Genomic DNA, 112,865 nt, shown 5'->3' on the forward strand with positions numbered 1-112,865 from the left:
CGCACCCACAATTAGACACATAGGGTAGAATAAAATAGGATTTTTCTGTGCTCTACATTTACATTTCCTTACATATATTAAGCCTATCAGTACCTGATCCCTTTAACAATGTCAGAATCGACATCAATCAAGACCCCTGTCGCTTGGATAGAGAATGTTTCTCTACACTGCCATGAATGGTAGAGAAAGCCGACAGACTGCACCACTACAAGAAGCTGAGGAAGCAGCAGGAATGGCATGCAGAGGGCTTACTTGATGTAACAACCCTGGAGGGGCCCCACATAAGAACAGAAACGTAGCAGCGGAAGACCAGAAGCAAGACAAGTGGTTCCGATCCCGACCAGCAGAGAGCGCCAAAGCCAAGAACGCTCACAAAGAAGAAGCTCCCCGACTGGAACCCTGCATAAAGAGGCAGCCCCGGAACCAAGGGCCCAGTGGTTGAACTCAAAGGAGGCAGAATTGAGTCAGACCCACGTAGCATGGTCGCACAGCTGCAGAAGGATTTAGCTGGGTCCAGGACAAGGGAGCAACAGCAAGAAGAAGAGGAGACAGAAAGTTAAAGTACGTGACAAACAGATGGAAGAGGAGAGACGACGAGAGGAGAGAAGACGAGAGGAGAGGCAGAAAGCTGAAGAAAGTCGGAAAAGAAAGGAAGAGGAGAGAAAGAAAGTGCCCCATCATCCCCTGCTCAGCCCAGAGCCCAGCCACAGATGCCACTGGAAGCCAGATGCAACCGGGAGAACTCCCCTTCCCCCAGTAGTACATCGACCCCCACCCCTAGTACAGACCCCCAGGCCCATCAATATGCTCTCACACCTATGACCACCCCGCCAGCCATCAGTCCTGCCCCCCAGCACCTGCAGTCAACAATGGAGCTGCATTCATGAGTCTGCACCACAACAACAGAAGCAAGATTTATCCCAAGAATTGGACTTCAAGGTCACATTGAACGTGCCTACAAGCTGGACCAGAGAACTAGGTCCCCACGGAGAGCCAAGCAGACTCCGCCAACAGATGACTTCCAGCATCAACTAAGGAGATACCAGCCCCCATACAAGAGCGCTACCACAGACAGAGCGCCCCCAAGACAAAGAACAACAGCATAGCCAAGCTCACAACACCGAGCACCGGGTCACCCAGTACAAGCCGTACAGCCCAAGGAATATACTTCATCACGGACCAGCTGCCCCCATAGAGGGAGGAGGAGTCCCCTGGAAAGGCACTCGATGCTGCCACCGGGATCCCCTTGGCAGTCGGAGACGTGAGGGCAATCCTGGCAAAATGCTCCTCGCTGAGAGAGCTAGACGACCTGGAGAGAGATGCTGGCTGCTCATCTGCCCATAACAGCCAAGATGTGGACACTGTCAACATACACCTGTTCGCTGCCATCAGAACACGGTGGCCTTTACCCCTGACATGGCCAACCTGTTTGGCATCAAGTTAAGACCAGATGAAGATCCCTATCACTGCACCTACAACTACACCACTGCTGTCGACGACGCCTACCAACAAGCCTGGGACGAAGAAAAGGAGGTGACATTGAAGTCATCAGACCAGGAGCCATTAAAAGAAGGCGTTGCCGCTGAATGCCTGCAGTCTCCCGACCAACGAGACTGGTACGCACTGCAATCTGACTCTGCCCCTCACATCACACTGCTGATAGGAGCAGGCCACGAAGCAAGAACTCTTGGCCCCATGATGAAAGCAGTCTCAAGAGTAAGGTGGATTTCTACCACATCCCCCTGTCTGTCACACACCCCCGATGGTGACTTTTGGAAAATACAACAACATTCGTATTCTAAAGGACTGCTCCAACATCTTGACCTTGACAGAAATCATGGGAGAGAACATTCCAACCATCCTGCCACTGATGAAATGCTAGAAGACGTGCCGCCCCAAATATGGTCAGCAGGAGACTACGATGTTGGTCACACCGCTCAACACAACGTGGAAATGATTTTGAAACCAAATCAAGATGCAGTATGGCGCTATCAATATCCCCTGAAGCAAGAACAGAAGGATGGCATATGAAGCAGGAGTGCTGATTGACACAAAGTCCAAATGGAATACTCCAATATTGCCAGTTCCCAAATCCGGCAACAAAGGCTGAAGGATGGTACATGACCTGAGAGCCATCAACAGTGCCACAACGCCACAGAACATTCAAGTGCCCAACCCCTACACAGCAGTGTCCTGCTTGTCACCAAAACAACAATACTTCACTGTCATTGACTTGCCAAATGCTTTCTTTTGTCTGCCCCTTGACAAAGCAAGTATGGCTGTTTGCCTTTACGTTTGAAGACAGACAATACACCTATTCCAGAATGCCGCAAGGCTACAGAGACAGCCCGGGATTAGTTAATGCAGCCCTGAAGCAAGACCTAAAAGACCTCACCATTCCAGAAGACACAGTTCTCGTACAGTATGTAGATGACATACTGCTTGCCGCACCAACTGCTGCAGTCTGCCTCAGAGTGACCAAAGACATGCTAACGCTGCTCTCCAGAGCAGGTTATAAAGTCCAGCGCTCTAAAACACAGATTGCAAGAAAAAACAGTGACATTCCTGGGAAAACTCATCTCAGGAGACTCCAGCGCATTGTCTGCAGGACAGAGGTATGCCATCTTGAGTGCAGCAAAACCAAAGACTGTACAAGACATGCTGTCATTCCTTGGCCTAACTGGATACAGCCGCCATCACGTTCCTGACTTCACGCCTCTCACACAGCCACTCCGAGACATGTTGGCTGTAGCAGGAAACCGTAACCTGAAAGCCACATTGACATGAACCACTGATGCAGAACACTCATTCACAGCAACGAAGCAGGAGGTCAGCAAAGCCATGAGCACCTTCATGCAAGAGGGAGGACAACACCAGCCTGCCTCCCAACAGAAGCAAGACGCCATAATTCCTTGGCAACAGGGACAAGCGGATCCCAGAGACAGTGAGCCATGTTTCCTCCAGTTTGGATACTGGATGCCGGACTGCCAGCAAGAAGAAGACCGAGAGGAGGACCTGTCATTTGTCATCTGTCCCATGTCATCTGTCACCTGTCACCTGACCTGTCATCACAGCCATCGATGGAGCAGCACCTCAGGATTGTGCATTGCCTAATTGCACCATGAAGTACCACCACTCTCCACTTGAACACTGTCAGTGTGGAATATCCAGAGACATCACAAGAACGTTGATCCAAGCAAGAAGTTTGGCCAAACATCAGAAGCCGACCACAACATGCGTCCACCTTGAGTTTTCTAAATCAAATGTTGTTTCAGAAAAAGGAGGGATAGAGGAGATAGCTAATGTACTACAGCTCAAGCGAGACCATAGAGGGGTGAGCAGGTTGCACAAAGCAACTGGGATCCCTGTAATGTGTCTCGAGCTCGAGGTCAACACAGAACAAGGCGTTCACACATTTTTGACTTAAAGTGCGTTCTCTATGACAGCAACAAGACAAGATCTCAAAAGTCTTACAACAGCCACACACCAACTTTGTCAACGAGCCCAACAACATGGCAGATGGATTACAAGTTAACCTGGAAGAACCACATAACTGTGCAGAGATTGCACGAAAAGATCTCAAGGTCAGAATGGACTTGAGAAAGAACCACTGGACAGTCCTGACTTGACACTGTTCACTGATGGACACTGCCACAGAGGAAAAGAGAGCAACATCAACAACAAGGGAATAGACATTCAACCATTGCAGCTGAAATCATCCCACAACCAGCATCTTCACAGCTCACAGAATTAGTGGCTTTGACAAAAGCACTGGAACACGCCAAAGGAAAATCAGTCAACATTTACACCGATTCAGCTTATGCATATGGAGCCGTGCATGTCGACGGTCCCCAGTGGTTGAGAAGAGGATTCTTAACTACAGCAAATGCACCAGTAAAGCACAGAAGCCAGCTGTCATCCTGCTACCACACAAAGTAGCAGGAATGAAATGCAAAGGACATCAGAACCTGACAACGACAGTGGCAAGAGGCAACGAAGCAGCCGACCTAGCAGCTAAGTGAGCAGCAGGTTATGCCAAACAGATGACAGCCATTGACACACCGGAACTCCCGAAACTTGGATTAGAGGACATTAGAAGCAGGAGTTTATGAGCAGAATCAGTGGGCACACAAAGGAGCCAGCCAGAAAGAGGGTCTCTGGAGATCACATGATGGACGCATAGTGGCACCTGCAAGGATGTGTCAAGGACTCATCAGACAGGCACATGGTCCTTCTCATGTGAATCCCAGAAGAACAGAGGAGGAGGTCTCCATCCTCTGGTGGCATCCCTACATGACGGAGATGGTGAAGCTTTATCACCATGAATGCCCAACCTGCAATGACTTCAGTATGAAAAGACCATACAATTGTCCCCAAGGAGAGTTCCTTGTACCAGACGCACCGTTCAAAGAAATTTGCATTGACTACACCGACATGGGTGCAGAAAACAGGAAGAGAGGCTTCAGATACCTGCTCGTGATGATCGACAGATACACACGATGGGTAGAAGCCATCCCCTGTAAGAAAGAAGATGCAAAGATGGTCGTAAAATGGCTGAAAAATGAATTGATACCGAGATATGGCGTTCCAAGGGTGATCAGGTCTGACTGGCACACAGTTTTGCAACCAAACACATTCACATTCACACAGGAGCAGACTATCGCCCATGGAGGGGATAGCAGAGTTCATGGCGTGGTTTTGGAGAATGTTTGAGAAATGAACTAACCACAGTTAAGTTTTTCTTTGAGCAGGTTACCGGAGCCCACCAGGAACCAGTGGACTAAGTCCAGGCGAATGGGGTGCTCTGAAGTCATTGCAAGGACCTCGGAGCGCCCTCGATGTGAGTGGTCTCACACAAGTGACACCATTTCACATTTTTGTAATTATGTTCATATCTGAGACATTAGAGCGAGAGTTAGGACTGCAACATAGGAAAATGTGTGCAGACAACATTGACTCTCACTGCTCACTGTCTCCTGTCATTAATGGCACCTCGAGGTGCAAATGTTTTGTTTTTCCCCATAAGCTGTTTTAGGGTTCGAGCACGAGAGAGGAGGGTGCTGGACGAATACCTGCCTGCTATCAGATCCTAGTAGGATTTGAATATTTCTATGCCCTAGTCAAGGGCCATAGATAGGATCAATTACATTTATCATAACCAGTAAAGATAAATAAAGTTAGATTGGATTGGATAAGTAATTGAGACTCTGTTGGACGACAGATGCGCATTTAATAGATGATTCCTCCCACACGGGGTGAGAAGCTGCTCCTCCGACTCAGTTAAAAATTGCGAATTCAAGCCTAGAAAGTATTAGATACTTATTAAATATAGAAATTATGATATAGACAATTTTTCATAGTCAAGTGTCACATTCTGTATAGAGCCGGCCTAGTGGCCGTTGTGTTGTGTTTTCTCATTCTCTTCAACAGCTACACCTGACGCTCCAGCATCGACCTCCATCGTGTGCTGGCTGCCTGCTGTGAGGACCTGCCATGAGGAGCTGCCCACAGGAGCATCGGACACCATCATCACCTGGCTCAGAGAGACTGAGGAGCAGACGGAGCCATCCTGAGGAGCCCTGCGATGCCATTCGGAGCAGAGGACAGAACGTTGAAGAGGGACGGATGACATCATGTGGATATGCGAATCCACCGACGGACGGATGGCGCAGCCAGTGAAAACCATGAGGAATAAATATCTCCCCAGGGGCTGGGACGCCCGGGATGTATGAGACAGGTTCCAGAGACAAGGCTTTTTCGACCAGAGAACCACTGCATGCAGGTAGCTGCATGAAGGCCGAGATCCTTGAGAAGTCCTCAGCTGAGATTTAGTGAGTGTGAATTGCTGGTAGACAGTTAACTGCTTGCAGTCTGTGGACGCAGTAGTTCATTCTCCCTCAGCTGAGTGGGACGATCACAACCATCATTGACAATCTGCTTGGAGGAACTGAGGAACTGGAGTTGCAGAGCATGTATGCGGAGGGACTGGAGTCATAGGGATGCACAGACACCTGCACAGAGACACTTAGACAGTGCACACGTTACATCAACCGGAACCATCAGGACAGCAAGAATTTTCACCTGTGTGATGAATACAGTCACACTGACACTTAGTGTTATTTAGTTTCCTTGAGAAGCAGGGATGCAAGGAGGGAGTGATGTTCTTCCACAGGGATGCTGAATGATAATGAGTGCTTATTAAAATGTTGTACAATGTTTGTTTACATAGAGGGTCAAAATAAAAGGGCTATTACTGGGTTGTTTATACTATTGGATAAGTATAAAAGGAGGGATTGTTAAGTTGTAATAGTTTATTTTGATAACATCTGCAGAGGTCTTATGGTTTAAATTAATACATATAGAAAGATGTTATAATAGACAATATTAAGGAGAATATTGTTATTAATGTATTTTGAAGCATAGGGGTAATGTTTACTCTATGCAAATGTAAATGGCAAGAATTAATGTATTGCATGAGAGTGACTGTTAGTATTATAGATTGACGAAGCCGGTTGAAATCCGTGACGTGACTTACAATGACAAGAGACTTTTATTGTGAAGGTGACTTTAATTGACCGGACTCTTATTGTGAAAATACCGGAAGTGAGGTTTGACCGCAAACAGGAAGAGTATAAGACGGCGTGTTTTTGTAGGGAACGTCCTCTTTTTCAGGTGAGCTCGACGGAGGAGGTTGTGAGCTCCCAGGTGGAGCTGGGAGCCTGCAGCCTGGACACGAGGGAGAGCGCGTTGAATGTTTGATTCACTTTTCTTGCCATTAAATGTTGATAACTTAATCCATGCGTGTCCGGAAGCCTGTTTCTCCACCATCTGCGTAGTGCCCCAGTTTCAGAATACCTTACAAAACCAAAAGCCGTCTCTAGACTTTTGTTCCAAGTGCAGCTTTCCGGTTGTTTTGCATCGCTTTGCTTCGGGAATAGAAGACAATACAGCCCGACTATTGCTTGTCCATTTTAATTGAATTCCCCCGTTTAATTCCTGCTCATACACCCACGTCGCTTACAATCGCCTGGGCGTCGGTTATCAGAGCGACATTCTCCTTTGAGTGGTGACGAGCGGCGACCCGACCGTGTAACGTTACCTCGGAAACATGGTGAGAATAAGCTAAGTTATCAGAATCAGAATCAGAATCAGTTTTATTGGCCAAGTAAGTTTGCACAGACAAGGAATTTGACTTGGTAAAGTGAGTTAGCTTTCTAACTAGCCAAGGGAGAAATAATATATTCATTCTCACTTGGCTTTTTCTCATTGACCTGTTTGTTTCGTCAGTATACCTCCATGTGAGATGCTGAGCATGTTACCACGCCCCTCATTAAGAAGTCCTTCGGTCTGAGTGTGATCAGTTCCATGAGTGATCAGATCACTCATGTTGGCCACCAAACCAACACGATATACATAAAAAAGGACTAATCAGTCTTTCAGACTAAATGCCAGTCTTTCAAACAAACAAAATACTTCAATGCTTTCATGTCAAGGACTTCACTGTGTGTACACTGCAAAATGTCCAGAACATTCTTATCTAATCACAATTATTCAAATCATATACATATTTCTGACTATCAAACACAAAATCCAGCAGCTTTTTAAGGCAGATAAATAACTGCATGGTTTACATTAACTCAAAGAAAAACATGAATAGATGCGTGATTACACATGTTGATTTAAAGCGAGACGATCATGAACAAATCGGCACAGCTATATATTTCACTCCTTCCATCATGTGTCCTCAGTCAAACCCTCATTGCCCTCCTCTCCTGTAACCCTCTTGAAGTGCACTCAATCTTTCAAGCTGATGAAAGGAATGAGAGTGTCAGAAAAAGAAAGAAGAGAAAGCACATGATTAATCAGTGCACAAAGAACCACACACACAATCAGGGAAAGGGAACACGTCAATCACCTCTTTCAAACACCTAGAAATCACACCTTTGTTTTCTACCCACGGCAGTAAAGCAGAGGGAACAAGAGAAAGGAACACCGATACCGCGTCTCTTCAGACCAATTAAAATGCAAAGTCAAACAATTTAAAGAGCAATTCAAGTCAATGAACATTCAGAGGAGGAAATAAACACTTGTAGATAAAAAGTTACCTTAATCAAAGGGAGGGATCATAGCAGGAGCTGACTACAAAGACAGACGACCTGTAGAGGGGGAGAAAAGAGACATTATCCTTTTTTTAATACTTTTTTCCCCCCAAATTCAACAGCACACTAACTTTTCCACAGATAGCGTGGAGTTTTAGTCTTGCCTGAGTGTTTGCCCACAGAAGCTCAGTGGGATCACCCTCTCCGTTTGTTCATGGCAACACTGCGCCAATGTAAAGTAGGCCCGACATCTCGGCCGGAGGCCCGTCTGAATTTTAAGCGACCTATTTGCCCACTTGTGTGTCCCTGCACATCTCCCTCCTCCTCCTGGCTCCGTCAGACCTCCAGGGATCGCTTATTTAAGAGGACACACACATATCAAGGGCCTCCTTTCACTCAGGCCCTGGGACAATATTTCTTATTTCCCATCGAGCAGGACGAGCCCGCCCCCTGACACCTCATAGGTCTATATAAGACAACAAAAGGGCCAGATGATAAGAACTTGGTCTCAAGACAAGCCTGGCCATGCGGTGTAAAGTCCTCGTCTATGTCGTCCTTCTGACTCTCATAAAGCATGGTGAGTAGCGTGTCATTACACTCACAGGCCGGCGACAAAGGCTGCATTGTTGTTTCTTCACCGAATTGACCAGGTGAAACTAGAAATATAGATACTGAGCTGTTTCAGATGGACTCTGCATTGAAAGGATTGTAACCGAAGTGGGTGAAGCAGGAGTTTGTGTAGATCTTAGTGGTTGAGTAAACGTAAGTGTAAAAGTACAGATGTCCCTCATATTCAGACCTGTCAATGTCAACGTATACTTGACCTTTGTTTTGACTCATGGTGAACTAGTGCAAGTATCTGAGTGTTATGTATCCGGTGTAAGGTCTGGGCAGCATGCCACTGTGTAAAGTAAACAGGACTGTGTTGTGCTTTTGGATTTACAAGACAACCACATCAATGCCTTTCATTGGTGTGGTGTCAGTGCCATCACAGTGAGAGAGTTATGTTGTCCAGCCCCACAGTCTAAAAACTCACATGCACTGAAATATTGCAAAAGCTAAGTAATTATTGAGAAGTGAAATCATTGTTTACATGCAAGTTGGCACACTTCTCTGTGGACCCTGTGTTATCATGTCTAAGTGATTTGAGATATGATCGTTACCATGGTTACAACCAGCTATATTATCATTGACTGCCATTCAGTATTTCTTCCAAATTGACATAATATAGACTCAAGTGCTCTGATTTGACCTAAATGTTTTGATGAATCACTTTAAGAGACTAGCTGTTGATGCATTCGGACCACAGGGTGAACCAGTGTTGCTCTTTTGGTGGAATAGCTTGATGTTTTCCGGGAGATGGTCAAGACTCTTTGTTATCGACACTGAACACCTTGGCATTGGTCACGTCTGAATTAAATTGTCATTCTCGTCTCTCCTGTCAACCGGCTGTAGTCGGCCATCTGTGACACTTCACAAAAGGTGCGCCATAAACACTTCACAATGAAAACTGCTTTTTCATTGCTAGACTCAATACCTGCCCACAAGTATTTATTATGCTAGTTACTAATTAAGCTGATTGGTTGACAGACGGAACTCAAAGGCTTTGTATTTACTCTGATTCAAAGGAGGTATAATGAGTTTACTGATTTACGGTAAGGGATGAAAAGAAAGAATGTGAAGCGGAAAGTTTAAGGAATCTCAAACCACTGACGGAAAAGTACCCAATCACAGCTTATTTACATGTTAAAAAACAAACTTGATATAAAGGTTAGTTTTTGCTCAGCCTGAGATATATATGTTTTGTTCACATATTTTTTTAACAGCAGATAGTCAGAAATTGAATAAATAATCTCAGGCATAATGTTAATTCCATTACAACGTGGTCCTGAGTTTACATCTTTTGTGAGAAAGCACTGGATTTGTTGTTGTCTGTTTAACATTCTTTAGTGTAAGCAGAAGCAGATACATGCTTTAGAGTGAGTTAAAGGACTCATTAATGGTATTAACACATATCTATCCAAGTGTTACTCCCAGTAGTTACTGGTCCCAGCAGACCGAATAAGACTGTGGAAGCAAAACTCTTCAAAACAAATCGAGGTGTTTTTATTTCCCATGGATTTAAATGATAATTTCCAAGAGGATTGTTGTGTCATTTTGCCTTTTTGAAAGACGGCTTTGAAATAGTTACCCAATGTATAAGCTGTTATAGTGTGATATGTTGTCTTGACTGAGGTCATAAAATGTCTTCAGAGACTGTTAATAACATCATTTAAGATTAAAACTGCAGTTGTCGATCATGAACTAAATATAATAAGCACATTTCACCAATAGGAAAAAGAAGAAAAAAAGTAAACCCCACCCCCACACCTATCAATTATCTTTTTATTTCCCTCCCTCTAAACTCTCTTTCTCTGCTTACAGCGTCTCCAAGGGAAATTCAGGCCAGCCCAAATACGAATGCAACCCTCCCCTGCAATGTGACGCTCCCTCTGTCTGTAAACGGGTCTCTCCTTAAAGTCCGCTGGATAAGTAATGGCTCCGACATCGCCTCCTTCGGAGAAGCAGAGACGCAAATAAAGGAAGGCTTCAGTTGGGCCGGCAGCGATTTGGTCAACGGAGTCTTTTCACTGACTGTCCTCAGAGCCACTCTGGACCTGCAGGGGGTCTATGAATGCACCGTCGGCTACAACTCCACACGGCTGCACTCCAGCAACATTACATTTAGTGTCCTCGGTATGTCTTGAATCAGCGGTTGAGGTTCGATTTGCACATTTAGTTTCACATTTGAACATGAAAGCAAGTGTTTTTTTTAAATCAACTTTTATTACCTTCGCATTGAAAATGTGGAAGGTTATGTTTTGATCGCCGTGTATTTATTTATTTGTTTATTTGTATTCGTGTTACTCGCATAACTCAAATAGTATTAAACCGAATCGTATGACATTTGGTGGGTTATTATCCGGGGACCATTTGTTTAGATTTTGGGATCGATCGGGTCAAAGGTCAAGGTCATGAAAAGGTCAAACTATTCTTGAATCTCATGATATTTGATGGGATGATTGGTTATTATCCGGGGACCATTTGATTAGATGTTGGGATCGATCGGGTCAAAGGTCAAGGTCATGAAAAGGTCAACATCTTCTTTTTACCATAGCGCGGTCAATTTATATCCAATTGACATGCAACTAATGCCAAAATGTTCATAATTCAATGCCCAATCTTGTGATATGCGAAGATATGCGCTCTACCGAGTGCCCATTCTAGTTCATCATGTCTTTCTCCTGTCTCGTCTTTTAGCTTCCCCCACTTTGTCAATCCCCCAGCAGTGGGTGGTGTTGGAAACAGAGAGCCAGCTTAGATGCCATGCAGATGGTTTCTACCCTCCTCCTGTCGTTTTCTCCTGGACCCGAGATGGGCAGGTAATTCAACCTCCCTACGATGTAGAAGGTGAGCAGACCTCTGATGGGTACTACATGGCTGTGGGCAACCTGACCTTCTACCCTTCCCGCGAGGACCAGAATGTGACCTTCGGGTGCAAAGTGTCCCACAAAGGCAGCAATCAAAACCTGCTTTTCCAACTCAACATCACATGTGAGTTACACAAAGACGTTGCATGCCTTTAAACACGATCACTCATCACATTTTTGCATCACGTAGAAGGGTGTGGATATGTTTAGATTGGATTAATCCTGATAAAGTCAATTTATCACGGTCTGTTCTTTCATTGTCCTCAGTCACTCCTTCTATCAGACTTTCTGCGATGCCTTCGCCCTCGGAGAACGCCCCTCTCACTCTTTACTGTGACGTGGAGAGTTTCTACCCGGAAGAAGTATCTGTGTCCTGGCTTCAAAACAGCACAGTCCTCCCTGAGCCCCCCGCCACTGAGCAGAACCCAGATGGGACCTACAGGACCAGACACTATTATACGCTGAGCCCTGAGCAGAGGGAGCAAGGTGGGAAGGTGGAGTGTGCAGTAAACCAACCTGGGGTCGTGCACCCAGTCAGTGGCTCAGGGTACCTCGAGAAACTGGATCCCCAAGGTATATGTTTGACCAGACAATACTGAGAGTTTTTAGACATGCAAATGTTTTTGTATTTTCAATATTTTTTTACTTTGATGAAAGTTTGATGTGGATTTCCCTGAAATCAGAAACCAGAGCCAAGAATAAAAAAATCTGGCTGCCTTGCAACAATAACAATAGTTGTGCTGCTCTTTAGGAACTCGTTTGTCCTGTTTTTGTTGCTGTACACTGGACCTATTTACATTATACTCACTCTCTTCCCTCTCAGATGAGACTCCAGTGTTGACGAAATCAGCCAAAGCATCTGTTGCTATGATGTGTATTTCTATTGTGCTGGTCTTCCTGCTCTGCTTTGGCTTTTCTTGGAGAAGAAGGGACGGTGAGTCCAGCGGGCAGTGGTCCAAGCTACTGTGACCCTCAGCACGAGTTATGCCACAGTATCCACCGAGATGTTCCTGTTTTATTTTTAAGGCTTTTTGTCCCAGAGAGGAAAGATATATTTGAATTAAGTGTTAAGTGAAAGTGAGAAAATGAAAAGAAACATAATTTGGGCAAACATAATTGTTGTATGACCACTCAAACTTCCTACAAAAAGGACAAATGCATTGTCTTCAGAACCAAAGCTGTCTTTTAATAAGGTGTCAAGTCATCATCAATTACCATCTTAATTACACTGAACTAACCACCGAGACACAATGGGTTTCAGGAGCAGTCACTCCAGCTGGTTGTGAGGAATGCATTTCCTGGAATGAAATGCTGTCTGAAATATTGACAGCCAACCTTGTAATTATTGCATAGCAGCTGCTCCCTCAGGCCGCCTCCTCTTCCCTTTTCTGTCGCTGACTCGTTTATCTCCGTTCTTTCTCCTCCTCTCACTCAGAGAAACTGAAGTCTTTGAATGTGTCCGGAATCATCCTCCCGCCACACGTGGTTGTAGGTCAAAAGGGCAGAGTGACAGTGAGCATCGAGGTTCCTCAACGACACCCCGATCTCTGACACTTCACTCACAGGTAGGAGAGCTTGGCTCATCCACATAACCAGTCGCTGCTGGGGAGAACTTCTCTGACCCTTTGACCCTGTCCGACAAAGTGTGGCGGCACAGCATGAGTTTGTGAAAACTGACCCAGGTCGTCTGTCCCAGAACTTTAGTTATGAATTCTAGCGGGGATCACAAAGTGTGATGATCACTGAAGATAAACGAATGTTTCCAACCGTGAAGAAACTGTTTCAAAATGTTGGGAATGTGTCTTCTCGCCGTCTTTCCAAGAGTTAGACGAAAAGATCGATACGCCACTCACATGTCTGTTTAATGAATATTAATCTTCTACTAGCAGCTAAATCAAGAGCTCACAGATGAATATGTTTTAATATATGTGTTTAATCAGTGGCACACCAAAGCAGGAAAACAACACGTTGAGGTTTAATGTGCCAAAGTATATTTTGGCCTGACGTGGCGTCTTAATGGAGTCTGTCTACAGGATTGTCAAACAGCAAGCATATGAGTAGTTTGACCCAGTTTCTGTGCAGATGAAACAAAGATATAAACAGTAAGGCTTGTCGTTTTCCCCTGTTCCCAATCTTTATGCTAAGCTAAGCTAACTGGCTGCTGTCCAACTGTTCGTTTGAAGCCACTTATGGGGAAATAGAAAGGGGGGAAACAGGATGCTAATGAGTTAATGAATAGATGAAACTGAAAATGAAATGTTTGTATTGATATCGAAATAATAGATTAAAGTGAATTATGCCAATAGTAAGCAAATGTATTGTATTTGAATTGCAACTACCCCTAAAACATACCATGTTTTCTCATTTACACTTAATTCCGCTAACAATGTACAACCTGACACTCATAGGAACCTCCAAAGCTAACTTTAACTGCCTCTATAACCCCCTAACCACCATCCATCTGCCCTACGGCCTAACGCTCACCTCCCCAGCGTCAGAGAAAGGCCCTCTGCTGCCCACTAGAGGCGAGATGGGTTACTACAAGCTGCACACGCAGGGCCCGCTGCACTCCTCCGGAAGTGGCGTTCAACAGCTGATCACCTCGCTCACCTTCATCCCCCGGATTTCCAATCACAAGGCGGCTGTGTTTAAGTGCCAGGTGTCCTACATGGGCAAAGATAAGTTCGTGGTGGAGAGGGTGTCCGAGAAGTTCACAATCCTGTGTAAGAAAAGATTTTCACTTCCACGATTTACACAATGTTTGAAATAGACATTTTTTGTAAATCTTTTAAATCTCTTTTAGCTGCTCCAGAAGTATCAGAAATCCAGCTGGCAGAGATTCCAAGTGACCGTGGTAAGGCAATGAGTTCATTGTCCAGCTGTAGTTCAGTAGGTTAAGTAAACTATTGATCATGACAGGAGGCGTACGTCCGATGTCTGTCTTCCAGATGTCATCAGCATGACTGTCCGAGCGTCACATTTCCATCCGGATGTCATTACCTTCCGCTGGTTCTGCCAAGGGAGTGAGCTGAGCCCCGTGGCCTCCCAGGCCTCCTCCTCCCCTCGGCCCGATTCCGAAGGCTTCTTTTCAGCCTTCAGCCAGTGTAAACTGCCCCGAAGCGTCCTGGAAAAGGGAGGCACTAAAGTGTGGGTCAGTGTCCACCACATCGCCCTGAAGCAGCCGGTCACCCGCGAGACCAGAGGTAAGAATAAGGATGTAAAAGAAAAAAGCATGCAATTTAAAGAAATAACGCTTAAATTTCCACATGATCCCAAATAGGGTTCATCAGAAGGCCGTGCGTGTCCGAAATCGTCGGCTTCAGTTCTGCACCGGGGCAGACTCTGTCCCTTGGATGTGAGATGACAGATTTCTACCCTCCGAACATCACGGTCACCTGGCTGAAGCTCCGAGAGGGGGAGCGAGACGACAGAGAGGAGGAGGTGATGGCGGGAGGAGAGATGTGGGGCCCGGTCCAGACTCATCCCAGACTCTACAGGGCAACCGCCACGCTGAAGAGAAAGGCAACCAGTCAGGACAAGAAGGAGCGAGGAGGAGGGGTTATGTGTCGAGTGGAGCACTGTTCCCTCCAGGAGCCCATCGAGAAACAGTGGAGAAGTGTTGACATTGGTATGAATCACGATACACACAACAGCTTTGGAATGTTATCTTCACCATATATTCCTACAATATCTAAATGTATGGAAACACATCGGCTTGTATTCCTTTTCTTTTTTGTTTTTGTTTAGTCGCTCCCTCCATTCCTCCATCGATCTCGGTCTGTTGGAGCAGCGAAGGGGTCGGCGTGTTCTCCCTCCTTTTGAAGGGAGGTCACCCGAAGGTCAAATTACTCTGGGCGGCGGGAGGACCCACTCTTTCGTCGTTGGTTTCCAACGAGACCGAGGAGATAGGAGATGACGGACAGAGGGAGCTGAGAAGTGTGTGCGCCCTGGAGAGGTCCACAAGCGTGCCGAGTCCGACCAACAAACCGCTGCAGAGACGGAAGAATGGACATGCAATAAGTACGTGTTCACATCTGTCTTCTTTAACCCTCCTGTGACCTTTAGGGTCAATTTGACCCCATTCAATGTTTGACATCTTTTTTTTATTCATATTTCATGACTTTTCCTAATTTATTGGGGACAACTTGGAAAAACATAAAATTCACATGATATGTTTTCACTGTCCTGTACAATTTGACCCCAGGATGTTTTTCACTGTGTAAAACATATAAGAAATATCAACTTTTTTTATTTATTTAAAAGGTTATTTAGGTAGTCAACAAACAAACATAAAGAACCTCACACTTAAACTTGGGAAAAAATATGAATTAAAATAATTTTCTGGAGGTTTTAATTGCTTTGGTCAAATTGGCCCAGGGGTGAAAGATGTTAGAACATTTGAAGGTCACAGGAGGGTTAAATAATGGCAGTTCTGTCTCAATGTATATTGAAGTGCAACGCTAAATCTCTGCAATACCCCTTTATGAAATTATAAGGACATAAGAAGTAGTTGCATAAGTTATGAAGACGGCATAATTCATATTACATCGTGCAAACTGGCCGCCAGGTGCAGTTTTCATATTTGTCTTTGACGTCAAATGCAAAGAAAGTTTTATATCTTGTTTCATTTCTTGCTGCTGCTGCTTTTCAGAAACTAAAGCCGCCGTCACGGACCCCGACGCCGAAGGAATAGAATACATCGATGACAAAGTGGACGGAGAGAATAACGACATCGAGAGAGACGAGGAGACAAAGTCAGAAGAGGATGAGGACAGCGACCAAGAAAGAGAGGAAGACCCCGGAGCTCTGCACATCAACAGAGTCAACTTGAGGAAGGGTCCCAGAGAAGAGGAGCGAGCGCGGCTGAGAGTCTGCGTGGAGATCACGCACGCCGCACTCAAGCTTCCTGTTTACCGAACCTGGACCGGTAAGACGCGGCAAACCATAAACACACACACACACGCAATATACACACACACATACACACTCATGAGAGCCTCGCTGAAGGGAGTCTCACTCCAGTCACAAAGAAGGTAAACGTGACACTCAACTTGACCTTGTGTCCTCTTTCAGAGCCCAATGAGGAAATGTCATCTTCCACATGAACACCTCGATGTGTGCAGGAGTCGCTCTTTTTTATATATGCCGTGTAATATATCTAATAAATGTCTCTCTACAAAAGGAGTAGTCCAGTTTTTAGGATATCCAACTGTCTTTGGTGATGTGGTTTTGCTTACACCTTTTTACTTTATTTATTACCTTTTTATACTCTTAATCATTCATTGCTTCTTTTTTCCAAATTCATGATATTTCCAAATGTTCATATTTCGTATAAAGAAGTTTCCGAAATGATGAAGAGTTCTGAGGAGCTGATTTTCTAAATCTGCTTTGGGAAAATACAATCCAAAATAATTTCTTGTAGAGATGCGTCTCTTTTGTTGTCTGAGTTCCTGTCGTTCTCTTCCGATTGTTCCAGTATCTGTTGTTCAACCACCGAGATGACTTCTCATTTTGAAATACACTTCTGGTTTTTTATTCTGTTGCACTCTGACCACAGGAGCGTCGCTTCACTCTGCGGAGCAGAAGAGGTGCACGTTGTCGTTGAGTCGACAGCATGAAACAGACATGGTGTACATTCTTTTTTTTTAAAGAGGAAATCTAAATATTCTTTCACACAGAATATCTTAATTGTAGAATATATGTATCTCTTGCAGAAGAGTGAACACAATTGACGATAATGGCAAATGCTTAAAGTGTACCCGTGAGAAGAGTTATTTGCTTAATGGACGATTACAAGAAATAGATCAGAGATTATCGTCTGTTTTATCTTCTCGTCACATCAGTCGCTGCACAGCTCGGACACCAAATGCTTTCGACAACTTGTTCCTCATGCAGTCGTATCACCTGAATACAGACTTTAGACAGACGTGTGCATCAGTGGAGTCTGAATAATCTGAAGTGACACAGACCGACGGTGTGGTGCTCTCCATCCACTGCTGGAGGACAGACAGCCAGGAGACTGAGGATGCTCCTGTGTCATACAGGGGATGCAGAGTGTAGCCTAGGATACATAGGAGAGGATTGAGCTCAATAGGACATTTTATTATGGAAGATATTTGGTTCCCAATTTCAATCCAAAAATTATTAATTTCCGGGCAGAGCCAGATTAAATGCACATATCTCTAATTTGAACATCACTAAAACGAATGCAAGCCACTCTGGACTGTTTTGTTCTATTTAGGATTACATTTTATTTGTATTTGATTAACCAGGGAAGTGAACACGTGTCTGTAGATTGAGGGACGGTGGCCGTGACAGCAGCCATAGAGACGACGTGTTCTCTGAGGCTCAGTGGCACACACATCGCGCGCGCCGCTGCGGCCCGACGCTCTGCGCACATCCGCAAACGTGCGGCGCGTAAACGTGTCGACCCAGCTGCGTCAATCACACTCTTCCTCATTTTGATGATGCACCGGACATAACTCTGTATGAGGAACTGAACGTGACGATCAGCGGAGGTGTTCCGCGCGGCTCGGGCTCTCAGGAGATGAGACGTTCAGGTTCGGTTTGATTCGCCGGCGCGCGTCACGTCCAGAAGTCCTAAAAGTCCTAAAAGTCCGGTGGTCAGAGGGAACGGGAGAGGAGTTTGAAGATGGACCCCGACAACCCCACCAGGACATTCTGGGCGGTTTGGGTGAGCCGCTGCAAGATCGCTAACTTAACAAGTTATTAAGATTTACGGCTTTAATTGTAATGCTAAACGCAGTTAAATGTAAAGTTTCCCTCCTCCTACCTGTTCTTCTCTCTCTCTCTCTCTCTCTCTCTCTCTCTCTCTCTCTCTCTCTCTCTCTCTCTCTCTCTCTCTCTCTCTCTTTATCTTACTATTATAGCAATATATATTTTTAAAGGCAAGACAACATGAGGAAAGAAGAATATTGTGTAGGGTTGGATACCCAAACATTACACCTCTTTCCACACCATAAAAAATGTGTCTGCATGAATTTTCTGGTTATAATGTTTGTTTTTGTTTTTATTTTTCCAGCTTTGTTATTTCATTGTAGTTTTTATAAACATTTAACAAAACTTTCCCTGAACGAAAGTTCAGAACTCTAAAGTCTGGTACACATTTGTTTGTCTATAACTTGCGCAAAATAACACAATTCTCCAAGTAAATTCTTAGGCTTGTATGGACCCTCGAAAATAAAACGTTATTGATTTGTTTCCCTCATTCATGCAGAAGAGCATTAGTGAGATACTGATGGACGATGAGACCTGGCTGACTGTTTCACGAGACCTTTTTTATCATAGACATTTTTCCCCAGCAGGAAAAACACAGGTGTAAAAGAAAACATGAATAATGGCTGTATTGCATTTCGGGCTTTGAGTCTCATGCCCCTGTGATGCTTCAAGCTGCTCCTGTCAATGTGTTTATAATAACACTGGATCAAATAATTATGTTTATGGGAAAGATACTGCTTGTAGTGTAAAAACCCAGCTCTTTTCTGCTCATTGTTTTCCTATCACAGCCGCAGGTTTGACACCGGGCCCAGCATCAAACCACACACAGCTCACAACTCGCTGCTGAACATATTGCTGCCTTTAGTCACGAAAGAGCCAGATATGAAAGATCTAAAGAGAGCTAAAAGGAAAATAAATATTGAATTTACATTCATCAGGTCGCTTGAAACATGACACCAATAAACACCAATGTTTCCGAGTTATTGGATGGGGTCAAAATCGTTCACATCAAACTTAGAAAACTATTTGTGGACCTCGCTTTGTGTATGGAGCCATTCTCATGTTGAAAGAGGAAAAGGGCCTTCCCCAAACTGTCGCTGCAAAGCTGGGATACAAGGCCATTGTGTAAATCGCCTTGTATTGTATAACATTAAGATTTCTCTTCAAACTGGAACTAAGCGGCCGGTCCCAAACCATAAAACACAGCTTCATGCCACAAGTATGTGAACCGGCGTGTCCATATTCATTTGGCCATATCGTTTAAGTACACCATTATAAACTTTTTTAAATGAAGAACAACAAATGCATGTGGTAAAAAGGATGAGGGAAATATGTAAATTAGCCAAGGACATGAATAAATCAAAAGGTCTCACTTCTTTCTCTCCATCTTGTTCTCAGAACTATATAACCGGAGCTGTGAACAGATTCTTCCGACCAGAGCTGACTAACATCCCCGGCAACGACACAAACTCCACCCAGGAAACCTCCGTTGCCAGTGAGCCCGCTAACTTTAGTCCCGCAGAGGGCGATGCCAGCGGAAGGGGGGGCGATGGGGAACAGACTCTTGCGACATCCCTTCTGCTGAGCTCGGCTAAGGCTGTTGTTGCCTGGGAACGTTGCACCACAGACATCGACTTAGGAGGGGATGAAGACGGCATGCAATGCAAAACGCAGCTGAGCGGAGGCAGTCAGAGAAAAGCATCTGAGAAGAGTGAGGGCACGGGAGAGGAACAGTGCTCTCTCGTGGGAAATGAAGACGCAGGGCTTCTGGTTGTAAAAGAAGACAAACGAGAAGAAAACCGAGAGAGAAAATGTAGCACTGGCGGGAAAGATGAGACGCAGGATAATGGTGCGAGTGAAGAACAAGCAAACACCAGGTCACTAAAACTCACGGGTGATGCAATAAGTGAAGACATGGAGGAAAGTGGGAGAGAAGAGGAGGAGCCTACGAGGGACATGCCACCGGAGGATCCTCAACAAATAGATAAAACTAGGAGAAATATCCAAGTGAAGGAAGTAGAAAGTAAAATGCAGCATGAAGATGAAAAGGATTTACAACACGAAGACGTTGAGGTCAAATCGTGTCCGGTCACAGATTTGAGTGTCGAAGAAGAGGACGACGTCCACGTAGAAGATGCAAAGATGCAGAGGAACCAGGCAGATTCAACGGTGACGCGTGAGGAAGTAGAAAAGCGTGATGGTGTACCAGAGCTGGCCTGTCAAAAGGAGAACAACTCCGATGAGGGGGCAAACCCATTTGAAAATGAGCTGCCAGTCTGTGGAGAGTTGTCCGATAACGACAGAGACCCTGACTTTACCTCAGTGCATGTTGAATTACAAATGGCCTACGAAAAAACAGCCTCTGAGGATGATTCATCTCTTGTTGAGCAAGAGGATGATGATGATGTTGAGGATGCAAAAGAGAAGGGTGTCGTCGTTGAGGAGGAAAATGTGAATGAGGACGCAACCAACAGGACAATAGATGAAGCGCCAGAGCAGGAGGACGCCATCAAAGCGGTCGCAGGAAGAAGTCAAGAAGAAGACGTGGCTGAGGACGCTGATGTGCAAACCAAGACGAGAGAGGTGGATGATGACAAGACAGAAAGCCAGAGCATGGAGATCGATGAAAACACATCTGGTGTGACCGCAACACACATTTCAGTCGATGAGGGACTTTCTGATCAAGTCGAAGAAGAGAGGCTCTTCGGTGAAGTAGGCAATGAAGAAAGGGTCGTGGAGGTAGCCGGTGCGATGGCCTCAGTCGCGGTCACACCTGAAGGCCAGACTGGACAGGAAATGCATGGAGGATTCAAAATGATTCCCCCGGGGATATGTGAAGGCCGGGTTGTTGTGTCGCAGGAGTTAAACTCTCCAACATGTGAGGAAACACAAGAGGGAGTTCCTGAGTCCAACAATGTGCCCGGGCCGGATGAAAATACAACACAACAGTTCCTGGTGGAAAGAGATTGCCAGGTAATCCAGGGCAGCAAATTACCAGAAGAGGTGGAGAGCAAAGAGCCGGAGAGCCTTCAAAACAGCGGTGGTGGAACCGGTGCTGACTATTTACTGGTGTCGGAGCATATGGAAGAGAACAGCGTTGGGGCTGGACTGCCTCGAGAAACAGAGAAACCATTTGTTGAAGCAGTAACTCAAGAATCAGGACATTTATTTGAAGGAGAGGAAGGAGAATTACTGGTTGACTCGATGAAGACGTGCATGAAGGACTCAGAAAAGGAATTTGAGTCGGACATTAGGGCAACGGACGACATCCTTAAGGCGGCGAAAGAGCCGCAAGACGGGTCAGAAGATAGTTTGGTTGATTGTGAAATGGACGAAGGGTTACGTGATTCCAAAGAAGCTGATGCTGCTGGAAGTGACGGTGAGACGACAGGAGCTTTAACAGCAGAGGAAACCTTCCTCGAGGCTGAGGGACAGAAGATGACGAAGACAAGCTTCTTTCAGGAATCCATCGATGCCCCGAGCTCAGAGCAGACCCGCAACATGACTCGTAGTTTACTGGAAGACGTACCTGAACGTGGATTCCTGAAACCGTACGACGAGACTCAACCACTTGAAGATGTAGACATTCAAATTTCAGGGTTCGATGTGGAAGAAACAGGCTATGAAGTAGAGGAGGCGGCAGCAGGAGATGAAGAGCAGAGCAAAAATGAGATGGAGAAGTTACATCTGCTGCGAGTAGATTCTGATTTGTCTCGACCAGTTGGGTCACTGGAGACGGGAAACCAACCGGCGGACGAAGCACTCGAGAGAAGCAATGAGACGTTGACAGACTCTGAAGCCGCTGATGAATCAGAGACAGATGAGTCCAAACCACGAGATTTGACTTTGATTTTAAGAGAAGAAGTGGCAAAGCTTGCGGCAGAGTCGGAGGGGAGTTGTGCAGAAGAAACCTTTTGCCCATTCAGTGGAAGTCGGGATGTCATCGATGGGGAAATCCTCGACTTGTGGCTACAGACGGCTCCAGATGGCACAAAACCACTCGGGCCGCCGGCTGGACGACAACTGGAGCCATCCGATGAGGAGCATGGGGAAATATCATCAGAGGAGGACGAAGAGCAGCTTGTGGAGTCAAACTCAAGGGAATCTGAATCGGTGAGTGACGCAGAAATCTCTTCATCAACAGTAGAGTCTGGATTTTCGGACCAGTCTCTCAGTGAATGGGGAACTAAAAACAGCGAAGCTCAGATGCTCGTACCAACTAGCACTGGGTCATCTCAAGGCATATATGACACATTAGCTCTTGTGTCTGAATCAGCAGACCTTCCTGAAGCGTCTACCCAACAAGCTGACTCGGAATCACACGACATATCGATGGAGGAAGTAGTTGAGAGACGGCAATCGTATCTGAAAGAGGAGAAATCGATCGCCGAGACAGGAGTCCCATCACCAGAACCCAGGCATCTGACTCGAGAATCAAATAAACAAAAGGTCGAATCGGTGGAGACGGAGCCTGGATCACAGAAAGAGATCGATGCCGAGGGTTCCGACTGGAGAGGCGCTGAAGAAGCAGACGCTAAGTCCCTCACAGGAATGAGCCCTTCGTTCAAAGTCGAGGAAACAGAAGCTGAAGACGAGCCTCTTGAGATGACTCTGTCTGAAATCCAGCTCACAGAATCAGGAGGATCTAGATCCGGCTCCGAGGCGTTGTTCCAGGATGAAATGGTTTTGACCGAATCCGATTCACAAGGCAACGCCTGCCCTGAATCGGAGAGGAAGTTTCCCTCAGTGGACGGACCACGGCCCGGGTGGTCCGAAGACGTTGCATCACTACGAGAGCTGAACGCAGCTGACGTGGGAGGGCAGACAACGACACAGTCTGAGGATCAGAAGGAGGTATTGCTTCGAAAATATCTTATTTAACCAGATACAAACATCTTAGTAAATGAATGAAATCAGACAGCATTCATAACATGGAGAGATGGTGTGAATTGGGTTGTTTGTATTTGCAGGTGGAAAGATCTGCTCTTGACTTTACCGCGCAAAAGTCAAGAATTTCTGTTAAAAACCCTCTAGTCAGGCCACCTAAAGACCCCCGCTCCCTTCTTCAAATGCCCTCGTTGGATCCCTCTCCACATCTGTCTGCCAGAGTCCCTGCAGGTCGGCCTTTGGGCGGCTTGGGCTTTGGAGTAAAACTGCCTGGTAGGTCACTTACTAGAAACGGAAAGCCAGTCATTTGAGTCTTTAATGCCATATCTTTATTTAATCTCAACATAATGTGGCACTTGTTTTTGTTCTAGGTCTTGGTGCAGGATTTCCTGTTTTAAAAAAGACACAACGGGTGGCGAGAGATGAAAATAGTCCAGACACCCTCTCACAGGTATTATTGATAATCTTTTAATTCCACTTTTCTCTAATGTTGAGGTGTGTATATATTTATTATTAAAATGCAACAATATGAACAGGAGACAAAGCCAGAAGAGAGGAGTGACACTCACACCCAAGATGAGGCACGACACAAACCTAAATGGATGCCACCAAGACATCCAGGGTAAAGAAAGAAAGAAAGTCTAAGCGTATTGACATTATAATAGAAACACAAAATAGGCATCTTGTAATTAGACTTTTTCTGATTTGTATTTTTCTCTTGTGACACCAGATTTGGAAATCCACTAATGTCTGAGCTGAAGACCAAACTAAAGAAAACCACAAAAGAGTGTGAAGAATTGTAATGCTTTGTATGAATTTAAATATGTGAACATTTATTTGTGTTGTTGTGTGTATTTATGAAACTAAACACAGTGATGAATTGTCCATTACGTCAATTACTTGCCCTATGTTTTGTAATAAAGCTTAACTAACTAAATAAATGATAATTTTGTATATACCGTGCAAGAAGTGGGGACGAAAAAAGGATGTAATAAACTATACGTCCACATTGGAAACACTGGTTGTGGTTGTTGTTGTTGTTGTCTTTGTTGTTGTTGACTGAGTGAGGGTGGAAGACCTGAAGCCACAGCCAGTTTGGTCGTGCTCAGAACCGGTCCAAATGTCACAAAGCCTCCATGTCGTTTAAAGCTATTTATGTACAACAGAGCAGAATTCGGTGTGATACAAAACACATTCAAACCGAGGCTTACATGTTTATGTAAAATGACAGTAAATCGTTTTTGAAACCTTGTAGGGTAAATGAACATCTCATCTTTAAATGTAGTATCAAGACAGTAGGAGGCGGTACTGTCCCATCGCATTGCATGGACAGCCCTCAGAAACTCACGAAGAAGAAACTTTCATCTGTGATTGGTTAGAATTGTCCAATAAGAGTGAGGAGCGCTGGTGACGTAGTTTGAACCGAAGCGGCGCTCCGGTGGTTTGGTGAGTTTTTTTAATGTTGTTTTTGACACCGAACTCGGATCGAGTCGAACGTTAGTAATTAAAGTAGTTTCACGTCTATAAAACCTCCGCCGAGAAATGCCGGTTGAACGGTAGGTCAACGTTGTTTCCGTTCTCCCGACTAGCTTACCGTATGGAAGCTACCGTGAACTTTGCCTCGTTTTATGCCTCGTTCCGTCACTAACGTTACTGAGATCTCTCAACGTTTGACCTCCTCGACTCCGAGGGAAACCACTGCTTTATCTTTAAAATAAACACAGATGTCTGTTTTAAAGTTGTATTTTGTACCCACTTGCTATGTTTGATAACTAGTCTTCCTTTCATATTTGTTGTTGTTGTTGTTTTTTGACACGAACATAAACCGGTGGTAAAGCCAGGTTGATATTAGAGCTGGCAATAATTGTGACATTTTCCAGATGTACGTGATCTGGTAATGTAAAAGTAGACAATGTGTTGTGTTAATTAAATCGCTGCAGGATCGGAGCTGGTGGCTGAAAATGTCTTCAAAGTCTGATGATCCAGAAACTCCCGTGTGCTGGCTGGAAGATGAATGCCTGCCAGATGTTTCCCTCCTTGATGACACGGATGATTCCCCTCTTCCTGCCAGCATGCCTGCTACACCTGTAACAGGCGGATCTATGAGCAGCAGGTTTACCTTCCTCCAGTCCTCCCAGTTGAGTTCCTCCAGTCCAGCCCCTGATGTGAAGATGGTTGATCTCTCTGAGAGTGTGTATGCCCCCGAGCGCTGGCTGGATTCCCGATACTTCCCAGAAATTACTCTCCTTGATGTCACAGGTGAATCATCTCCTATGGAGGTCACACTGGAGGGTGTTCTGGAGAACAATAGGCCTTCACTGGAGCCCAGTGGATCACACATGGTAAAGATGCAAACATCGGCTGAAGAAGCATTTGATCATCAGTCTCCGAATGTCACTCAGGACATGCGTTCCTCCAGTGCTGCATCACAGCTCTCCACTTCTGACGTGCAGTGCAACACTAGTTCAAATAATGTCACCTTGGAGCTTCGCGCTGACCCTCTGGTGACCTCGAGAGCTGTGGAAGCTCACGACGAAGACCCGATGACCAGCCTCGATGCTGAGTTTACCAGCAAGGAGATGCGACCGAGCCCAGAAACATCTGGGTCCTCCAACAACACGTTGACCTCTCTCCAGTCCTCCCAGTTGAGTTCCTCCATCAGTTTTATCGCCACCGCTCGGATACCTCTGAATACAACACTGGATCTTCCCCCATGTAATGTAAATCCTCCCGAAGCGGAGAGGAAGGCTGCTTCAGTCTCGAAGAACACCACCGAGACGTCCCTCGTCATGAATCAAACCCTCTCTCCTGATGGGCAGAACGCCACTGTTGATGGACGCTCTCTTCACAAACCCAGCGGCGATACTTTTTCAGGGGATGCCGGCGACGCAATCGTTGGCCTTCAGAACATCACTTTCGATATTAAACCGGAGCAGTACGACACGTTTATCTCTACAGAAAAGAGCGCGAGTGACGGTTGCCAAAATACCTTCGACGCTTCCACTCCTCCTGTGTTCTGTAATTCAACAAGTAGCCCGAAAGAAATCCATTCTGAAGCCCACCATAAAGGGACATTATCTAGTCCAGACCCTAATCCCAAGACGGTTGACACCCCTGAGAGCACATGTGAAGGTAATCCGTCTGTTGAGGCTTCTGGAGCTGGCCAAAGTGACACTAGGGATCAATCACAATCGGGTCGGCCTTCTGCAGATGGTCTCTCCGGCACTCTGGGCCATCAAAACATGGATGTGGAGAACGACAATGCAAACCCATTAAATTTGGATGATACCTTGGATTTGAGGGCAGACTTTTTGATCACGTCAACACCAATGGCTACCTGTGACACGTTAAGCGTGTACATACAGGAGGGCAAACTCACAGCGGGACAGAGAAGGCTGGATGGGCACGGTGCCAGGAAGCCAGATGGTCAGTTTCCATCGGATGGCCCATCAAACATCGCCTGTGAACGGAAAACGTTCTTGAGACCTCAAGCCGCTAAATCCCGTTTGCCGACGCCGAGAGGTGCGTCCCAGCTGCTGAGACACAAGCCGGCCTCCGCGCTGCCAGGGAGGTTTGATGCGTTGACGTCGGGCCTGCCCGTGACGAGACAAAGAACCCAGGCTTTCAGAAACCCCGCTGCTCCTAACGCACCCCAGGTAATGGGATTTGTATTTTTGTCACAAAGTGTACAAATCGGTGGCGGCACATTGTGTTTCAAATTCAACAAATTATTTCGATTTGCAATTTACATCCAAACCTGTTTCTTTTCTTTCTTTTCTCAACATTGACCGCATGTCAATCCTGTCACCCCCAGGACTACCTCCTCTTCTTCCTCCTTCCTCTCTCCTCCTTCTTCCCCCTCCTTCCTCTTCCTTCTCCTCCTTCTTCTTCTTCCTACTCCTCCTTCTTCTTCCCTCCTGGAGGCCTCCATGTCACTTTAACATGCACTTTTAACTTAAACACACGTCACATGTAACACACACCTAAACACTTTAATGTTATTTTTTTATCTTTGTTTATCTTTATCTTATTTGTTTATCTTTATCTTATCTTATACTTAAGTTAATACACACTTTGCACTGTTGCTGTCGCGTTGATTGTTGTTTGTCATGTCAAATGTTGCACCTTTTGCCAAAAAAAAATCCTCGTTTGTGTAAACATTCCTGGCAATAAATGGATTCTGATGTACTGATGACTGTTCCTCTGTTCTTGTGTGTTTAAGACATCAGGATTGCCGAGCGCATACAAGATGCGTGCTTCAACAACCGGTAGGCGGTGCATTTTCTGTATTTAGAAGTGGTTTGCAGTTCTATTCCTGATACATCTTCAGGGTACATTATTAGACGTGTGGGATAAGAATGGAGAGATCTGGGCACTTTATGAGCAAATGTTTATTTTTTTGTCGTCTTGCTGTACATACATGTGGTATTTCTATACAGTTGTATTTCTGAGCCACAATAATAAACAAAGTGAATAAATGAAAAGGAACAGGTAGCAAGACAATGCCTTAACATGAATTTGAATGCAATAGTTTGTTTGTTTTTTCTACACACAAGCAGCTACTAACCCGAGGACACTCAAGCAACCCCTATCTCGAGGTGTATTGCCAATAACAAAAGGGAAAAAAATAGGTGAGACCGCAAAGTTACTTTTTTTGCATTTTAAAGCCAATTCTGAACCCATAACGTATTTATGATAGTGTTCAAAATCGGGACTTTTCTGATATTCCTAAATACAACCTTTTTTTTTCTCAATGAATTATGCCACAGTGTGATGTCGTCTGTGTTGCTGGAGGGTTTTATGGACAGATGTTTTCAGTCATTTTGACTTTATGACTATTTGTGAGTTACTTTCTTTGTCGCATGCTTTCAGACGCTGCGGTGCCAGCAACTCCTGCTGCTGAAATGTCAACACCTTGCAGCGCTGTGAGCAGAGCTCGATCCCTGAAACGGCCTGCGAGCAGCCATAGAGCTCCGCTTGTGAAAGCCAAAGGCCATGGTGAGCTGGGGGAATGGACAGCTGAGGTCATTTGGGTCTAATTTAATAACCTATTTGGTGTATTATCGAAAAGGACGCGAGGAGCATTTGTGAGGCTCCGTGTACAGGCTGACAATCTGCACATTAAGTTTTGTAGTTACCTTTATCTTTTAGTTGTTTGAAATAATTTTTCTTATGGAACTAATGATAAAACATGTTTTGTACAGCTCTTACTAATAATCACAATGTCCATTCCTTGATTTAAGCCTCACTTTTGTAGGGAAATTAAACATCAGGCCAAGTTTGATATCCAGACGATACAAAGCAGACCGGTCCTCAGTAATGTAAAGATTTTAATTTCATTGCAGATTGCGCCAACTGCGTGACGCTCGAAAACAGACTCAAAATACAATCGGAAGAAATTGGGAGACTCAAAGAAGGTACGTCTAGTTTGTGTTGTTTTATCAATAATAAAGTGTATTAATGACTTTGAAAACAACATGCTCCAATGTTCAAGAATTTAAAATATGAGTGCCTTTTACAATACCTCAGGTGACTTTTCCTGTATCAAATAGTTCCCTCAGTAATGTTGAGAGGTTGGGATGCAACAGTTGGAATAATAAGGTGATGTCATACCTGCAACGCTGCCCAAACTTCCATTAGTAATCCCATCTTGTCGTTTGGGTGTTTCTTCGGTCTAGTTTCATAAATGTCAAGATCCCGCTTTTAAAAAATTTGTTTGGTCCCATGTTTAAATGTATTAATGCATTTACCCATTTTTTTCCCCAGAGCTGCTGATGGAAAAAAAGGCAAATGACGCTTTAAAAAAGGAAAATAAATAAAATTGTGAATAGTTACAATGTTTGAAAATAAAGATCGTAAATTATCTGATCAGTTGGTTGTGCTTTATTGTTTATTATCAGTGTTGGGCAAGTTACTGAAAATTAGTTATAGTTACTAGTTACTTCTTTTAAAAGTAATGTAATTACTTTACTAGTTACTGTATATCAAAAGTAATTAGTTACTAGGGAAAGTAACTTTTAAGTTACTTTTATGTCTGCTTTTTTAATGTAATGAACAGTACTTCACAGTCAAACACACTAAACATATGTTGTAGACCTATTTATTGCAATCAACAGGGCAACAGGCCTTCAAATCAAGCAGGAGTACAAAAGTCCCTTTTAAAAAGGAAAATAAATAAAATTGTGTAGTTACGTTTGAAAATAAAGCTCGTAAATTATCTAATCAGTTGCAGGCATGAAAACGGGTCGGGTGAAAAAGGTGAGGATAGGCGTGCTGGTGACTTCCACGAACATCGATGTTGGACGTTGTATGATAATCTATAGTTCCTCCATTCTGACACCAAGTCAGTGGGCCCTATAATAATAGTAATATTGTATATAATATAGTCATTCATGAACCAACTTCCTTTTTTTTTTTGGCGTGAACAAGTCTTCAAGTCTTGTGCTCTGCTGAGCCTAGAGTCTGTTCCTTGAGTCTGTTCTGCCTCTACCTGGTTGTCACGATCTTCTAATCCAGGGGTGTCAAACTCATTTTCACCGAGGGCCACATCCGCCTCATGGCTGCCCTCAAAGGGCCGGTTGTCACTAACACGGTATAATTCTAACTACTCCAGAACATATTGTTAAATAACTGTCTTTGCATTTGTTTGTTTATTTAGGTGTACTTATATAAATGTATAACTATATATGCAAATGTATTTAATATTATACAATACATCTATTTAATTTAATTATATTTATTTGAACCCACATTACTTTATCAAAGATCAAACAAACATTATTACATTAACTTTGTTAAAAGCTTTTTCACAGTTGAGACAGGTGGTTCTCCACTGGTCTGGGTAGTGGTTCTCTACTGGTCTGGGCAGTGGTTCTCCACTGGTCTGGGGCAGTAGTTCTCCACTGGTTTGGGGCTGTGGTTCTCCACTGGTCTGGCTTTGGGACGCACTATCACCCCTGAATGACAAGCTGAGACCTAAATCGAGGGATATTTTTAACTTCTCAAATGTATTTAATGAAAAGATGTTGCAGTTTGAATCTGAGTGTTCAGAATATCACAGTATGCACAACACAACTATTTAGTAATATTCCTTTTACAGTCAATTATGAACCAACAAGTGAATCTTAAGGACACAAGAATGCCGTCACATAAAATGACGTGGCGGGCCACATTTGGCCCGCGGGCCATGAGTTTGACAGTATGTTCTAATCTATGCCATACCTGCCATAAATATCATGATACTGATACAATACCATAAAACAGTACCATAAATACGATCCTGGTATATTTATCTATAATAGTAATAAATAAAATATCTGTATGGTTCACTTTTTACCAACTTTTTCAACACTTAACAAATGGCAGTATTATTAGTATTAGCCTACAAGATATTAATGAAACTACATGGAGCCATCATAGCATTGATTATCACTATGAGACTGTTAGTCTGTATCTGACCAGATGATACAGAGTTCATCAGGATGAGCAGCTGGAGAGTTACAGAAACAGAACTTTACAGACTGAACTTAAACATTTCACTTCTGGCATCTTTTTTAATTTTTATTTTTAAAGCCGAAAATTCCGCCACTTAACGGCACTCGCTGCGTAGTGTGCGCAGACAGCTCGACACGGAGCAGCGCGTGCGCTCTGATCGCTCTTTTAATGAAGTATCGATACTAAAAATATGCTAAATCACATCGCTCTTAACGTACGGGTACTTTGTTAGCATCGCTCCACCGTGCAGCGTGACAGCAGCAGATAGCGGGCTAACATTCAAGCTAACCTAAACCACCAAACGCTGAAGACATCTTGACGCTGATTGGCCGAGACGCGACACGTGCCCATCAAAGATGTTCTATTGCGAAAAGCACCACTCCACATTTTCTCCGCGTCCCACTCCAATCTCATAAACGCCGGCCGGCCAATTGACCCCCCCCCAAAACAAAAACTCTTCGGATCTACACGATTCACGTCAGTCACCTATTTTGGTTTCAAAACGGCGAATTTCGCCGAAAGGTGAGGGATTCTCATGCCTGCAGTTGGTTGTGCTTTATTGTTTATTATTAATGTATCTGTTAATCACTGACTATTCATTTGAGATGAATGTTTAATGTGTTTACGTCTGGCGAACTTTACGTTTAACCCGCTGGATGGCAACATAACGTCGGCCTGTTGCTGTCGTCGCTCTGCCGTAAACCACCTTGTGCTTCTTCGCTCTGCCGTAAACCACCTTGTTCTTCTTCGCTCTGCCGTAAACCCCCTTGTGCTTCTTCGCTCTGCCGTAAACCACCTTGTTCTTCTTCGCTCTGCCGTAAACCATCCATGTTCTTCGTCGCTCTGCCGTAAACCTGTTCTTCGTCGCTCTGCCGTAAACCGCCGTGTAGCTTACTTCCTTTCCTGACGCGACTTCCCTACAACGCTGTTTGCGCGTCTATATTTGTGGCCGTTTTACAGCAAAACTGGATTATAAAACCATTCCAAGTAGGCGGACACACTGCAAGATAACTTTCACCAGGACATAGGTGAGCATGTCTCAATATGTGATTCAAACGACGGGAGAATTTAAGGTTATTTCAGGTAAGAGGCTCCACGCGCGAGCAGGCCCCGAGCCCTCTCGCGTTAGCTTAGCATCAGCCGCCTCGTTAGCCTCGCGTTGCGTTATCAGATGGACATCTCGATTGTTCCTCGGTTCGGTGTGTTTACGTCATGTGGGTTTTGAGGAAGGAAAACAACGTCCTGTGTGAAGTAAAGTTTAATGGGGACTTGTGATCCATCTGTCAGCGCCGGACTGCGGCGGTTGTCGTTGTATATCACATCATAGAGGGACAGACGTCACATGTTGTCTGGAAAACTTGAGTTTGAGTTTAGTTTATATCGATCAGCAAAATATACAACAATCAGAATTCAACAGAAGAAGAAAGTGGCTGAGCGAAAGGGTCGAGGCTGAAGCTACCGAGCTGATAAGAGCCCTAAACTGAGTTCTCAAAACAAACTTATTTCAAAGAACCATATATATACATACACATATATATATATATATATATATGTGTATATATATAAATATGTATATGTGTATATACACATACATATATTTATATATATATAAATATATATGTGTGTATACACATATATATATATATGTGTGTGTATACACATATATATATATATTATATATAAATATACATACACATGTATATTTATATATATATATGTATGTATATATACAAATATATATATTATATATATGTGTGTATATATATATATACATACACATATGCATGCATACATGTATACACAAAACAAACAAACCAGAAATTCTAGAACTTGTCCCCATTAACAGTTTCTTATTCTGCTTCATCAATGCTCTTACGTCTATTCTTCTCCAGAGTCATGTCTTTACATTTTTTCTTGAATATCACCAGATTTTTACTTTCTTTGATGTCATCAGTTAAAATATTCCACCGTTTCACCCCACAGACAGAGATGCTCATGCTTTTTAGAGTCGTATGAGCGTAACAGCATAGCGTTAGTTAACTGTTCAATGAGCATGAACACTGCACACTTGCATGTCAGCTCTCTTCGGCTGTCTGTTATTGAAGCGAGCTCTAGTTTCTTACGTACCTGCTCAGCTTGACATCACTTAAAAACACGTTTGCATGTTATTCTTGCCTTAATGAGCACAGAAACTTGTCGAAATGTAGTTTTTATGCAAATCTGACGAGCAATAGGAAGCTACGCTGTTTTTCTAGATCTCGTATCTTGCAGCAGACATTTCTAAAGGATCAGGTGCAATGACTTTTGTTATTATTCATGTATTTTTTTTAAAATGTCTTCACAGATTGACTGCTTCCTTCAGCTATGTCTCGTTTCTTCGCCACCGGGTCTGACAGCGAGTCAGAGGAGTCCTCATCGGCTGATGAGACCACCACTAAAGGAACCGGAGCAATTTACAAGCAGTCAGTACAATTCACAATGAATCCCATCATCGGGATTTAGATGCGTCTTTCTGTCGTAATCTCACACCTGCGTATTGTTTTCACAGGTCGATGCTGCTTAGTGATGATGAGGAGGACACTAAGAGAGTGGTGCGCAGCGCAAAAGACAAAAGGTTGGTGTGGAATCTTTTTAAGGAGCATGTATTAAAAACTGTAGAGGTGCTCCTATCGGGAATTGGTCTGATTTCATTCTCGTCTCTTAGGTTTGAGGAGTTGACCAACCTTATCAAGACCATCAGAAATGCGATGAAGATTCGAGACGTGTCCAAATGTCTTGAGGATTTTGAGCAGTTATGTCGAGCCTTCCTCAAAAGCAAGACGATAGTGGACAAAGAGGGCGTTCCCCCTTTCTATATCCGCCTTCTTGCCGACTTGGAGGACTACGTGAACCAGGTCAGTCCCTCAAAGTGGAACCACAACTCAAAAAAATAGCAACAATCTAATCTGACAATGTTTTGTGCTTTGCCTGCTGCAAACAGTCTGTTAACCTTGATCAATGCTGTCTGACATGATTCATATCCAAGTCCCCAATTTTCCAGTACAATAAAAATAATCTACATTATTTTCTTTCCAGCTTTGGGAGGACAAAGAGGGCAAGAAGAAGATGAACAAAAACAACGCAAAAGCTCTCAGTACGCTGCGTCAGAAGATCCGCAAGTACAACCGAGATTACGAAACGGAAGTAGCTGCATACAAGGAGGTAAATTGGTGGTTCAAAACATGTACAGGTGGCTGGTTATGGGATAAATGTGTAACGTGAAATAAAAGAGCAGCCCATTGTCACCACAAGCTGCTCAGTCGCCACCTTTTCAGACTGTGTGTGACTGTGTGTGTGTGTGTGTGTGTGTGTGACTGTGTGTGTGTGTGTGTGTGTGTGTGTGTGTGTGTGTTAGAAGTATCAGGGTTCGAACGGTCATGGAAAACCTGGAAAAGTCATGGAATTTTAAAATGGTCATTCCCAGGACTGGAAAAGTCATGAAAAAAACTTAAATCATCAAAGTTTTGAAAAGTCATGGAAATGTGTTTTAATCACATGTTCATCTACGCCGAGTTTGAAACGATTAATATATATTTTTTTAAGAAAGACGCTCAAAATATAAGCCGGCGTACGCTCTCGATACGCAACATTTTCTAAATTGTTCATGTTTATACCGAGATTTCAGTTTGCTCATGGACATTTGGTTTAAAGTCCTGGAAATCCATCGGTCAACATGTGTAAGAACCCTGAAGTAAAATGTAATTGTCTTTTTCTCTCCGTTAGAACCCTCAGGAGTCTGCTGATGAAGAGGAGGAGAAGGAGGCAGGGGATTCTGGTAAGCTTCTTATATGTGCAGGTGTTTATTTTTATATCTCAAGAAACTTAAATATATAAATGAACTGTTCGTCCTAACTTCAGTGTCGATTCCTAAAATATGTTAAAATATAGAAACTGTTTGATTCCCTTCAGGGTCCTGTAGCACAGGTCATGTAAATCATTGCGTCAACGTGTAAACATGCGTACAGTTTTATGAATCAAGATTGTATCTGATCTCAAACAGTAGAATTAATTTACAAACAATTACATGAACAAATGTGGAAACAGCATTCAGTGTCATGACCTCCAGAAGTCACAGAAAAAGTCTTAATACCACGGAGAGACTCTAATCTGGAATTGTTCACACCTTTTCATTCTGTACTTAATGCTTTTGCAAACAATAAAAAGTACGCCTGATACTTTATACCGTATGACGATTCAATTGAATAACTGCTCATCTCAAAATTCATCGTGATTTATTTATTTATTCAAGGCTCCTCTTCTGATAGCGAGGAAGAGGATGGTGAAGATGGAGTGTCAGTAAAGGCCTTCTTAAAGAAAAAGCCTGAGGTTGCCCCAGAGGCCAGCAAGTTCCTCAAGTCTGCTAAAGGATCTGGGGTAAGAGGCCCGGAAACCATACGAGAGCTACAGAGAGAGAACGATGAGGACCTGATTCTAATGTACTGTTTCTCTTCCTCTCCCCTAATAGGATGAGTCTTCGTCTAGTGATGATGAGGATGACGCAGACTGGGGCTCAGACACTGCCGGCAGTGGCAGTGATAGCTCGGATGGCGGGGATGAAAAGAACGCTTCCATGGCTTTGGTGTTCCTCAAGAAGTGAGTCTTCTCTGCTTTCTTTGTGGATACCTCAAACTTTTCCTTTTTTAATGATGTAGTGCCTGAGTATTGATTTGTTTTTTGTAAGAAAATGATTTTGATAATGGAAGTGCTTAAAATATTTTTACAACTTTGCTTTTTTTTGCTTTGAAAACCAAACAACAATTTCTAAGTAATATACAGGAATTTCCCCCAAAACAACGTATAGACAAAACAATCCCTCTAAATCAGGGATGTCAAACTCATTTTTACTGTGGGCCACATCAGCATCATGGCCGCCCTCTTAAAGGGCCGGCAACACTTTATAAACTCCTCGAACATATTGTTAAATCTCTTTGAAATTAAATATTAATTTTTTATTAATAAAAAAAAAGAATTATTATCTCTTTGCATTTGATTATTGTTTATTTGAGTGTAGAAATATTGCACATGAGAAAATGTCTCTTATATTAGAACCTACATACATTTAATTTGAAACCTTAAAAAAAAGGAAGCATGGGAAATGTATCTTCAATTTCTTTGAGAAAAGGGGATCGCATGTCTTTCAAGCCGTCACGGGCCACATAAAATGATGCGGCGGGCCGGATTTGGCCTGCGGACCTTGTGTTTGACACCTGTGCTCTAAATCGTCACCTGTTGCCCACTAGAAGTGTTTGGTACAGAGATTCTGCCTGTATTTTCTCTTTTTCATATGTTGCTATGTTCTCAATGTCTCTGGGTGTCAGGAAGTGTCACCCCAGCCAATTGTGGTGCGCATGGTGTGCTTTGAATGTCGTCTATTTACAAACGGCAACCAACACATGTATTCTAAGATGCATCTAATGGAAATTAATCATTTATAAATGGAAATGATGGCAAGTAGTAGCCCTATTAGTAAGTAAATCAAAGGTCGAGCGGTTACTATCCTTAAAGTATCATGTTCATATACACTGTGGCTTCCTTCAGGATTCACGACGGTGAGAAGTCTGGTGAAAAGAAGCTCGGGAAGAAGAAGAAACTCAAGAAAAAGGAGCGCCTTGAGGAGGAGGAGGAGGGAGGAGAGGAGGTTGAGGGAGAATGGGAGAAGGTGAAAGGCGGCGCCCCAATGGTAAGAGCAATAGCTTGTGCACTCATTCATGATATTTATCTTTGGCACAGTGTCATATAATGAGTTTTAGCACAGTATGTATAGATATATATATTTATTGTCTCTAATCATGTCAATATCTATGCTGTGTGCTTTATTCAGGAAAAGCCCAAGATGTTTGCCAAAGGCACAGAGATCAACGTACCCGTCGTGGTGAAGAAGCTGAATGAGATCCTGCAAGCAAGAGGCAAAAAGGGCACCGACAGGTAACATGGCATCATAACTGAAGCTAAATGACGACACATATCTTTCATAATAATGATACACTGACAAAATAAATAGCCAGGTAGGAGCCTTTCTTATACCCTTGCACATCTGTTATTTGTCCTCTCCAAGTGTTATGCATCACAAGGAATGAAAAGGCTTTGTACAAGTGACACTTACAATACAGTTAGTGCAGAAAATGTTCAAAGATAATGTAAATATTGAACTGATGTCACTCTTGCTGATGTTTTCTCTCGCTCCTTTTGTCTCCCTCTTAACAGGGCGGCCCAGATTGAACTGCTCCATGCGCTGTCCAGCATCGCGGGTGAGAATAACTTGGGCCAAGGAGTCATGGTCAAGATTAAGTTCAACATCATCGCCTCCCTGTATGACTACAACCCCAACCTGGCGGCATTCATGAAGGTATTTTTTTAATTGTTAAAATCTGTTAAATTCAGAGTTGTACCTGGTAGAAGTTAAAACATGTTGTGTTCCATTCCTTAGAGAACCAATGTCCATGTTTTTTATATTTATCATGAAAGAACCATTGAAAATCATGATAGTATTTGATCTGTAACTTATGTTGACGACTGAGAAGTGTCAAGACTTTGACCCTGGCATTTAAAAATGAATCGTTCTGCCTCTTTGCCCTCAGCCTGATATGTGGAAGAAGTGCCTGGAGTGTATCGACGAGCTGCTGGACATCCTGTTTGAACACAGCGACATCTTCATCGGGGAGAACATTGCCGAGGACAGTGAGAATCTGGTTATCTCAGACCAGGTATCCCCTTTTTCAGTTTTTTAACATTTCTGGTATTTGTTGAAGGCAAATTTACATTTCTATGGGCATTGTCTGCATTATTTAAATGTGTCGGCGCATTGTCTTACACCTGGAAATAGTTCACCTTTTGCAAAAACTGCAGTATTTTTTTGCGTGTCTTGTCTCAGAAAGAGGCTGGCATTGCAATAACAATGTATATTTATTGCTTTATTTGTGTGTTTGTCAGCCCTTGAGGGTGCGTGGGTGCATTTTAACGTTGGTCGAGAGGATGGATGAAGAATTTAACAAGGTCATGCAGAACACCGATCCCCATTCACAAGGTGAGCTATACCAGAAAAAGACGCGTATAATTTAGAGTATCGTCATTTTAGATGTGAAAATAAATCATAGAGTATTATAGAATTATGTTGTAGGAATGCCGAAAGTGTTTTTCTGCATCACGTGATGTTTTCAAATCTGTTTCTAGCAGCTCATTGCTCTCTCCTCCACTTTTCCTCCAGAATACGTTGACAATCTGAAAGACGAGGGACGCGTTTGTGGCATCGTCGACAGACTGCTCGACTACATGGAGACCAAGGGCAGCACGGAGGAGATTTGCCGCATCTACCTTCGCAGAATCATGCACACCTACTACAAGTTTGACTATAAGGCTCACCGGCGCAGCCTGGGCCTCGAGCTGGAGTCCAAGGTGAGAAAAGCCCGAGAGTGAAAGAGGAGGACGCTTACCGTCCTCTGTTTGCGAGAAAGGGAACAAAGTTTGTTTCCTGACGGACGTCGACATATCTTTTTTCTTTTTGTTCTGGATGGGCTTTCCAGTGCGTCGCCACGAGATGAGCAGCTGTCTCTGTAAATGTGTTGATGAGCGCGAGGCGCTGACGTCTCTTTGCTTTAGTCCGAGCAGGACCAGGGAGAGAGCGAGGGGGTGGACAGCGCCGTGATCATGGACCGTCTCTGCAAGTTCATCTACGCCAAAGATCGCACCGACCGTATCCGTACCTGCGCCATCCTCTGCCACATCTACCACCACGCTCTGCATTCACGGTGGTACCAGGCCCGCGACCTGATGCTCATGAGCCACCTGCAGGACAACATCCAGCACGCTGACCCCCCCGTACAGGTAGGCCCAGGGCATTCGTTTAGGGTCCCTAGATGTTTTCTTATGTGGCTCTGCTTCTTAGTTAATATTCCCCCCCCCGTCTAGATCCTGTACAACAGAACCATGGTGCAACTTGGCATTTGCGCATTCAGGCAGGGCATGATTAAAGACGCCCACAACGCCCTGCTGGACATCCAGTCCTCTGGCCGAGCCAAGGAGCTCCTGGGTCAGGGTCTGCTCATGAGGAACATGCAGGAGAGGAACGCCGAGCAGGAGAAGATTGAAAAGAGAAGACAAGTAAGTCTCGCATGAGCCGTGAACTTGAGACCGAGATCCTGTTGGTTCTTGTTGTTGACAACCTGCTGGTCGGAGGTGGCTTTACTCACTAGGTGACGTGTGAAAGAGTCGCACGGTGGGGTTGGGTCACTTTACCAAAGCATCGCTTTGACCTCCCTTCCAGGTGCCGTTCCACATGCACATCAACCTGGAGCTGCTGGAGTGTGTGTACCTGGTGTCGGCCATGCTGCTGGAAATCCCCTACATGGCCGCGCACGAGTTTGATGCCCGCCGCAGGATGATCAGCAAGCAGTTCCATCACCAGCTCAGGGTTGGAGAGCGACAGCCGTTGCTGGGTACGCAGCGAGACCCCGAACAACTCGTCACAACAACGAGAGGATAACGAGACCTCTTTGTCCTCCAGGACCCCCAGAGAGCATGAGGGAGCATGTGGTGGCAGCCAGCAAGGCCATGAAGATGGGAGACTGGGGGACCTGCCACTCATTCATCATCAACGAGAAGATGAACAGCAAAGTGTGGGACCTGTTTCCCGAGACGCAGCGAGTGCGCGAGATGCTCGTCAGGTTAGCCTCCACCTTTCTAACCTGAAGCTAATTTATTGTCAAATGGGCATCATGTAAATTAATTAATTTATAAATGATCTTTTAAATATTTACGGTAATTTAAACTTAATCTGTATAATCACTTTCCTGATTGTTTCCTGTTTATAGGAAGATCCAAGAAGAGTCGCTGAGGACTTACCTGTTCACCTACAGCAGCGTATACGACTCCATCAGGTGAGCCCTCGATGCCACAGCACTGACTCTCAGGTGTTGGCTTTGTGTGGACGGGCTGCTTCCAGCTGACGCCTCAGATTACAGCCACTGGGACAGACATGTCTCTAATCCGCACATCAGAGATCAAACGGTGCTCAATTTGTGCTCCTATGAGAAGTAGGGATGGGTATCCTTTGTTTTTATCCGATATCGGTGCTAAACCAGTACTTTTAAAACGATACCGGTGCCTGAACCGATACTTTAAAAAAAGAAAAGAAGCACAATGAGGACATTCAAAACCTCTACGGCCAGATTCCCTGTAAAGCCGTTATCATGGAGCACCGATAAACGACGGATATCAGACTGTCACGCTCGCTCCCAGCTATCTTAAACATGGTTATAATGGCTAATTTATGATTTGTTGGCCTACTTTGGCTCACGCGGTCACACACGGCGCACGCCCCCGCTTTCAAAGTTAAATATGAGAAGCTATCGTAACCTGCTGACAGGGCGGAGCCACCAGAGAAGTTCAAAATAATCATGACATGTGCGTCGTGTTCCGGTCCGGTGGCTCCGGTCGTACAGGAACCCGACCCGGATGAGAATCTGTATTCCGGGGGAACGTTGTGATAACATCTGTGCGTCCGTCCTCCAGCATGGAAACGCTGACTGAGATGTTTGAGCTGGAGATCCCCACCGTCCACAGCATCATCAGCAAGATGATCATCAACGAGGAGCTGATGGTACGCTTCCACCGCCTCTTTCATGGGAAGGAAAACACTTTTGTGTTTGTAGTTCATCGTGTTCTAAATGTGTCCCGTCCTCCGGCCGCCAGGCGTCCCTCGACCAGCCCACGCAGACCGTGGTGATGCACCGCACCGAGCCCACCTCCCTGCAGAACATGGCCCTGCAGCTGGCCGAGAAGCTGGGCAGCTTGGTGGAGAACAACGAGCGCGTCTTCGACCTCAAGCAGGGGATCTACGGCGGGTACTTCAACAGAGGTGAGCTGGGAACTAATACCACACACGTCACTTCTCATTGTTATCGGGTGAAGCGTGCACACATGGAAACAATGATGTCTTCTTGATCTTTGCGTTACAGATCAGAAAGGTGGCTACCAACAGAAGTCTTACAACAGAGGTAAGTACCTTTTGTCACTTTATATTCTGCTTTCTCCTCACTCTTAACTCCCTGCCCTTATGAATCTAGTATTTCACTCTTTTTGTCCGTGCCAACGCCTCATGTGTTTCGTAGCTCCGTCCCTCTTGCGTTGCACGATAACCTTCCCCAAACCAACATGCTTTATTCTCTGCTGCTTATTACCATGTCACTTGTGTTGGCTTGCATTTGATCTGCAACTAACCTATAATACATTAAAATGTAAGGTTGCGTGTTGGATTATGTCCGAACAAGAAAAGTTACTCGTTGTTTCTAACGGCTCCACTGGAATTCCGTCATATTTAAGCTATTTGACCACTTTACACTTTAAAGGTGACGGTATTATTTTGAATTGTGTGTGAACCATTTTAACAACGGCAGAGGAGGTGAAAAGCTTTTTGTCCTTAAATCCTGCAACGTAGACGCGTGTTGGTGACGATGTTTTCTCCCTTGTTTACAGATGGTGGGAGAGGGGGTTACCAGCAGAATCGGGGAGGCTACAATCGTGGTGGCTACAGAAACCAAAACTACCAAGGCCACCAAAACTATCAAGGCCACCAAAACTACCAAGGCCATCAGGGCTACCAAGGCCACCAAAACTACCAGAGCAACTACTGAGCTGGACGCGCGTGGCGTTCAGGCTCTGCGCCTGAACCGGTCTTTACTCCACGACCGGAACATCGGTCTGGGTTTCTGTGCGGTTCTTCCCGCCGTCAGACGCCGCCGAAACGGCCCAAAGTTATTGCAGCAATCGCTCGTCCCACTGCGGCCGCTCAGCGGTATTTCAGTTCTTATTTCAGTTATTATTATTGCCAGAACATTGTAATAATAGAGGAGTTGCAAATAAACAATTACAACGATTAAACGGCGTGTTTTTGTTTTTAATATGAATTCAATTCAAAGATCATAAACAAGGAAACGAAGAAGAGATGACGTCAGTTTGAATTGTTCCACTCTAAACTTCATGACTGAATCTTCAACATTACGGCTCCATCTTTACGTTGGGTGGAGTCTGATTATCACATTTGCAAATGTCAAGATCTGGAAACCAAAAATGGATTTGAAATGACTTCAATATCTAAGAATATGTTTTCGCTGCGTTAGAAAGTCAGAATATGTTTTCTGTTATCACAATCTGATTCTTATTTACCAGAAATGAAATTCAACTAAAAACACGAGTCCCTCCATATTTTCATAGAATGTATACTTTATATTGTAAAGTCTAGTTTTAATTACGGAACAGATTTGTCAATGAGGAATTCTCGATGGCCAGACGTGAAAACAACAACATGGCCGAGATTCTGTTCCCACTTGTCGAAGCAGGCGTGACTTTTTATAACCGAGTGTTGCAAACAGACAAAACTCAAGACACACAATATATCAGCATGGGGTCTCCTCTCCCCTTCCCTCTGAGTGTAGATGGACTTCACAGTCTGTCTTTATATCTTGAGGCGTTTCCCTCTTCCCAGGCGTCCTATTGGCCGCCTCTCCTCGGGGTCAGTCTTCTGTAGAGCTCTTTCCTCAGCAGGTTCCTCTCTTTGCGGATTCCCTGCAATACGATGCGATTCTCCTGAGCCCGACGCACCAAGTAGGGCAGCGTGTCGTCCACCGAGCCGTACGGCACTGACTTGTAGACCGCATAACCCTCCTTTGCTGCGGGGAAGAGGAGAGAGAGGGACTATTTCAGCATGTCATTGTTGCCCAGAGTAGTTTACACGAAGAGAAGTCGGGTGGTCCGACGGCTGCAGGAGAACAAGACGCGGCAGCTCTCGCAGGAAGATGTAGATGTAAAGAACGCCACGTCGAGGCGCCGCTCACCCAGCGTGAGGGAGACGTGGTCGCACATCCCCAGAAGCTGGCCGAAACACACCGAGCCGCCGTCGTGGTCCATCCCCAACTCCTCCATTCTGAAGATTCAATTCAGTTTATTTGTAGAGCCCATTTTCACAAATTACAAATTCCCCTCAGAGTGCTTTTCAATCTGTACACATAGACATCCCTGACCTTTGACCTCACATGGGATCAGGAACAACTCCCAAACAACCCTTCAGGGTAAAAGGTCAGAACCCTTGAGGAGAGAACAGAGGAGGATCCCTCTCCAGGATGGACAGGTGTCATAGATGTCATGTGACCAGAAGGAATCATTACACACTAATTAAAACACAGCAACAACACAATGAAGATGACAGAGTGGATGAAGAGTTGGTAGTCGGCATATTCCACCATCCATCGGGATGACATACACGATACTTCATCTCCTGCAGCGGTCGCAGGAGATGATTAAAAGACGACTTCCCCCAATGTAGCTCTGCACAGTAACGCTGTCAGAGGGCTTCATGCGTGTTTCATACACACACCTATAAAACTTTTGATGCGAAATCCTTCGAGAAGGAGGAAGCAGACAAACTCTTTCACGGCACACAAAGTTTAGCAAATTGTTTTCAGACTTCCGTGCAATTCTTCACGTCCTCTCACCGCGTGGCGGCTCGCCTCACCGACTCCTCGTTGTGAGTGGCGACGATCATCCTGCGTCGCTCGGGTTTCTGCAGAATGGCTTCCAGCATCAGGTCCAGCGAGCCGTTGTAACTGCACAGACACGAGCGCCGATGAGACGTGTTGGAATCCAGTTCAGTCGCAAACATGATCCGAGTCCTTCAGCAGAGGGCTGCGGAGAGGAAGTGTGTGTGTGGGCCGACCTGGACGTTGGCATCACACTGGCTACTGGATCGCTTCTCACACATGTCAGAGAACGGAACTTTAACAAATCTCAGGGATCTAACCAAAAAAAACATTTTTTTAAACCCGTAGGCCTACACATTCAGACGAGGAAACCAGAAGTGCAGAAATGCTCATTTCCGGGTTTTAGGACTCATTCCTGCATTCTAACAGACACAGGAGATGCTCCTGAGCAAAGTGACGGTTAATGTCGTCCCCACCCAAGATGAAGTCTTTTTCAACTGAAATGACGAATATGGAAGAAGCAGAACTCGTCTATGAAATCATTTATTCTTGCGAGAAGAGTCCCCGTGACACGGAGTCCCTCAGGAGTCTGTGAGGGTGAACTGAAGTGTCAATGACATCATGTATTTAAGGAAACAGGAAGAAGGAGGAGCCAGAAGGAGACTTCTGTCTTCAGGTCATTTGATGAGTAATAATAATAATAATAATGCATTTCATTTTTATCGCACTCTTCCTTCAAAGAATCTCAGAGTGCCACACATATAGTGAAATCAAATAAAACCGATTAAAACATAGTTAAAGCAACCCATAAAAATATAAAAAAATAAGAATGTAATAGCTGACAATAAATTAACTCACGGTAAAAAATGCCTTCCTGACTAAAAAGGTATTTAGGCCAGTCTTAAAAGAGTTCAGTGTCTGAGTTGCCCTCAGGTGGTCAGGGAGACCGTTCCACAAGCGTGGCGCTGCCGAGTAACTAAATGATCCGATCGCCCGGTGATCAATCAAGTGATCAGGTCCCTTTTATGAGGATACTTAAAGGAAAGATCCTGTGAATTATAACTCCTCTCAATCAGGCTTCATCCTGTCCTCTGGCAGAATCTGTCTCCACAAGTGATTCTTTCACATCATGTCAAAGAGAAAGAAGAATATATAACATTCCCATCACAGCAAAGGCTCATGTTGGTCGGCATCACTGATGGAACTGATGAGCGCTAAAGACTCAGACTGTATGTTGTTTTATCTGTGATTCCTCGTGAGTGATGACCTCTTCCCCACCTGTCGTTGGTGTCCTCCCAGCGCTGGTGGACGGGGTCCAGACGGCCCTCTTTCTCCGCCAGCTTCCTCTCCTTGTCCATGTAGGCTCCCCGTACCAGCTTGACGCCCAGGCAGAAACCCTCATCGCTCGACAGCCGCAGAGCTTCTGCCAGGAGAGACCCGGACTCCTGGAAACACAGACGGGGATCATCCATCTGATGACGTGAGGACATTCTGAGTCTCGTCAACTCCGGTGTTCAGTCCATTAAAGTGAAAAACATTTGCCTTGAGGTAACACTGATATGTGTTCCAAATCCAGGCGTCGTCTTTGTTGAACTTCTTCATCATCGCCATGGTGACAAGAGAGAGGGTCGGATTCATGTAGGTGTACTCTGCATCGACCAGGACTCGGACCTTGTTTACACTTGCCTAAAAATTTTAAAAAAGCACAACGGATTTCTAATACAAAGTCGTCGTTCAGAATCACAACAACATGTCAGTTCAATGCAGTTCTCCCATGAAGTCTAACTCCCCTTCACATGTACCTCGGCTATTTTGTTGAGTCTCTGCAGGCCACAGAGGAAATGGGCAACTTCACTTTCATTTAAACCAGGGAATTCGATTGGCTGAAAGAGGCAGTTTCAGACAAAGGTCAGAGGTCATTTAACATTTAATGGAATAGAATCACCCTCGTCAACTCTGTAAACCGGGGCCAAAAGGAAGACGTCTGACCTCTCCGTCCATCGCTCTGACAAGGAGGTTCAGGTCATACGGTTGTCGGCTGATGAGGGTTGTGACCTTCACCTTTACACACGCAGAGAAAGACACAAACTGAAACAGTCCTGGGAACGTCAAACACTCAAATGTGTGTTCTTATCTTTTTTTCCCACATATGTTTGCGCAACAAAAACTGGGAACGTCCCAAATGGGTTTCCTTGCTCCCTCCCAAACCCCCTCGACTGAAAGATAAATATGTCCTGTTTGTTTTGTTTGCTTTCCATCTTTGTGTTGTTCTGTCTCTGTGTCTTTGTGTATTCAGAAAAGCGCTATATAAGTTTGAGTTATTATTATTTTTATTGGTATATTATCTAGCATTTGACATTCCTACCATAACATCTCATTCCCAGTAAAGAATTATAGTAGAAGTTCAATTAACCCTCCTGTGACCTTCAATGTACTCACATATTTTACCCCTGGGGTCAATTTGAACCTAGAGAAAATTATTAGAATTAATATTGTTTCCCAAGTTTAAGTGTGAGGTACTTTATGTGTGTTTGTTGATACCTAAATAGCCCTTTAAATAAATATAAAAGTTGATATTTACCTTCGCATTGAAAATGCCGGAAGGTTATGTTTTGATCGCCGTGTATTTATTTATTTATTTATTTCTTTATTTGTATGCGTGTTATTCGCAAATCTCAAAAAGTATTGAACCGAATCGCATGAAATTTGGTGGGATGATTGTTTATTATCCGGGGACCAGTTGATTAGATTTTGGGATCGATCGGGTCAAAGGTCAAGGTCAAAGGTCATGAACAGGTCAAATCTTCTTGAATCACATGGAATTTGGTGGGATGATTGGTTATTATCCGGGGACCATTTGATTAGATTTTGGGATCAATCGGGTCAAAGGTCAAGGTCAAGGTCATGGAAAGGTCAACATCTTTTTTTACCATAGCACGATACATTTTTGTCCAATTGGCATGCAACTAATGCCAAAATGTTCATAATTCAATGCCCAATCTTGTGATATGCAAAGGTATGCGCTCTACCGAGTGCCCGTTCTAGTTCTTATATGTTTTACACAGTGAAAAACAGCCTGTGGTTAAATTGTACAGGACATTGAAAACATATCATCATGTGAATTTTATGTGTTCCCAGTTGTCCCCAATAAATTAGGAAAAGTCATGAAATATGAATTTTAAAAAATGATGTCAACATTGAATGGGGTCAGATTGACCCCAAAGGTCACAGGAGGGTTAAAAATAGCTTGGAGAGGTAATATCCTGACAACGTCACGATGTAAATCGGCGCCTTACACACAGATCTGGGCTGAGCAGAGCGGTGACCTTCAGCTGCATCATGGGCTCTTTGCTCCAGGCGTTGCGATGTGACATCCGCACGCATTCCAACATGGCCTCCATGTTGTCGTCATATCTCTTCTCACTGGCGGTGACAAAAAAGCAAAAACTTGTTTTAACACACAAGAGCATTTCACTTTTATAACCGCAGTGTAAAGGAAATGTGGGTTTCCAGTGGACTGAGGTGCAAAATGTCAAACTGTGACTTTCTAAATCAGCACGGAATTTGCATTAATTACATTATTATTACTACACCAAGTGTGGTGCATGCACAATAGATCACAGGAGGACGTGTGTAACCACATGAATGTGAGCTGAGTCAGTGTCGCCGCCCAGAAGAGGAGCATACCAGAGCATCTCCACGGTTCCTTCTATCCTCTATTTGTCTTTGAGCAAAAACAGCTTCCAAATGCAACGTGAAAAGAGTGTGTGACTTTTTGCTGTTTGTTTTTATGTGGCGTGCTTTTGTTGTCAAGCCTGAGCGCACAGAGTCATTACCTTCGCATTGAAAATGCGGAAGGTTATGTTTTTGATCGCCGTGTATTTATTTATTTATTTGTATGTGTGTTATTTGCATAACTCAAAAACTATTAAACCGAATCGCATGAAATTTGGTGGGATGATTGGTTATTATTCGGGGGCCATTTGATTAGATTTTGGGATCAATCGGGCCAAAGGTCAAGGTCATGAAAAGGTCAACATCTTCTTTTTACCATAGCGCGGTAAATTTGTATCCAATTGGCATGCAACTAATGCCAAAATGTTCATAACTCAATGCCCAATCTTGTGATATGCGAAGGTGTGCGCTCTACCGAGTGCCCATTCTAGTTCCAGATGTGTCGTACCCTGCGCTCTCCCCCAGATCCTCCTCGATGGGGACGGCCAGCATGGGCCTCAGTCCCAGCGAGCTCATCTTCTCCATGGACCGAGAGATCTCGCTCTCGTTCTCACCGGCCACGAACTGGGCGTACACGGTGGGCCGCAGCAGCAGGGAGAAGCCCCTCCTCCCCAGGAGGGCGCGCGCCACTGTCAGCAGCTGTAAGAAGAGGAGAAGGAGAGGAAGAGTGATGAAGAGGAGGACGGGGACTCATGGCGTGACACGGACTCAGTGGTGAAATGTAACTCCTTTTTAAAGCCCCATTATGCGGAAGGTTATGTTTTGAGCGTGTATTTATTTATTTATTTATTTGTATGCGTGTTATTCGCATAACACAAAAAGTATTAAACCGAATCGCATGAAATTCGGTGGGATGATTGGTTATTATCCGGGGACCATTTGATTAGATTTTGGGATCAATTGGGTCAAATGTCAAGGTCATGAAAAGGTCAAAATCTTCTTTTTACCATAGCACGGTCAATTTATATCCAATTGGCATGCAACTAATGCCAAAATGTTCATAATTCAATGCCCAATCTTGTGAAATGCGAAGGTATGCGCTCTACCGAGTGCCCGTTCTAGTTTACTTTTGTTTTGGGGGACTGCAAAGACTTTGGGGACTGTCGGGATCCGGGGATTATACTTCGTTTTGAGTGGGTTTGATTGTTTGTAGTGTATGTGTTCATTTTGGGGGCTTGCAGATGCATTGAATTTGATTTAATATAATAACATTTGGGTTTCCGCATATCGACTGTGTGTTTTTCTTTTACGACCATTTGAGCAGAGAGAGTTAACACCAGAATTCGCAGATCCGCCCATTCCCTTTTTTTTTAGCGTATTGTACCTTTTCCCCTTGATTGAGTTGCTAAGGGCGAATTGTTACAAAATAACCAAAAGAATGACAACATTTAGTTTAGATGAAATACCGATCGCGTTTTCAGCCTATATACGTTGTTTTCTAAATGTTTGAATGTGGAGTACGTGTGATCGAATACAATATTGTTGACAACACCAAAAAGCTACATATTCATAATTTACATTGGAATGTGTAATTCATTACAAGAGACTTCGCTTGCTTCGCCCTTATGCTGTAGCTGCGAGCGTGGACTGGCACTATATGACATTGCGTAATCACTGCCAGAAAGCAGGTCGAAGTTCATCCGCCCCGGATCGGGCGCCCCAGAATCCTATAGCGGAGTTATTTCCCCACAGACCCCCGATGACTGGCGGAGCTGCAAATCGCCATATTAAAAGTCATTGTAGCGGCACAATTTTTTTCAAGCTGTTATTTTAAGGTACAATTGTTACATAATGTTACTTTAAGTTCTCTTTAATGATTTTACATGTGGTGCAGTTGGTTGGACAACACATCAGCGTTATGATATTACACCTTGTGATTACATTTTCAGAATCTAATATATATTAAGAAATATAAGAATTAAAAGAATAATCAGGAGATCAATCCATAATGAAAGTAGATGCAGTCTTTCACAAAATATATTTTTAATTATAGCGCCACCTGCTACAACGTAAAAATCCTGCTTCTACATGAATGCACGAGGATCATAATCGAGTGACGTAACAGGACAACAGGCTGCAGCCAGTCTGCTCTGAATACTTACAATTGTAATACCTTCTACATTTGTTTAGTCACGTTTGCCATGTACTTTTACTTGTCGTGTTTTTACAGTGTGGTATTAGTACTTTTAATTACATGAGGAATCAGAATACTCCCCCCACCACTGCAGCTCTTATTGAACATATGTGTTGTACATCCATGGAGCCCGTTACACAACAGTACTCCCGTCTCTGCATTGCTCTCCAGCACAATATCATAATATATTCACAAAATAAATACAAAATGTGGGGTCATTATAAAACCAATAGATTGCCTTTCGTGACTTTTTCATAAACTGCTCTAATGTGTTGGACTCAAAACCTCTTTTCATCCATTCACTCGTCACAAACTCACATCCTTACCTTCCCACAGTTGTTGACGAGCACAGGGAAGGAACAGAGCTGGAAGATGCACAGAGCGCGGAGCAGCTCCCCCAAGCTCTTCACCCCGAAGGCCCCGGACTCCTCGAAGGCCAGGGCCGCCGAGAGACGGCCAGGCCGCTGGACCGCCGCCGTCCTGGAGGCCGACGAGCCCAGCAGCCTCAGCGACGACACGTGAGGGAGTGATGGACGCCAGCGAGACATCGTCCTCCCAGGAGAAGAGTGTGTGTGTGTGTGTGTCAAAGAGACATTGCGATTTGAAGGTTTGCGTGTAGACCAGTGAAATTCATCCCACCCACACACACACACACACACACTAGTTAATAGGTGACTTAAGTTAAATAAACATGAAGTTGACCTTTAGCATCAACCCACCAGCGTTCATTCTCGGTTTCTACAACTCTGACTTTAAAAGTTCCCTTTGTTATGTTTACAACACTTTTGACATGTTAGATGGGAGATTTTTGCTCGAAGCTTTGGAAAACATTTGTCTGTAAAAGCAAATTCTCGTCTGGACGAGGCGTTCGGAGAGCAGCGCAACGATCAAGGAGTGTCAAGGAGCAGAATTCATGGTTGCATTTATAGTTATAGCGACAATAATATTGTCTTTTTAAAAACCTGTGACCTTCAAATTTACGATAATCTTTTACCCCTGAGGTCAATTTGACCCCAGCAATTAAAACCTAGAGAAAATTATTAGAATTAATATTGTTTCCCAAGTTTAAGTGTGAGGTACTTTATGTGTGTTTGTTGACTACCTAAACATCCCTTTAAATACATAATAAAGTTGATATTTCTTCTATGTTTTACACAGTGAAAAACAGCCTGGGGTCAAATTGTACAGGACATTGAAAACATATCATCATGTGAAAGTTATATTTACCCAGTTGTCCCCAATAAATTAGGAAAAGTCAAGAAATATGAATTTAAAAAAATGTTGTCAATCATTTATTTAGAGACGTTAAACATTGAATGGGGTCAAATTGACCCCAAAGGCAACAGGAGGGTTAAAAGTGAAACAGCTGACGTTGGGATCCTTTAGGGATATTGCACTAAGGATCTGTGAACGTGTAACAAATGCTCCGGAGAGGTCATCTCTCAGGGGGCGGGGTGGTCAAATATGTTTTTCTAAAAAAAGACCAAACAGGAGAGGGAATGATTTACCTCCCCACGGCGAGGTCACTGCGGTGCAGACTTCGGTAATTCTTTACTAAAGATAACGTGTGATTTTGATGGAGCTTCTCGTTACTACAAAAAAAATGTACTCTGTTTTTTTTAAATTCATGTCAAAAGCTTGAGGAAACAAGGGAGCCGTTGCAATCCGGTCATGAATCTAAGTTAAAGATAAGATAGTTTTGATGAAGAAACGCACACTGCTTGTGCAGGTAAAGGGGGAAACTGGCTTTGAGATTAGTCAAAGTATTATATCTGTCATCCATCAGAAGAGAGAGAGAGAAGTCTCAGCGTGATGTTGACAATTTGTCTAAATGTTACTCTGCAAGTTTGACATTTTGAGAAATATTGTTATTCACGTTCAACATCAATACCACTTTGTATACTGTGGATATATTTTCCGTTTTAATCCGTCATTTTAGTTTGTCATACGTTTATATCTCCTGTTTTCACACAGTACACAGTAATGCGCCATGTCTCATTTGTTAATTAGATTTAAAAACTGAGGTGTGAAAACATCATATTGTGGTTCTGCGGGACGGAGCCTGTTGTTCTGGTTCAGCCGTATGTCCCCTGCTATTACGATGATATTTGTTGTTAGTCGCTGCGTTTTACCAATATGTGACTCCCAAATAAGCCCAGTGGCATATTTCCCAGAATAGAAATAGAATGCAAACATTTAAACGAAGACAACCCAAAAGTCTCTTTTAGTGTTTTAGTGATATTGAATCACAAAAGTCTGGAGTATGGATCATTTTTTATTATTTATTTTTCACACTGGAATGAATATTTGAAAAGGAAATCTTCTTCTATTTACACATTTTAATCCCATTCATCGGTTTCTCAGCTGAAGCCTCAGGGAGACACGCCCCCCACCGGGCGGCGGGCTTCTGGAACTGAGGCGAGGACATTGCACACCAAAAAAAAACTCAAAGCGCTATTCAGCCAAAAATATTTGTACAACTTCACATTCTTCTATATTTTAAAACACAGCTCTGGAGCTCATATCCAGGTAGGGCCCCTGGGGGTGGGCGTGTCCATGTTGGTGTTGTCTGTATAGATGCCTGAACGGGATGGAGAGGGATGAGTGAGGGTCCTGGCAAAGCCGGAGAGGGTAGGATGGAAAGACAGAGTAGAGGTTTGGGGGAGGGGTGGAGGAGGGAAGACTGGAGGGAATTGATGCATCCAGCTGGGGGGGAAGAGACGAGTGGTGCAGTACCATCTCTGGACGATAGGGCGCGGGAGGGTTGAACTGTGGGATGTGGGAAGATGGCATCTCAACCGGAGGGTACGAGGAGGTGGAGGCGCAGCGCAGGTTTTGAGGATGAGCCGTCGGGGGCATTGAGGGAGCCGAGGAGGCGGACTGCTGGAAGGAAGAGGAGACAGCCAAGCAAGAAGAGGGCTGGAAGGAAGGGTGAGGGAAGGAGGAGGGAGGGAAGGAAGCCGCCAGGGACGAAGCCTGAGCTTGGTGGCTCAGGTTTGGGAGGTGAAGGGCGTGGTGGGCGGAGCCGGGAGACACATTGGGAAATGACAGATTCTGCATGTGGGGGGGGACAGAGGAGAAGGCAAAAGAGGCGGGGGCGCCGTGAGAGGGGAGCGAGCACGGCGGGCCGTGAGCCTGCGGGTGGCTGTAGTTGGGGAAATACTGAGCGGCGACTGGAGCCGGGTCCGGATTAGCAGGAAGGATATTCGGATAGATGAACGCTGCCGAGCTTTGATCGATGGAGGAGATGTTCCCGCTGTTCGGTTCCCCCTGCAGAGGAGGAGCGGGTTGGAGGAGCAGCGAGTGAACGGGCATCTGCTCCTGCAGGCCAGACTCACACGAGGAAGGCGGGGCGGGAAAAGAGGCGTCTGCAGGAGTGTCGGGGCTGATGGTCTCTGGGATGGAGTGATAGGTGTTGACACAGGGGGTGGAGGAGGAGAGGAGCGACTGTGGCGAGGAGGAGTTGGAGGGAGGCGGCGTGGGGAAGGCGAAGGAGGTCTGCTGCAGTAAGGGAGTGGAGGAGGAGGAGGAGGAGGAAGATGAGAGAATGGATGGATAGTCGATGGGATTGGATGTATCTGAAGAGTCGGGGAAGGAGGAGGACTGAGGAAGAGGAGCTAGGGGGAAGGAGGTGGAGTTGGGAGCGGAGAAGGTGGATGTATAAGCTGGTTCACCAATAGCGTCGGATCTGTGGTGGAGAAAAAGAAAGAAAAAACAGATTTACACTACCGTTCAAAAGTTTGGGATCACTTAGAAAGGTCTTTATTTTTCAAAGAAAAGCACTGTTTTTTCAATTAAGATAACATTAAATTAATCCAAAATACACACTATACATTGTTAATGTGGTAAATGACTATTCTAGGTGGAAGTGTCTGGTTTCTAATGAAATATCTCCAGAGGTGTCTAGAGGCCCATTTCCATCAACGATCACTCCAGTGTTCTGATGGTACATTGTGTTTGCTAATCGCCTTAGAAGACTAATGTCTGATTAGAAAACCCATGCAATTATGTTAGCACAGCTGAAAACAGTTATGCTGGTGATATAAGCTCTACAACTGGCCTTCCTTTGAGCTTGAAGTTTGAAGAACTAAATTAATATTTCAAATATTAATCATTATTTCTAACCTTGTCAATGTCTTGACTATATTTTCTATTCATTTGATAAATAAAAGTGTGATTTTTCATGGAAGACACGAAATTGTCTGGGTGACCCCAAACTTTTGAACGGTAGTGTACATCTTAGTGTTGAAAAGACGCGTTGCTTCCTGAATTCAAGAACACGCACGCAAAAGTAAATTCCTCTCGATGCGTCCGCTGACCTGTCGATCCTGCGAGCGGCCGCCTCCCCTCCGGCCGCGTCCTGCATCCCGTCGGCCATGGAGGCGCCGAGGTCAGATATGAACGCCTGGCCGAGGTCCAGCGGATGCTCCGGGCCCAGAGCGTCCCCGTAGGAGGCTCCTTGAGCTCTGAACCCACAGGGGGGGTCAGGCAGGCGGGGCAGCGAGGCCAGAGCGAGGGCCTGAAGGTCGTTGCCGGCGGTTACGGGCTGCAGCTCGGTGGAGTCGCACGGATCACAGTTCACTGAGAGAGAGAGAGAAGCGGTGTTTTAAGACAGTCCAGGGCAGAGTCAGATCAAATGATGGATTTAAAGTGGCATCCCGCTCACCGATATCCAAGATGTCTGTCGAGACAGGTATCTTGCGCTTTTGTCTCGCGTCTCTTTGTCTGCGGAAAAAAATAAAAAGGCGGTTTAGATTTGGATCCTCCGCGATATGCGACGCCGGGACGTGTTTCTACGCGGGCGAATTACTTTTTGCTGTTCATGCCGTCCGCTCGGAAGCCTTTAGCGAAGGGGTTGGCGTTGATCTTCAGCTCTGTGATCTAAAAACAACAAAGAAACTCTTTAGCAGTTGATTTCTTTCCATCATTTCCTTTTCTTGACTCTCAGTTGATGTTCTTTCGTTGTTGTTGCATTGAATCTCTTACATACGATATCTATTATTGCTCAGGGAAATATGTCAAGGGCGCCGCGACTCTGCTTGTCGAGACATGGATACATATATTTCTTCTTCTTGATCTTGAACTGCACTCATTGCACGCCATTCAGAGCTGAATCATGAACCCCTTCCTCATGCGTACGTGTCGTTTGACGGTACCTTGTTATTCTGGTAGGCGGTGACCGTGAGGAACTGAGTCTCAGGGAAAACGAAGGCGTGCTGCCCTCCGCCCCACCGCAGCACGTCTCTGGCTTCAATCACGTGGATCCTGGGCTGGTAGCGATGCAGCGAGTGCAGGATGATCTGGAATAGAAAAGAGTCAGAATGCGGCGCATGGATCTGACCTCCTGTGCGGCCGGGCGGCCGGACTCACGTGTCCCTGTGAGTCCAGCGTGTTGTTGGTGAGCTTGGCGTAGTGGAAGGAGATGCCGCGGCTCTGCCAGTGGGCTCCCGTGGCCGGCGAGTCCGGGTGGATGAAAACCCGGTCCGGCAGCCTCGCCTCCGCCCCGCCGACGGCCTGCCAGCCGCCGCCTTGGAAGCGGTAGCGGGAGTTGTCCACCGGGATGACGTCCAGCAGGACGATGTAACGCAGAGACGGGTTCAGGCCCGAGAGCTTCAGCCTCAACCCGGGGAACATCCGTCTGAGAGGCGGAGGAAAAGCAGGCGAGATGTGAGGAGCGGGGAGTTGGACTTGAACCGAACAGAGCGTTAGGGTCAAAGGTCGTTGCACAACGTCCTCTTACCTGCCCTTCTTCGTGATGATCATCTCTGTGCCCACAGAGCTGAACTGTTTCCACAGAGACGCGTTCTCCAGCTCCATCCTCACGTCGGTTTTGGGGGTTTTGGCGGTCGGGTCGGCGGGGCCGGGCGGCGGGGCCAGCAGCCTCGGGGGCGGGGCTTCACAGGCAGGAGGGAACACCGGCATGTGGGCTGCAGCCTGCCGGTCTACGGGAATGATGACAAACATATATCATCACATGAGTTGTCACTTGAAGGACATCTTTGGCTGCTGACAAACTAAATGAGAAAACCTCGGAATCCAATTCGTCTCGTATGAAAAAAATTCTCCTTTGTGCTGACAAAGTATTTTAAAGTATTTCATATAACATGCAAGACGTTTAAGCAAACAGTTAAAGAGCAGTACATTTCATTTCTTCATGAATAGATGTTGCATGCATGGACACACACACACACACACACACTCCCTCTCACCTCTGTAGAAGCAGTCTCCCATCCGTTGAGGCCCCAGAGTCAGACTGGGGTACATCTCCACACTCAGCATCTTCCTCGTCCGCGTGTGTGGTCCTTATCCTCGTCCTCTTCACCCGCTGCTCGATAACATTTCCTCGTCGGGGTCCCGGTAGAGATCGATCCTCCGCGTGACCGGAGAGCTCTTCTGAAGGCGTTGTGTTCTCTGTCCCCTCCGCTGTCCTCTGGTGCCAATGCCCACCGCGGTGACTCGGTTAAATAGGTGTGTGGAGCTTCACACATGAGGCCATTTGGCCCCCTTTTTTTTTTTTTTTTTTTACACGGCTCTTCATCTGCCTCCCCTTTTCTCCCCACTGCACCCTCGTCTTCCCTCCTGCCCCTGGCTTGACAAACACAAACAACAACAACAGTATAGAGCGGTGATTTGCAACATCTTGGGTTTATTTTTGATGTCAGGTTCCAGAATGAGTGTGATGTATTATGTATGTGACTTCATGTGAGTGGAGGGATGGATGTCAACTCAACTACGGGTTGTTGTTGTTTTTCTTTATTTGTTGAGTATTCTCAACATCTGCTTTTTCACAAAAAACAAATGTTGAGCTTTTTACTCGATACTTTGCAGATACCTGCAACAAAAAAAGATGAATTGCTAAACATTAAACTACCTAAACTAAATAAAGTACCTTAAATTGGTTCCATATATATATAGTACATTTACTTTTGATACTTGAAGTATACGCCTGAAACTAAAAACACATCTTTTCCGACTATATCTGGATTAAAACACAGATTTGCACTTCAGTGGAACTTAAATGGCTCTTATTGTGGTACTCTTGTAGTTCGACTATGTTGAGGAAATGTTACTTTCTGTATTCTTGTTGTTCTGAGTTTGTACTCTTGGTTGATGAACTTATTGTAAGTCGCTTTGGATCAAATCGTCTGCTAAATGACATGTCATGTAATGTAATATATGTTGTTGCTAATTCTTCTGTTCTTTGACTTGATTATTTCTGCATTGCGATGTAAAAACTAGAGCGCTGTCAGGAGAAGCTGCTATAATAAATCCATTATACAAACTCATCTTCCCTTGTAGTTATTAGTCCAGCATTGTGTTAGCTTCACTAGTGAGCCGGGCGTAAAACAGACAACTGCAGTTTGTTGCCTGACTTTCAAGATCTTCCGTAATAATTCTGGGTAACGCTTCTCTCAGACGTACACATCTCGTAGTTTACTGGCAGGACCCCTGTGGCCGGTTGATGACTTGACGACATGTTTCTTCCTCTCAGCGGGGAGCCTCGAATGAGAGAGGAAGAGGAGACAGTTTGGCCGATGGCTGCAGTTTGGCCACAGGACAAACGAGAGTGTCCAGAAGTCTCGATTCAAGTATGAGCTGGGGATTAAAGTCCACTTTGGAAAAGCATTTTCTGAATTATAAAACAGCAGCAAAATGTTGAACGGATCGATTTAAAGTGACTTAAGTCAAGTTTGGTGACCAGACAAGATTTCACAACGTGGACCTCGCAGACAAACCTCTGGATAGGACCACAGTCAACGAGTTAGAATGACACGTGTTCAGATCCTTCACTTTATTAAATATAGTAATACGATGTGAGAATACTCTTTGCACGTAGTAGCAATCAAAATGCTACTTCAGGGGAAGTATAAACCAAATGTAGCTCCAGGTACTCATGATACAGCAGTCTCTCCTATAGCTGATGTATTTAACCTGCTGGAAACTCACTTTAGTCACTGCCTTGTGTAGATATGTTGTATATATTTTGTTTCCTCTGTATTATTATTATATTATTATTATTATTATATTATATTAATACTATATTATTATTTTAATAATATTATAATATATTATTATTTATTAAATATAGTAATACGATGTGAGAATACTCTTTGCACGTAGTAGCAATCAAAATGCTACTTCAGGGGAAGTATAAACCAAATGTAGCTCCAGGTACTCATGATACAGCAGTCTCTCCTATAGCTGATGTATTTAACCTGCTGGAAACTCACTTTGGTCACTGCCTTGTGTAGATATGTTGTATATATTTTGTTTCCTCTGTATATTTAGTATTAAGTATTGTTATTGTGTTTTATTTTTAATTAATGCGCCCCGCTGCTGTAATCCTGAAATGTCCCCTATGTGCGACTAATAAAGGAGTATCTAATCTAATCTAATCTATTCATATTTATTTCAGTGAAGTCTTATTACTGATGCATCAACATGTCAGCAGCGTGTTGATGGTGCAGCTGGTTGAGAGGGAGCTCATTCTAATGAGTGTATATAGTTGTTGGTTGCATCTCGTGAAGTGGCTGAAGAGAGAACTATAGATCATGAGTGAAAACCTGTTGCAGAGGGGTTCAACATGTCTTCCGCTAAATACTAGTGGTGTAATCTACAAAAAGAAACACTTGAAATACTAATCTGGTGCTTTTCGGAGGACAAAACAAAAATTAAATGTGAAAACTAAAATACATATTGTAACCGAGACTTTGGTTCACCAGGTTTCTGACGACATTCAGCACACTCAAACACAACTAAGAGCGAAAAGCAATGATACAATTAATTCCTTTAAATGTACAAAGAAGTTCTGATAAAAACAAATAAAAAGCCAGAAGAATCTTTAGACCCCGACGGACCATCTGCTCTGAAGAAGAGGATCGCCGCGACATCATAGGTGGAGCGTTTGCGACTCTAAAATGATCAAACAGAATAAATTTCTGTGTGGGAGGAGGATCAACGAGAAGAGGAGGAAGATCACTCTTCTTCAAAGGCTTTCATACCTGCTCAGACATTTCTGCCAAAGTAAAGAGTGACAGCTGGAGTGAAGTATAAATGTTGTTCTAGTTGCTGTTGTCCTTCTCCATTTGTGCGTCTGTGTGTCTGTGTGTGTCGGAGGAGATGCAAGCTGGCAGCTCCGAGGGGAAGTGGAGGTGCGAACGCCACACCGAGGGAGATGCCGTCACCTCGGCGAGGTGTGTGCGATGCCTCCTAATGTGTTTACGAACGGACAGGTGTGCGAGCCACCAGGCTCCTTACAGCCCATGATGAGGACTATTACTTGTTTGTTTGCTCTTTTTTCTCCCTTCACACCGTCACTGCAGCGGGGGCGGGGTGAAAGAGCATGAAGGATCACCGTCGGGCTGCTCCCTGACGTGCACGTGAGAAGTGGTTTGATATCCGCTCTTGTTTGCCAACTGGGGCCTAAAGGTCAAAAAAGAAGACGCCATAAGAGGCATTTGTATTTAACTCCCCGGTGTTCGCTCAGACGTTCCTGCTGTTTGAACACTTCCTGCATCGTCCGATTTCCTGCAGCATGTTTACGATGAATCGAGGAGCCGTGTAATCCGATGAGGATTCACGTGTCTGTGGGCCAGACGGACACTGGTCCAGCTCTCTATTCATAAGGCATGAGCAGTTCTTTGCTCTTTGTTTGATTTTGCTTGTGGTTACCTTCGCATTGAAAATGCGGACGGTTATGTTTTGATCGCCGTGTATTTATTTATTTATTTGTATGCGTGTTGCTCGCATAACAAAAAAAGTTTTAAACCGAATCGCATGAAATTTGGTGGGATGATTTGTTATTATCCGGGGACCATCTGATTAGATTTTGGGATCGATCGGGTCAAAGGTCAATGTAAAGGTCATGAAAAGGTCAAAATCTTCTTTTTACCATAGCAATTTTTATCCAATTGGCATTCAACTTATGCCAAAATGTTCATAATTCAATGCCCAATCTTGTGATATGCGAAGGTATGCCCTCTACCGAGTGCCCATTCTAGTTTTGTATGTTTTTAAAAATGTTTTGTACTATCTGGACCTTGAGTCTGTAATATAAGTTTGATGACGGATCATGTGGAAGAATCCCGCTTAGTTTGGTGAGATGGTCTTAAAACATGTAAGAAGGCCCTCCGTCATGCCAGAGCAGCTTGTTACTCATCAGTAACAGAGAAACATAAGAACAACCCCAGGTTTCTCTTTAGCACTGTAGCCAGGCTGATGTGAGGTCAAAGGTCAGGGATGTCTACAAATGTCTAATTTGTGAAAATGGGCTCTACAAATAAACTGAATGTAATGTAATGTGTGGATGCTGAAGTGAACAGACCATGTGTGTGATCCACCAGAACCCGTTTTTATTCAGGCCAGGCCGGAAATACATAACAAGAATGTACCAACGGACTTTTCCTGATGACATGAGGCGCAGATATGTGGAAGTACTTTCTTACAGCTACCGGATAGCTTTACATAACGAGCCCAGTGGAATCACATCCCAAACGCTCCATTGGAAAAGGCGGTGGGTGCTTTTGGAATTTGTCTCCACCAGATGTTCCCCACCAGACGAAGTGGTGCAGCTGTAGCTACGAGGCGGTCAGACCACCTCCAGGGGGTCCCTGTCGGCCGTGGACACCGCCACGGTGACGCTGTCGGGGAGACGCACCGCCAGCTTCTCCCTGAACACGGCCAGGAACCCTCGCTCGCTGTTGCTGTGGTCGCTGAGGAGGACGCTGGTTCCCGTCGCCACGGCGTCCAGCACTTCATGGTGGGACATCTCACCTGGACGAGGGACAGGATTATTACGCCGTCCAGCAAATCAACTGACAGTTAAACAAATGTAATCAGTTATTACCTTCGCATTGAAAATGCGGAAGGTTATGTTTCAATCGCCGTGTATTTATTTATTTATTTGTATGCGTGTTATTCGCATAACACAAAAAGTATTAAACCGAATCGCATGAAATTTGGTGGGATGATTGGTTATTATCCGGGGACCATTTGATTAGATTTTGGGATTAATCGGGTCAAAGGTCAAGGTCATGAAAAGGTCAAAATCCTCTTCTTACCATAGCACGGTCAATTTCAATCCAATTGGCATGCAACTAATGCCAACATGTTCATAATTCAATGCCCGATCTTGTGATATGCGAAGGTATGCGCTCTACCGAGTGCCCGTTCTAGTTTGTGATTGTTTTGAATGTCTACCTGTGACGTAGAGGTCTGCCTTGACTCCGTTCAGTATGGAGGCCCCAGATCCAGCACACACAGCCGCAGTGCACACAGAGGACTCTGAGGAAGTACCAGAACAACGACTTACACACACATGGAGATCTTGTGGTTGTTCCACACTTGTTTTGAGCTTTCAGGACATCGGCTGCACCCAATCCTCGCCTAAAGTGTTCGTTTTCCTCACATTGTTTACATGTTTATTTAACTCAGTGACCTCCAGCTTGTATCAGAGCTCAGTACCTAGCGTCTGCCCAGATCCCAGAGCCAAGCGGAGGTGACTCAAACCCAAGTGGGCCTTCATTTTCTGGATGGCTGTTGCCAGGGTTATTGGCTGGTCCAGAACACTCAGTCGTCCTTGGCCATATCCCGGGAGAGGAGGCTGCAGGGAGAGCAAGATGGACGGTTAGTCCAACAAAAAGAAAGTTCATACTATGCATAAAACCAGATGGCAGTGCATCATACTGGAACTGTCCATGTTCTGCTTTGTGGAATAGAAAGAAATTATCAATATAAAGCTATGTTTCCATCTTAAAGCAATCTTTTTTTGCGTTTCTGAAACATTATGAAGTTCTTCATCCAGGGTTTTTACACATTTTGACCGATGGATTTCCAGGACTTTTCACCAAATTTCCCTGACCAAACTGAAATCTCGGTATAAACATGAACAATTTTGAAAATTGTGCGTACTGAGAGCGTACGCCGGCTTTTATTTTGAGCGTCTTTCTTTAAAAATCGCATTAATTATTTCAAACTCGGCGTAAATGAACATGTGATTATAACAAACTTCCATGACTTTTCCAAAACTTTTATGATTTAAGTTTTTTCCATGACTTTTCCAGGCCTGGAAATGACCATTTTAAAATTCCATGACTTTTCCAGGTTTTCCATGACCGTACGGACCCTGTTCATCATGTGACAGTGAAGCGTTTGAGCTGCACCTTTTCTAACTTCAGGATGCTGAGGGAGAGGCTGGGGGCGTTGTGTCGGAGCAGAGTCTGGACGCTCGGGGTCAGCGCGGAGTCGCTGCAGGTGACGCTGACATGGACCCCGCTGTGGTCCGGTCTGGAGCGAGGAGGAATGAACTGTTACTCACCAGTGCATGTTCAAACTTACCCTCTACACATGATGTATACTTTGTTATTACTACTGAACATAGATTACTAGTTTATGGTCTTTTCAGTATTTTGTGAAAGTCCACACTTGATGTAATCGGCCGTCATTCAGTCTGCATGATTTAGCCTTTTACGAGGTGTCAACGTTATGAAACCAGCCTGCGGTGATGGAGGTGGGAACAGGGTCCGTGTTTCAGGCGTTTGCCAGAAGCTTTGATATCCGAGGTGTGAAAGTCGACTCCTGAATCGCCTTCGCGAGCTAATGAGCTTTAAAATCAGAACCAGAATAATAAACCACTGGATGTTGTGAATACAGTAGCAGTGGCAGTTTCTTAATAATTACAACTGACACTCTAATAAACAGTTTTCACAACTTTGGAGATTAAAAAAAGCATGTTTTAACCCTCCTGTTACCTTCAAATGTTCTAACATCTTTTACCCTCGGGGTCAATTTGACCCCAGCAATTAAAACCTCCAGAAAATTATTAGAATTAATATTGTTTCCCACGTTTAAGTGTGAGGTACTTTATGTTTGTTTGTTGACTACCTAAATAGCCCTTTAAATAAATAAAAAAGTTGATATTTCTTTTGTTTTACACAGTGAAAAACAGCCTGGGGTCAAATTGTACAGGACAGTGAAAACATATCATGTGAATTTTATGTTTTTTCCAGTTGTCCCCAATAAATTAGGGAAAGTCAAGAAATATGAATTTTTTAAAAATGATGTCAATAATTTTTTTTGAGACATTGAATGGGGTCAAATTGACCCCAAAGGTAACAGGAGGGTTAAAAAAAAAAAATGTTTTATTTTGAAGGTTTCAGTTGAGTTTGGGCTGCACCGACGTTAATGAACTACAGTAAAGGGCGCTTGAAGGACAGAAAATGCATTTAAAACCTATTTTGTGTTTTTTAAATTGTCTGCAGTGAAGTAGACAGAACTCGTAGTTTAAAAGATGAACAGGACCTGCTGACTGAATGTTGTAGTGTCGTTTCGCTGTCACACGACTTCAGTTCCTCCATAACTCCGTTTAGTTCCTCTCCGCTTTTGACTGTGAACTCCAGTTTGTGGCTCTGGGAGACGCCGCCGGCGGCCTGACTGATCACCGACACCTGCCCGCTACCTGAGAGATGGAACCAGACGAGACGGGGGAACACTTGGTCAGAATAGTAATAATAATAAAAATACATTTATTTTATAAGGTGCCTTTCAAGGCACTCAAGGTCGCCGTACAACACATTAAAAACGGTTCAAAGGACACAATTAAAAAAGGAGGACAGTTAAAAAGCAGAAAGGTGAGTTTTGAGGTGGGTTTTGAATAAAAAGATTGAGTCGATGTTTCTGATGTCAGGGGGGGGGGGAGTTCCAGAGGGGCAGAGCGGCTCAAGGCTCTTGACCCCGTGGTGGACAGACGAGCTGGGGGTCAGTCGGGTCGATGGGAGAGACCGGGTGGGGATGCTGATTTGTCGGAGGTGAGACAGGTGTGGAGGGGCGAGGTCGTGGAGGCCTTGAATGCATGGAGGAGTCTAATGCGTCACAACATTTGAGCCTGTGCCTTAATTAAAGATGCAAGTCTCGTCGGTGTGTGTGACGGTCTCCATTCAGAGCGACGTCTCACCGAGTCCCCCGACCAGCCAGTCGTTCACGCCTCCTTTAACGGTGTCCCACGAGGTGTGAGGGGAGAAGATGGCCATCCTGGCCTCCACGGCCCGGATAACCAACCGCTGCTTCCAATCTTTCTGAACCAGACGCTTCATCGGCCGAAACAACGGAGGGTGATACGAGATGATGAGGTCACAGCTCACGGCCACCGCCTCGTCCATGACGGCGTGCGTGAGGTCGTTGGTCAGCAGGATGGTCTTCACGGGCCGAGATTCGCCGGGCTCGACCAGGAGGCCGACGTTATCCCACGACTCGGCCAGAGACAGGGGGGCGAGCTGCTCCAACACCTGCAGGACCTCCTCGAGCTCCATCGGCCCCGAACGGCGAGCAGAAAGAGAGAGGCGGCGGGCGGGAGAGAAGCGAAGAGATGAGTGCAGGGCGACCGAAGTGCTTTGGCTCGTGAAGAAGCCGTGGCTGTGAGACGCGGAGAAAAGAGAAGCAGGGATGTATGAAACCGCTGAGGAGCAGAGAGCCGCCGGTGAGGTTAAGCTCCTCCTAGTACAACAAGCAAGGGTTCTGCATCCGGTCAACATCAGTGGAGATCTGTGTAGGCAGGAAAAAAAAGATCACTTAGTTTAGTTTAACAACTCAGAGCTCGGGACGTGAGTTAGTTTAACACCTGAACTTTCTATGTAAGCCTAGTGGCTAATCTCATGAGACACACAATGACAATGTCTGGGCCTGGAGCCTAATATTGCTTTCAGAATAAAGTGCTGTACCGCTACTTGACCCTTCATCTGTAATATGATCTTTAACCATAAGTGGCAACTGCCTGCTGGGAAGCACGCAGCGAGCTACTGAGCTAAAGCTAACTTTAGCTGCTAGAACTAAAGGACACCAATATATATTTTAAAAAACACTGTAAACTTATGCATGTGTGTATCTGTGAACTTGTACTACTTATCATGCTGTCACTGTAAAGTTAGAAGACTACTTGCGTTTGTTATCGTACACGTTGCTCCAGCGCTCCGAGAGCGCGTTTACTGGTTAACTCGTTTGTTCCTTTCCGGCTTCCGTTTCGTAAAGCACTTGTTTTGATTGGTTAGTTGAACTCACAGCTGCGCAGTGCGGTTTCAGCTCTTTGTGTTGGTTTACGTGGCGAAGCACGTGATTTATAACTCTGTTCTAGTCAATAGTCGGATAAAGTATGTGAAACAAAAATTAAGTAAGAAATAGTACAATTAATCTGAATGGCTGTCGTCTGTTATCAAAATGTTGCTCCACCTTTTAAAAGTATGAATTTATTTTTGACGCATACGGATATGACTGTATAACGGTTACCATAGCAACCGCTATGCTTCTCAATCATACAATTTGCATATATATATATTGCAAACATCTTTTCAATTATCTATTTCTATTCTCATATGAAAATAGTGAACGTAGAAAACATCTGCAATAATAGATAAATATGGTCAAACAAACAGATAATAGTACTTTAGAAGTACTAAAGTATATATTATAAAATAAAAGTGGCAAGTGTATTTTAAGAAGAAAAAAACAGATGTGCAAAGCTGCACTTTGATGATGTTTTGCATATCAGACTGGAAAAATAATGGATTCAAAATTATTGAAGCGCAAGTTTTATTATATTTGTAAGTATGCCTAACAGTGTATTAATACAACTTGCAGTAAAATAACTAGAGAGGCTGAATTTAATCAGAAGAAGCTGAAGGAACAATGTATTTAGGTGATTAACGCACAGCACACAACACATGTGTCCGTCAAGTCAGTTATAACTTCGATGCTTCTATAAATAAGAACTGATAAACATTTCATTAATAGTAATCGGAATTTTAAAAAAATTCGTCAAAACTCGAGTTTGTAAATTTGGATTCAGTAATAAGTCAAAAACCTGTTTAACCAGAACATTACAAAGCCGTTGGTATGATGTAATATTGTCCATATGAAATGCTATAAAACAAAATCAAGGATCAAGGCGAGCAGGAAAAGACGACGTCAATAAACTGTATTTACTCTCATGGGCAGGTGGTCACTCAGCAGAGCCCGAACCACTTCTCAGAAAGATTACCAAGACCGAAGGAATAAACAAATCGGCACAAACAAACACAGAGAGAGCGAAAGGCTATCAATGTTTGGAGATGATTGCAAACAGTTAAACCTCAGTTCTCATTAAGTGCCCGACAACTGGCTGCTCCGCAGAGTGGCTACCTCTGATCTGAGAGAGCGACCGAGGGAGAGATTATTGTGGATTAATGCGATAGGTTGATGCTGAATGTCGGAGGGATCAGGGGAGGATCAGGTCAAAGGCCTGGCGGCGAGCGTTACATCATCTGATTCTTCCTTTGACCTTATTAACTCTTCACACTGGTTTGAATGGGACCTGTCAAACATCCACATTGCATTATAAAACATGGAACAATGTGAATCCTTCCTATGGAATTATTTATTTTCACTGCCTGCTTTCGCAAAAGAGCATTTATCTTCGACGCTGAACATGTCTTATGTTGCCAGATGCTCCGGAGAATCCAATCTGTGGAGTGCGATAGACAGATGTGCTCAAAAACAGCTTCTCTTTTATTAATTGGTACTATAAACCCTTGTGCCCCATCTGTCCTTATTTGGATTCTGCCACGTGTGTCATGCAATAACATCTTCTCTGTCGGATGGGTCCCAGACTGGAGGCTGCCCGCGTGTGTGCCCGTCCACAACCCCTAAATCCCCTCAACACAGGTGTTTAAACTGAGCTGTGCTGGCTTTGGGTCAGTTGAGCACGGTGCTGCAGCAGAACCACATCTTCTGTTCACAGGTATTTGTATCAGCGTGGGAAGTGAAAATGTGGAAAGTCTGGTGAAAAGCTGACACCACTTTGGTGTTTTTTGTCAAATGTGCACAGCATAGTCCCAGATAAGATGCTAGTGTGTATCACTAGGTAAAATAACAACAACTCTACTGAACAGCGCTGATTTGCTGTGCTTCTGTCTGGATACATGGATTATTTTTGCATTCATAAAAAGAAAAAACTCATACCCAAATATTCCCAGAAGTTAAAAACTCTACTGGGTATTGCCAAATTGAAAGAATGACTCTTTCTGGCAATTTTTCGGGAAAAAAATATAAATCTTTTAAACATCATGACGGCAGAATTGTGAGATCTCTTAATCCCGATGTCCTTCCAAAGCCACATCGTTGAAGTCAACCAGCCGCTGACGGTGCAGCTGCAGCATCACCGATATTTTTAGTTTCCAAATCCCTTCTTTGGTACAGGAAGTCCATAGATCATGTTGCTGATTTATTATACAACCAGTTTTGTATTTTTATGCAAGTCGATTGACTCTGGAAGTCATGCTGAATATGTGTTCCACATCTGAAGAGAGAAATACTTTTGCTTTGCATGTCAGCAACGAAACCACAAGCTGGACTGATCAAATAAAACTGATTGTGGATTTATTGCAGATGACACCACATCCTTCTGCAGGTGTCACAGGAAACATGACGCGTTCATTCAAACCAAAACACTTGTGCAAAGTTTAAATACTTTTAATGTTTTATTGTTACCAGGATCCAAGTTGTTGAAATCAAGCTATAAGTGAATCATGTAGACCAACACATTACAACAGACTGAATATTGCACATTTGCTACGTAGTAAATGCTATTAGTAATAGAATTGTATAGTTGCGCATATAGGTTATATCTAATTTTTGCATGATACCATTGTTTCAGTAATACGAATATAATATATAATTATTATAATACAATAATTCAATAAATACTTTCTATTAGCAATACATACATTTAAAAAAAGTATATGCAATCCAACAAAACAATCCCAAATGACTCTCTGTTTTTTAAAATAAATGCCATCATACAAATCAATAATGTTTACACACTGGTTTTAATTATCTTTAATTATATCAATTAATATTTGCATAGATGTAAAATTCCCTCTGAGAACAGCTTGACCTGCTCAACCTTTCTGTGCAGCACTTTATTCAAATGGAAAAATGACGACTTGTTGTGAACATATGGCCTCCAGGTCCCTCTGTAAACCGGCCTTGGAGGAGGACAGCATCTCCGTAGAGCGGCGACGGGATTTCTTGATTGCCGGCCTCCTCGCCGCTCATTTGCGGGACATCATTTTGACGAACTCTGCAGCCGAGAAGAAATGTAAAATGAGTTGAGTGAGAAATTAATTTGTAAACCCGCCGTGGAGTCCTTTTGACTTCACGGGACCCTATGAGACGGCATAGATCCTATCTGCTGATGGATCATCGAGGTCTGGGTCGTGGAATTCCTGCTACCGACTACGCCACTGTCCTGTTGAGACTCCGCCCACTGTTGAGACTCCGCCCACTCCTCCTCTCTACATCCATCTGCCTGATGGATCGTGGATGTCTCCATCGTGGAATACGCCTACTATGAACTATTCATACACTCTGTCATATTCATTGAATGTATTTTAACTCTAAATCTGTCCTTCTGGTCACATGACATCTATTGTTCTGTCCATCCTGGAGAGGGATCCTCCTCTGTTCTCTCCTGAAGGGTTCAGACCTTTTTTCCCCTCTGAAGGGTTATTTGGGAGTTTTTCCTCATCCGATGTGAGGTCAAAGGTCAGGGATGTCTATGTGTTCAGATTGTAAAGCACTCCGAGACAAATTTGTAATTTGTGAAAATGGGCTCTAAGAATAAACTGAATTGAATTGAATTGGATACATTTGTTTTATTATCGATGTTCGTCTGCACTGCAGCTAACAGACAGTTCACACCTTCAAAATCCACCGTGCCGTCTCCGTTGTCGTCGGCTTCCTTGACGATGGCGTCTATCTCCCTGCGGCTCATGTGCTCTCCCATCAGCTTGGTCATGGTCGACCGCAGCTCCTCCGTGGTGATCTCTCCGTCTCCGTCCATGTCGAACTGACCGGACAGACCACAGAAAGCGTGAGGAGGTGAGGTCGGGGGTCATCTTCACGGCATCACGGGGAGCGAGGCGGGGGCATGTTTAGTCAAAGCTGCTGCATTTTGGAGAAGTTCAAGGGAAATGTTTCACTCTCACTTCTTTAAAGGCGTCTTTGAGCTCCTTCACGCCAATCATCCCGGCCGTTTCTGCCAGAAGCTTTGGGGCCATCAGCTCGACAAAGTCCTGAAAGTCCACTCTGCCACCAACTGCAGGGGACACCACAAGGAAAGATTCAGGCTCCTCTGAGTCTCTTCAATTCTGTATTCATATGACATAACATGAGCTACTATCCAATGTATCGTCAATGTCTGCCGTCCAAAAGACGGGACTGTGCTCAACGAGAGAAATGCTGAGTCGACGAACACAACTTTATCAACTAATCAATTATTTTCAACTTATTAGTTGATTTATGTAACAGATGTGTAACATCTGTAAGAGTCACACAAAAGCACCACTTTAAATCGTGTGGTTACAGGAGATGAGCTTTTAATTCTCTTTTGGACAAGTCATTTAAAAAAAATTACGAATCAACAAAAGAAATCTCATTATGCCAAAAGTCAAAATACTGATTCGTCATTTAATTGACTAAGTGGATGCAGATATTCAAATATATTTGCACTAGTTTAGCAACCCCAGATAGTTTATGTTTATATCTCCGCACTATTTAATCATCATTTTATCTGTCTTTATTTTGTCTAATTTATTACCAATAGGACCAGGTCAGGCCTTAAACCGCCCTCTTGTATAGCACTTTATTTACTATAATCTGTACATCCTGTATTTATTATGATACTTTCTGTTGCACTTCTGGTTGGATGCCAAACTGCATTTCATTGCTCTGTACTCGTACATGTGTAATGACAATAAAGTTGAATCTAATCTAATCTAATCTAATATTTTGCCCTGCCGGGACTCACGGTTCATGTTGATATTTTGGCTCAGCTCGATCAGCTCCATCTCCGTGGGCATGTAGCCCATTGTCCTCATCAGATTCCCCAGGTCCTTGCAGCTGATCAGCCCATCCTTGTCTTTATCAAACTCATTGAACGCATCGCGCAGCTCTGCAGAGGCATCGAGGAAATAGCCAGTTACGGTTGTGTGGAAATAAACAAGTGAATGAATGGAATGTGCAAGAGTTTAATGAAATCATTAGACAATGCAGCAATGTAGATTACGATCATTTCATTTACCATCAATCTCATCATCAACCAGTTGTCTTGACTGCACAAAGAGAAAAAAACAGTTGTTTAAATCCAGTGTAAAAAACACACTCGACAAAATACATGTTTTATTCATTTCCAGAGCTCAATATAGAATATTCCTACAGAATTAAAGGTCATTGTAACAGCCATCAAACTGGTGTAGATTAAGCCCACACTGGCAGGTGTATTTCCACTGGCATGCTATAGTTAAGAGCAACGCGGATGATTGCTTTGTGATTCTGTATCTCTACTATTTTTTTTCCCAAACCACTTGGATTATATATAAATCGATCAAACTTTCATCAAAAATCAGCACAATCCCGTCAAAATAAAAACATGGAAAAGGGTTGTTATTGCTGTACTTACAATATTCTTCCCTCCTCGCAAGAAAATGCACGCGGCCCCGAAACTCATATCTGGAAGAGGACAAGAACAGAGTGGGACATTTTATTATAAAAAAAAGTCATGATATTTTTGACGATTTCTGACAAATGATGCAGATCGGCTGCTGTTTGTCAGAAAGTTAGGATTAAGCTAGAGTGAGTAGTCTTTGTTCCTGCTGAGAGAGAGTGTGTGTGTGTGTGTGTGTTTGTCTTCATTTTCTGTCATTTAAAAAATACATCTCAAAATGAAGAACAAGTATTCCTATAGATTTATTAAAAAAAGAAAAGTAGAATTTTTTTTTTTAACGAGTCAAAATTGATAAAAAAACAACCATTTAGCGAAATGAGAAAATAGTAATTACGTGTCACCATGTGGGTATTTGTGCTCACCTTCCTCTGGTGATTTCTTTTCATCCACCTCTGAAGCCGAGTATCGTCAGCTGCGGTCCGAAGAGGCCTCTGCCGTGTGTCGCGTCTCTTAATCTCTCCGGCGCCGTCCAGCTCCTCCTCGGCCAGCAGAGACGTGTCGGGCTGACGGGATGCTGCGAGGTGGTCTGAGGGAGGTGTGGCTGCATCCAGGGCTGTGTGCAGGCGGGGAGGAGCCAGCCGGTGGACCGGAGGTCATCAGTGATGTCAGAGCTCAAGGGACAGCTGAGCGTTGACAGGGTATTACATGATATTGCCCTCTGAGTCCACGGCTGGAGGGAGAAACAGGATGCGGTCAGTTCCCAGGTTAGGGGCTTCTGTTTCTTTAGTTCACAGTAGATTCATTACATGTCCTGTTCACTGTGGTTCAACTGAGTCAACACTTTAAAAGGATTGCAAGTATAAAAAGAAATAAGGAGAACACCTAATATCTCCATGATGGAGAGGTGGGTTACAATGACATGAAAACAAGGAAAAGCAGCACATCTTTCATTTTTAACAGCTGGAGCCAGCGAATGTTTGACTGTTTTGCTTTTTAAATGAGGATCAAATAATATAATCCTGTATTAGTCCCACAGTGTGGAAATGTACATAGATGGAACATTTCTTGATTGTTAAAAAAAGTCACTTTGATGTTTTCACACAAGGTGGAAAAAAACATTTTGGAGAAAAGACTTACAGGTCATTAATCATAACGTTAAAAACTCTATTTTACAGGCTTTTATGTGACTTGAACTTAATAAAAGTTTGTTTGGTGTTTTTTTCCGTTGCATTTCGTCTAGGTTGTCTAGAAATGTTGTGTTTATTTCTGAAGTATTCTTCTGTTACTGAAGTTGCCTCTCCCTGTGTTCTCTCATCTTCTGCATGATCTGAAAGCTACGCATGTAGCCAACAATCATCTCATAAAAAGACCACATTTATAATGCTGAAAATGTTTTGCTTTTATTCCCCTTCAGGCGTACAATAGTTCCCGGTGTTCATTTACTCTGGATCAGGACTCTTATCAAATATCTTAAGGGTTAACTGCATTTTCCCTCATGAGAAAAGCATTATTTTCAAAGGTGAACTTATAATATATAGACTACTTACTACTACGTATTATGTGTCGGTATTATTACTTATTATTTGTTAAATCTTAATTGTAGGACTTACTCCTTTGAGTTTGAACCCTCACAATCCTAGGTTTTATTGTTTCTGTAAAAAAAACAATAGGACAGTGACACTATAAAAGAAGAGCGGCTCATTCGGAGCCTCCATCTGTTTTTGAAGCCCCGGTGGTTTTCAAAGACATGACAGTCAAATTGGTTTTGGATGTATTTAAGAGCCACAAGCCAGTTACAGCTAATATCCCAGTGTGTGATAATCTGCATGAGTATTGCTTACATTTGCATGGAGGAAACAAAAGGATTATTTCTTCCATGAAATACACTGATGACAATGTGAGGGATTATCGCCTCGGGTCGGTCTTCACCTCCGCTGGCCGAGCTGAAACCCTCCTGCTCCGGGTCTTGACAGTGTGCGTGTCCTCTCTGACCCTAAGCCCTCTGCCTGCATCCCTGTTATGTGAATTCATCAAAAATCTCTTTGCATAAGAAGCATAATCCGCAGCGGAAGCTAGAAACGATTTTTGAATCTTTCCCCCCCTCCCTGGTGTGGGTTACGCCAAGCCACGTGAAAAGATGTGTGTGGAGTCGCGGGCCGGAGAGATGTGAGTGAGGAAAGTATTAATACAACTGAGAAGAAGAGAGAGGAGGCCTGGGTGGCCGAAGGTCAAGGATGTTTATGTTTTAAAAACTAGTTTGAGTCCTCAACGGTCAGCCTTGTTACAACTTATTGTCAATAACTGTGTATGAGAAACTGTGCAGTATATCAGCAGCTGTTTGCAAAACAGAACGAACATATAGGAAAATACAGAGGGAAATGTTTGGTTTGTGTGTGTGTGTGTGTGTGTGTGTGTGTGTGTGTGTGTGTGTGTGTGTGTGTGTGTGCGGTATATCAGCTAAAAGTGTACAACACAGAGATTATACTGAGCGGATCATGAAAGGCTCAGCCAAACAAGCCATATGTGTGATTGTGATGACGAGTGTCTGTTTGTGAAATAATTAACGTAACTGATGTATTATAGATTTGTATTATTATAAATATAGATACAATGATTAGAATTATTAAAAAGTAAATTTGCAGTGATATAAGAAGGATTGCATCATAGTCATTGGTTGTAGTTTGTGATGCATGATCCAATAAGCAAGGCGTGCACCCAAACATATATCACTGGTAAAGTATACAGGACTGTCTCAGAAAATTAGAATATTGTGATAAAGTTCTTTATTTTCTGTAATGCAATTAAAAAAACAAAAATGTCATGCATTCTGGATTCATTACAAATCAACTGAAATATTGCAAGCCTTTTATTCTTTTAATATTGCTGATTATGGCTTACAGCTTAAGAAAACTCTAAAATCCTATCTCATAAAATTTGAATATTTCCTCAGACCAAGTAAAAAAAAAGATTTATAACAGCTGAGTGTTTGTCAAGGCTCAGGAAACCCTTGCAGGTGTTTCGAGTTAATTAGACAATTCAAGTGATTTGTTTAATACCCTACTAGTATACTTTTTCATGATATTCTAATATTTAGAGATAGGATATTTGAGTTTTCTTAAACTGTAAGCCATAATCAGCAATAAATCAGAATAAAAGGCTTGCAATATTTCAGTTGATTTGTAATGAATCCAGAATGCATGACATTTTTGTTTTTTTAATTGCATTACAGAAAATAAAGAACTTCATCACAATATTCTAATTTTCTGAGACAGTCCTGTATAGGGGCATAAATAGCTCAAAACCAATTTGTATTTGTTAATCACAACTGCGTTGTATTGTGTTTAGTCGGCAGTTGTACAAATCCTGTCCTCAGTGCTTATTTTATAATTATTTAGTTCAAATATCTTTCTAAAATATCTTTTAATTTGGTTTAGGATTTAAAACCAAATTGTGGAGACGCATGTCCTCTTATTATCAGGAGAATTGTTACGATTTATTTCAGGTTTGTCAGAAAGATACCAATTGGCAGTGGGATACTTACATGTAATCAATGAATGTGAATACAATGTTGAGGTATTTGTGATTTACTAAACAATTACGTTTTTAAGATCGTTAGTTTGTACTTGTTGTAATGGCAAACAAATGCTAAGAATTCTTCAATCCTTGAAACGTGATTGTTTATTATAGATTAAACTATCCAACGAATGTAAATAATAAAAAATGACCTCCATCTTGCGCAGCAACAACATAGGAATACTGATTATGATTACACATGCATGTGTCTGTAATAATAAAGCAATAATATATAAAAGTATAACACTCACAGGACAGATGTTCGTGTCTAAGCGTCTTTAAGTACAATGAAAAGCGCTATAGAAATGTTATGTATTATTATTATTATTAAGGAGAGTTTGTGATTCCTTATGTGCATGTTGCTTTACTCCAGTAAATATTCCAAATATTTCTTCCACAACTGTTTTGTACTTTGATATTCTTCCACTAAACATATCCGAATCATGACAGCTCACCAGTTACCAATGAACAGCTTTCTGTCACACCGTATTCTTATAATAATATGGTCCTAGATGTTTGTTTACGCCGTAATAGAGGTACCCTAATTGTTGATCGTCATTACGTTGCAGTGTTGGTCTTTGGCCACACGGGGGCGCTGCTGGTTCCTCCCCCACCGCCGAAGAAGAGCACTTCCGTTTTCCTTTCGGCTCCCGCCCCGCTCCGCCATCATGAAGTCCTGAACAAAAACGGATGAGACTCGAGCAAAATGGGGATAACGCGAAGTGGAGATGAAATCCGCAGACAACACTAACGTAATGACAGCGCGGAGCGGAGCCCGCAGCGGACCAGAGGACACTAACGACTCCGTTTCCCCATTGAAAACGTCTCGCGCGGCTTCCGGCGTCACGTTATTGCGTTAGCGGCGCAGCTAGCAGCAGCGAGAGCCTCCGGGTTTCTCTGCAGCTCCGTCCGGCTCGTCTCGCTGCCGGGCGTCCGCCGGCGAGCTGTCACTTCAGCCGGCGCGGTGCTCATGTCGCTGTCCGTTTGACCGGGAGCGCCGGGATGGAGGGGACTTGTGAAGGCGTCGACGGGCAGAACAATGCGGGCTGTTCGTGGTGAATAGACGCCGGTGCCGAGGGGAGCGAGGGCTATATTTCCCACCCAGGCCGGTCGGCTAGCTCTCGAGCTAGCTGCAGTGGATCCCAGAAGCCACGGTAAGACACGTTATACATCATTCAGCTCGAGCAGCCGAGCGGGCCTCGTGTCCCGCTCTGCAGGAGGAGAACAAGCGACGTGTAACTGGCTCGTGTTCAGATCCTGGGGGCGTTGACGTGTGAGGCTTGTTGGCCTGCAGCACCCTGCCATCCTTGGGTTGTTGTCTAGTGTTGAATATATGTCATGCATGTGTTCTTTGGTGATCTCCAGAGCAAGAAAGCCTTATTAAACAGCCAAGTGCGAAACCCATTGCTCAGCTGCGATGGCCCACTGTGCAGGATACCGATGGAAAGCTCTCAGCGAGATCTTCTGTCTCACCAATGATGAGAAACATGTTGTTGAGCAGAATATGCCCAGCGTGTAAAATGACACGTGGGTCGGAGGGACAATGTGACATAAACATATTTAGTTTGTTGTTTTTTTCTTTATTTTATATTAATTTTCTGATTTATTTTTATTTCAATTTAGGATAGGAATTTATAAGCATTTTTTGCTTCTACCTATACCTTTTCAGTCTTTCTCCTTTGTATATTATATAGAATAATATTGTATTTGATTGACTGAATAAAATACACAAACAAACATCACACCATTCTAGCATGTGCTGCCTGGGATGCATGTGGCTCTTAAAGATGGATTGATATCTGAGTTGCAAGATTGAAAGAACTTCTCATTTTCCAAGGGAACCACATGCTTCCTCTTCTAACAACTTGGCTGTGAAGGAAACTTTTCATCTGGTGCTTGTTCACTTTGACGTGTGTGTGGATACAGAAACAAAGGCCCAGTTGTTCAGGTACACAACATATATGTGTGTTAGATTTCTGCTTTAACCCTTTGACAAGCGCCTCGTGTCCCATGATGACCCCTGTGCCCGGCTGTTCACTTGACAGCCAGTGAGTCACACACATCACACGTCTTCTGACGCACACAGAGAGTTAAAGTTTATGTTGCTACGGACTTGTTAGTATAAATATGTGGTTTTATGTAGACCTTCAGGAGTATTGCACATCGAGTATGTTAATCACAGTGATGCAATGGATGAATCACTTGGAATTCATTATTATATCAAATGCAAAAGGAAAAAGAAATGGATGCATGTCGGTTTTAAAGCTACAATCCAATGATACCTGTTAGATTTTAGGTTTTAACACTATACATGACTATTATGTCATATCGCCTGAACCTACAATACAAAACTGATCAAACGGTTATCGATCTCAGCCTTTTAATAGTCAAATCTCAACCGGGCTCCTCGATGCCGCGTCCCGTTGTTGACGCGACTCGTTGGGCCACATTTCTATAATTATCGAGGAAACAAAAGTTAAAACTCGATAGAAGAATCGTGGAACTGCCGAACCGGTTGTCAGTTTTCTTTCATCTTGTCGGCTCCTGGTACTCGAGCGCGACGTCGACCCGGCTGATGCCGCAACGCGTTCCGCTCGGTCTGTTTATTGATCAGTCCGTACAAAAATAAATCCCTCAAAATTGTTGTTTATGTTTTGAAAGAATAAGACTAGCGGCCGAGAGAGGATTGCTTGTTGATCCCTGGTGTGTTGTTGTTTATCTGGAAGATTAAATAATTGCTTGAGGAAATAAATGCTGCAACTTGCCGTCCATTTTATGACATTTTTATTGTTTAGAGACATGCGATGCTAAAACGGGTATATTGGATTTACATAAGCTAAACGACGCATATACTGCATCTAGGGAAGTTATGGTGATGTGGTGTAACAGCAATGTTCAGGATTGTTCATCCTTATATTTCTACTAGAGAGACGGATGGGTGGTGGTGATGGATGGGTGGTGATGGGTGGATGGATGGTGATGGGTGGTGATGGATGGGTGGTGATGGATGGGTGGTGATGGATGGGTGATGGATGGTGATGGGTGGTGATGGATGGATGATGGGTGGATGGATGGATGGTGGGGGGTGGATGGGTGGTGATGGATGGATGATGGGTGGATGGATGGATGATGGGTGGTGGTGGATGGATGGGTGGTGATGGATGGATGGTGGGTGGTGATGGATGGGTGGTGATGGGTGGATGGATGGTGATGGGTGGTGATGGATGGGTGGTGATGGATGGGTGGTGATGGATGGGTGGGTGGTGATGGATGGTGATGGGTGGTGATGGATGGATGATGGGTGGATGGATGGATGATGGGTGGTGATGGATGGATGGTGATGGGTGGTGATGGATGGATGATGGGTGGTGATGGGTGGATGGATGGGTGGTGATGGATGGATGGTGGGTGGTGATGGGTGGATGGATGGGTGGTGATGGATGGTTATGGATGGATGGTGGGTGGTGATGGGTGGATGGATGGATGATCATTTGAAGCTGATGGGCACTTTGATATTTTCCATCCATGTGAGCCAACACTGATTTGCATTGTTGTGTTCTTGGACAGTTGACATGCAGACGTTGAGCAGGACAAAAATTTCACACACAACCAAAGGGACTCAACCCTTTAAAAAGGGGTTTAATATCTCTGGATGTTTAACAACAACAACAACACTTCAAAACACATTTTCACAGGACATAAATATAGACAGACGCAATTTATATAGTTCTACTGGGCTGAGAGAAGTCGGTGACCATATTTACCAGGCGGCTGGTGTTTCCAACATAAATGTTCCATAACATTACATTACATTACAACCATGAAGAGAGCGGCGGAGCGATGCGGATGAATGTTGATAATTCTTTCCCATAACCGAGGCTCACCCGTCGCGTGTCTCTCTTCGCGCTCGCCAGGCGCTGGCAATTCCCACGAGTGTCCGGGCCGGGAGCCTGAAGGACCCGGAGGTGGCGGAGCTGTTCTTCAGGGAGGACCCCGAGAAGCTCTTCACGGACCTGAGGGAGATCGGCCACGGCAGCTTCGGAGCGGTCTACTTCGTAAGTTCCTCTGTGTTTTGGGTCCGTAATAGTCGTAGAGTATTCAGGCCAATGGTCTCCTCTTTGGTTTGAAATGCACGTCTTGATTTCAGTATATGGATACACTCGATGTTCACAAGTTATATGAAGCGAAGGAATTTACTTGAATATGTATCAGGAAAGGAGATTTAGTGCAAAATTGTTCTTAGCAGTTCTTTAAAAAAAATTATTGCTGGTTAAACCAGCTGAAAATCTGTTTTTCAATTGTAGGATGTGGACAAAAAATAAATATTTTTAGTCGCACACATTCTACTGCAAGCTTTTTATTGTGGCCTGCTTTGATATATTGTTAGTTGTAGAAATCCAAGCTACAGTATATTGTTGCTACACGTGATCATACAATTCAAAAACTTAAATAAAAGAAAAGCAGCATAGATAACTGGAAGAATATGTTTTCCCCATCATTGAGGTATAATCACTGTAATCCGACATGGGTCAAAGGGGTTGAATGTGTGAAAAGGAAGGCACAGCAAAGGAGAATACCTGAAAGACAATACTCAGGGTTAGGTAGAAGCGTGGCGGACACGACGAAACAAACGACAACTTACAAGCGGGGGATGAAGAGTGACGTTTAATGGAAGGGGAAAAGAAGCAGTTCATGGATGAAGGGATCACCGGGAGGAGGTGGACAAGAAAAGGGAAGGAGGGTCAGCAGAAATCCTTGTTTTATGTTATAATCATTACTCTGTTATGCCTGATGTGAGAAAACAGCTGATTCATCAGAAACGCGGGCGTCAACTGTTTTAAAGAGAACCGAAAAGAACTGAAAGATTATTGTCTGTCGTCCCTAAACTTTCCACATTAGGCCCATGACATCCGCACCAATGAAGTGGTGGCCATCAAGAAGATGTCCTATAGTGGCAAACAATCCAATGAGGTAAGACCTGGCCGACGCTCTAATCCGTCATCTAGCGCAGACCTGAGATCAGTTCACTCCGGTCGGCTCATCCACGTCTGTGGCTCTGTTGATGTTCCAGAAATGGCAGGACATCATCAAGGAAGTGAAGTTCCTCCAGAAACTGCGCCACCCCAACACTGTGGAGTACCATGGCTGCTACCTGAGAGAGCACACAGCATGGGTGAGTGTGTGTGAGTGTGTGTGTGTGTGTGTGTGACCTCGTTCCTGATCCGATGAAAACCAGCTGGCGACTGATCGAACGGTGCTCCTCCAAAGTTACGTTTTATTTCTCTTCTTTTACTCACCGTTTCTATCTCGCCTCTCATCTCATTCTCTCCCTCTTTTAGTCGGGAAGTCAACAACAAAGCCGAACATTGTTTTAAACTAAAGTAAACGAGAAATGTCGACCCTTTGTCTAAATGTTGCTCAAGTCATGGAATTTTTAAATGGTCATTTCCGGGCCTTGAAAAGTCATGGAGTCATAAAAGTTTTGGAAAAGTCATGGAAATTTGTTATAATCACATCTTTTACGCCGAGTTTGAAATAATTAATGTTTTTTTAAAGAAAGACGCTCAAAATATAAGCCGGCGTACGCTCTCAATAGGGAACATTTTCTAAGTGTTTCATGTTTATAACGAGATTTCAGTTTGGTCGTGGAAATTTGGTGAAAAGTCCTGGAAATCCATCGGTCAAAATGTGTAAGAACCCTGACTTCACATACTACTTATTTGAATGGACAAATTATTATATGATGTTTAAATATAAAGTAGTCAAATACAACACTACTGCTTTAAAGTTACAATCTCAAAGATCTCCATTTCGTTCTCTCTGGTGAAATGGTCCCACGTTGACCTCGAAAACGGTCCAGGAAAACCTTTTTCATTTTTCAGAGAAAACTGAACTCTTTTAACATTTCCTAAAAGTCTTGGAAATCCGTCGGTCAACATGTGTAAGAACCCTGATTAAGATAATCCCGCTAATCAACTTCTACTTTTTGGGGAGCTGGTTTCTGCATCAAGCTCGGACTCCCTTTCCCGGTGAAAACCTCTCGTCTCCGACTACATTTATTTTTGATGGAAAAGGAGAAGTTTCAATCTCCATTTTAAAGTGGACTCCGACAACAGCTCTTACGTTTAAATACCTTTACTGAACTGACAGGTAAAACTGCCTCTGGTCCCAAAAAACGCTTTCCATTCGAGTCGAGCGTGAAGCGGTCCTCATCGTGAAGTGTGCTCCACCCTGAAATAGCAGCATGCGGTTTAACGCTCCCTCTACGCCTCCTAGCTGGTGATGGAGTACTGCTTGGGCTCAGCTTCCGACCTCTTGGAAGGTAAGTCGGAAATAATGGTGACAAATGAGTTATGAAGAATTAAATGAAATCCACACTAACGAGTCAATTACATTTCAGTGCTTCACATAAACCATATCTGATGCTCCTTGATACCTCTCTTCTCCCAGTCCACAAGAAGCCCCTCCAGGAAGTGGAAATCGCCGCCATCACCCATGGTGCATTGCAGGGATTGGTGTATCTTCACTCTCACAACATGATTCACAGGTAACCCCCATTCCTTTTCTCACTGTCTGTATGTGTTCTGCTCTCCTCCCACACACTTCTTCTTCCATGAGACCACACTAACACAGGGGAGGAAGCACGCACTGTGCAGCCTGAGGCGTCGTCTATACTCACCGTCGTGAAGCTGCTGTGCCTTTTACCATTATTCACGAATAAAAGCACTATTTACATGTCATGGGATTATACAAAAAAGGTAAATGCACCTTTAAATGCTTTAAAACCCAGTGATCTTTAAAAAAACAAACATTTAAATATATATTTCCGCCACCAAATCAAATCTACAGGATATTCCATCTTTTCTTCTTCTCATAATGCATTTAATACTTGACTTGTTTCTTGAGGGTCTTGTACAAAGGCAATACAGTAGTCCATGATGAATATGAAATATGAGTTTTCATATAATTACAATCCCTCCTCTGCATTGTGGGTCGGTTGATGGCTGTTGCCAGTTACACCTACAGCCTATAAATCATATATGGGCATATCTCTGGATTACACGCTTTGTCTTTTTAATTCTCAACAGTTTATTTTATCTGTACGCCCTCTGGTGTTTTGGAGAATAATGCAGCGCATTAGGTTAAAAGGCTCTGTATGTACGAGTAGAAACAAAGCTTAAGATGAGTGTTGGAGCTCTTTATTCTGACATTCGCATTTAGTTTTATTGTAAAGCAGTATTGATTATTTATTGCTTATTACCTTCGCATTGAAAATGCGGAAGGTTATGATCGCCGTGTATTTATTTGTATGCGTGTTACTCGTATAACTCAAAGTATAAAACAGAATCGCATGAAATTTGGTGGGATGATTGGTTATTATCCGGGGACCATTTGATTAGATTTTGGGATCCATCGGGTCAAAGGTCAAGGTCATGAAAAGGTCAACATCTTCTTTATACCATAGCACGGTCAATTTCTATCCAATTGGCATGCAACTAATGCCAAAATGTTCATAATTCAATGCCCAATCTTGTGATATGCGAAGGTATGCGCTCTACCGAGTGCCCGTTCTAGTTTAGGTTATATTTTGATTTGTTAGAAGAGCTTTTTTCTAATAGTTTTAGTTTAGTTCATTGTGATTGTTGTTTTAAATATATTTACTTTTAGGATTCACTGATTGGGTAACACGATGCACCTGTGGTTGATTTATAGTTTTATTTGGTGGGCACAGGACCAGCATGCACCTGGGTGGCTGTTTTTTTACCAGCATCAGCACAGAGTGGTGTGTGTGCTCACAGTCACACTCTGTGCAGCTGCAATACATTTCATCTCTCATGTGTCTCCATTTGTTTTGTCTTCCTCACGGTTTTCCTAACCAGTCATTGTCTCTTATCTGGTCATCTCTCTCTCTCAGGGATGTGAAGGCAGGAAACATCTTGCTCACGGAGCCAGGTCAGGTCAAACTGGGAGACTTTGGCTCCGCCTCCATCAGCGCTCCAGCCAACTCCTTCGTAGGAACACCTTACTGGTGAGACTCACCGCAGCGTCCTCCTCGCGATGAAGACGGCGACAGTTTCTCGTTAATAAGATTTGCACCGAGTTACGATGCAGCGAAGCTTGCGCCCCCAAAAATGTAATCAATCCCCTGGATGTTTATGTCTCTGCATCGTATGATACCGTAACGCCATTTAATAAACATATAACACGCTCCCTTTTTTTAATCGACAAATCAAAACATTATCGTTGTCGAGTTATCGCTAAAAAAATAATAGTTATTTACAGCCCGAAATGTAGACGGCAAGTGTTTGGTAGTTTCTTGTCAGTCAGCCTTTCGGCACCACCTGCATATTTCTCCCAAGGACATCAGACTCCAGTGTTCACGAGCTGCGGGTCCCGGTTGCTATTCGACACGAGGCGGCGTGGGCCCCGTGACGCTCGCGCCTGGTCGCCTGGCGACGGCCCCGAGGGGGTGTTCTCCGTCAGGTCCGGGATCAAAGAAAAAGATGAAAATGGCCGAATTGCTTTGTTGTGTCCTCCCTGCAGGATGGCCCCCGAGGTGATCCTGGCCATGGATGAGGGTCAGTACGACGGGAAGGTGGATGTGTGGTCGCTTGGCATCACCTGTATAGAGCTGGGTAAGAGATGTCCCCGAGATGGTGCAACAGTGTGTGTGTGTTCTTTTATGTGTGTGTTTTCTCGAGACTGGACGACTGCAACTCCCTGCTTTACGGCATTAATCAAAAATCCTTCTCCCATCTGGCCGTTCCAAAGTCGAGGCTTGTATCAAAGGGTGGCCGTGCTTTTGCCGTCGACCTTGGAACGACCTACCAGAGGATGAGGCTCGCGGAATCAGTGACTTCTTTAAAATCACTTCTTAAAACCCATTTTTAAAGAACGGCTTTTTAGTGATCTCGTCCTTTTATGCAGAACTTTGGTTCCTCTAATTTAGTTTGTCTGTTTTTTATTTTGTATTTTTATTTTAATATATATTTTTAAATGTTATATTTGTTTCTTACTATTCTATTTGTTTTGCCTTGACTCTCTGTAGAGCACTTTGTAAACTTTTTTTTAAAGGTGATGTATAAATAAAGTTATTATTATTATTTCAGGGTTCGTACGGTCATGGAAAACCTGGAAAAGTCATGACATTTTAAAATGGTAATTTCCAGCCCTGCAAAAGTCATGGAAAAAACTTAAAACATAAAAGTTTTGGAAAAGTCATGGAAATTTGTTATCACATTTTCATTTACGCCGAGTTTGAAATAATTAATATGTTTTTTTAAAAGAAAGACGCTCAAAATATAAGCCGGCGTACGCTCTCAATACGCAACATGTTCTACATTGTTCATGTTTATACGCAGATTTCAGTTTGGTCCTGGAAAAGTAATGGAAAAGTTATGGAAATCCATTTGTCAAAATGTGTAAGAACCCTGTTATTATTATTATTATTATTACGTGTGCGCATTCACAAAGCTGAAAGCATCCAACCCGTTTTTCTTTGCCGATTCCTCTCTTCTTTTGTTGTTCTCGCTCTTTATCCGCCGCTCTCTCACGCGATGCCGTGCTTTGTCTCTAGCGGAGCGGAAGCCTCCTCTGTTCAACATGAACGCGATGAGCGCCTTGTACCACATCGCCCAGAACGAGAGCCCCGTGCTGCAGTCCAACCACTGGTGAGAGCTGCAGACGCCTCCTCAATGTCCTCTGAGGACTTTTTGTTTGTCATGTGGGTATTTTATAATGTTTGACATGATATAAATGTTTCTTTACAGAAAAGCTTCTAATGTTATCAACAGATGTGAGAACCCCTCACTTTTCGGCGAAATGAGATTGGAGTGGGACACGGAGAAAATGTGATGTGGTGCTCTTCGTAATAAAACATCCTTCTCACCTGTATTTAGGCCTTTTCGCCAATGTTTTTTTAAGTGTGGAGGATTGATTTAATGTTTACACACATTTCCAGAAAGTCTTCAGGGAAATAGAAACTAAATGAATTCGATGGCTGTGGTACCCTCTGCGTTTATTGATTCGTGGTTTAGTTGGAACAACATTTACCATCTGTGTTCATTTACCGTTACAACAGGAATGGAACATTTATAATGACGATTATATCGTTTTCAGGTCGGATTATTTTCGGAATTTTGTGGACTCCTGTTTGCAGAAGATCGCCCAGGACAGACCGACCTCTGACGTGCTGCTCAAGGTACAAAGAGCTGTTTGATGTTGGGCATGAAGGCAGGCGGAGCATGTGATCGTCTCTTTGTAAAAGATTGTCTTTGTATTCAAGCAAAAGGAATCAAATGTGAAAGAATGAATCTTAATTAGTATTTTCCATTAAAAGATTGTGATGGACAATAAGTGTCGGGCACAAACACGTCAGGTATTGTTGGTTTTCGTTGACACCAATAATCAATTCAACAACAAATATGACATTTAATTCTCTTTTGTTCATCAGGTGTTTAAATGTAATTTGTTATTTACGAATAAAGTTCCTTGTCAGTTACCAGATCTGGAACATGCACTGACAGCTGGAAGCAGATCAGCTTGTTCCTGTTGGGGAAATACATAATTTATCTTTGCCTAATTTCCCCCTAACTTCAAAGGCATCAATCAGTCAGGAAAACATAGAGTGGAGGCTAAACGTGTGAGGAACAATCACCAGTATGAAGGCAGTAGTTTAGTTATTGCGCAACTTATTCTGGTTCGTGAGAAGAACAAAATCTGGTACCCTCTTGGTTAATCTTGATATTCAAGGAACTTGACCGTAGACACGCCTGACCCTGTGGTTTTATGATGTGTGTAATCTATGCTCCTCCCCCCTGTATCCACCAGCACCATTTCCTATGCAGAGAGCGTCCCGTCACAGCCGTGATGGACCTGATCGCCCGCACCAAGGATGCTGTCCGCGAGCTGGACAACCTTCAGTACCGGAAGATGAAGAAAATCCTCTTCCACGAGTCCCTGAACGGCCCCGTGCCCGAAGGAGGCGAAGAGGAAGAGGTACGAATGGGGCGGAGGAGGAGCAAGAGGCCAACAGCTGCCGGGAGAGAGGGTTTTTTTTGGGGAGATCAAAAGATTACTGATAGATAAATGCTGGTAGAACCCGGCTGTCATAAATGACAGCAGTGCTGCAGCACCAGCAGACGAGGTTTACAAAACGGGAAGTGACCAAAGGATCGCGTTTGTTCCGATTTATTTGACCAATCCTTGAAGAATATGCCTAGATCAGCACTGATATCCATGTAATCATATCACTTTGAATAGCCTGATCTTTGTGAAGTGAAACCGTCCGCATTGCCTTAAAGCCACGCGTCACGTTTCATACTCACCAAAAGCATAAAGCAAGAACTGTGGAAAAACCTTTGAAAACTATTTTTGGGCATTATCTCTAAGTTTTAAATGCCTCTCCAGACCTTCAGAGCGAGATGCCTGGAGCAGCTGAAATGTTTGTAGGAGTCTAGACAAACATAACAGAAACGTACAGCCGCGTTGAAGATGAACCTTCAAACACTTTTATTTTTGAAGAGGAAGAAGCGTGTATCGGGCCTGTAGGGGAAAACGTCTGTTCCTCGCCTCCATCCTGCCTTTGTGTCGGACTTCTCAATACGTATTGTGAATGTCGGGCCTCTTCCTCTGCATACAAAGGCCTTTGTTACACATTTAAATCCAGTTGGTTGAAATATAGGAATTCTGAGAATGCGTGGCAGCACTTGTTTAGAGGCTCGGCCTGTGTCTTCCTGTCGGCTGGTTTCATATTGTACTGTTTCTGCTAAGAATGTTTTTCATAGAATACACTAATGTATGTATGCTATAAACTGGTCAATACACAACTATCGCCCGATGTCGTAAAGAACCCGTCCGAAACCTCTTGACCGCTTTGACCAAACTTCCTCTTTCTGTTCCCCCAGGACGGGGAGCAGTATATGCTGCGCACCGGCACAGTCAACAGCATGGAGAGCTCCCACTCGCTGCCGTCCATGTCCATCAGCGCCAGCTCCCAGAGCAGCTCGGTCAACAGCCTGGCAGACGGCTCTGACGACAGCGGGGAGATGGCCATGATGCAGGAGGGAGAGCACACCGTCACCTCCAACTGCTCCGTCCTGCACAAGCCCCTGGTCAGTCCAAATGTTTTACTGTGGGCGGGTTTCGTTGAGTCCCTCCCAAACCATGTCCATGAGTTTTACACAGCCTATATATATATTTTTGTAATTTTTTAAATATTTTTTAATATACATATATTTTTATTAATTTATTTTGTATTATATATTTATAAAAAAAGAGAACAAACAGGATGTCTTATCATAATAATATCATATTTGCTAATAAATATATATATATATATATTTAATATACATATATTTATTATTATATATTTCTAAAAAAAGAGAACAAACAGGTTGTCTTGTATCATAATATCATATTTGCTAATATATATATATATTTTTTAAATACATATATTTTTTAATATATATTTTTATTTATTTTTTTTTATTATACATTTATAAAAAAAGAGAACAAACAAGTTGTCTTGTATCGTTATAATATCAGATTTTACCTTTGATTCACTTTGTTGTCTTAATATCTTTATTTTTATTTGACTTTCGTGAACTCGTCTATCTTTATTCTTCCCTCAAATTTTGCATTTGGACACATTTTAACGGTCGAACCAATGTCACACACTTGCACCACCTTCAGGAAATGCAAAGTAAAAGCACTAGTTTAGAAGACGAGACGCAGCAACACGTCCACCGACTGCCAGAGGTTTGGTGGAGTGAATCTTCACTGATTCAGGAGTCAAACTGTCTTAAATCCCACCATTTCCCACTCTTCTGTTTTGTCCTCTGCTTGCTCTCCTCTATGTAGAGCCACGACAACATCTACGATGACCCATATCAGCCAGAGGTTGACCCGCTACGAGAAGCTTCATCTGCTGTTGCGGCTGCTGGTGGAGGAGGAGGAGGAGGAGGGGGGAGGCGGCGTCGAGGCAGAGACCATTTTGCCACCATCAGAACCGCCTCGCTCGTCACCCGTCAGATCCAGGAACACGAGCAAGGCTCCGCCCTCAGAGAGCAGATGTCAGGGTAACGTGACGCATACGTACCATGTATTTCAATAAAAGGTCCATCACCATAGCTTCTAAAACTTGAAATGAAATGGACAGAAGCAGGAAAACCTTCAACCTGGTTCCCTCGAGCGAACCTCATTGCCCCGTTTGCCCTCACAGGTACAAGCGAATGCGGCGGCAGCACCAGAAGCAGCTGATGGGCCTGGAGAACAAGCTGAAGGCCGAGATGGACGAGCACCAGCTCCGGCTGGACAAAGAGCTGGAGAACCAGAGGAACAGCTTCTCAATGGAGGGAGAGAAGCTCTCCAAGAAGCACCAGGCGATCTTGGAGAAGGAGGTGAGCTGGTGGAGGGTGAGTGAGTGATATTATGAGATCAGAGGCAGAGGTGAATGCGCGATGGGAGAACTAGAGAAGCACACGGCTTGACAACCAGAGAAACTAAAGGGGGGAGATCTGCAATCTGACCGATGCCCTGATATACAGCAAGTTCTTTGAAACCTTTACAACGTTAATGAGATTATGTGCTGCTGTTGTTTTCTTAGACAAAGGCGGTTCTGACTGAGGAGAAGAAGTTCCAGCAGCACATACTGGGCCAGCAGAAGAAGGAGCTGACGGGTCTGCTGGAGTCCCAGAAACGGCAGTATCGACAACGCAAAGAGCAGCTCAAAGAGGTAATAATAGTAATAATTCAGACTTTTATAGGGCCTTTTCTAAATACACAAAGACGATCTTTCGGCCCGTTCAGCTGACGCCGGTCTTCTTTCTTCCTCTGCAGGAACTCAATGAGAACCAGTCGACACCGAAGCGGGAGAAGCAGGAGTGGTTGGTGCATCAGAAGGAGTGTCTGCAGCAGCTGCAGGCGGAGGAGGAGGCGGGGCTTCTGCGGCGGCAGCGTCAGTACTACGAGCTGCAGTGTCGCCAGTACAAGAGGAAGATGCTGCTGGCACGCCACGACCTGGAGCAGGACCTGCTCCGAGAGGTGCCTTTTTTATTCAGATTGCTAATCGACAGTTACATTCTCCTAAAACATTTTTTTTTTTTAAACAGCCAGGAGAATTCAAACCGATCCGTCTAAATGTTGGACATATTTTGGACATATTTTGTCAGTCTTAGAGAGAGTTGGTAAATTACATGATCAGGTAGCAAAATCATCTTCAGGTAGTTAATAAAAACAACAATATACTTGTTTTGGCATCTGTATCAAGTTGAATAAAAGTCGGAGGGATCAAAAATAAACTTTCAGAGTTTGTACGGTCATGGAAAACCGGGAAAAGTCATGGAATTTTAAAATGGTAATTTCCAGGCCTGGAAAAGTCCTGAAAAAACTTAAATCATAAAAGTTTTGGAGAAGTCATGAAAATGTGTTATCACATGTTCATCTACGCCGAGTTTTAAATAATTAATGTTTTTTAAAGAAAGACGCTCAACATATAAGCCGGCGTACGCTCTCGATACGCAACATGTTCTACATTGTTCATGTTTATACCCAGATGTCAGTTTGGTCATGGACATTTGGTTTAAAGTCCTGGAAATCTATCGGTCAACATGTGTAAGAACCCTGACTTTACATACTACTTATTTGAATGGACAAATTATTATATGATGTTTAAATATAAAGTAGTCAGATACAACACTACTGCTTTAAAGTTACAATCTCAAGGATCTCAATTTCGTTCTCTCAGGTGAAACGGTCCAGGAAAACCTTTATCCTTTTTCAGAGAAAAATTAACTCTTTTAACATTTCCTATGAGATTATCATATTTTAATATTTTGTATGATTGCTTTGCTTGGAAATCAACAATAATAGACGAAGCAGTCTTGTTTAAAATGTCAAGTAGAACTAATTTTCCATCGTGGGACAATAAATATTTCCTAACCAAATAAGATGGATTTGCATGTATTGTTTTGGATCTCACTTCCCAGTGATCCAAACACTGCTGCTTCTTCCCGGGAATGTCCCAACAGACGCATCTCAGGCGTCAGAGAGCCATATGCACGCTGGATTGTAGAAACTAACGAAAAGAAATATATTTAATATATCTTACAAACTAAATAAATAAGAAATATACTTCAAATATTCTCAGATTCTCCTTCCATGAAGGTGTAGAATTTTCTTCCCGGTGTCCTTCCTGCCGCGTCACCGTCTCCTCGTCTTCTCCTAGGAGCTGAACAAGAAGCAGACCCTGAAGGACTTGGAGTGTGCGATGCTCCTCCGGCACCACGAGTCCACCCAGGAGCTGGAGTTCCGCCAGCTGGGTTTGGTGCAGCGGACGCGGGCCGACCTGATCCGGACCCAGCACCAGACGGAGCTCACCAACCAGATGGAGTACAACAAGAGGCGCGAGCAAGAGCTGCGTCAGAAACACGCCGTGGAGGTCCGCCAGCAGCCCAAGAGCCTCAAAGTGAGTGAGGAGGGAGAGGGCCCCACCACGGAGGGGCCGGGCGGCAGCTGGGACGGCGAGGCGGGGGCGGCGGGAGGAGAGGGGGGGGGCGAGTTAGACGAGGAGAGGGATGATGAGGATGAGCTGGAGGGGGATGAGGAGGCGGGTGTCCCTGTGGTTGAAGGGACAGAAGAGCTTGGTGACACGCGTGTCACAAATGATGATGATGAGGAGGAGGAGTGGAAAGTCAGTGAAGAGGGTGCAGAGCTGAGGGAAGCAGGAGTGCAGTGGGAGTACGAGGAAGATAAAACTTCTCAGGGAGACACCGACGAGGAGGAAGAGGAGGGCCGCGGCGTGGCCGACGGCTGCCCGTCCGAGTTCCCCTCGTCCCCCGAGAAGAGGCGCCTGCGCTCGCGAGCGACCGACGAGCTGTCCGAGTTCTACTTCCCCGACGCCGCGGAGGAGCTGGAGTCCCAACCCCTCCCCCGCCACCCCTCCCCCACCCACACTTCCTTTCCTTCCCTCCTCTCTCACGCCATCTGCCTCCTCCTCTCCCTCTCCGCGGCCGCCCAGCCCTCCAACCTCACGCTGCTGCTGCTCTCCGTCTTCCTGCTGTCGCTGCGCCGCTCGCCTCCTCTGCCCTCGGTGGCCTCCGTCCTGCTCTCCGCCGAGCTGGCCTGCCTGGCGCTCTTCTTCTCGTACCTCTTCCTCCGCTCCTGCTGCTCCCTGTCGCTCTCCACCTACCTGTCGCTCAGCCTCTGGGCCAGCGGCCTCTTCAGCTTAGGACTCTCCCTCAGTTTGGGGATTTATTACATCCCCGTGATTTTAGTTTCGGCCTCCTTCCTCAGCTCCCCCTCGCTCTTCCTCTCTCTGTACTTGGTGGTGGTGCTGATCGTCAGGCCGGCCCGCGACTTCTTCCAGCACGCGCCCCGCAAAGTCAACCGCCTCTGCATGCGCGTCCTCTTCCGGCTGCCTCGGCCCCTGTTCGCCATGTGCCAGTCGGTCCTGGGCGGCATGGCGGAGCGTAACCTCTACGAGATGTTTCCCAAAGCGGGGCGCAACTGGGGTGGGCGCCAGTCCAAAATCCCAGTCTCCCTCCAGAGCTTACCTGCTGAGTATCAGACCCGCTGCAGTCGCGCCGCTCCCCTGGCCAAGGGCCTCCTCTGGGTGAAGCGGTTCGGCCGCCGCCCCCTCGGGGGCCTGGCCGACCTGGCTAACTCCGTGGCGTTGAAACTTGCCGGACGGCTCCTCAAAAAGCTCCCGCTCAACGTCAGGATCAAACTCCAAGCTCTGGGCCTCCTGAGGAAGGAGAGGCCGAGCAGGCTGCCTGTGCTGCTTCCCAGGGAGGTCAGAGAGAGGAGGCAGAGGGAGAGGAGGGAGCGAGAGAGGGAGCGGGAGAGGGAGAGGGAGCGACAGAGGAGCGAGGAGAGGTTGTTCCACGAGGAGGCGAGGTGGGTGTGCGCGCTGAGGCGAACTTCATCCGACAGGTTCGTCAGGGGGAAAGCTCGGCCGTGGAGGTAGAGACCGCGTGTGTGTGTGTGTGTGAGATCACGCTCTTTAGTTCAACCGTCCTTTTCGTGCGTCTTGTTAAGTTGGGCCCACGTGTCTCTTGTTGCATAACTCCCAAACTGGTTGTTGGTCATATTTGGCGCCGCGTGACGTTCTGCAGACGTTCTGCAGACGTTCTGCCCGCGCGGTTCTGGCCGCCGCCGCCGAGTCCAAACACAGCGTTCTGTCGCCTCGCCGGGCCCCGCAGGCGCAGAACACGCGGCTGAACCAAACCCAGTGAAGATTTCATTATTGTGCTTTTTGTAAAAGTTTTTATTTCATTTGATTATTTTTTTTGCTCTTCATTTGTAAGACACTTTTCTTTTTTTTAATGGTTATTTTTAAGACCAGTTTTGTGCAATCTTTGTGTTTCTCTTTATTGTGGTCTCATTCCAAAGGTTGCAATTTGTTATGTCAGCGCTCAGAACAAATATTAGTGAGGCTCTCATTTCACTCTCCAAATACTGTGAAAAAACCCCAAAGAACCAACCTGATGACATCACTAACATCCCCCGAACACTAGCCTCAGTCGGTGTAACGCCTGGACAGACGCACCCGACTCCGTTTGGATGTGAAGTTCTTCTGTTTTGAAGTCCAAGCTGAACAAAATAAGCAGAAAGTCTGAATTTATAGGACTTTAATAAAGTTTATGGCCATTTAACCGAAACGATGAGCCCATCCAGCTCCTTGTTCACACGTCATTAAACACATTATCCATCAGATTCTAGTTGGATTTACTGCAGTTGTTGCACTTCATGCAATAATCTTAGTTATGATTTACCATGTAAACATTGAGGTATTGTTCCCTTTTATTAAACCTATACTCGGACAGCAGTTGAGTGCCTAGTTACAACTGTTTGCACAAATGTTTCTTCTATATGATCTTTCCAACATTTAGAGTAAGAAAGCAGGATATACTTTTGAGTCGTAAAAGTATAACATGATAATACAACTATTTAATATTTCAGCTTAATTTATATGAAGCCATATAGACAATCTTTTGAGACATGCAATCATTTCATAAGTCCAAAGATAAATGCAACTACTGAATGTGAAGGTCCGCCTGGTTGTCGGATACAGAGAGATCCAGTAAGAGCAGACATCGGTTTAACTTTGCACTGCTCCAAAGACCAGTAAAGAAATCTATATATATATAGATAAATTAAAGGAAATGTGGCAAAACAGATACTTTCAGTTGAGGGTGATTATTTTCATGAGTGATGACTTTATTTTCCTTTTGAAACGAAAAAATGCTCATCGCAAGTTTCCAGAGCTGAAGACGATGTCCTCAAATGTCTTTTATGTTTGACCGAAACCAAAGATATCCAGCTCGCATTGGACGTCTGACACATCCTCTTGATAAAGAAGCTGAGAGCAGGGAATACTTCTATAATAATATGAATCTGGCAATCGATTAATTGTTTCCACTTTACTTCAGTCGGACCAACTGGAAACTCGACAGTGTTGTTGTTGTTTTTTAATCTCGTGCTCTTGGAAATTAGTCGACTCAAACGCCAAAAAGCTCTGATTTGCACATTTTAATTGAGTGAAGAAGAACATGTTCTATCCATACATCCAGATCTGAGTGTTATAATTCATAAACATTCATAAGTGAAAGGGAAATCTGGTTAACATGAGAGAAAAGCATTAGTGTCTATACATGCTTATTATGTAGCACAAAACTCAATCCTAACGGTATTCGACCCAGAGGGGAGACAAAAGTTCGGTGACCTGGAAGCTTTGAGACGGTTTTGAGACGTTTCCCAACAAACATTGTTTTATTTGAATGTAACTTATTTGCCATGGATTTAATTTTGTGTTCCAGTTATTTCCTGTTCCTCTGTGTATGTTTACATGTTTGTATTCTTGTTTTGTTGTGACACCATTTCCACAGAGTTAAATCACTTTAAGTTTTTTATATATATAAATAAAAAAATACATATTTTATTTATTTATGTATATATATAAAATACATATTTTATTTATATATATATATATATAAATAAAAAATACATTTATTTATTGATATATTTATTTATATATATAATAAAAAATACATATTATATTTATTTATTGATATATAAATAAATTAAAATAAGTATTTTTTCTTTTATTTATATTTTGTATTTTTTTTCTTTTATTTATGCAGTATTTGTAAGACTAGTTCTGCATTCTGTTCGGCGGCCATTTTGTTGTCCTTTTGCATGAGTGTTGGCGTTCTGTGTGCTCGCACACATACAACATTTTTTTGTTATCCTTCCAGATTTATTTCTTTTTCTTTACGCAAAAAAATAAATTGTTTTGTGTGAAAATCATTGTCTTGTTTGTTTTTATGATTTTGTTTCCATTATTTCCACGTCGTCTTCATTTGTTTTCTTTTCGCCCTAATTTATCAGCCACTTATTTTATTTATAAATCCCTTTTTCGTTTTGGCCCTCGTGATCTTGTATCGTCACACGTTTTACCTGTCTCTGATGCCCCGCCCCTTTTTCGACCACCACGACCATAAAACAGGTTATTTATGGACCGTAACTTGTGGGTATATAATCATTTAAATGGCTCACAAGTAGGCTGTGTGTTGGAATCCGTTTCTTATATGCCAAATCACAACTTCTATATTCATGAAATGAACAATTTAATCACCGACTGATTAATAATTTTAAATCCTACCACTTTACGTTTTACGCTTTCAGTCAAAACGTTCAAACCTGCAAGCGGAGGAATCCGAATATGTTAAAAGTAGGGCTGTGAAACGATTAACATTTTTAATCGGATTAATCACAGGTTTTTGTGGATTAATCATGATTAATCACATATTACCGATATTCTCGGTATATTTTGTGAGAACATAGAGATTTATGACAAAAGACGGATATATACATTTATACATTCTTCTATACAATGGTGCTGCAACTCAGCAGTTATTTAGCAGTTTTCTTCCATATGGAACATTAATACATCTTCATCCTAAACAGAATGTTTAACCCTCCTGTTACCTTTCGGGTCAATTTGACCCCATTCAATGTTTAATGTCGGTGTTCTTTGGGGTCAATTTGACCCCAGGCTGTTTTTCACTGTCAAACATATCAGAAATATCAACTTTTTTATTTATTTAAAGGGCTATTTAGGTAGTCAACAAACAAACATAAAGTACCTCACACTTAAACTTGGGAAGCAATATTAATTCTAATAATTTTCTGGAGGTTTTAATTGCTGGGGTCAAATTGACCCCGAGGGTAAAATATGTTAGTAAATGTAAAGGTAACAGGAGGGTTAAACAGAACATTTTTCTCTTGTTTGTCAACCATTAACTCCACCATGATACAATCTAAAGGTGGACAGATTGACAAGTGACTTTTTTTGCTCGGTCCCGATGCGCGCGCACGGAGCTCTGTGGCGCGAGACGGAGATCGATAAGTGTTAACGCAACGCGAAGAGACAGAAATGACATGCTGCTGTGGAGATACGATCAACAACAGACGTTTAGTTTAATAAAAGAACAAAGACGTGCTCTAGAGAACATGTCAGGGGGCGGGCCAATCTCTTTAATGTCATGCGATCTGCCGACACTACGCCGCGATCGACTGGCAGGTCGCGATCGACGTGTTGAGACCCTGATCTACAGGAAGTAAAAGTCGTAACAAGGTTTCCGGAGGTGAACCTGCGGAAGGATCATTACCGATGAACAGACCGTCTGCATGAGAGCGGACAGAGTTCAGATTGAAGTGGTGGATTGGAAGCTCATTTTGCAAGTGACTTTTTTTTCGTCCCGACGACCAACAACAGACCGATTGGAAGCTCATTCTGCGCATGCGTTAAAAAAAAAAAACTAGTTAAACCTGTAATTGAATTAACTGAGTTAACGCGTTATTTTTCACAGCACTAGTTAAAAGACTTTATAATCATCCATTTGTGATGATCATAACTTGCAAAAAACAGTTTTAAAGTATGTTTTAAGAAATTTTAACTTTGCTATTTTTCTTCATTCGATGTCAATGACAAATTATCACATTTCTGTTAAAGGAATACTTTTAATTCCAAATGTACTCAAGTCTGTTAAAGTTGTTTTTAAATCTGAAATGTTTTAAACAGCTGTAGACAAATAGGTGAACTATACAAATATAGGTCAAACTAAGCGTTAAACCAAATAATCATACGTACAGGTTTATAATCATTACTTGCCACTGACGATGAGGAATGGTAGCAATCGCAGTATGAATATAACTTATAAAGTCTTCAGTCGTTTTCAGTTGAAATCAATTATACTTAAGCGTCTTTGTGTACTCGAAAAGCGCTATAGAAGTCTAAATTATTATTATTATACTACCCTATATCATTATAAGGCAGCAAGATGTAACCAATCCGTCGGAGCGTGGATAAGCCTTACTTGTGTGACGCATTTAACTTTTCCTTCTTAAAACAATGATGTCATTACTGGATGTCCTTTTTCCCGCGATGCTGTGTCCCTGTGACACATCCAACATTTGACGGTTATTAAGGTTGTGAAAATTATTGCTTTCAGCATTTTGCTCTAAAAATTAATCTGTACAAAAATGTGTAAGAAATACCTCCAAAACCAGGGGTCCCAAACTGTTTCCTGTGAGGGCCGCATAACGTTTCCCTTCTCTGATGGGGGTCAGTTTGTAACGGCACCAGTGAGATGATCGCAGGGTGCCTGAATGTAAACATGTATTGTTTTCCAGAAAGCCACATCACCAAATATTAAAAACCCTTTCTGGGATCTTCACAGAAAAAAGTCTGGAAATAAATAACACTATTTATTCTCTTACTTAACCTTTTCGCCATTGTTCCGTTCTATTTGACAGCGGCTCGTCGAGGATTTGCGTGGCCAGACTGAAAAGAGAATCATAACTCGTCTCGGTGGCCGTATCCGTCCCGCGGGCCTTAGTTTGGGGACCAGTGCCCAAAACCAACTGATGTTTACCATCCCTCTCCGTGTTCACGTGTAAGACCACAGGAGCACTTTAGCCCAGCTGCCTCCCTCTCTTCTCTCCTCCAGTCCAAAGAGCTGCAGATTAAGCGTCAGTTCCAGGACACCTGTAAGATCCAAACCCGCCAGTACAAGGCGCTGCGCAACCACCTGCTGGAGAACACGCCCAAGTCGGACCACAAGGCCGTGCTGAAGCGCCTGAAGGACGAGCAGACCCGCAAGCTGGCCATCCTGGCCGAGCAGTACGACCACTCCATCAACGACATGCTGTCCACGCAGGCTGTGAGTAAGGCGAGGAGGCGGCGGCCATGTCACGCTCGCACCACACCGTCCCTGCTGTGGGGGGGGGGGGGGGGGGGGGGACGTTTCCCAACAAACATTGTTGATTTAAAATACATATTTTATTTTATATATATATATAAATATAAAATAAAAAATACATATTTTATTTATATATATATAAAAATACATATATTATTTATATATATTTTTATTTATGCAGTATTTTATATATAAATAAATAAAAAATACATATTTTATTTATATATATATAAAAATACATATTTTATTTATATATTTTTTTATTTATTTTATTTATGCAGTATTTTATATATAAATAAATAAAAAATACATATTTTATTTATATATATATATATATATAAAAATACAGATTTTATTTTATTTATATATATTTGTATTTATTTTATTCATGCAGTATTTTATATATATATATATAAATGAATAAAAAATACATATTTTTATATATATACAGGACTGTCTCAGAAAATTAGAATATTGTGATGAAGTTCTTTATTTTCTGTAATGCAATTAAAAAAACAAAAATGTCATGCATTCTGGATTCATTACAAATCAACTGAAATATTGCAAGCCTTTTATTCTTATAATATTGCTGATTATGGCTTACAGCTTAAGAAAACTCAAATATCCTATCTCTAAATATTAGAATATCATGAAAAAGTATACTAGTAGGGTATTAAACAAATCACTTGAATTGTCTAATTAACTGCAGACACCTGCAACGGTTTCCTGAGCTTGGACAAACCCTCAGCTGTTATAAATCTTTTTTTTAACTTGGTCTGAGGAAATATTAAAATTTTATGAGATAGGATTTTAGAGTTTTCTTAAGCTGTAAGCCATAATCAGCAATATTATAAGAATAAAAGGCTTGCAATATTTCAGTTGATTTGTAATGAATCCAGAATGCATGACATTTTTGTTTTTTTAATTGCATTACAGAAAATAAAGAACTTTATCACAATATTCTAATTTTCTGAGACAGTCCTGTATATATATAAAATAAAAAATACATATTTTATTTTATTTATATATTTATTTATTTATTTTATTTATGCAGTATTTGTAAGACGTACTGCATTCTGTTCGGCGGCCATTTTGTTGTCCTTTCAAAGTCTTTCGAATGAATATTTAATCTCAGGTCAAAGTATTGCAACTGTTGTGCAACATTTTTTAAAGGCTATCCTGATTAATTTGGTTAACAGTTTGTTATTAGATTAGATTAGATTAGATTCAACTTTATTGTCATTTCACAAAGGACAAGTACTGGTGCAACGAGTTGCAGTTAGCATCTAACCAGAATGCAAAGCAGAAGAGTGCAGATTATGTGCAAATGGTAATATAAATATAGATAAAAGTGCAGATGTGACATAGATATGTGATATGTGTAAAGTGCAGGTGAAGGTGGCAGTAGAGGTTATGAAGTTATAGATGAGGTAGGAGACATGATGATATAAATACTATGAATATGGACAACAATATTAAATAAATGAACAATTTAGTGCAAATGTTCAGTGGCTGGGGGGGGGGGCAGTCAGGCCATTAATGTGATTTAGTAGTGAGTTTAATCCCATTCCCTCCTCGTTTTTGCTTTTTGTTGTCTTGTTTTCTGTTGTCTTGTTTTTGCTCGTTGTCTTTTTTTTCTTCTTTTTTTTGTTGCAATATTTCTTTGGGGTTGTTTATTTGGTACACAGCACACACAACCCCAGACTGGTCCATCCAACACCACCCCTCAGCCTCTCCGCTCTCTTTTCCTCGTCTGTCCACTTCTTCCTCAACGCGTCCTCCGTACAGTCGTGCATCCATCCATTTTTCTTTTTTTCCCTCCGTCTTTCAGCTGAGATTGGATGAGACCCAGGAGGGGGAGTACAAAGTGCTGCGGATGCAGCTGCAGCAGGAGCTGGAGCTGCTGAACGCCTACCAGAGCAAGATCAAGATCCACACCGACACGCAGCACGACCGAGAGGTCAAGGACCTGGAGCAGAGGGTGTCCATCCGCCGCGCGCTGCTGGAGCAGAGGGTGAGCGCAGAGGGAGATTCAGTTCAGTTGATTTGTAGAGCCCATTTTCACAAATTAGAAATTCCCCTCAGAGTGCTTTACAATCTGTACACATAGACATCCCTGACCTTTGACCTTTGACCTCACATGGGATCAGGAAGAACTCCCAAACAACCCTTCAGGGTAAAAGGTCAGAACCCTTCATGAGAACAGAGGAGGATCCCTCTCCAGGATGGACAGGTGTCATAGATGTCATGTGACCAGAAGGAATCATTACACACTAATTAAAACACAGGAACAACACAATGAAGACGACAGAGTGGATGAAGAGTTGGTAGTCGGCATATTCCACCATCCAGACCTCCACGGTCCATCAGGCGGAGGTAGAAAGGAGGAGTGGGCGGAGTCTCAGCAGGGCCATTCAATCACTTTTTTTTCACTTGTTCCCCCTGAAGGGTTGTTTGGGAGTTGATCCGATGTGAGGTCAAAGGTCAGGGATGTCTATGTGTACAGATTGTAAAGCACTCTGAGACACATTTATAATTTGTGAAAATGGGCTCGACAAATAAACTGAATTGAATTGAATTAAATCTTGGATTGGGAAAATATTTGCTCACATTTCATGAATCCTGCCATTGAAACAGAAATGACCGTGTGTGGCCTCCTGCTTCCCCCCAGATCGAGGAGGAGATGCTGTCCCTGCAGAACGAGCGCTCCGAACGCATCCGCACCCTCCTGGAGCGCCAGGCCAGCGAGATCGAGTCCTTTGACTCCGAGAGTTTACGCCTGGGCTTCAGCAACATGGCGTTGACGGGCATCCCCAGCGAGGCCTACCCCATGCAGGGCTACCCCAACCTCCCGCCCCCCGGCTCCCGCTCTGCCGGCCACTGGAGCCACGGCATGCACCCGCAGAACATGCCGCCGCCGCCGCCGCCGCCGCACCAGCACCAGCACCAGCACCAGCACCAGCACCAGCACCAGCTGCACCAGCTGCACCAGCTGCACTCCCGCCGCAGCCACAACAGCAGCAGCAGCAGCGGCGTCAGCAGCGGCAGCGGCGCCGGGGACCGCCGGAGCGAGTCCTCCTCCTCGTCCTCCCACCCGCCGGGGGGCGTGGCCTCGGCGCCGGGGCGGGACGGCAGGGAGGCGCACCACTCGTCCCGCTCCTCGGCCTCGTCGTCCTCGTCCTCGTCCTCCTCTTCCTCGCACCACCAGCGCCACCACCTGCCCCAGCACTACCACCACCAGAGCACGCCGCAGCTGTACCGCGAGCGGGAGCGGGACCGAGAGAGGGAGCGGGAGAAGGAGAGGGAGCGGGAGTGGGCCGGGGCGCGGGGCTCCGGCGGCGACCTGGCCCACCCTCGCCCGCTGCCCTTCTCCCATCACCTGCCCTCGCGCTCGTCCTCTCAGTCCCTGGCCATGCTACCTCCCCCGCCGCCCGCCCCTCCCTCCATCTCCGGCCCGTCCTCCTCTTCCTCTTCCTCGTCCTCCTCGCAGGGGGGGCTCTACCCGGGCGGCGGCGGGCTGGTTGTGCGCGGCGCCCCCGGCTTGATGGCCCTGAGGAACAGCCCCCAGCCTCTGAGGAGGACGGCGTCCGGCGGGGGGCCCGGAGGAGCCGGGGGCGGCGACGGCGTCCTGAGCCGCAGCACCTCCGTCACCTCCCACATCGCCAACGGCTCCCACCTGTCCTACTCCTAGGCGGCCGGGCGGTAGCGTGACGAGGGGCTGTAGGAAGGAGGCGATCCCGGGGTGCATCTCAATCCTCTCAGCTTGCCTCCTTGCCTCGCGTCCTTTCTTGGACTGATCTCTCCTCTCAGAAAAGCTGAAAGGGGCCTCCCCCTCTCCTCTTAACGCTCAGACAGAGGTCAGTCACCAGCCGAGGCAGAGAGAGGGCAAACTGACGTCGTTGAGCTGCAGCCTTCCGCTCCTTTTCGACTCCGGGTGGGTCGAGAGGCGTTCTCCCATCCTCACAGGGAGACCAGAGGGAGGCAGGAATGTAACCACCTGTAAAACCGCTGGATTAAGGTGACGTTAGATCAACAAAACAAACAAAAAAGAGGTTTGTGTTTAATGTTTGTATCTTTCTTACCACCTGTGTCAAAGTGAGACGGGAAGTGTGAGAGGAGGGATATTTTGCCCTCTTTTATTTTTTTTTCTCCCAGAGCTGCAGAGAGAGGGAATGGCAGCCGCGTCTTCTTCTATGATGTTCTATGCTGGAATGGAGAAAGAGAGAGGAGGGGGGGAGGGGAAAGAGGGTGTTCTTTTGCATTGTGTATGTACTTGTACGTAGTCTGTAGAGTCCAGATAAATCTAGCAAGCACTTGTAACTGCAGCTCCAGAAAGGAAAGAAAGGGGTAGGATCACAAAAGATGGGTGACTCTGGTCTCCGGCCTGCTGGGGGATTTTAAAAACATTTTTATTGATTTACAACTGTTGTTGTTTTGTTGATTTTTTTTGTATTAAGTGTAGGCTATAAGAAAAACACAAAAACAAGTTTATTGGAACATCACCAATGCCTTTAAGGGGTTCTTAAAGGGATGTTGTGCCATCAAAATTTGTATTTGATGACGAGATGATTTTGAAAAAGAATGTTTGTAAAGGCAATAGACTAAAAATGCAGCTGCGATGTGGAGACACGTTGGTGTGGACATGTAAACATTCAAAAAAAAGCTTTTTGGCATCCATGGCATATTGAATATCTAAACATCGGTGTCTATGGGAGTCACCCCATGCATGAGATAGATGTACAACAAAAACACATTTGTAAACATGACCAAACCACATTTGGAACGTTCCGTACCTGTCCAAGTGTCACTGGCATTGAAGATCACTCCACATTTTTGATCTTTGCTGTACATATTTATGGGAATAGTAAAAACTAAAATGAGTCGTCGGTTTTATAGTGTAACAAAGATACTGATAGTAATTTTGGTATTTTCAAATGAGTATTGAATTCAAGATTTAGAGCGACAACTCCAACTGCATTTTCTATCGGTGTCCATCTTATCATAACTAAGCCTGATGTAATTGTTGTTGTAATCTTTTTCACGTTTTTCTCGCGAAGAAGAAAAGGCCCCGCTTTTGACTGTATAAAAAATAGATGATAAACTGTTGTCAGGTATGGTGTGTATTCAAGGTATTAATGATTATTAATAAGGGATTATTGATAATTGTTAATGATTCATGTATGTGTGTAAAGCGGTAACGTCTAGTTATATCGCCACTTTTTTTTAAAGACAAAACAAATGCATTTTAAAAGACACTCCCAGCAGGAACATCCAACTTATTCACATGAACTCTGACCTCCTCTGGACTGCCACAGGAAAACAATAGAAGATTTTACAATTAGGCACTGGAATGTAAATGTGAATGCTGGTTTTTCCTTTTTTATTTATTTGGTTTTAGCGCGGGAATAGGTTTCCACACGGAAGCTCTCGAAGGAAGCACGGACAAAAGGAGATGAAGAAAGACGTGCACAATCCTAGTCGCTAATCGTCCTGCTGAAAGGGTGCAGCATGCAACTGGTGTGTGAAGAGGAAGAGGAAGAGGACGGGTGTCGACTGAGCTGCTGTGAACGTGCACCCTCATGTGCCGTTACAGCTGCAGTGACCGCAGCAGCCCGTCCTCACAGGCAAAGACACCAATCAGTGTTTTTAGTTGAACTCGGTGCGTCCGTAGGTTAATTTACTTGAAAAATATCAGAACTGGAAATGTTATTGTTGGTGGTTTAAAAAAAATATATTTTATTTTAAATTGAAGAAAACAAAAAAAGTGAAAAACAACATAATCACCCTGCTGTTTGTATGACTCAGAAACACCAGCGCAAGACAATTCCCTGTATAACCTACTACTTTATGCTCGGTTGGAATCTCAGTGCATGCATAAACTTCTTATATAAACTAAGACCGGCGGGTTTCGGGGGCGGCCTTTGCGTTGGGGAATCGGTGTGGTAGTGTTTTTAGACGGGTTGTGGTCGGTGTCAGAGGTCGTGGCGAGAGCAGGAGGGCTCAGTTCCTGCATCATGGATGAAAGATGAAGACAAAGAAGCAGCTCAGGCTCACCTGTGTTTTGCAGAGTTTTCAGGGTTAAAATCCTTATTCAATATTCCAAATCAAGCCATTCCAGGGCTGAGGACAAGAAGGAAGAAGGGTCTTAACATATGTATTGGAAAAGTAATGGGGTGCTTTAAAAAGTAATAAAAAAAGATAATAAATTGATATTAACAAATGACCTTGTCTTGATTTTATGTACTTTACGCACATGGCATTATTATTAAGATGATTATTACAGGGCTGCAAACAGTCAGTTCATCTGTAATTCAATTGTCAACAATTAATTTGATAATTAATTGATATTTTTTTTAATACAAATGCCATAAAGTTTCTGCTCCAGTTTCTCAAATGTGAATTTTTGTTGGGATTATATTGTACTTTAATATATTTTGATGTTTGAATATGTCAACTTGGGCTTTGGGAAATTCTGAAGGACATTGTTTTGTTGACTATTTTTAGATTAAGAGAAGAAAAAAACTACAGATTTATGGAAAGCAAAAATAATCGTTTGTTGCGTCGACGTTTAATTATCGATCAATCTTCTTAATTATTTTCTACTTTGTCCAATAAATGTAATTTGTAAAAACTAAAGCCCATCTCTTGAGTCGCAAAGCCCATGTTGACATATTTAAATGTGTTATTTTGTCTAACTAGCCGTTAAAATCTTCGTATATTACATAATACATATTTAAAATCATTAAAAAAACAATGAATATTTACATTTAGGAAGCTGAAACTAGTAAAGTGGGAGATTTGAATTCAGTCGATTAAATTAATCGATTATCATTTTGTGTATTTTGGCAATAAATTAATCGTTTAGTTTATTTATATTATTATTGATTATTTTGTACTTTTAGGTACATGTTAAAAATACCATTTATTATAAATAATATGTATATGTGTATATCTGCCAAACAGGAAGTGTATTAGTACTCGCGTCCTTTTTATTCTCATCTATTGTGTGTGCGTCCGGAGCTGCCATTCGTCCGGTGTGCTATATCTGACTGTGACGTCATTATTCTAGGCCGACAGAGAGGATCTGTGCGCACTCCCCTTTAAGATGCGTCTGTCATCGCTCCGCTAATGGAAAGTCATCCTGGCTGATTCCTGCAGTGCGCGAGGAGATCTGTTCCTGCTGGCGCGCGGAAGGAGGGGAGAAGAAAAAAGAGAGAAAAAAATACGGCGGTGCACATTTTGTGTCGGCCAACAAAACCGGGAAGGAAAAGGGGGAGGGCGGGCCCCGCCGAGGGAGGCGGAAATGAGAGGGGGTGTCCAAAGAGGAAACCCTATCCCTTTAAGAGCGAGTGGGACATAGCGGTGCGAGAAAAGGAGAGGAGGGGGAGAAGAAAGAGGAATTAAAAAAGAAAAGGAAGAAAGAGACAGGGAGGGAGGAGGGAGAGCGGGCGATAAAAAAAGAAAGATGACATCCTCGCAGCTGAACGGCCGAGGTGGAGCGATAGGCTGCGGCCCGGCGAGAGCGCCGCTCGCCGGGGTCAGGGCTTGAATCCAACAACGAGGCTTCGACAAAACACCCGATTGGCCTATTGGGAGAAATCGGAAATATAGATTGATAAATTAAAAACAAAGCATGACCTGCTGTGCTGCCAGATACGTGTTATAACCCATATTTGTTCTCTTGCGTAAAAATGCATTTATTTCACGTTTGTGTTTTTAGCGAAAGTGTGGGACTGTAATTGCGATTTTTTTTCTCCACATTTTTTTTATTTTTTAAAGCAGTTTTCTTGTGCGTTTTAGCGTTTTAGTTGGATTAATGTTAAGTAAACTGAAGTTAAAAACCAAAGCGAAAAGAGAAACGGGCCATTCCTGGCCCCGGCCTGCTGCCTGCGCTTGTCAACAGCTGCGTGCATTTTAATCGACAGCATTAGCGCTACCTCAATGACAAAAACACGTATTTTTTGCAGACGACTTTATTCACGTTTTTCAAGCAAATCCAGAAGCCTGTCGTTTCTTCTGCGGGACAGGCGCCTGTTTGCGCCTCGATCGCCAGCCGGCCGATCAAAACCATGCGAAGGCCGCCCTGCACGACCTCAATCAGGAGCTGACTTCATAATCTCCCTCGCCGTGGCGCAAAATGGATGCTTCTTGGAGCAATTTTCTCTTCCAGGTAGGCTTGCCGGAGAAGGCATTGCTTGCCTCAAATTTTTTTTTACTGCTCTCATTTTAACTGCGCGCATTTTTCCTCACACATGTGTGTCCGGCGGTCCTGCGGCCCTCAACGTCTCGTATTTCAACCTAGCACCCCAAGATAATGCTGTGACTTGTGTTTACGTTTGCTGATGGCCTTCTGCTTGCTCCTCCAGAATACTCCCACCCAAAACCAAGTGGACGGGAGCCTCCAATCAGAGCTCATGCCTGTGCATACGAGTTCTCCCCAAACCCCACCCCCAGAGCACGCGCAGCCTCCCTCCACTGTGGACACTACTGCTCTCAGTGAGGAGCCCCTGCCTGGTGAGGGACACTGCATCCTCCACCTGTGGAGCTGAGCCTGAGCTCAGGACGCTCACCCGAAAGTGCATCATTTAAGTCAGTTGGGGGATTAAAAAAAACACGGTGGCATTGATTTTAATCACTTGCAGGTGAAAATACGTCATATTTGTATTATTTCCAGAGGCCTACAGTCAAATTTAAGATGGTTACGTTCTTTAAGATCCTAAACAATCTACAATTTCTGATTGGAGAAAATCGCCTGACGGGAAGTTAACTGGCAATTATCTTGATTATTAATGAATCATTTCAGTCATTTTTAACCCTTGTGTTGCCTTAGGGTCATTTTGACCCGAATCAATATTACACCCTCCCCCCGCCTTTGGGTCATTTTGACCCGATTCAATGTTTCACGCTCCTCTTACCTTTATATTTACCAACATATTTTACATATTTTGACCCTTTCAGCAATTAAAACCTCCAGAAAATTATTAGAATTAATATTGTTTTCCAAGTTTAAGTGTGAGGCACTTTATGTTTGTTTGTTGACTACCGAAAGAACACCGACATTAAACATTGAATGGGGTCAAATTAATCCTAAAGCGGCAGGAGGGTGTAATATTGATTCGGGTCAAAATGACCCTAAGGCAACACAAGGGTTAAAGCAAAGTTGCCAAAAGTTCACTAGTTTCATTGTTGACTGATTATTTTTGAGGCATTTGTGATTGTTGGAGTCACAACGTTCACACCTTGGTATTTCCTAAAGGACATTTCTCACTATTTTCAGAAACTGCGCATAGCAGACTATACATTTCGATCATTATTATCTTCAAATTGCGTCTTTGATGTCGTTGTGACCTCGCATTACAACCAGCCAATCCCCTTCTCTGAAATTAACCACTCTTTCTATTCCCTCCCGCCTCCCCGTGGTGCAGTGAAGCCAGTGTCCCGGCCGGCCCGCATGCCCCACATCTGTGCCATCTGCAACAAGCAGTTCAAGAACAACTACAACCTGCGGCGGCACCAGTCGGTCCACACTGGGGTACGCATGAAGGACAGGGCCAGAGAGCAGGCGGAGGGGCCACAGGAGGGAGCGGCCGGCCAGGCGGCCCCGTCGGTGCTGGCGGTGGGGGCCGGAGGGAGGGTGGAGAGGACCACTGTTCCCCTCTCCCTGCTACACCTCTCCGCACCTCCCCTTCTCGCCCCTCCTGTCGTGCTGGCGGGCGCCCAGCAGCCTCCCCTGGGTAGTCGGGATGGTGACGGGGTCGCCATGGCGAACGTAATGGCTAGTGTTAACCCCCATGCTCCGCCTCCTGCTGCTGTCGTCATGGCCACAGGGGCGACAGTACAGGTGGGTTAGGACCTCGTGGAGATGGCTGTCGTCAACCCTAAACCTTCAAGCATGTCGTTTCTTACACTGGTTAACCCAGCTTTTTGTTTTCATTGCACGGTTTGTGACCTGTATGCAGTTACTGTGCTTCACCTGCTTGGAAACTCTCCCGCGTGTTCAATTCTACACAAGTAGTCAGTTCAGGGAATTACATCCCAGTGCTTGGCACTGGTGCCCAGTTTGAGAAAGCGACGTGCTGGAAGCCCCCCGCGCTGCACTGCATGTCCTCTGTAACACAAACGGCGTGAAAGCCGATAGCGACTCGGTCCGGCGGGACATATAGTCAAACATGTGAATCAACGTCAGACATGTCTGCAAGTGTGCGTTCATACAAATCAGGCCAGAATATGTGTGCGTTTGCATGGTTACAACAAAAGACGTAACGCTATGACGACAGTTACCGATGAACGCGTTTCTTTCAGTGTTTTCTAACCGCGCTTCTGCTTTCCATCTCAACGCTGTCGTGTGTTCATCTGCTTTGCCTCAGCGGCCTGCAAATCCCAACCCCAACCCCGTGAGGAAGAACCACGCCTGCGAGACGTGCGGGAAGGCTTTCCGCGACGTCTACCACCTCAACCGCCACCGCCTGTCCCACTCGGACGAGAAGCCGTTCTCGTGCTCCATCTGCCAGCAGCGCTTCAAGAGGAAGGACCGCATGAGCCACCACGTGCGCTCCCACCAGGGGGGCGTGGAGAAGCCCTACGTCTGCCCCCACTGTGGCAAGGCCTTCTCCAGGTGAAGAACACCGACTGTCAGGGTTGAGATGGAAAGACGATGCTTAGCTTAGCTTAGCATAACGAATGGAAAGAGTTGCATCCGTCTGGAGGGAATCACAAGTCGCTGGCTATGGCTCCATATTGAGCGAACAGACATGAGCGGTAACGTTCTTTCCAGCTCACTTTTGACATGCATGTTCTGAGACGGTTGAACTCACTAGAGGAAGAGCTTCTCCCTGATATTTCACACACACGGTCACACCGTTTGCCTTTTTAAAACGTGAAGCCTTCTCCGCCCTAATCCGTTGACTCTCTTCCTCTCCCAAGGCCTGACCATCTGAACAGTCACGTCAGACAGGTACACTCCTCGGAGCGACCCTTCAAATGCCCGGTGCGTCATGTTTATCCTGAGCGGCAGCCGCACCTGCCAGCCGCACCCAGACTCTTATTTGGGTTTTATCATGTTTAAAAAAAATTAAATGTAGCTGCCTCGCACGAATATCTGTTGACATGAGTAAATGAACGTTGAGAATATTTCCATGGAAACTGATCTGGATAACGGTCTCGCCTTTTTGAGTATGCAGTAGGTGTAATTGTACTGTAATTATTATGTTTCAAGCGGCAGCTCAAAGCCTTAAATCTTCACCAGCGTGACGAACATATTGGTGATTGAATTGAAACGTGAACACAGCCGATATGATCTCAAAACTTAAATTACTTCAATTCACGTTGTTTTAAAAAGCCCAATATCACAAATTATGAATTTGCCTCAGCGGGCTTTACAATCTGTAACTGAAACTAACAACGGTATCAACATATGCACGCGTTTCCAAACGACTTGTGCCTTCTAGGTCTTTGCTTTCTTCGCCATAATCGCTCATCGATCCTCCCTCTTTTTTTCAGACCTGTGAGTCGAGCTTCGCCACGAAGGATCGTTTGCGTGCGCACATGATTCGCCACGAGGAGAAGGTCCCCTGCCACATCTGCGGCAAGCTCCTGTCCGCCGCTTACATCACGGACCACATGAGGGTGCACAACCAGTCACAGCACCACGCTTGCCATCTCTGTAACCGCAGTAAGTTTACACCGAAGGCTCCGGCACGCACGTTTCCATTTGACTTGTCGACGATGAACCGGCGTGGGGGTCGAGGCCGAGGCCGGTGGGCTGAGGTCGAGAGCGAGGCAGGAGGAGCACATGGTGCAAACGAGTCACATGATCGGCTGCAGTTGAAGCGGGAGGTCGTACGTCCGATCCCAGTCATGGTGTTAACACGCATGAGACGATGCCCAGGCAATGTCGTGTTTATTCAATTCACTTTATTTGTACAGCTCATTTTCACAAATTATAAATTCCCCTCAGAGGGCTTTACAATCTGTACACATAGACATCCCTGACCTTTGACCTTTGACCTCACATGGGATCAGGAACAACTCCCAAACAACCCTTCAGGGTAAAAGGTCAGAACCCTTGAGGAGAGAACAGAGGAGGATCCCTCTCCAGGATGGACAGGTGTCATAGATGTCATGTGACCAGAAGGAATCATTACACACTAATTAAAACACAGGAACAACACAATGAAGATGACAGAGTGGATGAAGAGTTGGTAGTCGGCATATTCCACCATCCAGACCTCCACCATCCAGACCTCCACCATCCATCAGGTGGAGGTAGAGAGGAGGAGTGGGCGGAGTCTCAGCAGTGGGCGGAGTCTCAGCAGGGCCATGGCGTAGTTGGTAGTCGGCATATTCCACCATTTTATGAACAACAAGAGTCCTCAATTGTGGCCAATTCTGTGACCCTGAAAGTGGTTGACAACACTGACAACTCCTCCGTGTGATAAAAAGTGATCTTCAACTCTGTTACTCTGTCTAATGATGCGATGAGATGCAATTTCACCACCTTTTTTTTGTTGAGAGTTTGATCCTTTTCCTTCCGAGGTCGGTTCTCGTCACCTGCGGTCATTTTCTCTTGTCCCTCTCGTCTCCGTCAGGCTTCACCACGCTGACATACCTCCGCGTCCACGCCCAGAAGCACCACGGGCAGGAGTGGAAGGACAGTCCGGGCGGCTTCGGCACCACGTCTGGCGGCATCCTCGTCTGCCACCTGTGCGGCATCCACTGCAAGACGCCCACGCAGCTCCAGGGGCACATGGGCACCCACGGCAACAGCCAGGGCGCCCCCAGCCCCATCGCCTCCAACGCGGCCGCCGGCAGCTCGGTCGCCCTCAGCAACATGGTGGCGGCGCCGACCGCGTACGTCACCGGGAACACGGTGGTGGACCTGCTCGTCACGGACTGCTCGAGCATCGCGGCGCCACAATCCCACAGTTAACGGCAGAGAGCTCAGCAACAACAACCTCAGGCCCGAGACACGGGGCGCGGGCCGAGACGCTCGGTCACGCGGAGGCGCCCAGCCGGTGTTTAGTTTAGTAACATCCCCACTTCTAGGTATGGTTAGGATTAAAAAGTGGGGGGGATTAACTCCAGTCGGCGCTCAAGGGCGGCTTCACCTCGGCTGCAGAGCGGGGCCATCGGTGTTCATAGAGCCGGGAGCTCATGGAAAGAGACCCGTGTGGCTGCAGCAGGTTCATCGACACGCACGACAAACATGGAAGTGTTGTCCAATTATTCCTGAATGCTCTCGTGCATTTAAGACTCCAATGAAACTGGTATTGTGGGCATCTACTGTATTACTCTCCCCCCCCCCCCCCCCTGGCATCGGCACCGAGTTCTGTCTCCTGTATATCTCACACCAGCTCTGATCTTACCTCCACGTCTGCAGCTCACTTTCTAAGAATCCAAATGGCTTGCGTTAAGAAGTTAGTAGGGAGAGAAAAGCTCTCAGACGGCGTCACGAAGAAACCAGTCGAGAGGAGAGTTGTGTGTTTTGTGTGTGTGTGTGTGTGTGTGTGCGTGCAAGTCAGGGGCTCCGCTAGCATGTTAGCTTGTTTGTTCACAAAACTAAAACCATTAGATTTTTGCAACGCTGTAACGCCGGGTTCTTCAGTCTCCAGAGGGCCGTGTGGTCGCGATGGAAAGCTGGGATCTACTCGTTCATTTGTTTTCCTCAAGGTACAGAGATAAGAATGGAGTTATGATCAGGAGTGTCGAGCACCATAAGTTGTTATTGTTTGAGATTTCTTGGATGTTCTTGCTCTGAGTCTTCCTCTCTCGGTCCGGCCATCAAAAAGAAAGAAGAAGAAGAAGAAGAAGAAGAAGAGAAACAACCGCTCATCAACACTTCAGCTTTTGACGTGGAAATTCTTGCACTCAAAAACTACCGTTTGCATGAAATTAGGCTGTCATGCTTCTTGTTAGGGAGCTGTCGTGACAAAAGAAATATTTCGCAGTTCCACCAAGTTAGTTGGCTGTGGATGATAATATTTATACACGTGTTGATTTTATTCCGAATATTTTAACATTGTTGGCCATTCATTTGATTGTAACCGTCATTGCCATAGTCCTTTCTGTTTTCGCTATGTACCAGTCCAATGAGTGAAACTTATGCATTAGATTTAGTCTCTTGACTCTGTATAGCACATAATGCTCTGAAAGCAAGTCGTTCTCGATCTACATTAATCATGTGAAGGCTGGTCACTTGTCCGGTGGATATCTTTGGTTGCTTTGAGTTGTATTGTGAGTGATGTGGTGAAGGGGCTTGTAAAGTCATCAGTACAGTGGGAGTTGGACAACATCAATTTAAACAACAAATCCTGGTTTTGTACTGGAGTGCTTTTTCCGTTTTGTGTTAATGTTAGCTTAACATTTGTAGAGTTGTTTCTTTCTTCCTTTTCTCCTTTGGAAATGTGTTCTTCCTGTTGAGAAAATTAGTGATTTATTAAAACATTAATTTTAGCTTTTTTCCATCACACTAAGAAAAAAATATTACCTCTACTCTAGGATTCTGTACAGCTCTTGTGATACATCTTAATGCCTTATCGTACTCAACTGCATTTTAATTCTTTTATGATGAAATATTTCAAATCTTAGTCATGGATTCATTAAGAATATTAATGGGATGTATTTATATTTATATTTTTATATTTCTCAACAGTATGCATGTCTAAAAGGTTGTTAGAGCAAAAAAAAAATCGATGATGCTTAATACAGTCATAAATATGTTATTTTGTAGATGAAGTAGAGATCATGTTATTATTTTGTAATTTGGACAATTTAAAGTAAAAAGAGTAAATGGGCTTTGTTTTGCGTGCTGATCTGTTCATCCTACACCATGTTTGTCTTCACTGTCATTGGTAACACTTAACAAGAAGGGTACAAAACAAACGCTTCAGTATTGCACAATTACCGCATGATGATTCAATGTGTGCAATAACGCAGGATGTATCGTGAATTGATGGCGCACGCCACTTAATTCAATTCAGTTTATTTGTGTAGCCCATTTTCACAAGTTTGAAATGTGTCTAAGAGTGCTTTACAATCTGTACACATAGACATCCCTGACCTTTGACCTCACATCGGATCAGGAACAACTCCCAAACAACCCTTCAGGGGGAAAAAAGGAAGAACCCTTGAGGAGAGAACAGAGGAGGATCCCTCTCCAGGATGGACAGGTGTAATAGATGTCATGTGACCAGAAGGAATCATGACACTAATTAAAAGTTTTAACACAGGAACAACACAATGAAGATGACAGAGTGGATGAAGAGTTGGTAGTTGGCATATTCCACCATCCAGACCTCCACCATCCATCAGGCAGATGGATCCATGACGTCGAGTGTCTTTGATTATGGGGCATCAATGAAAGTTAACTTGGTTCTTTTAAATGCCACGAAACAAATATCCAGTTCACCAGAAAAGGGAAGTCCAGGCATTTGATCAGCGTCTGAAAGCAGAACAGTTTTTTCTCACAAAACTATTTTCATCGAACTGGTAATCGGATGCAAACGTGCAAGTCGCTGCATAACCCAGTGGCAGAAGATGGACGCAAAAGCATCGTGAAACATATCAACACAGCTCGTGGTGACGTCACATTGACCTCGTTCTTCTATCGGAAGGTTTCACAGAAATCTTCAAAGTACTCAATTGATTCCGAGAAATCAAGAAATGCTTTTCAGAAGATTTGGTGTGGGCAGAGTGTAGGATCACATTGTAAAAAAAAAAATGCTACTTCAACTTAAAATAATGAATAACCTGGCTGCCTTAAAATGTTGAGTTAGACAAACTAAGAAACTTAAGTTGCCTGAACTTCAATTAGAGTTAATTCAACTAAGCAAACATAGTTGGGCTGACAACGGGAAAGCTTAAAAATAGTCCTATCAACTTGACACTTTAATTCAACAGGTTTTTTTAGTACTACCAACAATACATTTTAAGTTTTACAAACGTAAATCTGACTTGAGACAACAAAGAAGGACTAGTATAACCAACAAACTATTACTGATATTCTGGGCTGTCCAAACATGAAAATATTAGTAGTTGTAACTTATCTTCTTGTTGAATATACTTATATTGTTAGTAGGGCCAATACAGTAATACAAGTTGACTCCACTTAGCATCTTGTTGCATCAACATATCTTTTTAAGGCAGCCAGGTTACTTTTTAGGAAAGTTCATCTTACTTACTTATTCAAAGTTCATTCAACAAAATTTAAATTCTAAATTTGCCCAGACAACTTACACATCTTTTTTTTTAACAGCACACATAAAAATACAGATTAAAGATCATTTATGGTACTATACGATTTTATTCAAATACCATAGCAAAAATTGACTAAAAGCATGAAATACATAGATGAAAGAGGCTTAACATGTGAAACACAATTTAAACACAAGTTGTAAAGGCCTTTTTTAAATACAATTTAATGAGCAAATTAAATCCTGCTACATCAACATTCATAACTTTTGATGGTGGTGTTTATGATGCATTTGTTTATCTTGTGTTTGTGTTTATGATGTGTTTTTCTTTAATAGTGGTGTTTATGATGTTTGAGAGTGTGTTATGTAATTGTAATGTATATGAATAAGTATTCAGATCAAGTGATAGCCATCAACTTGCCTATGCTTGAAGCATCTTGTTCCGGAGTCCATTGACTTTGGCTGAACAAGTCGCACTGCCGATGCCCATGAACACTTTTTGGATGACTTCAAAGGTATATTTTAGTCCTTTAGGGTACACAAAGTTGAGGCTGTAGAGTCCCATCAGCGTTGCAAAGGCTTTGGGAACATCCTTTAGCTCTTGCACAATGACTCTTTCCTCCAGCACCACGGCGACATCAACAATGTTCAAAGCCAGCAATTGTTTTCCACTTCCACCATCCTCTGCAACAATGAGCAGGCCAATGTCCACTTGTCTTGCTTCTCCTTCTGAGCTGGTAGTCTGAAATTAAATATTTAGGAACTAACCATGCCATTAACCAAACCTCATTTACTACTCTTGTTTGGGAGGACATAGGGTTACGCCTATGGAACTATACTCCCTTTAAAGTGATCACTATTGCCACCTTTAATGTTGGCAGCACACAGGTGTTTACTGCAGTTTCACACACACAGGCATATGACTTTCGTCTCTCACTCCCCATCTCTCTCGTTTATCATGCCATAGTTTGATAGACAAAATGTTAGTTTTTTAAACTTTCTGTATTTTTAGTGCATATACACACCTCACAGACAGAGATGAAACTGCTGGAGTCCTCCCTCAGGTAATGCGGAAGTCCAAGCAAAACAGCTGCTCTTCTCTTCTGGTTTGAAGTCTCAACAGAAGAACAGAAGATAAACTGTCAGCAATGAAGTACAACCATGTTACTTATTTCTGACAACACTTGGGGCTGCTCCTGTGTCACTTTGCATCTGACAAGCTAACTGTGGTTTGGAATATTACTCCATAAGATACAAAAGTTAAAGCATAGACTCCTGATAGGCATTAAAACATATATACA

At 43.9% G+C, this 112,865-nt stretch overlaps 11 protein-coding genes across 21 annotated transcripts in view; 6 read left to right on the plus strand and 5 right to left on the minus strand.

The window, feature by feature from the left end:
• Positions 1-8,624: 8,624 nt before the first annotated feature.
• Positions 8,625-16,728, plus strand: si:ch211-180a12.2 (uncharacterized). Its single transcript, XM_056429338.1, is given in 14 exon segments — positions 8,625-8,676; positions 10,524-10,835; positions 11,400-11,693; positions 11,837-12,142; positions 12,393-12,503; positions 13,005-13,092; positions 13,094-13,134; positions 14,062-14,292; positions 14,373-14,423; positions 14,518-14,772; positions 14,850-15,197; positions 15,317-15,589; positions 16,221-16,496; positions 16,643-16,728. Coding segments are annotated over 14 exon segments (2,670 nt in total). The 3' UTR covers positions 16,675-16,728.
• A 1,373-nt stretch (positions 16,729-18,101) lies between these two features.
• Positions 18,102-24,215, plus strand: si:ch211-136m16.8 (uncharacterized). The gene is made up of 6 exons (XM_056429337.1): positions 18,102-18,263; positions 19,706-23,161; positions 23,278-23,467; positions 23,566-23,645; positions 23,731-23,816; positions 23,925-24,215. The coding sequence occupies exons 1-6, from the start codon at positions 18,222-18,224 to the stop codon at positions 23,995-23,997; spliced, it is 3,927 nt and encodes a 1,308-aa protein (XP_056285312.1). The 5' UTR covers positions 18,102-18,221; the 3' UTR covers positions 23,998-24,215.
• Positions 24,216-24,669: 454 nt separating this feature from the next.
• Positions 24,670-29,062, plus strand: LOC130203658 (uncharacterized). 2 transcript variants are annotated; one of them, XM_056430009.1, is made up of 7 exons: positions 24,670-24,750; positions 25,135-26,850; positions 27,417-27,462; positions 27,751-27,825; positions 28,067-28,192; positions 28,540-28,611; positions 28,961-29,062. In XM_056430009.1, the coding sequence occupies exons 2-7, from the start codon at positions 25,156-25,158 to the stop codon at positions 29,011-29,013; spliced, it is 2,067 nt and encodes a 688-aa protein (XP_056285984.1). In that variant the 5' UTR covers positions 24,670-24,750; positions 25,135-25,155; the 3' UTR covers positions 29,014-29,062. The 2 variants fall into 2 exon arrangements, with proteins under 2 accessions (XP_056285984.1, XP_056285985.1); XM_056430010.1 differs by having other exon boundaries at positions 27,754-27,825.
• A 2,512-nt stretch (positions 29,063-31,574) lies between these two features.
• Positions 31,575-41,602, plus strand: eif3c (eukaryotic translation initiation factor 3, subunit C). Its single transcript, XM_056429391.1, has 23 exons — positions 31,575-31,716; positions 33,033-33,150; positions 33,237-33,302; positions 33,393-33,582; positions 33,764-33,889; positions 34,451-34,502; positions 34,977-35,101; positions 35,193-35,320; positions 36,266-36,407; positions 36,549-36,652; positions 36,932-37,073; positions 37,306-37,431; positions 37,658-37,751; positions 37,932-38,119; positions 38,324-38,548; positions 38,633-38,824; positions 38,988-39,159; positions 39,228-39,387; positions 39,535-39,600; positions 40,235-40,322; positions 40,415-40,580; positions 40,681-40,719; positions 41,198-41,602. The coding sequence occupies exons 2-23, from the start codon at positions 33,053-33,055 to the stop codon at positions 41,353-41,355; spliced, it is 2,847 nt and encodes a 948-aa protein (XP_056285366.1). The 5' UTR covers positions 31,575-31,716; positions 33,033-33,052; the 3' UTR covers positions 41,356-41,602.
• prodh2 (proline dehydrogenase 2) lies at positions 41,598-49,660 on the minus strand. 5 transcript variants are annotated; one of them, XM_056429394.1, is made up of 10 exons: positions 49,393-49,656; positions 47,381-47,571; positions 46,494-46,620; positions 45,187-45,258; positions 45,000-45,080; positions 44,740-44,883; positions 44,476-44,642; positions 43,233-43,323; positions 42,556-42,644; positions 41,598-42,390 (listed from the first exon to the last, which is right to left on the minus strand). In XM_056429394.1, the coding sequence occupies exons 1-10, from the start codon at positions 49,612-49,614 to the stop codon at positions 42,177-42,179; spliced, it is 1,398 nt and encodes a 465-aa protein (XP_056285369.1). In that variant the 5' UTR covers positions 49,615-49,656; the 3' UTR covers positions 41,598-42,176. The 5 variants fall into 5 exon arrangements, with proteins under 5 accessions (XP_056285369.1, XP_056285370.1, XP_056285371.1 ...); XM_056429395.1 differs by lacking the exon at positions 43,233-43,323 and having other exon boundaries at positions 49,393-49,657; XM_056429396.1 differs by lacking the exons at positions 45,000-45,080; positions 45,187-45,258 and having other exon boundaries at positions 49,393-49,657.
• Positions 49,661-51,585: 1,925 nt separating this feature from the next.
• Positions 51,586-55,345, minus strand: tbx6 (T-box transcription factor 6). Its single transcript, XM_056429393.1, is given in 9 exon segments — positions 51,586-51,633; positions 51,635-52,754; positions 53,386-53,647; positions 53,733-53,791; positions 53,877-53,947; positions 54,223-54,366; positions 54,437-54,704; positions 54,807-55,008; positions 55,276-55,345. Coding segments are annotated over 9 exon segments (2,244 nt in total).
• Positions 55,346-59,396: 4,051 nt separating this feature from the next.
• Positions 59,397-64,081, minus strand: nif3l1 (NIF3 NGG1 interacting factor 3-like 1 (S. cerevisiae)). The gene is made up of 7 exons (XM_056429399.1): positions 64,000-64,081; positions 63,018-63,604; positions 62,366-62,522; positions 61,228-61,351; positions 60,530-60,668; positions 60,266-60,349; positions 59,397-59,839 (listed from the first exon to the last, which is right to left on the minus strand). Exons 2-7 carry the CDS (start codon positions 63,592-63,594, stop codon positions 59,655-59,657), a joined length of 1,266 nt encoding a protein of 421 aa, XP_056285374.1. The 5' UTR covers positions 63,595-63,604; positions 64,000-64,081; the 3' UTR covers positions 59,397-59,654.
• A 2,466-nt stretch (positions 64,082-66,547) lies between these two features.
• On the minus strand, positions 66,548-73,757 carry cabp5a (calcium binding protein 5a). Its single transcript, XM_056430605.1, has 8 exons — positions 73,672-73,757; positions 69,959-70,266; positions 69,552-69,601; positions 69,174-69,204; positions 68,901-69,044; positions 68,080-68,189; positions 67,793-67,940; positions 66,548-67,172 (listed from the first exon to the last, which is right to left on the minus strand). The coding sequence occupies exons 3-8, from the start codon at positions 69,597-69,599 to the stop codon at positions 67,144-67,146; spliced, it is 510 nt and encodes a 169-aa protein (XP_056286580.1). The 5' UTR covers positions 69,600-69,601; positions 69,959-70,266; positions 73,672-73,757; the 3' UTR covers positions 66,548-67,143.
• Positions 73,758-74,173: 416 nt separating this feature from the next.
• Positions 74,174-99,531, plus strand: taok2b (TAO kinase 2b). Of its 4 annotated transcripts, none has more exons than XM_056430565.1 (20): positions 74,174-74,263; positions 77,024-77,164; positions 78,009-78,080; positions 78,181-78,282; positions 79,386-79,431; positions 79,560-79,656; positions 81,025-81,138; positions 81,654-81,745; positions 82,687-82,780; positions 83,229-83,310; positions 83,940-84,107; positions 85,016-85,222; positions 85,971-86,188; positions 86,332-86,524; positions 86,716-86,844; positions 86,949-87,152; positions 88,336-88,575; positions 95,123-95,335; positions 97,206-97,388; positions 98,046-99,531. In XM_056430565.1, the coding sequence occupies exons 3-20, from the start codon at positions 78,051-78,053 to the stop codon at positions 99,063-99,065; spliced, it is 3,432 nt and encodes a 1,143-aa protein (XP_056286540.1). In that variant the 5' UTR covers positions 74,174-74,263; positions 77,024-77,164; positions 78,009-78,050; the 3' UTR covers positions 99,066-99,531. The 4 variants fall into 4 exon arrangements, with proteins under 4 accessions (XP_056286540.1, XP_056286541.1, XP_056286538.1 ...); XM_056430566.1 differs by having other exon boundaries at positions 86,332-86,509; positions 98,046-99,529; XM_056430563.1 differs by lacking the exons at positions 95,123-95,335; positions 97,206-97,388; positions 98,046-99,531 and having other exon boundaries at positions 88,336-92,417.
• A 3,290-nt stretch (positions 99,532-102,821) lies between these two features.
• Positions 102,822-110,166, plus strand: mazb (MYC-associated zinc finger protein b (purine-binding transcription factor)). 3 transcript variants are annotated; one of them, XM_056430583.1, is made up of 7 exons: positions 102,822-103,544; positions 103,741-103,888; positions 104,800-105,215; positions 105,742-105,989; positions 106,298-106,361; positions 106,874-107,045; positions 107,962-110,166. In XM_056430583.1, exons 1-7 carry the CDS (start codon positions 103,512-103,514, stop codon positions 108,300-108,302), a joined length of 1,422 nt encoding a protein of 473 aa, XP_056286558.1. In that variant the 5' UTR covers positions 102,822-103,511; the 3' UTR covers positions 108,303-110,166. The 3 variants fall into 3 exon arrangements, with proteins under 3 accessions (XP_056286558.1, XP_056286559.1, XP_056286560.1); XM_056430584.1 differs by having other exon boundaries at positions 106,298-106,328; XM_056430585.1 differs by having other exon boundaries at positions 102,825-103,544; positions 104,800-104,906.
• Positions 110,167-111,769: 1,603 nt separating this feature from the next.
• LOC130203922 (uncharacterized) overlaps positions 111,770-112,865 on the minus strand; it is a 1,784-nt gene continuing 688 nt past the window's right edge. Inside the window, exons 3-4 of the mRNA XM_056430383.1 lie at positions 112,590-112,679; positions 111,770-112,306 (exon numbers count right to left, since the gene is read on the minus strand). Of these exons, the coding sequence (XP_056286358.1) occupies positions 111,986-112,306; positions 112,590-112,679 (411 nt within the window). The 3' untranslated portion in view covers positions 111,770-111,985. The remainder of the gene's footprint in view (positions 112,307-112,589; positions 112,680-112,865) is intronic.

This window comes from Pseudoliparis swirei, chromosome 13 (assembly GCF_029220125.1).
Source record: "Pseudoliparis swirei isolate HS2019 ecotype Mariana Trench chromosome 13, NWPU_hadal_v1, whole genome shotgun sequence".
NCBI lineage: Eukaryota > Metazoa > Chordata > Actinopteri > Perciformes > Liparidae > Pseudoliparis > Pseudoliparis swirei.

What these genes read in the sequence shown, in the direction of transcription:
- taok2b (XM_056430563.1), top strand. Translation starts at nt 78,051, where the DNA reads ATGTCCTATAGTGGCAAACAATCCAATGAG. An exon ending in TGAGAGAGCACACAGCATGG is followed by an intron (nt 78,283 to 79,385) that starts GTGAGTGTGTGT and finishes TACGCCTCCTAG; the next exon opens with CTGGTGATGGAGTACTGCTT. An exon ending in TCTCACAACATGATTCACAG is followed by an intron (nt 79,657 to 81,024) that starts GTAACCCCCATT and finishes TCTCTCTCTCAG; the next exon opens with GGATGTGAAGGCAGGAAACA.
- LOC130203658 (XM_056430009.1), top strand. Translation starts at nt 25,156, where the DNA reads ATGTCTTCAAAGTCTGATGATCCAGAAACTCCCGTGTGCTGGCTGGAA. An exon ending in AACAAAAGGGAAAAAAATAG is followed by an intron (nt 27,826 to 28,066) that starts GTGAGACCGCAA and finishes GCATGCTTTCAG; the next exon opens with ACGCTGCGGTGCCAGCAACT. An exon ending in AATTGGGAGACTCAAAGAAG is followed by an intron (nt 28,612 to 28,960) that starts GTACGTCTAGTT and finishes TTTTTTCCCCAG; the next exon opens with AGCTGCTGATGGAAAAAAAG.
- mazb (XM_056430583.1), top strand. Translation starts at nt 103,512, where the DNA reads ATGGATGCTTCTTGGAGCAATTTTCTCTTCCAG. An exon ending in CAGTGAGGAGCCCCTGCCTG is followed by an intron (nt 103,889 to 104,799) that starts GTGAGGGACACT and finishes CCCGTGGTGCAG; the next exon opens with TGAAGCCAGTGTCCCGGCCG. An exon ending in TTGCCATCTCTGTAACCGCA is followed by an intron (nt 107,046 to 107,961) that starts GTAAGTTTACAC and finishes CGTCTCCGTCAG; the next exon opens with GCTTCACCACGCTGACATAC.
- prodh2 (XM_056429394.1), bottom strand. Translation starts at nt 49,614, where the DNA reads ATGTCTCGCTGGCGTCCATCACTCCCTCACGTGTCGTCGCTGAGGCTG. An exon ending in TCGTCAACAACTGTGGGAAG is followed by an intron (nt 47,572 to 49,392) that starts GTAAGGATGTGA and finishes CTCTTCTTACAG; the next exon opens with CTGCTGACAGTGGCGCGCGC. An exon ending in GACTCAACAAAATAGCCGAG is followed by an intron (nt 44,884 to 44,999) that starts GTACATGTGAAG and finishes TAAAATTTTTAG; the next exon opens with GCAAGTGTAAACAAGGTCCG.
- cabp5a (XM_056430605.1), bottom strand. Translation starts at nt 69,599, where the DNA reads ATGAGTTTCGGGGCCGCGTGCATTTTCTTGCGAGGAGGGAAGAATATT. An exon ending in TGCGAGGAGGGAAGAATATT is followed by an intron (nt 69,205 to 69,551) that starts GTAAGTACAGCA and finishes CTCTTTGTGCAG; the next exon opens with TCAAGACAACTGGTTGATGA. An exon ending in CCAAAATATCAACATGAACC is followed by an intron (nt 68,190 to 68,900) that starts GTGAGTCCCGGC and finishes TGTCCCCTGCAG; the next exon opens with TTGGTGGCAGAGTGGACTTT.
- nif3l1 (XM_056429399.1), bottom strand. Translation starts at nt 63,594, where the DNA reads ATGTTGACCGGATGCAGAACCCTTGCTTGTTGTACTAGGAGGAGCTTA. An exon ending in CTACAACATTCAGTCAGCAG is followed by an intron (nt 61,352 to 62,365) that starts GTCCTGTTCATC and finishes TCCTCGCTCCAG; the next exon opens with ACCGGACCACAGCGGGGTCC. An exon ending in GCATCCTGAAGTTAGAAAAG is followed by an intron (nt 60,669 to 61,227) that starts GTGCAGCTCAAA and finishes CTCTCCCTGCAG; the next exon opens with CCTCCTCTCCCGGGATATGG.
- eif3c (XM_056429391.1), top strand. Translation starts at nt 33,053, where the DNA reads ATGTCTCGTTTCTTCGCCACCGGGTCTGACAGCGAGTCAGAGGAGTCC. An exon ending in TGGAGGACTACGTGAACCAG is followed by an intron (nt 33,583 to 33,763) that starts GTCAGTCCCTCA and finishes TTTTCTTTCCAG; the next exon opens with CTTTGGGAGGACAAAGAGGG. An exon ending in GCCTCGAGCTGGAGTCCAAG is followed by an intron (nt 38,120 to 38,323) that starts GTGAGAAAAGCC and finishes TCTTTGCTTTAG; the next exon opens with TCCGAGCAGGACCAGGGAGA.
- si:ch211-136m16.8 (XM_056429337.1), top strand. Translation starts at nt 18,222, where the DNA reads ATGGACCCCGACAACCCCACCAGGACATTCTGGGCGGTTTGG. An exon ending in AGTCTGAGGATCAGAAGGAG is followed by an intron (nt 23,162 to 23,277) that starts GTATTGCTTCGA and finishes TTGTATTTGCAG; the next exon opens with GTGGAAAGATCTGCTCTTGA. An exon ending in ATGCCACCAAGACATCCAGG is followed by an intron (nt 23,817 to 23,924) that starts GTAAAGAAAGAA and finishes TTGTGACACCAG; the next exon opens with ATTTGGAAATCCACTAATGT.